General features: G+C 46.5%; 5 protein-coding genes and 1 long non-coding RNA gene across 6 annotated transcripts; 4 read left to right on the top strand and 2 right to left on the bottom strand.

Moving 5' to 3' along the window:
- Nucleotides 1–16,503: 16,503 nt before the first annotated feature.
- On the top strand, nt 16,504–17,971 carry LOC112885374 (chaperone protein dnaJ 49-like; the record flags this gene model as incomplete). Its single annotated transcript, XM_025951007.1, has 1 exon — nt 16,504–17,971. A coding segment is annotated over one exon (939 nt), but the record flags the coding sequence as incomplete, so codon positions are not given.
- Nucleotides 17,972–22,000: 4,029 nt separating this feature from the next.
- On the bottom strand, nt 22,001–25,019 carry LOC112885373 (protein DETOXIFICATION 16-like). The gene is made up of 8 exons (XM_025951006.1): nt 25,005–25,019; nt 23,534–24,039; nt 23,341–23,427; nt 23,195–23,251; nt 22,861–23,099; nt 22,607–22,725; nt 22,399–22,485; nt 22,001–22,292 (listed from the first exon to the last, which is right to left on the bottom strand). The coding sequence occupies exons 1-8, from the start codon at nt 25,017–25,019 to the stop codon at nt 22,257–22,259; spliced, it is 1,146 nt and encodes a 381-aa protein (XP_025806791.1). The 3' UTR covers nt 22,001–22,256.
- Nucleotides 25,020–26,412: 1,393 nt separating this feature from the next.
- LOC112885372 (protein DETOXIFICATION 16-like) lies at nt 26,413–73,724 on the top strand. Its single transcript, XM_025951004.1, has 8 exons — nt 26,413–26,744; nt 72,129–72,413; nt 72,490–72,609; nt 72,696–72,752; nt 72,869–73,107; nt 73,281–73,399; nt 73,498–73,584; nt 73,674–73,724. Exons 1-8 carry the CDS (start codon nt 26,464–26,466, stop codon nt 73,722–73,724), a joined length of 1,239 nt encoding a protein of 412 aa, XP_025806789.1. The 5' UTR covers nt 26,413–26,463.
- Nucleotides 73,725–86,159: 12,435 nt separating this feature from the next.
- On the top strand, nt 86,160–86,653 carry LOC112884449. Its single transcript, XR_003227123.1, has 3 exons — nt 86,160–86,284; nt 86,378–86,485; nt 86,596–86,653. It is a non-coding gene; the product is annotated as an uncharacterized LOC112884449 (long non-coding RNA).
- Nucleotides 86,654–90,550: 3,897 nt separating this feature from the next.
- Nucleotides 90,551–91,626, bottom strand: LOC112885371. Its single transcript, XM_025951003.1, has 3 exons — nt 91,248–91,626; nt 91,051–91,169; nt 90,551–90,979 (listed from the first exon to the last, which is right to left on the bottom strand). The coding sequence occupies exons 1-3, from the start codon at nt 91,624–91,626 to the stop codon at nt 90,551–90,553; spliced, it is 927 nt and encodes a 308-aa protein (XP_025806788.1).
- A 20,104-nt stretch (nt 91,627–111,730) lies between these two features.
- On the top strand, nt 111,731–112,747 carry LOC112887700 (uncharacterized protein At5g39865-like). The gene has a single exon (XM_025953956.1). It carries the CDS (start codon nt 111,731–111,733, stop codon nt 112,439–112,441), a length of 711 nt encoding a protein of 236 aa, XP_025809741.1. The 3' UTR covers nt 112,442–112,747.
- Nucleotides 112,748–124,070: the final 11,323 nt, after the last annotated feature.

The following is a 124,070-nucleotide window of genomic DNA, read 5'->3' as shown; positions in this document are numbered from 1 at the left end:
GTGGTCGCCCCAGAGCGTGGGGCTACCAACATATCAAAGCAACAAAGGGAAAATGCTTTGGATTACAGCGCAACCTTGGCGCGACTAGGGAGCCAACCTAGACCTAAGACGACCTGGGCAAGTTGCTTGTGACCTGCCTGGTACCAATTGGGGCGCTTCATCCGCGATGACAGCGGAGAGGAGTGGAGAGGAGTTGCCTGACCGTTCTCTGATCTCTTGTGACAAACCCCCAGTCTCCTCCATTACTTTGTTCATGAAAGGCTCCACTAATGCAGGTCCGGTTCTGAGTTTTCAGGGGCCCGGGGCGAAACTTAAACTAGAGGCTCTTTAATAATAATAATAATAATAATAATATAAGAATAAAATAGTATCAAGAAACACTTAAGCTGTATAATTATTAATATCAAGAATCTATATATATTATATTAAAAGTTTTTTCTAACATTTGTAGATGCGAAGTCGGTGACAATGGTATCAATATCAATTCCATTTAATAATTACTTTCTCAATGCACAAAATTGCCAAACTATTTAATCTTTTTTAAGATATTTTGGATCTCAGGTAATTCTTCTAGCTTCAACTTTAAAAATATTCTTTCAGACATGCTACAGTGACTAGCACAGTAAATAAAATCCGATAAGCAATAGAAAAATAGAAGTTCACTTCTACTCGCTGATTGCTGCGGCATGTGGTAATTTTTTTAAAAAAGAGATAAGATTGATCAGTATGTACCAGCTGATCGGTGATGCATGCAGCATGCCATCATGATTCATGGGAGACGGTGATGGAATTAAAAAACTAACCAGATCAATAGATGAACTTATGTCTTGCGTGCATGCGTGATGCGTCCTGGCCTCCCGTCGGCCCAGCCGTTGTCTTGCGTGGTGCCGTCGAGCCTATGCCGCCGTGCCGTGCCGTGCCGTGCTGCCGTCGCCCGTCGGCCGTTGCGGAAGGTCACTAGCGGCGGCGGCGCGTAATCGCAGGTTCTCCAGGCTCCGGCGGCGCGTGTGCGGAAAAAAAAAGAAAAATGATCGGAAATCTGGAACCCGCGGTCTGCAAAACCTGCGAAACGTGAAAACTTATAGGTACTCGTATACGTGACTGTCTAATACAGTGATACCTATACTCTACGTATATCTAGGGTGGGCCTCTTGGAATCTGGGGGGCGGCCGCCCCCCCCTCCCCCAGGCCGGGCCTGACTAATGTTTATCTTCGAATACTCATTTGAAGGGTCATGTCATTTTTGCACAGCGTTTGGCATATCAGAAAAGCACCACAGGTTTCTTCAGTAACTGCAAAAACTCAGTATGCTGTCCCTTTTGAATTTGGGCCTGCAACCAGTGAGACTTGACTGCAACTTCCCTCATCATTCACATCATTACGCTCAGACCAATCCCCTGCATGGCTTTTGTTTCTAGAATTACAAATTTCATGATAAACAGGCTATAGTTTTATTTTCGAGGGGATACCCGCTGCTATAAAAAGCGAAGCATTATATAAGCCGGCTAGTCCAATCCGAAAGTCCAAACAGGTGGAAAAAGAACGACTGCACATGACAAAAATGCATCGGCAGTTCCCTACTCCATCAGTGATGGCCGTCCATGATGGAGCATAAGGTCCACGCCATGTCCTCACCTCAATGTCTCAATCTATATATATAGTGGCACCTCACCTTCATTAATAGCAAGCAATCTAGTTGTCAAACTCTTTATCAATTACAATACTCACCGTTAATAATGATCAAACTTTGAAACTGGCCGCGAGTTCCCAGCCTTTTCTTTTGACAGATCCATAGGTGTAATAGCGGAAAACAAGTGTCCATGGTCAGAGTGTTAGACTCACAGAGGGAAAAAAAGGATGATACCCTATTTTCCCTCAATACATTAGAGGAAAAACATCAAGGCAGGCTGAAGAGACCAGCCATTGTGGCAAAAAGTGGTGGGACACATCAACATGTAATTCTGACATGGAAGCCGGTGATGAAATAAAATAAACAGTCGCATTGCTCAGTGCACATAGTTATCACACTCAATAGAGCAACCCTAACATTCAATCATAGGCATCTCTTTCACTTGAGCAACAGTCACAAAGAAATTCCTCCTAACAACTCTAATATGCCCATATCATATTTGGTACTCATAAGCCAAATCGCAAAATTAACACACTATGACAACTTCTCCACTAATTTAGCATTCACTTAGGGCAAGTACATTGGTCTAATCTAATAGGCGGTCGCATGCATTGCCACATCATCTTAAGACGATGTAACAGACAATACATACAATATGTTGTCTTATAAGTTATTTCATAATAAATACATAATTTCATAATTTGTGCATAGGAAAAGGAAATATTATGAGTTGCATGGCAATAACAACTCGTACAATGGTGAGAAAATGGTCTTATGTTCCTAAATTTTAGCCTATGAGGCGGTTGTCTCGTGAAACAACCACCTTGTTCTCTCTCCTCCCTCTCTGCGCCACCTAATCAAAAATTCTATGTGGATTTGCATGAGACGACCTATAAGACTGCTCACGTGTAGCAATATACTTGCCTTTAACACATAAGAAGGCTAGACATACTCTCCTTAAGAGGCACAGGATCCAACCAACTACCACTACCGGAAACGCGGTCTTTGCCGAGTGTCCGAAGCTTTGCCGAGTGCCAAATATCGGGCACTCGGCAAAGAGACTCTTTGCCGAGTGCTACACTCGGCAAAGAAAAACACACGGTGAATTCACCCTTTGCCGAGCGCCAGAGGCTCGGCAAAGAAAAACACTCGGCAAATCATACTTTGCCGAGTGTCGGGCACTCGGCAAAGGAGGACACTCGGCAAACAAGGGCCACGTAATTAACGGCGTCATTCTTTGCCGAGTGTCATGTCAAAGGCACTCGGCAAAGAGACATTTTGCCGAGTGCCTGGCCAAGACACTCGGCAAAATGTACATATTTTTTTCCTCTACTTTATCCTAATTTTTTTATATTGTCATCCTACATTCTCCTCAACAACATATGTAATTTTGGTTCATTTCTCAAATTGTCTGCTATATTTTGTCAATTTATTTTATTTTATTGAATTTCTTGAATAATTCAAATTTGAACTGCGTGGTCATTCGAATAGTGGAAAAAATGAATGAAAAATTGTTATTTATGTTAATGAGCATGCTTTGATGCGTTATCGAAAAATGGACCAGAAATTTTTGAACTACTATTCACGAAATATGGCGACTAAATTGTGTTCGAGTCGTATTTAAATTGTATAAAAGGCAAATTTGGTTGGAAAATTATGAAACTTATCGAGAAGTCATGTTATCATGTGAGGATATTGTGATAAAATTTTTATAAGATTTCGTGAAAGTTTGCAATCTACAATGCTTAACACCCAATCGGTCTGTATATAAAGTCATACACCTCTTTGGAAAACTTTTAATTTGTAAGTATCGTATGTTTTTACTTTAACGAAACCTCGTCAGATTTTTATCATAAGTTCCCCATGTGATATCATTACATCTCGACAAGTTTCATAATTTTCGGACCATATTTGCATTTTATACATTTTAAAAACAACTGAACAATAAGTTCGTCGTCATGTTTCGTGGACAACAAATTTAAAATTTCTAATTTTTTTCTCGATAATGTCTCAATGCATGCTTCAATAACATGAATATTATTTTTTGATTCATTGTTTTTCATTATTCGTGTGACTTGTAGTTCAAATTTTAATAATTACAAGAAATTCAATAACATGAAATAAATTGACGAAATATAGCAAACACTTCGATTAATGGGCACAATTGCACATACTGTTGCACCTAATGTAAGTATCACAGCAAAAATGTTTGGTGGCAAATAGTTTTAAAAAATTAAAATTATTTGCCGAGGGCCTGTTTGGGGCGCTCGGCAAAGCGGCCTCTTTGCCGAGTGCCTCCGATCTGTGACACTCGGCAAATCCTCCCAGGCTTTGCCGAGTGTCCCAGATCTGGGGCACTCGGCAAAGAGGGAATATATCGTCCTCCCCGCGCGCCCGTTACCCACAGGCGCTATCTTCAATTTCGGCCGCCCCCCCCCCGCGCCCGCGCCCCGGCCCCGCCGCCCCTGCGCCCCCCCCCCCCCGCCGCGCCCCCAGCCCCCGCCGCTGACCGGCCCCGCGCCCGCGCCCGCGCCCCCGGCCCCGCCGCCCTGCGCCCCCGCCGCCGCCGCGCCCCCAGCCCCCGCCGCTGACCGGCCCCGCGCCCCGCCCCCGGCCCCGCCGCCCCTGCGCCCCCGCCGCCGCCACGCCCCCAGCCCCCGCCGCTCACCGGCCCCGACGCCGCGCCCCCGGCCCCCCGCCGCGCCCGGCCCGAGCCGCCGCCGCGCCCCCGGCCGCGGGCGCGCCCCGACCCGAGCTGCCGCCGCGCCCCGGCCCCGACGCCGCGCCCCCGACTCCCCGCCGTGCCCCGGCCCGAGCCGCCGCCGCGCCACCGGCCGCGGGCGCGCCCCGGCCCCGACGCCGCGCCCCCGACCCCCCGCCGTGCCCCGGCCCGAGCCGCCGCTGCGCCCCCGGCCCCGACGCCGCGCCCCCGGCCCCCTGCCGCGCCCCGGCCCGAGCAGAGTGAGTAGCTCTGTCACCCTTTCTCCAATCCAACCTCCCTAAAAACTTTGTAGCAACAAAACCATGAAAAAAGATCACCTCAACAACTGTGAAGTGCCAAACTCTCTCTTTCTCAGGGCCCTGCCGAGCATGCCATCACACACTACTAATTTTCTTGCTCTAGTAAATTATGCTTACGAAGATGTAACGTGCATTTCAACTTCCTGCACATCATAATATTGTTCCAACCTTTTATTCCGGAGATTCCTTTATGTGGCTCCGCTTCCTCCTCCCACAAAAATTCTGTTGATCTTATTATGATGCCGTCAAGTGATGCCCCCTGATTATGATGCAAGACTGGCGTGCCGGCAGGACCAAGGGTCCGGGGCAAGCCAGGTGCAGCAGTGGCCAACCCACGATGTAGGGCGGGCATAGTAGTGGAGGTATAGTAGTGCAGGTATGGCCGGGGCTGAGCTTGGCAGGGCTGTGGCAAGCTGAAGGCTTAACACAGTCCGAGCTGCCTACAATGGCACCAGAACCAGCTGCTAGAGTTGTAGAACAATTTTTTACTCGTAGCAAAGCACACGCATCATATAATAACACCACATGACAGCCTTCATGCATGGCTTCCTGAGATGAGATGATGGCAATCTTGCTTGTTTGGTTACACACCATACACCATAATAATTCCTTTATTTGTTTCTTCTCATCTGAAAGATGGCACCTTTTTTCTTTGTTTTCTGTTTGAAATAAAGAGCTGCCTGGGGTGTGAACAACTGTACTGTCACCTCACTCGGCAAAGAGCCTCTTTATTAATTTGTGATCTCTGTTTTGGTTTGTGTGTGTGTGAGTGTGCCTCCTTTGATGTAACATATGTAACATATATTATTAAGTCACCTAGGAATATTAAATCAAAATTGAGGCTTCCATTGCAGGTACTGCCCCGGCCCGCGCCCTCGGCCGTGCCCCCGCCGCGCCCCGGCCGCCGCAGGTACTGCATCCGATCATGTTCCACCAGCTGATGCACGTTTCTTTAAAAAATACACCATGTATCTTTAGGAGTTGTTATAGATCATTCTGCTGTGTTGATATAACATGCCATATTCCTCGCTCTCGTGCATATACGTAGGGCAATTGATATTACTCTGTCTCCGCTGTATATGTTAGAGGATGGAAGACCGTGCGTGGATGTACACTGGCCGCCCAAGTCAGGTTGGGATGACTAGTGAATGGATCAGGAAGACCGATGCTTTCTTGGAAATGGCGTTTGGCGAAGCTGCTAAAGGAGCGAATATGATTCTCTGCCCATGCAGCAAGTGTGCAAACAGGAAAAGACAGAATAAGAAGAATATGGGGGAACATCTTTGCAAGAATGGATTTACGGCAGATTATACCCGGTGGATCTACCACGGTGAAGCCAATCGTATGAGAGAGGATGTGGTGAGACCACGTGTCGAGGATTATGATGCTAATGCCGGTGTAGCGGACATGTTGGATGACTATGGGGAGGCACGGTTCGCAAAGGGACAAACAGAGGAGGAGCCAGAGTCAACCGCAAAGGCGTTCTACGACATGCTTGCCGTGTCACATAAACCCCTTCATGGACATACGACGGTTTCTCAGCTTGATGCCATTGGACGCATAATGGCGTTAAAGTCGCAGTACAGTCTGAGTCGAGGCGCCTTTGATGCTTTATTGACAGTTATTGGCAGCCTGCTTCCGAAGGGTCACATTCTGCCAAAGAGCATGTATGAGGCACGGAAACTGCTTCGTGCACTCAAGATGCCGTATGAGCAGATACATGCTTGTAGGAATGGGTGCGTCCTGTTTAGGAAAGAATACACGGAAGCAAAGTACTGTCCAAAGTGTAAATTCTCAAGGTTCATGGAGGTAGACTGTGATGGTGATGGCCCAAAGAGGCAGCTTAACATTCCCGTGACAGTCCTACGGTACCTTCCGTTCATACCGAGGATCCAGAGGCTATACATGACTGAGGACTACGCGAAACAAATGACTTGGCACAAAAATGGCAAACGATACAATCCTGACAAGATGGTACATGCATCTGATGGTGAAGCATGGAAACACTTTAACAGCATTCATCATGAGAAAGCCAGAGATGCTCGTAATGTACGTGTTGCGCTGGCAACAGATGGGTTCAATCCTTATGGAATATCGGCTGCCACATACACATGCTGGCCTGTATTCGTTATCCCCCTCAATCTTCCCCCGGGCGTATGCTTTCAACGGCAGAACATAATCTTGTCGTTGATTATTCCTGGACACCCGGGGAATAATATGGGTGTGTTCATGGAGCCTCTCATTGATGATTTGATCCATGCTTGGGAGGATGGGGTATGGACATACGATCGGGCTACAAAGCAAAACTTCATAATGCATGTTTGGTACCAATACTCCATGCATGACTTGCTGGCTTATGGGGTATTATGCGCATGGTGTGTTCACGGGAAGTTCCCATGTCCTGTATGTAAGGAAGGTCTTAGGTTCATTTGGTTGCAGAAAGGTGGCAAGTATGTTGCTTTCGACAAACATCGGCAATTCCTCCCTCTTGACCATCCATTCAGACGAGACATCAAGAACTTTACGAAAGGTGTCGCAGTGACAAGCCTTGCACCTCCAATGAAGACTGGTGCCGCAATTCGTCAGGAAATAGATGGTCTCGTGGTCAATCCAGCAGGTGGCTTTGTGGGATATAGCGAACAACATATGTGGACTCATAAGTCAGGCTTGACTCGGCTCCCCTACTATGATGACCTGATCCTTCCACACAACATTGATGTCATGCACACCGAAAAGAATATCGCTGAGGCACTTTGGTCAACAATCATGGATATTCCCGGCAAGACAAAGGACAACGTTAAGGCTAGAGTTGATCTGGCAATATTATGTGATAGACCGAACCTAGAGATGAAGCCTCCTTGTCGCGGAAAGACATGGAGAAGGCCTAAGGCCGATTTCGTCTTGACCAAGCCCCAGAGGAGGGAAGTACTAGAGTGGATTAAGAAGTTGATGTTCCCTGATGGGTATGCAGCTAATCTGAGTAGGGGGGTCAACTTTTCATCTATGCGAGTCTTAGGGATGAAGAGTCATGACTACCACATATGGATTGAGCGGCTTCTTCCGGCGATGGTTCGAGGCTATTTCCCTGAGCATGTCTGGCTAGTATTTGCAGAGTTGAGCTATTTCTTCCGCCAGCTTTGTGCCAAGGAGTTATCTCGGACCGTGGTTGCAGACTTAGAAAGAATGGCACCGGTGTTGCTTTGTAAGTTGGAGAAGATCCTTCCCCCCGGCTTTTTCAATCCGATGGAGCATATGATTTTGCACCTCCCGTATGAGGCACGAATGGGGGGGCCCATGCAGGGTCGTTGGTGCTATCCAATCGAGAGATGTCTAAAGGTGCTTCGAAAGAAATGTGGAAATAAAAGCAAAATTGAGGCTTCCATTGCAGAGGCATACATTCATGAAGAGGTGTCCAACTTCACAACAACATACTATGGTAAGAATAGAACATCGTGGCTTTAGTCGTTTTGTACATTAGGATGGCTTAATTACATCTTCTAATATGTCATGCATGTACTTGCTGTCCTGTAGGTGACAACCTCCCTAGCGTGCATAATCCTCCCCTCGTTACAATGCTAGCGAAAATGAATCAAACCTCAGCCTGTTGCAAGGGCAACTCGGAAGTGCAAGTGGTTCGAGCAATAAGACATTGAGCCCTCAAGAATGGCTTCAGATCATGCTATATGTGTTGACCAACCTTGAAGAGGTGGTGCCGTACATGAAGCGATTTCTTCGTGAGTTCTGGCGTCAATCAAGGGATCCTACCGAGCAGGAATGTGACACCCTTATTAGACAGGGCGCGGGGAATGGATCGCCCACTTTCATTGCTTGGTTCAAACAGCAGGTACCGTCCAATGTAGCTCGTACTTCGTTTGTCAATCGTAGTTGTTACGTGCAAATAATATAACGATCTATCGTGCTTGAACATGCAGGGTCATAGGATGAGTGCCGAGTTGAGACAGGTTGCAGATGGCTTTGACTATAGGGTCAGGTCATATTCTGGTTATGACGTTAATGGATATCATTTTTGGACGAGAAGCCATGAGGCAAGTCGACCCAATCGAAAGACCACAAATTCTGGAGTATTTACTCTCGGCCTTGATAATGTCGAGTATTATGGAAGAATTGAAGAAATATACGAACTCAGTTTTCGTGGTTCCAAACCTCTCAATCCCGTCATATTCAAATGCCATTGGTTTGATCCAGAGGTAACGAGATGGACATATTCTAATCTTGGCTAGTGGAGGTCCGACAGGATTCCATCTTACCAAGAGATGATGTCTATATTGTGGCCCAACAAGCCATACAAGTTTATTATCTCCCATATGCGTGCCAAACCAAGGAGCATCTTAAGGGTTGGTATGTTGTGCACAAGGTATCACCGCATGGCAAAGTACCTGTCCCAATCGATGAGGATTACAACTTAGACCCAAACACATACGATGGAGAGTTCTTTCAAGAAGACGGGCTAGAAGGGCGATTTGAGATAGACTTAACCGAAGCGATTGGAACGGAAGTTGAAATGGTTATTGATGATGAGGAAGAGGAGGATGAGGTGCAAAATGCAAAAGACTTACAAATGCTAGAAGCATTACATTTAGGCAATGTCAATGACGATAGTTATGCTTCGGATAATGCGGACTATGATATGGTTGATAGTGATGACGAGACTTATGATCCAGCTAATCCTGATGATGAAGATTACTTTTAATCAATGTAATACTATATTATTACATAATTATATTTTATTTATTTTGCATCTCTTTCTAAGTATGGCAAGTTTATCTGTACTCATTGATTTACTCTTCTTAATTTCAGGTGATTGAACAAAGATGGTGGGCGGTGGTTACTTGAGGAACGTACGGTCCCTTTACTCCAGGGCGAGGACTGCCCTTGCACCGTCCGATGTAGCAGAGGGGTCGTCACGGAGGGGGAGGGGGAGGAGGGGGAGGAGGGGAGGGGAGGGGGAGGGGGAGGGGGAGCTCACAGGGGCCCTCGCAGGACGACACGGAGGAGGTGGCATAGTTGCCTACGCAGGATGAGGGGTCGGAGAGGGATGAGGAGGTGCAGGAGAGGGACGAGGAGGTGCAGGAGAGGGACGAGGACTCGCAGGAGAAGGACGAGGATTTGCAGCACACCGCCTCTGGTTCCACGGGCTCTGGTTCCGCAGCCTCTGGTGCGTCGAGAGTCTACTTGCGAGGTCCCTCGAGTCTCCCTCACCGACCGATACCTCGTGACAGGCGCCCGCTGATTACTCCCGATAAGAACAAGTAACTTTAAATGTTTTCACCGCTTGTACATGTAATATGTTCAAATTTGGAATAGAAAGTAATGATTTTTCTTAATCACTTGTGCAGGGGTTGGAAGATTGTGCAGCCTGGAGCTTCTCACAAGCGCACCGTCAATGGCATCATCGGTATTCTATGCAGGCAACACTTTCCTGGCATGGTTGAGTACGGCGGAGTGTGGGAGCCGGCCTATACGTTTGAGCACTATGCCGCGGCCCCCGATGCTGAAGATCGGGAGGGCAGGGTATTCAGCAACAAGGCGGAGCGGGTGAAGGGGGAGCTGTGGGTAAGTGCTCGATAAATTGCATATTAATTGCACAATTTTATACCATAAATGAATTGTCTCCATTGTGTTTGTATATGTAGGATTTCTTCCGATGCGAGACTGGTAAAGAGGGCGAGGCAGATGTGGTCATCACCAATTGCTGCAAGAAACTGGTCTGGGAGATGCACTACGAGGCGCGTATCCAAGCCGTCAGAAATTACCACGCCACCGTCCTTGGACAGAAGGTCACCAAAGAAGAAGCAAGAACAATTTATTTGACTCCGGAGCAGTACATACAGGTAAAGAACAAACACTGTGGCTTGATTCTTTTTCTACATAAGGATGGCTTAATTTCATCTTCTAATACGTCATGCATGTACTTGGTGTCTTCTAGGTGACTCCTAATTGGTGCATCTCGTATCCCGATTGCTGGCGACACATAGTGCAGAAGTGGTGCTCCGAGGAGTGGGAGGAGAATCACGTTGCTTGCCGGGAGTGACGTTTGATGATGCCAGGTGTAGCACACCATCAAGGCAGCCGCAACCTCAGCGGATACGCTGAAGCATGGGTACGCACATTTATTTCATCTAACACTCAATTATGCATGCTTTCTAATCATCTTGTTGCTTTTCTCGCAGTCATCGTCACATGGTGGCCAGCCTTGCAATCTCTTCACGGCATTTGCTCTGTCCCACAAGGGAAAGGCGACCTCCGACGTTAGCTACAACCCGGAGGACGGGCCCGAGGCATACAGCAATGCGAGCATCCACTCCCGCCCCAGTGACTACACATCGATGGCAAGAGAGGTTCATGGCCCAGAATATGATCCCACCACAGAGGATCTTGACACAGAGATCGTCATGAGGGTCGGAGGAGGTAAGAAGAAAGGACGGTACTGGATTGCCGATGGCGCAATCGACTCGTCCTCTACTCCTACACTTTCTCAGATCCGAGCAAGGAGCACGAGTGCGAGCCCGGCCATACGACCTCGGCAGGACACTTCACGCCATCAGATACAGGCACTCGAGGTTATTCCTTCTTTATCCATCGTTCGTTGATTATTACATACATTTTCTTTGCATTATTGTAACATTGGGGTGAAAACTGTGCAGGGCCGGCTGGAAGAAGAGACGAGGAAACGACAGGAGTTGGAGCAAAGGATGAGTGCTCTACTTACTTACATGCACGCTACAACGGGTGTACCTCCGCCAGCTACTCTGTTCCCTCAACCTCCACCACCTGATCCGTACTCTACTCCTGTAAGTATATAAAATATAAAATATAGATTGTTTTAGCAAATTTAAATATATAGTCTTTGCTATACATCTGGATAAACATTGTTAGTAGGCTAGCAGTTCCGAAGTGCATCCAACATGGCAACATAACAACATTAGTTTTTGACCTAGGAATTTATGCCTCTGATCTTCAAGTAGAAAGTAAACTGCAGTTGATGTTGACTTTATCCAGAGTGATATGTACCTCTGTGCAGCGGGGCTGCACTTTCTTGCATTTGTATGCCGAAGTGTTAGTTCTTCGTTGCTGTTGATAGTAGAGATGTTTTGTTTTGTATGCTGTTTGTTAGCTTAATTCATTATTAGATGCTTTTGTACATTAGATGATGATTAGAGGAATTCACTTGTACTGATTTATTTCTTTATTAGGTTTCTAATAGTCTGGCTATATTTATGTACGATCGTCATTTATCTTGTCTCACATGCAATCTCTTCTTCTCTGTGTAGAGACAATCGGCGGCGTCAAATGATCCGCATGCACAGCCATCTCCAAATCAGGCAACTCCAAATCAGCCATCTCGAAATCTTCATTTGTGACATTGGAGCTTGTGTGGTGAGCTTGTGTGGTGAACTTCAAATGAACCTTTATGTTCTTAACACTTATGTGGTGAATTTGTGTATGTGATATTACTTGTGTGATGACGAGACTTTGTTAAATTTGGTTGTGACGATAAGACTTGCGTGAATTTGGTTGTGTCTGTGAAATTTCAAATAATATGCCTGTGTGAATATATAATATGCCTGTGTGAATATGTGCCTGTGAAAAATGGTGCGAAAAAACAAGTTAAAATCTTTAAAAAAACAATTTGCCGAGTGTATAAACAAAGCACTCGGCAAAGTTACCTGAACTTTGCCGAGTGCCACGCGGCCGGCACTCGGCAAAGTGACCTAAACTTTGCCGAGCGCCCTCCTCTTGGCGCTCGGCAAAGACTAGGCCTTTGCCGAGTGCCACGTCACAGGCACTCGGCAAAGACTGAGGCTTTGCCGAGCGCCGAACTGAGGGCGTTCGGCAAAGGTCCAGTCTTTGCCGAGCGCCTGTCGCGTGGCACTCGGCAAAGGTCCCGTCTTTGCCGAGCGCCAAGTGGAGGGCGCTCGGCAAAGAGCCGTCACGGCGCCAAACGCCGTCTCGGCTGTTTTTCTTTGCCGAGTGCCTTCCGGGACACTAGGCGAAGCCTTTGCCGAGTGCCCGACAAAAGGCACTCGGCAAAGACGTCTTTGCCGGAATATTCGCTGCCGAGTGCACTTTGCCGGGTGTTACGCTCGGCAAAGCCTTTGCCGAGTGTTTTCTTGGTTTTGCCGAGTGTTCCAGACACTCGGCAAAGATCCTGAATCCGGTAGTGTACTCACCTTGTAGAAGAGATTCTTTACTTCCCTCTAGCACGCAGATGGCATTAGGGAGATTGCCCCATTGTAAAAAAATCCGGACCCAACCAATGGTTCATTCGAGAAAAATCAGGAGCCATCAGGGGATTTTTCAGGTGTACAAAAAATAAGTGATTCAATCGGAAAAAAACTAGGACCCGACGATCTGGTCGGTTCAACTCACCTAAAAGATCCGTTTGAGGGGAAAAATAGAGATAACAAGCTAATTTTGTGTGATATTGGGTTACAAATCAGCCAGATACACATATATAAAGACCCAAAGCGTAAAACTCCAACTAGATGAAAATGGCGAAGGCATGGGAATCCAACCCTACCCTCCAAGCATAAATCCCACCTCACCTAACCATCTCATGCACAACTCACTAGTGAGTGAAGTGAATATACACAAAATATGATGTTACTAAATTGCGGTTCAACCGGTTGACCCACTAATCTAACCAGTGGCCTCACTGGTTCAATGACCAATTCGGCTTTTCATTCTATAGATCGCCCAAGTAGAACATGCACGTGTTGTGCGGGTCATCGTTCTTGCAACTAGGATATTGAATCACCCAAGCAAACCGTTAGGATCTGGCATCTGGCAAACTACAATAGCATCTAAAAACCCTAGGCTATTTAACTGAAAGGTATCACCACAGGCACTAGATCCCATTGGAGCGTATAATCCTGCCCAACTTTCCGAATTTCGAGCAACAAGCCACCTAGAAATTTTATTTTGCAAAATCAATCCCTACTATGGGTGGAACATAATTGTACACTAGAATTCGATAGGGAGACTACGACACTCGAGGTGGGTAGGGGTTTGCATCGTCTCAACTGCGTCGACTTGACGGCAGCGAGGGCTGACTTGAGTTAAGAAGCTTCGTATGCCGGCGAGCAAACAGGCGGGAGGAGTGTAGGGTTCGAGATTTAGGATGACAGAGGGATATTTTGCTTTGAGGTTCATCCCCAGGAACCATTCATGTTTAGTTGATCTCTTCCGGGTTGGGCCTGGTCCGGCCCGGGTCCAAGCTCTGGCTCGGACCCGGCTGTAAGCAAAACTGATATCAGCCTGCCAGAGTAAAGGGCGTGAAATATGAAAAAGCTGAGGGGTTCAGCTGAAAAGTGCAACGCCCATTGCCATGCGTCCCGTGCGTCTCATCTACCTTGGTTACAGTTATAAACCGATTCTAGATAAAAATAATTTAAAATCCTACCCAAACATCTCGATTAAAATTTTCGATGATTTAGGAAGTCGCCTACCTGATTAATGTGAACCCCCTATTTCCTGCGACGCTTTCCTGAGCCCGCGTACCTGCTAAGCGAGGACCGTTTTCCTCGCCGGCCCTCCGCTCTCCCCAGTCTCCGCCCGACCCTCTCCCCGCCCTCCTCCCCGCCGACCCTCTCCCTGCGCCGCCGCCATCTCGTGCTCCGGCGGCTCTGCCCTTCCCCCGCCTCTGCCGCACCTCCCTCTGTACCCGCCTCCCCTCCCCTGTCCCTGCTGTGCGCCGCCGCCCCCCCTGAATCGGGCCGCCCCTACCGCCGCCCCTGCATCGAGGCCACGCCACGGTCGTCGGGTCGCACCTGTGAGTAGGGGGCACGAAGGTGGATTGGAGGCTGCTTTCGCCGGTCGCTTGACCACAGCAAAGGGGCCGCACCTCTCCACCAAAGCATCAGGGGCTCCAGGGCACCGCAAGGTAAAAAAACTAATTGCTACTGTACCGGATCTGCTTTGTGGATGCGATTCTGAGTCCTTGGACTAGAGCATTCAGTTCTTGTTTCAGTGCTTGGTTCATACAAAGATAATACTTTTTCAGTGTAGTTGGGAACCAGAGTAGCTTCTTCTTGTGTTAGCACATGGTCTAGATTAATCTGATGAAATAAATTAAATAGGCTATTGCCATAGGATAATGCATGTTTTACTGTATTGAATTAGTGGATGATTGGCTACTGAATTGCATGTTTTGGTGCATAGATGCTGCATAGGATTTTTTCTTTGAGGTACTGGTAGTTGCTAGAATAATAGCCCCTGTATTTTTAGATGGAAAATTCAAGAAAACTTGTGGCAAAATGGGATTCATTTGCAGCCAAGGTTTTCAATGATATTCAGTCCTGCTCGTATTCAGTAAAGAAATGAGATAGCATCAGCCTCAGGGGCACTTCAGACATTTAACCACTTAACTCAGAGAATCGACTCAAAATAATCAGGATTGCCGAACACCTAGCTTATCTAGATAGCCGATTCTCCAGACGACTGGCTTACCACAGAATCTTGCTTCTCAGAAAACTGAGATCTAGATAAGCGAAAACAAATATGGCCTTCACCTCTCTGGTGGTGGCTGCTTGGTCTACCTCGCCTAGCCTCTCTCTCTTCTGGTAAGCTCCTCTGATCGAGCACTCCCAAATCAGCCTTAGCTTTGAATTTGCTAGTTTTTGCTTGGATTTGGTCACCGCAATCTGTTCCTCTCGGTGAGACTTCGGAGATCTCTCCATGATAGCAGTCAGATTGTGCTGTTTAGGTTTGAGAGGATGGCTAGTATCGCCTGTTTCTTGTTTGCTTAGGTACTGTTAGGTGATGCTGATTGACGAGTCGATGGCTGGTTGGTGTCGGTCAGGGTCACACGTGGGAATAAGTTTTAAGGTTAATTCTAGGTAGGAAAACTGTGGATGCGTTGTTTGTGTGCATGATTGGTAGTCGTGGTCGGCGCAGATATTCACTAGTTGGATATGTAGTCCTCCTCGATCCATGTGGTTGTTATCTTCATGGAGAATTAGAGGCATAAATGTAACTTTTTTTCTGATGATGGCTGAGAGTTTATTTTTTATCTTTATTGCTTGCTTCATACATTCCACTATTTTTTTTCTATGTTGGCTTTAGTCTTGTACGCTTGTTTAGTACTCCCCTTTGTAGTTATTTAGATCCGGCAAGGTTGCAAGTTTGCCTAATGATTTACTTGTCTCTTTCAAAATAAGCAGGTTTTCCTTTTTGAAGGGAAAAATACTTTATTGCTACTGAACCACTTGATAAATGCATTTGGTCTTTCTCGGTTGGTTTATTCTATGAGCCCAGGACATGTCCTTCAATTGGTGTTATCCTGAATTTATCAGTGGTGCCCTCTGTTTTGTTAGGTCATACATAACTCGGGTGACTTTCTGCTGTTGGCCTGTTGTAGAAGATCGGCCAATTCTTGTTTTACACTACAATTATTTTGTATTCATAGCCAGTTAGCCTGGTCACTTGTTTGTATCTACTGAATTTTGGGGCTGAGATTTAGATATCATTGTCTCATTGCAATTAGAGGGTTTCTTGCAGTTACCTATTATTATTAGATGGTAATTTGTTGTTAATGCTTGGAACATTTTATACATCTTTCAACTGTCATATAAAATTGCATTCTTGTTTCATAGGTAATCAGATTGGTGTTTTGATCTATTTTATCCAGAGCTGATTGGGCTCATGGATGGAACCAAGGACGAGGCCTTGAGATCTATCAAGCTTGCAAAATCTGCATTTACATCTGGGGATAGGCAAGGTATGTATATGGCACTGCCTAGAGAAACATCTTGAAACGCCTAGTCCCGCCTATGCACGCCTAGGCTCTAGGCGGTGGGTCACCGCCTAGATAGCGCCTAGCGCCTTTTTGAACATTGGACCCTAGTGTTCCACTTGATGATTTGTTGGGCCCAGCTGAGAAGTTTGATATCCTGAATGGTGCTACTTACCAAGGCAAAACAGGAAGAGGTCAAGCTTGTGAAAACCCCAAAACACCAAAAGAATCAGTTGGTCATGTTAATGTTAATCAGGTCTACACTGAGGAGAATATTAGAGTGGTTCAGGATATCAGGAAAAAGAAGGATTATTATGCAGTTCTTGGAGTAGAGAGGAGATGCTCTGTGGAGGAAATTAGGAAGGCCTACAGGAGATTATCATTGAAGGTTCATCCTGACAAGAATAAGGCTCCTGGGGCAGAGGATGCTTCCAAGTCGGTAAGCAAAGTGTTCAAGTGCCTAAGCAATGATCAGTCGCGGAAGACCTATGATCAGATAGGAACCATTGAGGACCATGAGTTTAATGAGCAATATCCCAATGCCATGAGGCGGGGAATGGCCAGGCGGAGGACGCAAGCAAGAAGTGGCTTCTATAACTATGAAGAAGATTTTGATCCAGATGAGATATTCAGGTCCTTCTTTTATGGCACCCATGATAATTTGTTTCGCGCCCAGAATACCTACAGAGCAAGGGGAACAGTTAGGCAACAGCAACAGAGAAGGGAGCATACAGTGCAGGGTGGTTCTGGCATAAACCTAACAGTGTTAGTGCACCTTGCAGTGGTATTGATTATTGTTTCACTTGCATTCATTCCGGTGCAGCGGCCTGAGTATTCCCTGCAGAAGACATATTACCTCCCTATATCAAAGGTCACTCAAAAGCATGGGGTGGAGTACTTTGTTAGCAAACAAGATTTTGATCAGAAGTTTCCACAGGGGAGTCAATCTAGAGAGATTCTTGAGCAGTATGTTTTTAAGGACTATAAGAGTCTGCTTGGAAGATATTGCCATGTGGAACGTCAACGGCATCAATAAGCTAAGGATTACCCTACCCCAAACTGTGACAAGCTAAGGAACCTATCTGTAGCATAAATTGTGCGTATGTAATTAGTTTGGTCTCTCATTTTCATCCTTGGAAGAATATCACTCGTCTTCACAGGTAATATTCATGTTTTTTTCCTGAACACAATTCAAATAAGGTGGTTGTTGTGTGTCTCATTTGTAAATCCAAGTAAATATTTCAGAGTCTTCTCATAGCCTCAAAGTATACCCAGGACTGGTACAGAAGATAAGCTACCTGTTGGTTTTATTATGATGTTTCAACTCTTAGGGAAAGAGTAGTACAATTGTACAAATAGTGTTTGAGTAGAGCTCACGCTGGTTGCTTTGACTGCCTGGATTCTAGGAAGCATAACCCTGATGTAGACTAGGTGGAAGTTTTAAAACCTGAGCAGTTCATTTGATCTAATAGTTATTCTATATCCTTACACAACTTGTATGTGTGATTGTCATTTCACGGAGAAGTTGATTGATCTGTTCAGTTGATATGGCAAGTAACTTTACTAAAGTCTGGAATATGTCTCACATAGGTCTTGTTTTCAGTCTGGAATATGTCTCACATAGGTCTTGTTTTCTTGCACCTTTGTTGGATGATGCAGTTAAAAAAAAATGAGCTGTATCGTTTCTTGTCCATCTGCTTGTGAGACGACACAAGGCCGATACCTGGAAATTGGTGCTGCCGGATGCTATAATAGTTGTCCGATATATGTTTGTGCGATTTACATGAGTCGTGAAGCAGTAAGCGGGAGCATACAGGGCCTTCTTTACACGACCGGTGGTTTGAAGTTCCGCTGTGCGTGTTCATGTTGATGCAGCCGATAATATTCATCTGAAGCAATTCCCACCTGGCACTTGCCTCCAGTTGCTGAACTTGTTAATGGATGTGATTCTTGTCCAAATATCTACCTTGAAAGGTGGTTAACAAAGCTGTGATTGGCATTAAAACCACCATCATGGGTGCCTCCAGCTTAACTGTAGAGCAAGCCTCTTTACAGCCAAATGGAAACGTAGAATAGTACTTGATACTTTTATGCTTCTGATACTGCGCTGTCAAGCTGTTTTCAGGGAACAGTCGGCTCGACCTTGATCGGTAGCTTCACATGTGACCGTGAACTATTTATTATGTTTGCATATCTAAGATCTCCAAACTTTGTTAGTGGCTCAATCGACGTCCAAACCTCTCTAATAATTGTTTCATCGCCACATTTTTTTTTCATCATCATTGATGTCACTGTTGGGCTACAGTCACGGAAAATAATAAAAAACATCTTAGTGGGACCTACATGTCAGCCCCTCTAACATCATCTTTCTCATTCTATCGCGCAGCACAGGCAAGCTCACGCTGATTATTAGGTGATATTTGAACTTTTAGTGGCACAATAATTAAGTTTGGGGACAAAGGGTATATTTGGTTGGATACTAATTTGGACGCTGCTAATTTATGGAGGTCGTAATATCAGCTTCCTGTACAGCCATGTTATTTTCAGAATAAATTAACTTGCCATGTCATAGCACACTTCTATTTTTGGCAAAAATTGCTAATGTTGTTTCTATAGGGTGTGGTTCCAACTGCTTTCCAAAGGATACCGGTGCTGTGCTGTACATGCTTGCGGAGGAGGAGAATAAAAAGGAAACACATGCATGCATGGAGAGAAAAGAAGATCAATGACATCAATGCATGCACTTGATTTTGAAAACTAAAAAGTTTTAGTTTTAAAACCAAGCATCCAAATTAAAATCCGATTGCACAGTTGCGCTTGTTTCATCAAGACCTTCAAAATAAGATCTCACATCAATATATTTTAGTAATATTTTTCTAGTGTGGGAAAATACTTTTCAGTTTATTATAATTTGCTTACCACATTCGAAAAAGTTGCTTATAACTTTACAAAAAATTGCTTCAGTCACCTTTGATGAATTAACATGATATTTTTGATGATATTGCAAAGATAAATTGGATGGTATGATTAGAGAAGAGGGTAAACAATTATGTTGTGGTAGGTGGATGTTTCATGCATGTTTAAGAATATGTCATTTTGGCAAACCGTTGAGCACTTTAACTAATTTGGTTTAGGATTTTTATATTCTACATAAGCAAATTATGTTTCTTTGAAAAACATAGGCAAAGCATATACAACTAGGATCTTATCTTGAAGGTGTCTTCGAAAGAGTAACTGTGAAATCGGAATTTGAATTTGATGTCCGGTTTAAGAACCACAACCTTTTTAAATTTTACATTTGTTGTATGCGTTGATGCGAGTGATGAAAAGGTATAAATATATTGTAATGGAAAAGCTACTTGTAATGGAAAAGCTACGACAGTGGTACCCCTAACTCCACGAGAAAGACGAAACTTACTGTATGGAGAGGATAAGATCTTTGGTCTCTATGAGCAGCTAATATATGGCCGGCCAACCTGAAGTCTCTACCTTCATTATTACCTTCAATTTATGCATCTCACTGGTTGCCTTTCTTTTACATCCCTCGTTTCGTTGATTGCCTTCCTTTTGCATGGTCTTGATTGGCTATTGCCTTTTGCATGTCTCGTTGATTCCCTTCATTTTGCACGATATTGGTTGGTTATTGCCTTCCTTTTACGATCGACATACAAGTTTCCTCCCATCTATAAGTTAGAGTTTATTTCTATTCCAAGTTTTGCAGTAATTCAAGGAAAGATATACTTATGGATGATTCCTTCTACGATTAAGGAAGGTTATAACCATAGATCATTCCTTGTATGATTAAGAAAATTTATAATTATGAATGATTCCTCCTACTATTAAGGAAGGTAATAATTATGTGTTATTATTTATTTTATGATTATCTGCCTTTAATACTAACTCCTCTCTCCCGGCGCCTATATAAGCGAGGCCGCGGTTCTACCCCAAACTCACACACAACATATCTCCTTCTTTCTTGTATAGTTGGTTCCGACGTCTTCATCCCGGCGACTTGCATGCACAGGTGTTGGGCGAGCATGTCTTCAAAACCAACCTGGTACGTATTAGGTATACATGCATCTATAATAAAATTTCAACTGAATTGTTTTACATGTATTTTCAGTGATCAACTATGCTAATTTAGCTTGTCCAGATTTATTTATTAAGCAAAGTTGAGTGCTGCCCACCAAGAATCTACTGATGAACTTACATCAGGTGGGTTCATTAATATTTAGTCAAAAACTCTCCATCTCATAATTTGTTTGTAATAGTTAGTTATAAAACACTATATGTATACATGAAACATTGATCATTCATTGTTGTATTTACAATGACTTGTATTTCAGCGTTGTTTCTGTTTTTTGTCATATTATTTTGTATCATATCATCAAATAATTTTAAAAAAATCCTTAATTTTAAATTTGAGAACTACTTATTCGCTCACAATTATTTTAGGCCTAGAAATGATTGATTAAAATGGTGCTTGGTTCAAATGAATATACAAAACTCCTACTTGATTGGTAAAATATATGAAGAGTTACCATTTTTCTTGTATTAACTTAACACGTTCAATATTTATTACTTTTATTATAAATACAAATCTTTTATTTACTATATTTTTGAAAACATGTGCCTGTGGCACGTACATCTCAACTAGTTAGATAAAAGATAAACAAAAAGTATCCCTAGACATGTTAATAAATTACCACCATTACACTTATGAAATAATTAACACTAAATTTATGAAATAATTAACACTAAATTTGGCTTCTCTATGTTATCCACCTTACCAAAAAAATTTGAGGTGAGATTTAGATTCGTGGGCCTTTGTCATGGCACAGACAACAAAGGCCGGAGTTGAGTCCTGCGAGCTAGGGAGGCAAAGGCGTCGCTCATGCCAAAAGATAATTCCAGTGCTTGACCTACTTTCCAGAATTGTATGGTTGTGGGAGGTGACACACCGGTGATTGATGTGTAGCGGGAGCATGAAAAGAAAATTGAGCAGTTGCTGGCAATTGATAGCGTGTGAAATTGTTGTGGAACATACTGTTGTAGAAAATTTAGCAAGAAATTTTTCTATGTTGGGGAAAATGACTGGCTTTTCAATACGAGTCATAGGAACTATGGAGGACAGTATATATGATAACAGAATAGCAGAACCAGATCTTCTGATGTCTGGATTCACTTGCTAGCAACAAGTGATAAGACTGAGCTGTCTGCCTGTATATATCTTTATAGGTGCACAAAATATCTGTAGCTATGAAAATTATATGTTTGAACTTGGAAGTGGCAAGTTTCGTAAGGTTGTAATATTTTCAGGAAATAAGACTAGCTTGATTAAATCAAAATGGCAATGATAGATAATACCTGTTCAATGTCTGACAAAAGATATATTACAGGCAATTTTTGTTATGAAACGCCAAATTAATGGGCAAGTTGTTTACATCACTGGTATGCATGACGTCAGGGAGAAAGAGTCACTTCTATAAATAGGAATATTTTTTGCACATAAATCCAGTTTGGATGCTTAAAACTAGTTTATATAAACTGTGTTAAAATGCTCAGAAAAAAATAAAACACTGCAAACTTTCAAATAAATAAAGGCATTAAACTTAATATCTATTTATAAGTTACAGTGTAATCAATGAAACCTCTTTGATAAACGGAGGCACTAACAAATCATATCCTGATGGGCAGGATACTGAAGAAAAATGGTTATTTGCTAACTTAGAGAAAATGTATCCCAAATGTCTGTCAATTTCCTTGTGTTGTGCGCAGTGGGATGATTGTGTGGAGCTGCGATGGCGCCATTGCCGTGTTATTTGTCCAGTTACACATAACACTATCATGCTATGGGAAGAGATGAACTGAATGTGCCTTCGTTGCCTGAAAATTGTGTCGAGAAACAAGAATATGAATCACATTTAACTGTCCAGAAAAAAAAAAGATAGATGAATAGCAGTATATAGTGACAGTCTCGTAGTTTACTTACCTCTTTCTCCCAGTTTATACGCACTGTGATCCACATGAGCAACATAAGTTTGGTGAGGCTGCCACAGACAATACCTAGCCAAAGACCCTACCAAAAGGAACAGCAGTTTTAGTTGTTTATTTGGAGGTATTTTTTCATGTGGTTTAATTTGTTGGCTCCAATGAAGTCAAAACTCATCGGAAAGTTTCGAAGAATTTTAGTACCGTACCATTCCGTTAAGATGGAGAACAAATGCAAGCAAAACGGCCATGGGAACGCCGACCATGTAGAACGCACCGAGATTAACACGAGCGCCGACCTTCTGCTCACCGCATCCGGTCAGTACTCCTGGAAAGTTAAGAGAATGATCAGCCCATCTGTGAAGAATTTCCCTTACTTTAACACTTTAGTGATAGACGAATTGGCTTAAGAATTTGGAAAGCAGAGTACTAACTCATAACTCGTCTATGAAATGAATTTTACCGGATAGAGAACTGTGAAGCCCATCAGTGAAGAATGATATCGCGAGAACAGGTATCATTTTTGCAATGTATGTGATAACTTCAGGTTCATTGCTGTACATATAGCCCCAGAAATTGCGTAGCAGAATCATGGTAAAGGCTAGAACCACGCCGGCAGACATGGCGATACACATGACCACTCGAGTTCCCAGCTTCGCTGCATGGGGCTGACCGGCGCCAAGTTCATTCGAAACTCGTGTGCTAGAGAGGGAAAGACATGGAAGTCATGACATGAATAAGCCGATGTACAGAAGGACTGTACAGAGATATGTCTATCGATCTGTCACAAAACATACCTTATGGCTGTACAGAGACCAAATGGTATCATGAACAGCAACGAACCAGTGTTGAGACTGCAGAATTGAACAAACTAGTTAGAAACATTATTTAAACGTAAAGTTTGTCTTTTGAAGAACTAATGACGTGTACTGCTGATGATTACCATATCGACAATACTGAGGTTTCAAGCTTAGGATTGGGCAGAAGGCCAGAGAGCAACACGAGTAGTTCAAATGACCACCACTCCAAGCTGTACACACATGGGAACAGGAACAGACATCCGGTTTCAAGATCGACTTAGGACTGAAAGGCATGATGACGGAAAAAGAAAAACATCAATCTTTTTAATGGCTCACCAGACCATCATCGCCGATGGGATGGCGAGCTCGGTGAACCGGCGCAGCTCTTTGAAAGCCTCGGTGGAGAATCCTGTCCATGTCCTCGTGCACGCGCCTGACAGCCTCACGTAGAGAGCGAGCATGGCCAGGTTGACGCAGTAGGAGATGGTGTTGCTCAGCGCAGCGCCTTTGCTCCCCATGCCGGCCTTGAACACCAGCGCCCAGCACAGGAAGACGTGGCTCAGCGCCGTGACGCCGGAGCTGGCCATCACTGGCACAACGATGCCCTGCGTCTGCATGAACCGGATGTGGCACGCGAGCGGGACGTAAGGAACGAGGCACGGTATGAGCCACCGCGAGTAGGCGCCAGCTTCCTCAGCGATGTCGTGATCCTGGCCGATGAGGATGAGGATCTGGCCGGCGTTGGCCCAGACGACGGCGATCGGGACGCAGGCGAGCGCGAGCACCAGCATGGCGCGCTGCTTGTACACGCCGAGGAGGCCGTACTGCCTCGCTCCGAAGGCCTGCCTTGTTCTCCATGATGATCAGAGTTGACAAGCGTGTGGCCTGAAGGTTGAAGTGGAATCGTGAACAGAGTGCAGAGATGGAGGGAGTATAGGATTTTTATAGGAAGCTAAGCAGCAGATACCACACATTCGGAAGCTACGACGTTCAGCAGCCACTTTGGATTTTAGTGTAGACTAACTGTTTTCTTTATGCAACTCCTGTACGGGTCGTGGCTGCCAAGTATTAGAAGCAAAGCCGTACTCGTGCACAGCTTATGTAATAGCCACATGCTAGTTACTAATAGAGACTTTTAAAAGATACTAACAAAAGATGAAGTTTCACCTAGTAGAAGGCGCAGCTTGTTCATACGTGAATAGCATGCAACTTTGAATGTGTCGTGCCCAGATCTGCAGAACTGCGTAATGGCCTATATCCTAGAGGATAAGGGCTGAGATATAGCCCACACCCTACATCGTTGTAACTACTCGTAGCGTAGTAGAACTACTCATACTGTAGCAGAACTAGTCAGAACAGAAGAAAACTACCCAAAAAGTACTCGGGTAGAACTCCTGAGCTCGTATCTAACTAGGATTCCCACATAACCCTATCCCTCCAAACTATATAAGGGCGAGCAGGGACCCCCTCCAAACGGAGAATTATCCAAGATCATCCCGATCAACACCTAAGGCAATACAAACCACATACAGAACGTAGGGTATTACGCTCTCGGTGGCCCGAACCTATTTAAACTTTACGTTCCTTGCACCTTCGAGTTCCTGATCTCAGTGATACCCTACATACAAACTCACCACCCGGGGTATCCTTCGGTGGACGTGGCAGTAAAGATAAGTAAACATGCTTTCCAATGGCACCGGTCCCATCTCATTATCAGATTTGAGTCAATGGAAATCGTCGAAGCAAGTGAACGTCCAGAATCATTCAGGATGTTGCGCGGCCTATTTTGGACCTTTGGCCTCTGTACCTTGTTGGAGTCCATTAGGGACACGTGGCCAACCCTAGGTCTTTATAAGCTCTAGCTTTCATCCATATTAGGATTTGGGTTTTACTTAGGTTAATTCTGTGTTGAATAGTTCGCCGTCGTCGGTTTTGGGAGACCTCAACTTTATGAGCTTAATCATTGATCTGCAATCTTTTATTGCGTTCTTTGTCGTTCTTGCTTGTGTTCTTCGATTCGCAGGCAAGAATTAGCCTTCGCAGGCAAGAATTAGCAGGCTCGGGTCTTGTTGATTGGAAACTGGATCGCTTGTACCAGGTTGTCAATAAATGTATATTCTCCTGACGGAAAATCGGGTACTATTGCTTACATATCATAGTCCATTCTCAGTATTGTTTAATAATAACTCTCGTGCTTTTGTCCATCTCATGCTTTGATAAACTATTATTAGATATGGTGGCACACAGTTTTAACAAATTTTAGTTAGTTTCTATTTTTTATTAAAATAATTAAAATTTGAAGATCGTTTGCTGCGAGACATTGTTAGAAAAGAAAATATATGTTGGGCTCAGTACGTTTTGCCTTTAAATTTTTTTTGATGTATTTGAAACAAAGCTGAAGTTTCGTCGCCTACAACAAATTTACTGCATTAGGTACCTTGTATTCCTTGGTAGCCAGCTTAGGGCGACCTAAACAAAACAAAAGCACCGCATCAACATGAAATAGTTAATTAAACAGGAAAATATAAACCGGTACAACCGCAGTGTATTTGGCAAAACTAGTCCAAATGGCTGGGACCCAAAGCACTGATCTTTTGCTATCTCGTGCCGCTCAATGTGCTGTCCATAGGGTGGGATCTACGTGGGGAATAAACAAAATGCAACCCCCAACGAAACCAATCCAGTCCGTCCTTCCATCCTCGCTTCTATCTATCGCCTGCACAATCCGCGCTACATCGGTATTCTTTTATTTCATGTGGGCGGTCTGTAAGCTTATGGCTACCTGAGCTACGTACTGCTATATAGAGTAGTTGTTGGTTGTACCAATTATTTATTGACTATGGACTGTTTTTATCCAACATTGTGGACACCCTAAGTTGCTAGGCCCCTTTCATTCTTTAGCAAACACATCCACGTCACCGGTGGGGTCTGGACTTGCCGTCCAAGGTACAGAGACTGTTTAAGAATTATTGGGTCAAATTAACATTGCTGACTCGCTTTCTGACCAAATTAGACCTTAACAAAGCAGTGATTCTTGGCAGCCACGTTTCGGCCGCCATAAACAAAACAAAAGCCTCGCGTCAACATAATAATTAACCACGAGATGATAAATTGCTTCCATTGGATCCTTCAGAACATATTCCAATTTCCAAGTCACCTGAATAATAAGTAGCTTGGCACTACACTCCCTGATGCATCATTACCTTGCAAGAAATCTAAAATTCAGCTCAGAGAAGCTAACTTATTGGCTGCAGCGATCGAGTGACATGGAGGAGGCAAGCGTAGAGGAGCCGCTGCTCGGGCTACGCCCCACCGTTAGCAGCTGCGCGGCGACCGAGGCGAAGAGGCTGCTGCGGCTCGCGGGCCCGCTGGTCGCCAGCTTCATCCTTCGGAACGCCGTCCAGATGGTGTCCGTCATGTTCGTCGGCCACCTCGGCGAGCTCCCCCTCGCCGGCGTCTTCCTGGCCGCGTCGCTTGCCAACGTCACCGGCTTCTGCTTCCTCACCGGCATGGCGGGCGCGCTCGACAGGCTGTGCGGGCGGGTCTTCTGTAATACTCTAGATGTTTAAAATGCTAAGTAAGAAAATCTAAATATAGCGTCATGCATAATAATCCAAAATTATTGAGACAATGCATTTAATTATGTATGTGCATATGCATGTGTATGAATGTATATGTGCATGTGTATGTATGTGTGTATGTGAGGTCTTTTCTTTTTGTGTCATAACCTTTCATGCTTCATTTTTCATGACAAATATAGCATAAAAACACACTAATATTTTTAGTACCTTACACCATTTGCAAATTCAAATTTTAAACACATGAGATGAATAGAAATTCAAATCCTAATAGTCTAAATTTAAAATAACTTCTAAACTAAACTAAAGCTCAAATAAACTTTCATCCAAAATGAAAGTCGTAGATTTTCAAATTTTCTACAACTTTTGTATTTAAAGTTTCTAAGTTTCTATTCGAAATTTTGAGAAAATTTAATTTTAATTCCAGCATGTCTCTTTCTCCCTCCCCTATTCTATCCGTCGAGGGGCAGCGGCCGCCGGCTACCTGGCCGGCGATGCCTGCCGCTAGCCATGCCAAAGGGCAGCGCCCGACAGGCCCGCGGCCGAATCGCCCTCCCCTACCCCGAATCCACCCATGCCCGATGCGCGCGCGCCATGTGGCCGTCGATTCCCGACGGCCGAGCCACGACGGGCCGGCGACGCTGCGCCCTTGCCGCGGCATTGTCCCGGCCGCACCTCCCTCAGCTTGGCCGCGCTCAGCCCCTTCTCCCCTTGTCTGTGCGCCTATAAAAGGGCTGCACCAAGCCCCTGCTCACACGCATCCGAGTACTACCACCACCGCGCCATTAGCACCTCCACTCGACCTCACCGTCGAGCCCCACCTTGCGCTCCACTTCCACCTGAGTCAAGCCCCTGAATCGGTTTTCCATATCCCCCTGAAGCTCCTCGACTTCCCCACGCCACTCCTACCTCGCCAAACAGCCGTTGGCAAGCCACCTCCACGCCGCCGCCCCACTGCTCCCACGGGCAGCCCAACTCCGGCCATCTCCAGCCCCAACTGAGCCCACCTGCATGTAGCCCTCGCCGTTCTCGTGCTCCCCCACTGCTTTCCCCTCGCCGCTGGTGAGTCTCCTCGCCGGATTTCGACCAGGAAACACCTAGCCCTGTCCAAGGACTAATTTGCAATCGCCGAGTTCTTTCTAGGGTCCCTAAGCAAAAACTAGGGGCCTATCTGCGAGACCCTATTTTCTTTTTTTCAAAAATAGTGAACTAATAAAATCAATCTAAAATCATTAAAAAATCAGAAAAATACAAACTAAAACTTTTTGTGACTCTCTTGATGAATCCTACAACTTTTGCACAGAAGAATGACCGGTTACAACTATAACTTGATCTAAAACTAATTTTGTTTTAAATAGCCCATAAATGTATCTCTTGATCTAGGATAGTATTGTGATGACTTTTGGACTGTAAGCTAGTTTCTGCTTGTTAAGATTTGTGTAAAAATCTCAAGGCTAGAACAAGTCTCCACGAGTAGTTTTTGTTGGACCTTGTTTGATGTATTATTTTGCTAGAGTTGTTTGTTCATGTTGTTCTTCTGATATGTTAGGGTTGAAATTTTTATAGTAGAGTAACCTTGATGCATAAATGCTATGGACAAAATTTTGGAACTTTTTACTTCACTCTAATTTGCTCATATGTTTTTAGTTAAGAAAAACTACACTAAATCAAAGTAATTAGTTCTGGTGCTTAGAAAAATAAGAAATTTTAACCAGAGACTACCTTTGAGAAGATTATCATGTTGGAAAAGTTTGAGACATAAAAACTTTGTGGAACTGCATGTAGAAATAAATCTTGATTAATGTAGATGTATCTTAGCTTATTTTCTATGCTATGTATCTTGCATACTAAAATATGAAAAATTTATAGTAAACTTACTATAAGTTTAGGAGTACTCAGTAAAATGTTGAGCATCAATTTTTGCATGGTATGATTTGTATAAATGGATTTTGATCCTAGCCGTAACTGTTTAATGTATTATTCATGATTAATCTGCTCAATGAAAATAGCTTAAAATTTTACAGTGAGTTTGTACTAAGTAATATGCTCTACATAAAAATCTCAATACTGGAAACTATCTCTAGTAGTTGTTTTATTTTTAATCCATGCTTACTTTTGAAAAATAGCTGTTTATGAAATGATAAAATCCCTCACTTACTTAATGAAGTTAGTTAATCTAGATACTACTCGATAAATAACTGTCCAAGTAAAAGAAAATGAAATGCTTTACAACTTAACTTGAGTTTTATTGAATTAGAACTTTATAGTGAAATAGTTATTTATCTTGTACCATTAAAAGAACTCATACATATGCATTCATATAGAATCGACGACTTTCGCTGATGGAACCTATGAGCTGGTGCCGGAGTCTGAGAGTGAGCAGCGCGAAGCTCAAGTTAATCTAATTGAAGTTGCTAAGGACCCGAACCAAAGTTCGGAAGAGCCCAAGGTTAGCTTTACTCAGGAAGACAAGCCTCGGAGCATAACCCCTACTTTTAAACTTATGCAACTTTTACTTATATATGGTATTGTGCATTAAGTTTGTAAGAGTGGATTGAAATCCTAGATGTATGATCATAGGTACCTATGATATGAATAGTAGATGTGTCGGTTGCTAGATTGCCATGCTAATAGGACCCTGGTGTTAGATCCGGGCCTACGGGACTGTGCGCATAGCGTATATTTCCTAGGATAAGGGATGGGACATGGCCCATGCCCTACATCTGTTGTAACTGCTCGTAGCGTAGTAGGAATACAGTAGTAAAACTAGTCGGAGACAGTAGGAAACTACTTGAAAACCACTCGGGTAGGACTCCTAAACGTGTATCCGACTAGGACTTCCATGTAATCCTGTCCCCCAGACTATATAAGTTACTAGTTCTGGTGCTTAGAAAATTAAGAAATTTTAACCAGAGACTACTTTTAAGTAGATTATTATTTTGGAAAAGTTTGAGACACAGAAACTTTGTGGAATTGACTGTAGAAATAAATCTTGATTAATATAGATGTATCTTGACTTATTTTCTATGCTCTGTATCTTGCACACTAAAACCTAACTCACCATAAGTTTAGGTGTACTCACTAAAATGTTGAGCACCAGTTTTTGCATGGTTTGTTCTGTATAAATAGATCTTGATTCTAGGAGTAGCTGTTTAATGTATTATTCATGATTAATCTGCTAAATGAAAACGGCTCAAAATTTTACAGTGAGTTTGTACTTAAGTAATGTGCTCTACATAAAAATCTCAAGACCGGAAACTATCTCTAGTAGTTGTTTTATTTTTAATCCATGCTTACTTTTGAAAAATGACCGTTTATGAAATGACAAAATCCCTCACTTACTTAATAAAGTTAGTTAATCTAGATACTACTCGATAAATGACTGCCCAAGGAAAAGAAAATGAAATACTTTACAACTTAACTTGAGTTTTGTTGAATTACAACTTTACAGTAAAATAGTTATTTATCTTGTACGATTAAAACAACTCATACATATGCATTTATATAGAATCGACCACTCTCACTGATGGAACCTACAAGCTGGTGCCGGAGCTTGAGAGTGAGTAGCGCGAAGCTTGGATCAATCTAACTGAAGTCATCAAAGATCCGAACAAAAGTTCGAAAGAGCCCGAGACTAGCTTTACTCAGGAAGGCAGGTCTTGGAGCATAACCCCTACTTTTAAACTTATGCAACTTTTATTTGTATATGGTATTGTGCATTAAGTTTGTAGGAGTTGATTGAAACCCTAATTGCATGATCCTATGTACCTATGATAAGAACATTAGTCTGTGTCGGTCGCTAGATTGCCATGCCCTACATCTGTTGTAACTACTCGTAGCGTAGTAGGACTACTCATACAGTAGTAAAACTAGTCGGAGACAGTAGGAAACTACCTGAAAACCACTCGGGTAGGACTCCTGGGCGTGTATCCGACTAGGACTTCCATGTAACCCGTTCCCTCAAGACTATATAAGGGTGGACAGGGACCCCCTCCAAACAGGAGATCACCTGATCACCACCTAAGGCAATACAAACCACACAGGACATAGGTATTACGCTCTCAGCGGACCGAACCTATCTAAACTTTATGTTCCTTATATCTTCAAGTTCCTGATCCTGGCGACACCCTACCTACAAACTCACCACCTCAAGGGTATTGTCGGTGTTTTACCGGGCTGCCCACCGAAGGGTATACCCAAGGTGGTAAATTTAGATGAGGAGATGCCGAGATCAGGAACTCGAAGGTGCAAGGAACACAAGATTTAGATAGGTTCGGGCCACGAGATGTGTAATACCCTACGTCCTGTATGGTGGTTTGTATTCCCTTGGGTGTAGAATGATCTTGATGATCTGCCTTGAATGGGTCCCTGCTCCCCTTATATATCCGGGAGGTCAGGGTTACAAGAATCCTAGTCCAATACTAGATAAGGAATCGTAACCGAATACAACTTGAGTAGATTCCTTCTGTACCGACTAGTTTTATCTCCTATTTATACGAGATAAATAAGAGATAAATGAGGTAAATCAGAGATAAGACGGGCTTTATCCCTTAAGCCTATTTAAACTACGTTATGTACACAGCCCCGTGGCCCCGGGTCTGACAAGCCTCCGAGCTCTTCGTAGCTGAATACTGCAGGCTTCTCGAGTACTTTTGAAGTAATCTTCGTCTTGATGTGTCGAGAGTTGAGACCACGACTTTCGCAAGCCTCCCTCCCTGAAACAAATATGGGATTTATTTTTCTAATGGAAAAGTTGTGGATGAACATGGAAGCAGTTAATTGTGATTTTGTGAACACGGCGAGGAGCTCGTAGAGTCCAACAGTATGTAAAAAGGCAAAAAGGCTGCTGCTCGATTCATCACAGGGGGCAAACAGAGTTTAAGAACGAAAGGGGAGGGGGCAAAAAGAGAAAAACCAATTCTTCTTCGAGTACTTACTTGGCTGCATCGAAGCTATGAGGTGCTCATGCTCCGAATTACTTCTTTGGTATGGTGTGCGATTGAAAAATCGCACTCCATATGGAGTAGCCCCCGAGCCTTAGGTTGAATCGGAGAATCAGGCTGGGGGTCGCATTAAACTTGAATCTTCCTTACTTACTTTTTCAAATAAATTTGAAAAAATAAGTAGTCGATGCCACGTATCTCGCAGCCCCCGAGCCTTGAATCCAAATATCTCAGGTTTAGAAATAAGGATCCAAAAGTCGTGGCATGCAGTGTAAAAATATCCATATAGTAAAGAACTGATGTGATGATACAAATGATGGAAGTTAGATCTGGAATTCGAAAATCCCCTTTTTTCGGGACAATTAACCCTGAAAAAATGATTAATCGAATATTTTATCTAAACAATCCATCAAATGACCCCTCAACTTCTGAATATTCCTTGAAATGACTCTTCAACTTCAAAACAGTAAAACTGCATCCAACCGCTGGTTATTTAACCCCGCGGTAACATTGAGTAAAAACTGTGCTTCTAATCTGCAATTCGCCAAGAACCGCCAAAATCCCCCAAATAGAGCCGCACTCCGCCTTCATCCTCTTGGAGAACCCCAATCCATCCAAATCTCCCCGCCCCTCTCCCCGCAGCCCCCGAGCAACTCGTGGCGAGCGGATCTAGAGATGGCGCCCAAGAAATCAGAGAAGGATGGGAAGAAGAAGGAGGCGCAGCCGCCGTCCGGGGAGTGGACACACAGTAAGTGCTCCCTCAATGACCTCAATAAGCTTGTTTTCGAGGGATTGCTCCAAGACAAGAATCTTGTCAATTGGTGCCCTTCATTTTGTGAACCTTTCCCCATGGAAAATGTAGATGAAATCGTCACATTTTACCATTTTGCTGAACGGGGTTTGGCCCTCCCCTCGTGCTCTTTTTTCTGTGGCCTTCTTTACTACTACGGGCTTGAGCTCCATCATCTCAACCCAAATTCCATTTGTCATATCTCAATCTTTATCCATTTCTGTGAAGCCTTCCTCGGAATCGAACCCCATTGGGATCTTTTCCGCTTCCTAATCCAAGTAAAACCACAACCCACCTCCAAGAATCCATCTGTTGTAGGGGGCACCGGCATCCAACTTAGACAACATGTCGGCGACAAATACCTTTCGTACAAATTCACCTCCAACATTCCCAGGTGGAAAAATCATTGGTTTTATATATCAAAAATCATGCCCCCCAACTCCTAGAAAAATCAAATAGACCACCTGTTGTAAGGTCGGAGTGGAATATCGAACTTCCCAGGGGGGACATGGATCAAGTTGAAGAGTTGCTAGACACCATAGCGGCTCATAAGGAGATGGGAGTGATCGGCGCATCCGTAATGTTCTCCTTCTTCAAGCACCGAGTCCAGCCAATCCAGCAACGCCATATACTTGGATTCAAGTACAAGGGCGCTGAAGATCCATCTCGCATGTGCGCAGAGGAGCTGACGGACGAGGCTGCACTCACCCGGGTGAGGCGAGTGTACTGGATGTGGATGCGGTTCCCTACGTCCCGCAGCTGTTTGCTGCACAGAATCTTGCGAAGCCGGTAAGAGTTCGACTACTTTATGTTGAAAACATATTCTGTTCTACCACTGCTAACTAAGAAACTCCTGCAGGGTCACATAGAAGTGTACCGGAGCTACCCTCCGCAACCCGACATTCCTCGACCAGACCATCTTCTCCCCAGTGCCGCGGCCGAAGCGAAGAGGGCTACAGTAGCCGAGACTCTGCCCGGCAGCGAGTCCACTGAAGGCAGAAGCCTCCTGGCAGAAGAGGAAGCCGAAAGGGAGGTGAGAAGAGGCAACTCCCCCGGACCATACGTGGAGTTGACCAATACTCTGCCGTCGGTCCACAGGGTTGCCGGGTTGTGCGCAAACGAAAAGCGCAAGAAGTCGAGTTCTCCAGATATGAATATGCTGCCTTGTTATCATACATCAATAATGTTGCATGCTGATGTTTTCCGTTTGCAGTCCACCCGCTTCTCCACTGTGGCAGAACCGCCTGAATTATTCCGGCTCAAGTGCGCTAGTCACCGCTATACAGACGATACTAACTCAACGCACTTCAAACGTAACAATCCATGGGTCTATCGGGTCTCTGCCTGATACAACCACGGTTCAACAGGATCGAAGTAGGTTTATCTCGCACGAAGGCGAGTTTACAATCACACTACAGCTCACCAACTTTTAATTTACAGAAATAATAAATATTATTACAAACTATTTCAAACTTAACGTAAACTTATACAAATGTTGTTTGAAACCACAAGCTATGCAAGCTTGTGCCAGATTCACAGCGAAAGAAAATTAACACGCGACTACATACGTCACGAAAGTTGACACCACGCTCAGCCCGAATCATGGCGTCATTCCGGAGGGTCATTGCCAGCCGAGGACGGATCCCACTCCACGGACCAGCCAAACGGAACAGAGAATGGCCAGGTTGGACTATCCGTTTGGTTCTCACAGGTCATACCTGAAAAGCGGACTAGCAAGACTGAGTATGCTAATACTCAGCAAGACTTAACCGAGATCGGGTATACTTAGCCCAAAACTAGACCATGGGGGATTGAGAGGTTCTGGTTTTCTTTTTGCTGAAAAGCGATAAAGAGTATGATCTAACTTTCATGTTTTAGCTTTCAGAATTCTAATTTTATTAACCATTCTAGGTAAGCACCTATACTAGGCAAGTAAGGTAGAGATTAGCATCCATCAAGATTATTCCAACAATACTTACTGTTCTTACTCTATGTGGCAGAAGGAGCAAGCAGTCTCAATCTCCGTGAGAAACGGACGATTCTGAATCGAGTTTCATAACCTTGCAAGGGTAAACCTAACTCACACGCTTGGAACATCCAATGATCATTCCGAAGCAACCGTTTGCCTTTCATTCCGACTCGTGGATCAGGACCACCACAAGCGACTGTAGGACCATACGCTTATCCAATGTGCAGGACGTACGTCTATAGCGTGACTACAAGACCGTACTCCTGTCTGCTGTGCGGAACATACTCCCGCACGTCGGTGCGTGTGCGAAAAAAACCAAATTACGAGTGGTGGGAGGTATGTCCACTCCTCGGGCCGATTGGTTACTAGGTTTACCGCTTTCCATATTTCACGGCATATGGCCAGTACTTTCAAACGCTTAACCACAGCTACCACACACTGCGACCTTATCAACTTTTATCAACACAGACGGGGTAACTTTCCAAGTCATGATACTGCACATGACCCCGTCCATCATCCTTATAGTGATTGCAGAGTAGTAAACATTCAATTCCTATATCGCGCGAGTGATAGGACATCACTCGACATCTGCCGGTCCTATTAGAAAAGCATCTATTCGATAAAGACACAGGAATATTACCAAGGTTCCTAGGATTCATGCATCTAGGGTTTCATTACAACTCCTAGACTTTAAGGCACAATACAGATATATATAACTTTATAATCACATGAACAGAAGCTAAAATGCAAAAGTTACACACAAGATACCCTTTTGCTAAACTTTAGAATAACTTAAAAACCATTTGGTTTCAAACCATACTATATTAACCAAAGTTGTAGAACTAAACTTCAAGAGTATAACAAAACTAGTTTGACAATTTTTGGATTTTTCTACAAATTTCTATCAATTTCACAAGTTGACAGCTTTTGCAAACATGATTGAAAGAGGAAATTGCAGAGAGGCTCTCAGGTTTTGCATATGGGACCCTAAAACAAAAACCTAAATTGCAATGTGACCCCTGCCAGGCCAAGATGGCGGCCGGCCGGCCTGACCGGCGTGTTCTCGCCGGCGGCGAGGTTGAAACAGGTCCTACACGATCTACAGGACGAGGTGCACACGTTGGTGGGTGATGGGCACAAAAAAGGGCGGCGGAGCATGGTCGACGGCAAGGAGTGGCGGCGGCGGTGGTGGCGCGCTCGTGTTCCCGGCGAGGGGCCGGCGAATGTGGAAGGATAGAGCGCGCACGAGCACCGTGGAGTTGTGGGGATGCGGTTTTGGTACCTATTTCGGCCGGAGGTGGGGCGGAAGGGGATCGTCGGTGTTGAGGGGGCCTCGGGCTTCTTCGGTGGCAGGGGCGGCACGGGATTCACCTCGATTCCGACCGAGGAGAGGAAAAAGCTCGGCTAGGGTGGGTCGAGGGGCAAGCAGGGGTGGGGAGGAAGCTTTGGGGCGCTGGAATTGGGAAGGGGTAGGGCGGGGCTGCGAGGAGGTCCGGCGGACGGCTCGGCGCTCGGCTTGACGCTCGTGAGGAAGAAGAAAGGAAGGTGAGCGAGGGAAGCTTGGGGTTGATATTTTGTAGAGGGGTGTCGTGCGGCAGAAGGGAGGGAGTAGGCACGCAACCGGGCACAAACCGACGGTGTCGTCACCATGCCCCGTCGGGCATCCTCGGCCGCGTGGCGGACTCGGTATTGGTGGCTCGACGTGGCGGGGCGGGGGAGAGCCAGCAGGGGCTACGCGGGCGGCGGGCGGGCCAGCTAGGAGCCACATGGTGTGGAGGAGAGCGGCGCGGGGTCAGCTGGAAGCTCGGAAAATGGCCGGCGAAGGCGGCGGAGTCACGGGCGGGAGCAGAGCAGAGGAGGAGGGCTGGAGGTAGAAGATAGGACTGATTTGCAAATTTTCCAAAAAGGTAGGGACTCCACTGTAAAGCCAGGTTAACTTTCAAACCATAGCTCAAATGAAAATGTGCCCTAAAGAAAAAGTGTAGAGCTTAGCAAGACCTACAACTTTGCTTTAAGGTTCAGTTTCAAAAGAGTGATGAATTTGAATCTAATTTAAAATTTGGCAAAAGTTTAAACTTCGGAGAAATCCTATTTAAAATCTACACTCCAAATGAATCCTTAGGGTAGTTTCACCTCTATTTGTGGTTTAAAAGTAAGTACTTGCTTCTTGCAAAACAACCCTTTACATAATTTGATTTTACCTACCATTCTCACACATTTTGCACCAAAGGACCTAAATTTTCTAGAATTACAAAAAGATCCTTTTGTATTTGCATTAAAGTTTTTAAACACACAAACAAAAGATCAAACATACAAACTTATACTAGAATTTGGGGTGTTTTAAATCCTAAGTACCTGAATGTCACAGCCTTCCCCCCTAAAAAGAATCTCGTCCCGAGATTCCGGAATAGGATGGAATCGGACGATCAGATTTGGAAGTTGGCTTGTAGGAAGTCTGGAAAATTTCGCTGAAGATATGACTCGGTCTCCCAAGTCGCTTCTTCTTCCGTGTGATGGTCCCACTGAATTTTTAGCATCCTGATGGTTTCTCTTCTAGTACTTCTCTCTTTGGTGTCTAGTACTTTGATCGGATGCTCGGTATAAGTTAGATCAGATTCGATTTCGATGGCTTGGGGATCGATGATCGATGATCTCGGTAGGAATTTTGATGCACTTCCTAAGTTGAGATACATGGAAAATATTATGAATGGCCGCTAGTTGAGGAGGAAGTTGATGACGATATGCTACGGGTCCACAGATTTCGATAATCTCAAAGGGTCCGACATATCGAGGGGCAAGTTTTCCTTTTACGCTGAACCGTTGAATACCTCGAGTAGGAGATACTCGAAGATATACGAAGTCTCCAATCTAAAACTGTAATGGTCTCCTTCGTATGTCAGCGTAGCTTTTCTGTCGAGATTGAGCTGCTTTTAGATTATTCTGAATAGTCTTCATCTTTTTCTCTGCTTTAGTGACAAGGTCAGGTCCAAAGATTTTACGCTCGCCGGTTTGTGACCAACTTAAAGGAGTTCGGCATCGGTGACCATATAATGCTTCCAACGGAGCCATCTTAAGACTTGTTTGATAACTATTGTTGTAGGAAAATTCTGCCAATGACAAGCATTTGTCCCAATTTTTGTCGTACTGAACTACGCAGGCTCTAAGCATATCTTCTAGAATCTGATTTATCCTTTCCGTTTGCCTGTCTGTTTGAGGATGATATGCGGAGCTTCGGATTAACTTAGTTCCAAGAGCATATTGAAGTTGTTCCCAGAAATGAGAAATGAATTGTGCTCCACGATCAGAAATGATCATCTTAGGTACTCCATGGAGATGAATGATTTGATCTAGATAGATTTCAGCATACTTTTTGGCGTTGTACGTAGTATGCACGGAAAGGAAATGGGCAGTTTTGGTTAATCGATCAACGATTACCCAAATAGAGTCATGTCTCTGGGAGGTGTTGGGTAAGCCAACGATGAAATCCATGCTAGTATCCTCCCACTTCCAGGAGGGAATGGGTAGAGGTTGAAGAATACCAGCAGTTTTTAGATGACTGGCCTTAACTCTTTGGCAAATATCACATTCCGAGACATACTTTGCAATTTCTCGCTTCATACGAGTCCACCAAAAGTTCTATTTCAAATCCTGGTACATCTTGGTGCTGCCGGGGTGCATAGAGAATTTGGATAGATGGGCCTCGTCCAATATCTGCTTACGAAGCTTATGGTCCTTGGGTACAACGATACGCTCGTTGAACCATAGAACTCCTTCGTGATCTACTCAAAAGTACTTGTACTTTTCTTCTCCTTGTGCTAACTTCTGCTTGATGATTCTGAGCCCTTTGTCACACTGTTGCGCCAGAATGATGTTATCCCCAAGCGTAGTTTCAACTGAGAGATGGTTCAAGCTACCTTGAGGAATGATCTCTAGATTGAGCTTCCTCATCTCCCGACAAAGAGTCTCATTGAAAGCCTCTACTGACAAGCAAGGGCAATGTGCCTTGAGGCTAAGTGCATCCGCAACAACGTTGGCCTTGCCTGGATGATAGTGTACTTCTAGATCATAATCCTTGATAAGCTCTAGCCAGCGTCTTTGCCTCATATTTAGATATGCTTACGTGAAGATGTACTTGAGGCTTTTATGCTCAGTATAGATATGACACTTTGTACCCATCAAATGATGTCTCCAAACTTTAAGTGCATGGATGACAGCTGCGAGTTCAAGATCATGAGTAGGATAGTTCTGTTCATGAGTTCTGAGTGCTCGCAATGCATAAGCAATCACTCGGTTGTCTTGCATAAGCACACAACCAAGTCCGATTCCTGAAGCATCAATAGATGTCAAAAGGTTTGGAAACATCTGGTTGAGCCAGAACTGGGGCAGTAGTGAGATGTGCTCTGAGGGTGTGGAATGCATCCTCACATTTCTGGTCCTAGGAGAATTTAACTCCTTTCTTTAGTAATTCAGTCATAGGCTTGGCTATTCTTGAGAAGTCAGGAATGAAACGACGATAATAGCCAGCTAAACCAAGAAAACTACGGATCTGATGGACTGACGTAGGAGGTTTCCAATCTAGCACTTCTTGGACTTTATTTGGATCAATGGATATACCATCACTGGAGATAGTATGTCCTAGAAATTTAACAGTATCCAGCCAAAACTCGCATTTGGAGAATTTGGCGTACAAGTGGTGGTCTCTCAATCTTTGAAGAACAATATGGAGATGGTTCGCATGATCTTCCGGATTTTTGGAATAAATCAGAATATCATCAATGAAGACCACTACGAATTTGTCAAGTTCTTGCATGAAGACAGAGTTCATGAGATACATGAAGTATGCTGGTGCATTGGTAAGATCAAACGACATGACCAGATATTCATAGAGTCCATATCTGGTGGAGAAGGCTGTTTTTGGAATGTCACTTGGCTTGATCTTAATTTGATGATATCCGGAGCGAAGGTCAATCTTAGAGAATACCCGGGCTCCAGCTAACTGATCAAACAAAATATCAATGCGGGGCAAAGGATATTTATTTTTGATGGTTACCGCATTGAGGGGACGATAGTCTACACATAGCCTTAAGCTATTGTCCTTTTTCTTCACGAATAGGGCTGGACAACCCCATGGTGAAGCACTCGGACGAATGAAACCCTTATCAAGGAGGTCCTAGAGTTGGATTTTTAACTCTGCCAGCTCATTGGGTGGCATACGATAGGGCCTCTTAGAGATGGGGGCTGTGCCGGGTTGTAGTTCTATAATAAACTGAATATCTCTGTCCGGGGGCATTCCAGGTAAATCATCTGGAAAAACATCTGGGTATTCACAAACAATAGGGATGTCCTTTAACTTGATCCCTTCTACAGCATAGCCACAAGAGTTGATGCATTCCCATTGTGGAAGATAGAGAATAGTAGTTTCATGATCGGGTGAATCTATCTCCACAGCTCGGGAAGAGATATCCAATGGCACTCGGTGCCTAGTCATCCAATCCATGCCTAGGAGGACATCCATTCCTTCTAGGTCCAATAACAGTAAATCTGTTTTTATCAGATTGCTACCCAACTGAATTGGCACCTTTCTATAAATTTGATTTGATGCAATTTTACCGCCAAGTCGCTATTATATAGGCTCCTTTAGTAGGATAGAAATCCAGGCCTACTTTTGTTCCACACTTTGAACTGATAAAACTATGGGTTGCACCAGAATCAAAAGGTATAATCACGGGTTGATGGTTTATAGAGAAAGTACCCGTCATTATTGGCGCACCCTCAGGGAGTTCGGAGAGAGCTGTGAAGTTCACCCTCGCCTGGCGACTTGTACCATCTACTTCTTGCCCTTGCCCTTGTTGTTCGGGCTGGATGTTTGCCGTTGTAAAGATTTCCTGGGTTGAGGACAATCCCGGATGAAATGGGACGAGCTGCCGCAGTTGAAACAATGATTGTTGTTGTTTCCTTGATTGGACGGCGGAAAGCTCGGCCTCGGGCCTTGCTGCTATTGCTACTGGGGTTGTGGTGTCGGTGGCCGATTGAAGCGAGCCTGCTGGGGAGGCCTGGCTACCCATCTGCCTGGTAGATTGTTTCGGGGAGGAGCTCGGGTAGCAGTGTTCTAGACCAACCGATACCTTGGTGGTTGCGCATTTGATGGTCCCATGGGTGCCTTCCGTTTCTTTTCTGCTCGGTGGGCTGAGATGCAATCCTCTTGAGTAATGGCTATATTGACCAATTCGTTGAAGTTGTCGGCCCTTACCAGGTTCAGCCGTTCCTTAAGCTTTGTATTCAGGCCACGGCGAAAATGATCCGGTTTACGGGCATCAGTATCCGCATGATAACCCGTATACTGACACAGGTGATTGAAAACCTGTGCATACTGCATGACAGTGCGGGTTCCCTAGGTCATAGTTAAAAATTCATTGAGCTTTCGCTCAATGAGTCCTTCTGGAATATGATGCGCTCTGAAAGCGGTCCGAAATTCGTCCCATGTGACAATATGACCAGCTGGCTGCATGGCGTAGTAATGGTCCCACCATATGCGGGTGGTGCCGCGGAGTTGTTGAGCCACGAAGAGTGCCTTTTTCGCGTCTGAGCATGGTGCAGACAACAATGAGAACTTGGACTCTAAAGTGCGGAGCCATGCGTCAGCATCAAGGGGCTCGTCTGCTTTATGGAACAATGGGGGCTGGGTGCTGAGAAAGTCTTAGTAACCAGCCGATGGATGTTCTTCACGGCCTCGGGACGGGTGATGAAACTGGTTCATCTGGGCCTGTACTAGCTGGTTAAGGAGTTCCGTTTGTCGTACCATGACTTCCGCTAGATTTGGCGGTGCTTGTGGCGGTTGTTGGGAGCCGCTAGCTTGGTCTGGCCGAAAATCTTCCAAGGTTCCACGTGTAGCTCCAACCATCTGAAACAAAGGAGATGTCCATTATCAACAACGTATTCTTGCTCCTATTTTTAGAAGATATACCACTGCTAAAAAGATATGTAGTTTACATATTCTGTTTAACCAACTCATTCAAGGTGCAAAGATATTGAAACAAGACAACGGAACACAAGGCTTGGATTACAAAGCAGATACTGGTTGTCCTTAACATATTACATCAGGGTGGTCCGATTACTACGGGTCAAGCCATACGTACACATGCCATTTATATTACAGCAACTGGCCCTAGGTCCAGGTAACTACTCACTACTTATGTCACAACATTCTACACTAGTTACATCTGAAAGATTGATGATTTGGATGGCCTAGAAATCATCAAGGTTGCCTACGGAGGACTGGCTACCGGCAGAGGAGTGATCTGGTTGAGGGTTAGGCTCTGGGTTTCCGTGCTCGGAGTCGAGATCAGAAACTCCCTCAATTTCTTCTGGTTCTTCTTCTTCACCTTCAGGTGCTTCACGTACAGCAGGAGGTGCTGGCTGCTGCTGAAGTTCGTTGATGTGAGCGACGGCGTCGTCAACCTTAAGGATGAGGTCGTTGTAACACCCTAATGTAAAATTCTAAGATTTATAATGAATTTAATTTGGCTTCGGTAATTTGGTAAGGATTTATTTTGCCTAGCTTTCATTTAATTATAATTTAGTTCACAAAGAATTAAAATTTATTTTAGGTTCAACATGTTTGTGCATTCATGCTGGTGCATATGTTTTATTTGGTTGAGTGCATAGGAGTTGAATTCAAATTTGATTTGAAATCAAATAGATTTGAGTTGGTTAGAAAAAGAAAAGGAAAGGAAATAGGAAAGCAACCCTAGCTTCCAGCCCAGCCCGGCCTGCTCCTCTCCTGCCTCTCGGGCCGGCTCCCTTTCCGCTCGGCCCACCTCCTCCTCCTTCTGCGCTCGGCCCAGCTCCCTCACCCCGCCTCCCCAACAGCCCAGCCCGCGCTCTCCCTCTCTCTTCCTCTGACACCCCGACCCCACCTGTCGGCGCCCGGCCTCCTCCTTCCTTTCTTCCTCCTCGCTCCACTGGCCGCGCAACGCCCGCCCGCGATCCCCGCCGGCCTTCCCAGAGCGCTCCCCCCCCCGAGACCCCCGGCTTTCCCCTTTAAACGCAACCGCAAACCCCCTACGCCCTTATCCCCTACCCGCGGCCGCCACCCGAGCCCTAGCGCCACCATCCGCTCGCTCCTCCACGCAGAGCTCCCTGCCCCACCGTGGATCGGCCGCCCTGCTGCGCCCTAGACCCGGCCAAGGCTCGCAGTAGCTCCGCCTCGGTGCCAGGAAGCTTCCCAAGGCCTTCACCCGCGACCCCGGCCCGTGCAACGGCCGGAATTGCACCAGACGTTGCCGCCGGTATTTTGCTCCGCCACCTCGATCCCTCACCGCCGGTGGTTCCCCGACCCTCTTGACCCCAGTAGCGCCACCGCAGGAGCACCACGAGTCGACCCGTGGAGTCCAGGAGCCTGGAGGACCTCTGCAGCAGCTTCTTCCCTGACTCCGACCCGTCCCCGCCGCTCGGACCTCGCCGCCGGCCACCCTGCGCTGCTTCTCCGGCCAATCCGAGCCCTCGGTGAGCACCAGCGCCCTCTCCTGCCCCTTTTGCGTTGGATGTAGTAGATCGTAGCCGCTCCTGCAGTCGGAACACCGCACGCCGGCGTTCCACCGCTGCTGCTCCACCGGGGCGAGCTATCTGCAGCACTGCACCGCCGCCACATCGCCCTGTTTTGGCTTGCCTTTGCACCGCGCACGCGCGCGGCCCCGTTTGCGCCCTTTCCTGTGCCCAGAACAGCACGCACGCGCGCACACCGTCGAGCTCCGCCTTGCAAGAGCTACCGCCACCATCGCAACCGCGTCCCCGAGCCTTGCCGAGCCCCGCCAAGACCCTAGGTGGATTACGCATGTCGCGTAGCCGGTCCCAGACCCAAGCCCCACTCGATTTGGCCACCGGAGCGCCGGAATTGGCGAAGTCCGGCGAGCCTGAACCGCGCGCCACCGCGGAAACCAGTCTCTGGTGACCAGCGCCCCCACCCCGCGCGCCCAACCGACCCGAGCCGTCCGATCCAGAGCCCGCGGTCAAGATTAGATCGCGTACCCTTTCAATCCGAGCCGCGAGATCGGGATCCAACGGATCAGATCCAAGCGTACCGGTTCGTCTCTCATCAAATCCTAACTGTTAGATCCAGATCCAGCGGACCAGATTCCATCGTTCAGATCGGACCGTCCGAACCCCCCGCTGCCAGTTCGGACCGTCCGATCCAGATCGGGTCCGAACTGTCCGATCCTGATCTGACGGCCCAGATTAGAAGGTACCGCTTCAGCCGTGCGGTTTTGCTAAAAAGCCCCTGAGTTTCCTTGAAATCAACCCGCAGTCCACGTTAGTTCAAAAGTAGTTCCAGTTGAGCCCCTGTTTTTGCACCGTAGCCCCTGAGCTTTCTAGATTTTGGGTCCGCCGTCCAGCCCTGTAGTTTTTGCATGTTAGACCCTACGTCTATAGTTTAATTATGTATAAGTCCTCAATTTGCACAGAACCCCCTGGAACTTCCTATTTCCTCACAGTTAAGTCCCTGGATCTTGTTTTAGCCCTAGTTTACGCGTCTTAGCTCCGTTTTGAGTGGTTTTCACACCCACGTGATCGTTGTAACGTGTAGAATAGCTTTAGCTCAGTTTTGTGTGCTATTTTATTATATTGTTGTACTGTTTCTTATCTTTTGCCATTGTTTGCATGTATGTGCACGTGTGGACCATGTTTTGACATTACGATCGTGAGTAGACGTTGAGCCAGCGGAGGAGTACCAGGAGCCACCTTCTTCAGACGCGTTTGAGCAGCAGCCAGGAGAGTTTGAGGAAGGCAAGTATAACATGAACATCCTATCACTTTTAAATACAATTTCATATTGCATTTTAATACTGTATGCCTATAAGGATTTCCTAGCCACTTTTATCCTTTATATAAATACCTTGGGTTGCATTTTGGTTAGTTGTGCTAGGTGCTGCGCTCTCACACATTATGGTCCTTTTAATTAAATTTGATTAATGGTATATGCATCTTGATTCTGAGAGTGGCCCTCTGTGCTGTGTGCTTGAGCGGCTCATGTCTCGTTAAAATATGTTTTTATAGAAACTTGGTTTAGGGGGCCAGCACGGTGCTTAGTGCTTGGTTGGCCACTCTCCATAGGGACCGGTTCATAGAGCGATAACCTGGGACAACCGCGCAACCACAAGACTGGAATGGGACGGTCTTGAGTTACTAATTAGGTCATTTTTGGTTGGGAGTAACTTACCTGCGGGGCAAGAGGGGTGGTAAGCTTCTATGGCCCTCGCGCTACGAGGCTTGGTCTGTGCTATGTGCTTGTACCCCCTCGAGGCTTGCTCCATGGTTGCTGATCTAGAATCCTTAGCGGTTACACCTTACCAACGTGTTCTTTGTAACGGCCTCGTAGTGTGCTTGCTAGTCATCTCACCTAAGGAAGTGTGATGAGCAACTAGCGTAGCTCACGAGTTGTGGGTAAAGTTGTGCAACCTCTCGAGAGTGTAAAACTGGTATACCAGCCGTGCTCACGGTCATGAGCGGCCCAGATCCTCCGTCTGATTAGTGGGGTTTATCTTTGGTGGTTTGGCTTGGATTTCAGTAGACTCATGAGTAATTTTAATTAATTATTCAGTAACCTGGGTTATGGTAATTCATCCACTGGTAGTAATTAGCTTTAATAAAATTGGCCCAGATTAAAAGCTAACGCAGTTGAGTCAGCTAACCGTAGAGCCTCATAGTTTGTGTTATACTTATTGAGTACAAGTTGTGTACTCACACTTGCCTTCTCTACTCTTCTGTTCTCTTTGGGATATCTCCGACTGCTGCTCAGTACCAGGCGACGTAGAGGACTACATCAGCGGACTCGACGACTTCTAGGCGTTTGTCTCCCAGTCGACGTCCCTGTGGCGCCCTGTTATTCATGTATTTATTTTACGCTTCTGCATTCCTTGAACCGATTCTTGATTCGGTTGTAATAAAGAATTCATCTACAATTTATACGCTTTATTTCGTGATATGTGTTGTGATATCTTGATAATTCTGTTGTATATATGCGTGACTTGATCCTGGCGCATATATGATTGCTCGGTTTATGTTTTTATAAATCGGGTGTGACAGTCGTGGACTTGCTCCTGGAGAAACTCGATAATATTGTTACGTTGAGTGATTATTGCATCACGCTCATTGATCTGATCCTCCCGATGGACAATGGTCTCGTTTGGCTCTGCAATAATTTCCTCCTTTTCCGTGACCAATGCTTGAAGCTCTTCTATCTGAGTGACCTGTCGATCAGCATTTCTATAGTGACCTTTAGCTACACCGGTCAACAGACTCATACCGTGGCGCAGCACAATCTGATAGTGATGTTGGGCATTCATGAACCTGATGGTACTACGGAGCGTCTCTTCAGCTAAATCTCCCAGCATGTGACCATAGTGAGCTATCCGGAAATTCTACTCGGGATCACTGGCATCTATTGCAGGAAATAGGCCGATAGGATGCCCGGCAACTTCTGCGGGATGCTGGTCGCAGAAAGTGTGGATGGCCTGAAGAGCTGCAATCTCAATGGTGTCGACGAGATGATAGCCCACCACATCGACTTCGATGGGCTGCTAGTGAGAACGAAAAGGGTGCTGAGGAATGGTCATCTTAACTCTGCACCGAGGAACACCTTCCTGCCTATATTCCACTCCATCATACTGTGGGGGCTCGGTGTAGAAGAATAGCCTAAGTGATTCCCATAAGAGACGGGGAAAACCCTCCCAGTGCAAGGCATTGGTATGGAGATGCCCTGCGTGATCCCAAAAGACGTTTGAAGGAGCCACCATCTGAAGCAAGAATTCAAATGGTGAGATTTGAAGGATGCCAAAAACTCAACTAAGGCTGCCACAAGAATCCTATTGAAACCACAGTAAAGGTAGACAACACACTATGTGTCCTTAAAAGAACAACACATTGAATGCACTTACTTTGCTTGATGATAGATTATGCATGCACGTACTATTCGACCTCACAACCAAAACAATTGCCAAATATCTTTGGACTTATGTGGTTAATTTTGGTGGCACAATATTTACATCTCTCTCTAATAACTAATCGGTAAGTCCTATCCATTTAACCTCTTAATCGTGGTTGGTGTACCTGCAGAAGACCATATTTATATAACATGAACCTTTCATGGCAGGACGACAATTTCCACCGTACGGACGATGTTAGCATACGTTACATCTGCAACGTATTCACGGGGTTCCGTTTAAAACGGGGGTATGAACAGCGATCACCATACCCTGTGCCGAACCATATACTCCCAATATGATCAACTAATCGTTGATATATTGGCAGCATCTCAAGTAAACCACTGCTTGAGAAACAGCGTTTGGTTTGCATCACCGACAGGAAAGCCAAGCTCCCTCAGTTGGCTGAGGTTCCTTACCTTCTTACCTTCTTATCTCAACATGGAGGAACAAAACAATACGAATAGATTATCTAGGGTTGGTTGTGCTCGAAAGTAAGTTTTGATAGAAAGTAGTGCTGCAAGTTAGAACTGATTATACACACACACACACACACACATATATATATATATATATATATATATATATATATATATTAGTAGCCACCTGATTACTCCCATATGCCCTAGGGCTTTACGATCTAAGCACCAACCTTAACGAATCCAATGTGATTTGTAAACTCTTTTGTTAAGCAAATTTTATCCTGAAAATATTTTTAAAAGCTGTTGCAATTGTAGTGCCGATCGTAAGAGTAAACCTGCAGCTCTGATACCAGCTGTGGCAGAACCGCCTGAATTATTCCGGCTCAAGTGCGCTAGTCACCGCTATACGGACGATACTAACTCAAAGCTCTTCAAATGGAACAATCCATGGGTCTGTCGGGTCTCCACCCGATACAACCACGGTTCAACAGGATTGAAGTAGGTTTATCTCGCACGAAGGCGAGTTTACAATCACACAACAGCTCACCAACTTTTAATTTACAGAAATAATAAACATTATTACAAACTGTTTCAAACTTAACGTAAACTTATACAAATGTTGTTTGAAACCACAAGCTATGCAAGCTTGTGCCAGATTCACAGCGGAAGAAAATTAACACGCGACTACATACATCGCGAAAGTTGACACCACGCTCTGCTCAAATCATGGCGTCATTCCTGAGGGTCATTGCCAGCCGGGGACAGATCCCACTCCACGGACCAGCCAAACGGAACAGAGAATGGCCAGGTTGGACTATCCGTTTGGTTCTCACAGGTCATACTTGAAAAATAGACTAGCAAGACTGAGTATGCTAATACTCAGCAAGACTTAACCGAGATCGGGTATACTTAGCCCGAAACTAGACCATGGGGGATTGAGAGGTTCTGGTTTTGTTTTTGCTGAAAAGCGATAAAGAGTATGATCTAACTTTCATGTTTTAGCTTTCAGAATTCTAATTTTATTAACCATTCTAAGTAAGCACCTATACTAGGCAAGCAAGGTAGAAATTAGCATCCATCAAGATTATTCCAACAATAGTTACTGTTCTTACTCTATGTGGCAGAAGGAGCAAGCAGTCTCAATCTCCATGAGAAACGGACGATTCTGAATCGAGTTTCATAACCTTGCACGGGTAAACCTAACTCACACGCTTGGAACATCCAATGATCATTCCGAAGCAACCGTTTGCCTTTCATTCTGACTCGTGGATCAGGGCCACCACAAGTGACTGTAGGACCATACGCACATCCAATATGCAGGACGTACGTCTGTAGCGCAACTACAAGACTGTACTCCTGTCCGCTGTGCGGAACATACTCCCGCACGTCGGTGCGTGTGCGAAAAACCAAATTACGAGTGGTGGGAGGTATGAACACTCCTCGGGCCGATTGGTTACTTTATAAGTGCAATAATTTGAAATACTGGGTTATGCACCAGGGCTTGCCTTCTTGAGCGGGGCTAGGGTCAGGGATGTCAAAGACTTGTGAACTTTGGTTTAGGGCTTCAGTTATAACCTCGGCAACGTTCGCAGGATCTTCAGAAAACCCTTGCTCGGGCTCCGGAACCAGCTCGTAGACTCCGTCATCGAGTGTCGCTGACTCTACATGATATGCAATGGTTTGAATTCAGTGGTTCTTGAGTTAAGAATTTTAATTCATGGTAAAGTTGCAATCTAACAAATTAATAAATGCAATTTCATAAAGCAGGAAGTTTGAATTCAAACCTACTATGTGTACTTTAATTCAATTATCAAATTAATTGATTTAATTGAATTAAGTTAACAAGTTTGATTTTTATTTTGAAATTCACACAGGATCTGGTTTTGAATTTTTGTGCCTAAGCTTACTTCTATCAAATAAGCTTACTGTAAAAGTTTCATAAATTTTTGAAAACAGAAACTAAATTATTTGAATTAAATTCAAAATTCAAGTTTAAATTCAAACCTTAGGCAAAACAGTGCTATAAATCTTGAAAAATTTAACTATGAACTAGTTATCAACAGATTAACACATGGTAAAAAGATCTAAGTATGAAAACCTTAGTAGCATGCTTGAATAAATTTAAACCATCTCAAGCTTGATTGGCATAAACTTAAATGAGTTCAAGTTAGGGTGCAGAAATTAAGGTGAAATTTTTACACAAACTTGCATACGCTTTAGACATGCTGCACACCAAAAATCAGATGAACAGAAGCTAAAATGCAAAAGTTACACACAAGATACCCTTTTGATAAACTTTAGAATAACTTAAAAACCATTTGGTTTCAAACCATACTCTATTAACCAAAGTTGTAGAGCTAAACATTAAGAGTACAAAAAAACTAGTTTGACAATTTTTGGATTTTTCTACAAATTTCTATCAATTTTACAAGTTGACAGCTTTTGCAAACAAGACTGAAAGAGGAAATTGCAGAGAGGCTCTCGGGTTTTGCATATGGGACCCTAAAACAAAAACCTAAATTGTAATGTGACCCCTGCCAGGCCAAGATGGCGGCCGGCCGGCCTGACCGGCGTGTTCTCGCCGGCGGCGAGGTTTTGGCGAGGGGAAACGGGTCCTACACGATCTATAGGACGAGGTGCACACGTTGGTGGGTGATGGGCACAAAAAAGGGCGGCGGAGCATGGTCGACGGCAAGGAGTGGCGGCGGCCGTGGCGGTGCGCTCGTGTTCCCAGCGAGGGGCCGGCGAACGTGGAAGGATGGAGCACGCACGAGCATTGTGGAGTTGTGGGGATGCGGTTTCGGTACCTATTTTGGCCGGAGGTGGGGCGGAAGGGGATCGTCGGCGTTGAGGGGGCCTCGGGCTTCTCCGGTGGCTGGGGCGGCACGGGATTCACCTCGATTCCGACCGAGGAGAGGAAAAAGCTCAGCTAGGGTGGGTCGAGGGGCAAGTGGGGGTGGGGAGGAAGGGCGCTGGAATTGGGAAGGGGTAGGGCGGGGCTGCGAGGAGGTCCGGCGGACGGCTCGGCGCTCGGCTTGACGCTCGTGGGGAAGAAGGAAGGTGAGCGAGGGAAGCTTGGGGTCGATATTTTGTAGAGGGGTGTCATGCGGCAGAAGGGAGGGAGTAGGCGCGCAGCCGAGCACGGACCGACGGCATCGTTGCCGTGCCCCGTCGGGCATCCTCGGCCGCGTGGCGGCCTCGGTACCGGCGGCTCGACGTGGCGGGGCGGGGGAGAGCCAGCAGGGGTTGCGCGGGCGGCAGGCGGGCTAGCTAGGAGCCATGTGGTGTGGAGGAGAGCGGCGCGGGGTCAGCTGGAAGCTCGGAAAATGGCTGGCAAAGGCGGCCAAGTCACGGGCGCGAGCAGAGCAGAGGAGGATGGCTGGAGGTAGAAGACAGGACTGATCTGTGAATTTTCCAAAAAGGCAGGGACTCCACTGTAAAGCCAGGTTAACATGCAAACCATAGCTCAAATGAAAATGTGCCCTAAAGAAAAAGTGTAGAGCTTAGCAAGACCTACAACTTTGCTTTAAGGTTTAGTTTCAATAGAGTTAAGAATTTGAATCTAATTTAAAACTTGGCAAAAGTTTAAACTTCGGAGAAATCCTATTTAAAATCTACACTCCAAATGAATCCTTAGGGTAGTTTCACCTCTATTTGTGGTTTAAAAGTAAGTACTTGCTTCTTGCAAAATAACCCTTTACATAATTTGATTTTACCTACCATTCTCACACATTTTGCACCAAAGGACCTAAATTTTCTAGAATTACAAAAAGATCCTTTTGTATTTGCATTAAAGTTTTTAAACACACAAACAAAAGATCAAACACACAAACTTATACTAGAATTTGGGGTGTTTTAAATCCTAAGTACCTGAATGTCACATCCACCCGAGCCTAGGCGCCAAGGGATGGGAACGGATCCAGCAGCTGCGGCCACAGGATCAGTTACCATTGCCGTGGCAGGCACCGCACCACCAGCAACAAGTACCACAGTTGGGACACCACGGGCCATGAGGGTGAAGAAGGCCGTCATGAAGAGGTCTTCGCTGTAAGTGTACATCTTGTTGTATAATGAACATTCTGTCCCTTTCGACTTGTAATGATATAACTGACTCTGCTTCATTAGGTCTACAAGCGCCGTGAGGCACAAGCCGTAGCCGGCCGCAGCTACCCCAACCCCTGAGCCATCAACCCTAGCGGAGCCCACGCCCAAGGGGCCAGCCCCCGAGGCAGACGCGACGCTGCCCGACCTGCCACCCCCCGAGCCCCAACAAGCCGAAGCCAGGGCTGGTGGTGAAGAACAAGTCGAGGCCCCTGATGTCGCTCCTACAGATGGCTCAGGTAAGTGTCTAACCACCCACGGCTAGCTGCTTAGACCCCGGGCATTATGTACTGAGTGCATCTTGACTTGCAGGTGCCCAGCAACCACCTTCTGAAGAAGCCGCCGGGACCTCAAGGGGTCCTGGGTGATCTGCTGATGGCCGAGCCCGGGTACCAGAACATCATCACCACCGATCTGGTGGATGATCCAATGCTAACAGACAGCAACATAAGGACCTTCAAGAAGGCCTACAAGGAGTTGTACGATTTTGCCATGGTAAGACGTGATGACTCATCTGCTTGTATACGTTCTCGAGTTGCTTGACTTAACCTCCCTCTTTATGCAAAACGTGATCACTCACTCACAAAAGAAGTCCGAGAAGCTAAAAGCAGTCGTGAGTGGTCACCAGGAGCTTGCTGCTAAGGACAAGCGCATATCCGAAGAGCAGACGAAAAATATCTATCTTCAGAGAGAGCTCAACAAGCTGAAACATGAGCGGACGTGAGAGATGTGGCTGCTCAAGAATGACCTCCGCAACCTCGAGAAGGCCCACTCCAAGCTCCAGGAGCAGCTCAAAGAGCAGAAGAAAGCGCACCAAGGTAGGCCCCTTTCTTCTCTCGAGTACTTTCCCTTAACAATTTTCCTTGGACTCTAAAAACATCTTCACCATAGAGCTTAGAAAAATCTTAACATACAAAGAAGAGCTACTTACTGACGTGAACAATATGCAGTATCACCGTACAGATGACGTCAAAAAGCTGCAGAAGGTAATCGCCGACACTGAACAACAGTTCGCCGATTGCCTTCGGCAGATCAAGACGCTGGGCGAGAAGGATGAGCGGCGGCAAAAGGAGCTGGAGGACCTCAGGAGGGCCGCCCAGGAGCTTGTGGATATGGTGAGCCCTCCTGAAGAAGGCAAAATAGGTGAGCAAACCTTGCTAGAGCGACTTCTTGGAGCACCGCAGAAGGTCGCCAATTTCCTCACCGAAGCCCCGGCTGCGTGTGTTAGCCATGCACTTGCCTTTGTAAAGTCCTTTTGGCCGGAAGCTCAGCTAGAGATGTTCACGCAGGGAGTGGCGGTAGAGTGTACTGAAGAACAATTCAATGAGTACCTCCAAGAAGCCCAACCTGTAGCGGGACAATTCAATGAGTACCTCCAAGTACTTGTTGCCTTGTATATATATTTTTATGTGATGTCTCTACTTGTATGTCCCTTAGCTGAACTGTCATCCAGGTTTGAGGGTGAAGTAGTAGACACTAGCCGGGGTGCAACGATCCTAAAAGTAGTCGTAGTGGCTCCGAGTAGAAACCCATCCAACAAGTTAGATAGAACCCGATCGAGCAGGCCTAACCGGTTAGGAAAGAACGCGAGCATCGTCGCGAGACTGCCGTGCTTATGGCAGAAAATGAAACTACCCCGAGTGCACTGACTCTGGGTGTAGTCGAGATTGCTCCTTTTATGAGCGCGTCCAACAAGTTAGGTATGCTGTTTTTAATGTCTTGCGTGATGCACGTTTATTTGGTAACCTTGAGAAGTGCACCTTTTGCACCGATCATGTATCTTTTCTTGGTTATGTTGTTACATCCCAGGGCATTGAGGTGGACGAGGCAAAGATTGTTGCCATCACAAGCTGGCCACTTCCGACTACGGTCACGCAGGTTCGAAGTTTTCTTGGTCTTGCAGGTTTTTACCGGCGCTTCGTGCGGGATTTCAGCACCATTGCAGCACCTCTTCATGGGTTGACAAAGCACGGAGTACCGTTTCAATGGGGACCAGCACAACAGCAGGCTTTTGAGGCTCTGAAATCGAAGCTCACACAAGCACCATTGCTGCAACTTCCTGATTTTGAGAAGACCTTCGAGCTTGAGTGTGATGCAAGTGGGATTGGCATTGGAGGAGTGCTCATACAAGGAGCTAAACCTGTTGCTTTCTTTAGTGAAAAATTGCATGGTCCTTCGCTAAATTATTCTACATATGACAAAGAACTTTATGTTTTAGTGCGAGTTTTACAAACTTGGCAACATTATCTGTGGTCTAAAGAATTTGTTATACATTCGGATCATGAATCTTTGAAGTACCTTAAAGGGCAAGCTAATCTGAACAAACGTCATGCTAAATGGATTGAGTTCATAGAGTCATTTCATTACATCATCAAACATAAGAAAGGGAAAGACAATGTGATTGCCGATGCTTTATCTAGACGTTATACCATGCTGTCCCAACTTTCTCATAAAATCTTTGGCTTAGAGACCATAAAGGGTTTATATGCTACTGATTTGGACTTCAAAGATGCTTTTGCAAATTGTAGAGAGGGAAGAATGTGGCAAAAATTTCTGCTGCGTGAAGGCCTTCTCTACCGTGCTAACAAGCTGTGTGTTCCAGCTAGCTCCGTTCATCTTTTGCTGTTGCAGGAGGCGCATGACGGTGGTTTGATGGGACATTTTGGTGTTAAAAAGATGGAGGACGTGCTGGCCGCTTACTTCTTTTGGCCACGGATGTGGCGTGATGTAGAGCGCTACGTCTCACGTTGCTCCACATGCAACAAAGCTAAGTCTCGACTTAATCCACATGGTCTTTATATTTCTCTGCCTGTCCTTGTGCACCTTGGGAGGATATTTCTATGGACGTTGTTTTACGATTGCCTAGAACAAAGAGGGGGAGGGATAGTGTCTTTGTGGTTGTTGATCGTTTCTCAAAAATGGCACATTTTATACCCTGTCACAAGACCGACAATGCTTCACATGTTGCTGATTTGTTCTTTAATGAGGTTGTGCGTTTGCATGGTGTACCACATACTATTGTTTCTGATAGGGATGCTAAGTTTTTGAGCCATTTTTGGAGAACCTTATGGTATAAATTGGGAATAAAGTTGCTATTTTCTACTACTTGTCATCCACAAACTGATGGGCAAACGGAGGTAGTTAATCGTACCTTGTCTACTATGTTGCGGGCTGTTTTGAAAGACAATTTGAGGTTGTGGGAGGAGTGTTTGCCACATATTGAGTTTGCCTATAACAGATCTATTCACTCCACAACTAAGTTAAGTCCATTTATGGTAGTATATGGTTTCAATCCTCGTGCTCCAATAGATTTGCTACCGTTACCACCTTCTGAAATTGTGAACTTAGATGCTACACAACGTTTTGAATTTATTCTTAAGTTGCATGAAACTACTAAGTTGCAAATTGAAAAAATGAATGAAAAGTATCAAATTGCTGTCAGTAAAGGAAGGAAGGAGGTAAAATTGGAACCTGGTGATTTGGTGTGGGTTCATTTGTGACAAGATAGGTTTACGAATTTGCGAGAGTCCAAGCTCATGCCACGTGCCGCTGGACCTTTTAAGGTTCTTGAGAAGATAAATGACAATGCATATAAACTTGAGTTGCCCCCCGAGTTTGGGGTTAGTCCCACATTTAATATTTCAGATTTGAAGCCATACTTGGGTGAGGAAGATGAGCTTGAGTCAAGGACAACTCCAATTCAAGAGGGGGAGGATGATGAGGACATCTCTCCTTTGCATACAATGCAAGGACCGATCACTAGAGCACGTGCGCGACAGTTGGATCTCCAGGTACGTTCTAACCTTGTCAATTGTTTTTCAGAACTTACGCTTGGTTCTATGCATGTGTTATTGATTAGGAACAATGGAGAGGACCAGCAAGGACTTAGAGAAGGCCAAGGACTCAAGGAGGAGGTGCTAGGACGTCCACACCAAGGAGGAGTCCACGTCCAACTCGACTTTGACTCCACCTCGGATTTCAGAACCTTACTTCACCAAAACTGACGCCCTGGCCACATACGGGTTCAGATTTGGACGTTCTTATATGGTTGGAACCAGAATTTCATAGAGCTTCAGATGGAACTAGTTCCACCTCAAAATTCCTTCTGAGTTGACAGGAATCATCGACACAAGTTGGCATCCAGAATCTGACAGGGTGCTGTGTCACCGTCTTTTGGGCTGTTGGCCCATGTACCGTGTTGAAGCCCATTAGGGTTGCGTTCCGGGGACTTGCATGCCCCCAACTCCTTTTTATTCAGTAGCCATCGCCACTTTAGGGTTTGGGTTTTGCTTAGATTCATTCTGTCATCAAACAGTGTCGCCGTTCATCGGTTTGTGAGACCCCATCTCGTAATCAAGTCTGTTTGATTGCATCTCCTGTTCTTGCTTGTGTTCTTGATTGCACTTGCAGGGATAAACCTTTGTGGCGAGGTCATTCGTGTGAGACGGGTGATAACCAACGGAGCAGTGGTGTAGTGATTGCGGGGTTCTGTTCATTCGGAGCCTTAGATCATCAACGTCGAGTTCTCCACCAACCAAGTTTACCGTATCTCTCGGAAGATCGGGACCCAACCTCTTATCACTTTCCCCACCAGTGTTTGTGAGGCTGCGTGGTTGCCGCAAACACCCTCATGTATTTCCTGCAGTATGTCGTAGCCGTCTTCTTTTGTGACGCACTTTATGAGCAAGCCTGAACGTGCGCCACGCCTGTAAAGCTTGCTGTCGACTAGGACGAACCCCTTGCTTCTGTGCATGACACGAGCTGCCTCTACGCTCCTTGCATCCATCCCCGCTGGTAGCCTTTGATCCCGGATGAAATTGATAAAAGCCTCTCACCAGTCCTCACCAAGCATCATGACCTCCCGATTGGGTTGTTGAGAGCCCGCATCGGTGGTTACCTGCGGTGAAGATTTGATGGATGGCTGCTTTAACTCCTGAACAAAGACTCCCACTGGAACCTATGCGCGAGTAGACCCCAGGTTGGATAGTATATCCGCGCCAACATTATGCTCCCGTAACACATGATGAACCTCCAGGCCGAAAATTTTGCCTTCCAGCTTGCGCACTTCCTGTACATAAGCGTCCATCATCTCCTTGTTGCAGTTCCACTCTTTAATGACTTGCTGAACAACTAAAAGGGAATTACCATATACAAGAAGTCGCTTGATGCCTAGTGATATCGCCAAACGGAGTCCGTGAAGGAGCGCTTCATACTTGGCTTCATTATTGGATACCTCCCAAAGGATCTGGAGGACATACTTCAATTGTTCACCTCTTGGAGAAATAAATAGAACTCCAGCACCGCAGCCGTTGAGCTTAAGAGACCCATCAAAGTACATGGTCCAATGCTCTGGCTTGTTGACTGGAGTTGGAATTTGATTCTCCCTCCACTCAGCCATAAAATCGACTAGAGCTTGAGACTTGATTGCAGTGCGTAGCTTGAAGTCGATAGACAAAGCCCCAGTTCCACTGCCCACTTTGATATACGCCCCGTGGCATCTTGATTATGGAGAATATCCGCCAACGGGAAATTTCGTAATCATAGTGATCTTGTACTCGTCGAAGTAGTGGTGCAATTTTCTGGATGAAATCAAAATTGCATATAAAAGTTTCTGGACTGCCGGGTATCGTACCTTGGACTCGGAAAGTACCTCACTGACAAAATATATAGGCCTCTGCACTCCAAATGCATGGCCTTCTTCACCTCGCTCGACTACAATAGCACTGCTGACAATATGAGTTGTTGCCGCAATGTAGAGTAGTAGATCTTCTCCCAGCAATGGTGCTATAAGGACCGGGGGGGACTGAAGGTGATGCTTCAGGTCTTGTAAAGCTCGCTCGGCCTCCTCCATCCACTTGAACTTGTCTAGACGCTTCAGGAGCTTGAAGAAGGGAAGTCCTCTCTCCCCGGGCTGGGAGATGAACCTGTTAAGGGTTGCCATATAGCCTGTTAGCTTCTGCACATCTTTAATTGTGGCCGGAGCCCCCATATCAGTGATGGCCGAAATCTTCACAGAGTTGGCTTCAATTCCCCGGTTGCTAATGATGAACCCGAGCAATTTCCCTAATGGTACTCCAAAAATGCATTTAGTTGGGTTGAGCTTCCACCGAAACCTGCGCAAGCTGCTGAACGTCTCTTCCAAATCTGCAATCAGGCCATCGGGATTCCCGGTCTTGATGACCACATCATCCATGTAGGCTTCAACATTTCGATGCAGCTGATCAGCAAAGCACATCTGAATAGCGTGCTGATAGGTTGCTCCTGCATTTTTCAAACTAAAAGACATAGTTTTGTAGGCGTAAGTCCCGAACGGGGTGATGAATGCAATCTTGATTTGATCCTCCTCCTTGAGCGCAATCTGGTGATATCCTGAATAACAATCAAGGAAACAAAGGATCACACAACCCGCCGTCGAGTCGACGACTTGATCAATGCGCGGTAGCCCGAAGTGATCTTTTGGGCAATGCTTGTTGAGATCGGTGTAGTCAACACACATTCTCCATTCATTATTCTTTTTCCTTACAAGGACAGGATTAGCTACCCACTCTGGATGAATCACTTGTTTAATGAAGCCAGCCGCGAGGAGTTTAGCTATTTCCCGTTTAATGGCCTCACGCTTGTCGTAAGCAAATCTTCGAAGGCGTTGCTTTTTGGGCACAGCCTTTGGGTGTACATTTAGACTATGCTCGATCAGCTCCCTGGGCACCCCTAGCATATGTGCTGGTTTCCAAGCGAATATATCTCAGTTAGCCCGAAGGAAACTAACGAGCGCGAGTTCCTATTTTTCATCTAAGCCCGCACCGATGATGGCGGTCTTAGATGAGTCACCCTCCTGGAGCTGGATCGACTTGAGGGCCACATCACCAGTCGACTGGATGCTCGACTTGCTGGCCTTTCTTGAAGGGATCTCCAGCCCGGCTTGGGAGAGCTGCTGCGCGGCCGTGAGTACTTCTCCTGAAGCATCTCGCACACGCATAGTCAAAGCATATTGGATCGCCTCCTGGTTGCAATCATATGACTTCTTCAAGTCGCCTCGGAGAGTGAGTACCCTGGCATCTTAAGAAGCAGATAAACATAATGTGGCACTACCATGAATTTGGCAGGTACCGGATGACCCAATATAGTATGATAAGAAGATTCAAAGTTAGCAACTTCGAATTTAATGAACTCGGTGTGGTAATTCTCCCTCGTGCCGAAAGTGACCGGAAGAAGCACCATGCCAAGTGGGTGCGCCGCATTACCAGGGACAATGCCGTAAAATGGAGACTTGCTTGGAACCAGCATGTCCGTGAAGTCCAGAGCCATCTTTCTCAAAGTGCTAGCGAAGATGAGGTTGAGACCACTCCCACCGTCGATAAGCACCTTGGTGAGCCTGACTTCTACCACCACTGGGTCCAGAACCAAGGGGAACTTACTGGGCTCCAAAAAGCTTGTCCACTGATCGTCGTGGGAGAACGAGATGGGCACCTCCGACTAGCGAAGTGGTCGTGGTGCCGCCAGCTCAACGGACATGATCTCCCGAAGAAGCAGTTTTTGTTCCTGCCTGGAACCAAAGTCTCCATCCCCCCCCCCCCGAAGATGACGTTGACAGTCTTCGAAGCATCTTGGAACTTTGGGTTGCGCCCTTGGTCCCCTTGGTCATCATCTTCGGGTTCCTTGTCCATGGGCTTCTTGTTCTTCTTGCCACCGCCGGAATTGCTGAAAGTCCTCCGGAGGTGGTAACAATCAATTGCCGCATGATTGGCAACTGGATGCCATGGGCATTTCTTCTGTAGGAGCTTCTCAAACTCCTACTACGTTGTTGACATCTTGCCTCATGAGGGATGATCCACAGCCATGATGAGATCATCTGGCTTGCGCTTTCGGGGTGGACCCGGATAGTCCCGCTGGCTCTTGTCGTTGCGGTTGTCATGAGGACGCCTCAGATTGCCATCTTGATGCCACAGGAACTGCTCCCGCATCTTCTCCTCCTGCTCGGACCAGTCGTGCATCTTGTCACGCAACCCCGCAACAGTCTTCGACGTGTTCCGCCTGAAGTCTCTATAGATGCCTCGATCGGTGATGCCGTTGTAGAAGCAGTCGATGATGTCCTCCTCCGATATATTCGCGATGGTGGCACGGACATCGAAGAAACGGCATGTGTAGGATCGTAGGAGCTTGTTACGTTCCTTTTTACACTGAGCAAGATCGTGACAAGTAACTACACGAGCGATCACCCCTGGAAGTTGTCGATGAAGATCTTCTTGAGCAGCTTCCAGGAGTTGATCGAGTTGTTGCTGAGGCTCTCCAACCACGTGAGCGGCACGGGGTCCAAAGCCATCGGGAAGTAGACGACCTTGGTGATGTTGGAGCCCCCTGCTACCTCAATAGCGGTGGAGTAGCAACGTAGCAACGTAGCCATTGCTGAGAAGCTTGCTTACCATCATACTTGGTGATGCCAATCGGCTTGAAGCCCTCAGGGTACTTGTTGCTGCTGAATCGTGCGGAGAAAACTGGGAAACGGTCGCAGCAATCAGTACCTTCCGTCTCAACTTCTTCACGCACTTTTCGCCTGGAATCAATCACGGACCGCGCATCACGGTCTTCATTAATATGCTGGCGCAGGTCTTCTAGAGGAGCCCGATGATTGGCCTGTCGCGGGTTACCTCCTAGAGGTGGCTGCTGCCTCCCGCTAGGAGCCTGACTCCCGCGAGCGTTGTTGTTGTTGCTACGCTGAGGTCGAGGATGGCCGCCTGCCGCTCGGCTGTGAGCCTGGCTTCGGCTTTCGCCCACGCGCTCCTCCCTGAGGGTAGACGCCGGGTTTTGCTGATCAAGCTGAATCCAGGCCCTCTGCTCGTAACGAAGTGCTTGACGCACGTTCGGATCATTACTGCGCTTGAGTATGGCCGTAACCATGGCGATGTTGGCCACCGGAGTCCGGAAGCCCCGCTCACTTACGGCAGCGAATTCGGCGTCAAGCTCACGATGCATGGATCGCATGAGCTCATTGACCCTCCTTCGACGAGCTGCGCGAGCCCTGTTCCGGGTCCTTCGTGCCTCACGACCGCGTCATCTTCGTCGCCGGTGTTAGCTGTGGCTTCATCTTTGGAAACCGCATCAAATTCGTCGATGGGCAAGTCGCCATCGTCCTCGCCTTCTTCTGCCATCAGCACCTGGCGGGAGATGAGCTCTTCAGAGCTCTCGTCGACTAGTTCGGTCGACTCCTCCACCACAGTGGCTAACGGCCTGCCCTCCTGAAATGGCAAAGGCTCAAGGTGGGCCACAAGTCAATCCTCAGCCTCGAGTTGATCAGAAGGTTTCATGCCTTCCCAATGCACGAAACGCCTTTCCGGGGTGGAGGTGATCATCAGATCGCTGGTGCCAAAACAACCCGAAGCCCCCCGACGTGCGGTGGCTTCGGGCCCTTCAAGTTGGAGCAGAGAGTCCAAGTCCTTCTCTAATGCAGAGAGGGACCCGGAGATATCGACCTCCTGGAGATCAGTGGCCAAATTGCGTGAACCGAGTCATGATCAGCTGTGCGAATCCTTGGATTGAAACAAGTCCAACCCAAGGAAGGTTGCCACAGCGCCAGATGAAGTCGTGCTGCAAGCAGTCTCCACCTTGGTCCCTGCAACAGATGCAAGGATTGACAAGTCGTCGAGATCATCAATGAACTTGTTAAGATCGCTGCGGGGACCCACCGTGGAAGTTTTTGGCTTCATGCCGACGAGGAATCGATGGAAACTGCCTGCACCACCTGCAATGCAAACCCACGAGCCAAAAACAAATGTCGTGCCCTAAGAGGAAACTGACCTAGTGAACTGGAAAGATGCCATCGAGTTCGCCGGAGGATCTTCGATGTGCACCCCTACCTGGCGCGCCAGCTGTCGGTGTTTTATCGGCTGCCCACCGAAGGGTATACCCAAGATGGTAAATTTAGGTGAGGAGATGCCGAGATCAGGAACTCGAAGATGCAAGGAACACAAGATTTAGATAGGTTCGGGCCGCGAGATGCGTAATACCCTACATCCTGTATGGTGGTTTGTATTTCCTTAGGTCTAGAATGATCTTGATGATCTGCCTTGAATGGGTCCCTGCTCCCCCTTATATATCCGGGAGGTCAGGGTTACAAGAATCCTAGACCAATACTAGATAAGGAATCGTAACCGAATACAACTCGAGAAGATTCCTTCTGTACTGACTAGCTTTATCTCTTATTCATACGAGATAAATAACAGATAAATGAGGTAAATAAGAGATAAGACGGGCTTTATCCCTTAGGCCTGTTTAAACTACATTATGTATACAGCCCCGTGGCCCCGGGTCTGACAGGTATCACTCGGTAGACATGTTGGTAAAACACCAACAGCTGGCGCGCCAGGTAGAGGTGTTCATCAAGCATCCACCGGAGAACTCGATGGCATCTCTCAGCTTCACCAGCGCTCTGCTCGACGAGGGCACAACTTTCATCTTCGGCTCCTGGATTTCCGTCGCCAATGGTTTGGGTGGCTTCAACAGCCACCTAGTCAACTCCAGGAAGCCGGAGACCTCTACACCAACTCGACATAGCAACCTCGACGAGTTTATCGACAACCTCGACGAGTCACTGCTCCCCAATCTAGTCCTGCAAATCAAAAAGTTGTTCGTTTTTTATGTGACTTCCACTCGTACTACACTAGAACTAGTCAGATCGGACTCGAACTGATCTGAGAGGACCACACAATCGAAGTCCCTCTCCAACTTGGAGGAGGATTTAGATCTTTTTCTCAAGCTCTAGGACGTGGGAGCCACCGCCTGTCGGGGGTCCGTTTTCGACAGCTACTCGGACTCCAACAAAGAGTACTCATCGTTTAGTACTAGCCCTTCAAGCCAGAGCCGAGGACTACTCAGAGATGAGGGAGCCACTGCTTGTTAGGGGGCCCCTACTCTCGACAACCACTCGCAACCTGATGACTACCCCGAATCATTTTCGGGCAATCATCTAGGTTTAACCATAACATCTACGCCGCAAGGCTGTTTCATGTACTTAAAGGGCTTAGAGCCCGCTGAACTACTTGACTACGACTCCCGCCTTATGGCCTTCATGCAACAACTGCCCTTCCAAGAGGGCTAAACTCTCTCTTCCATCGCGGAAGAGGGAGACGGTAGCACAGAGCTACTCGAGTACAGCCATACGGCTGACAACTCATCGGATCGTCAAGTCTACATGGCCTCCCTTGGCAACGCAGATGACAATGAGCCGGGCCCTGAGTATGATGACGAACTACTCGCGGATGTGTCTGCCGACGAGCGTACGGCGGATGCCCCCAATGATTAGAACGAGGAGCAAAGAAGGATCCGGCGGTTGAAGAACGCCAAGCGCGCCCAGCGTAGGCGGAGCGCGAAAAATCGTGCTCGTAATCCAATGTACCAAAGGAACCTCAATCAACGCTTTTTGCAGTAGCCGCGGATCGGGAGTATCGTACACCGATTGGCGCTATCACAGAAATAGCGCTCCTAGCTCAACAACTGCCACCCAACCCCCAGGTAAAAAGGCTGCAGTATCTAACCTAGCACGCGCTCGTGCAACTCGACGGGCAACTTCCAATATCTTCCACTCGGAACATGCTCTTGAGGTCTGAGCACCACGGTGATACTGCGCAGATCAGTCGTACCCCTGAAAGAGGCCTCGGGTACCGGAGGAATGACAATCGCTAGTGCAACCAGGACTAGCAGTCCGTGCGTGGCAACGTCGAGCAAGAGGTACAACAATCCACTTGCTAATCTCGCAACCGGTGCGACGCAAGGCCTCAAGGCGAAGTTCCACCCGAGCCCAGCCTTCACGACGCTCCCACGATCGATCTCAGATAGAAGATCAATGATGGCCATGATGCGCAGCACATCATCGAGGCTAGGAGATGGGACCGTCCCGATAGGTACCATGATGAGGACGATAATGTGTCACACCCGATTTTGGAAAGGAACCGAGTGCATCTCATATGTGCGCCAGGATCAAGTTCCACACATATGATAGATGATACAAGTGTATACCCGAAATAATGTTATAACGAAAGAGAGTATCATAGTACTTTATTACATGACCGAAAGTCTTGATCTTAAGCGAATAGATAAACATTTATAACTAGTAGCGGACTTAAACTTCACAGGTAGATGACTGGGAGACATACACCTAGAACTCCTCAAAATCTTCAGGGAACTCTGGACAATTATCTTGTTCTGAGCAGCATTATTTTTAATCAAGCAAGCGTGAGTACACTTATGGTTGGTACTCAGCAAGCGGAGTAAATTATATGATATGCAAGGCCAAAATCAAGGAAAAGCTGACATGTTTTGACTGCGATAAGCATTTTTAGTTGACCAAGTTTTATTTAGCAAGCATTAACTACCAACCTTAAATAAATAAAAAATAAGATAACAACAATAAATAAAAAAATGTCAATTTAGATCACGTTTAAGTTCAATTATCATGTGAGGGTCCAAGCAGCTCATAACTGTGAGCATGGCTGATATATCAGTTTTCACTCTGCAGAGGTTGTACACTTTATCCACAACTCGTGTTTCCCATGATGTCTGGGTTTGCAAAGCCCTTAAACACTTTCGATGTGAGTGGCAGGGATTCACTACGAGGCCTTTACAAAGAATCCCTAACTTGCAATAGTTCGCTAAGGTTTCAGGCCGTAATGGTCATAACCCTCTCTAATGAGGAAGACGCCTTAACTAGGATCATATGTACGCCTCAAGAGGACCGAGCTATACCCCATCAACGCACTGCCCTCCTACCCTTTCGGTAAGACCACTACAAGCTAAAGTTTCTAATTAATTAGCCAAGATCAGAGCCATGTAGTACTATGGTTGCATTGTTTTTCTGGGTGGTTCTCCATGTTCCAATTAATGCAATGATATTAATTATCACCACAAAGGTATTCCAGAACATGAGTAAAACCAGTGTAGCATGATTTTCAGGTTATCCAACCAACATCTAAGTAAAAGCAACTAGCGTAGCTACAACATAAATATAACAACCCAGGTTTAATCAAGGAAGTTCAAAAGAAACTAGGCACATCCTTAGTTTGGGATCTATCATATTATAGACACATGCATGCATATAAAGTAAATATGCGTATTTGGAAAGTTATTAGGATCGAAATATGATCAAGAACCATTTGCCTTCATCAAAGTACTACGGCTGCTCAGGGACGTCTTCAAAGCCTTGCGCTTGCCGACCCTCGAACCGCGCACTGTCTATCGTAACACACAAGTACACACAAACAAAAAAGTACAATAAATAAGAAATAGTACACCAAACAACATAAACAGAGCAAAACAACGTTATAAAGCTACTGTATACGTCGCAAGGGTCGCATGAGCGCGAGAAAACGGAGTTAAAACGGGGAAGTTATGGCTAAAATGGAGAGTTTGTTCCAGGGGTTTATTTGTAAAAGATTTGAAACTAGAAGGGCTCTGAACAAAGAAACCAAGGGCTAAAATATAATTAAACCTTAAATCTAGGGTTTAGATTGAAAAACAGAGGGGCTAGGGATGATGGGTTCTATTTTAGAAAAGGACAGGGGCTAACACAAAAAAAAAGGATATACTCGTGAATACTTTTGAACTGCCGTGGACTGTGGGTTGGTTTCGATAGAAGTCAGGGGCTAAAGTGCAAAAAATCCTAGGGTTGACCGTTATCGGGTTATTTGACCTTGGTCTAGATCTAATGTAGACCGTCGGATCTGGATCGGATGGCTGCGCGGGGCTGGGGCGGCACGGGCGGCAGCGCTGGACGCCGACGGCGACGGCAAACGGCGGCGGACTCGCCGGACTTTGCCGAAAACGGCTGTCCGGGCTTGTTTTCACTCGCGGGCTGCACGGGGAGAATGCGAGCGCTACGGGGAACGCCTATAAGGGCTCGGGTTGGCGAGATGGGGGCCGGAGAGGGCGCATGGTGGGGGCGCGCAGCACGGTGTCGACGACGAGCAATCGCGCGTGTAGGAAAGCGGGGAGGAGGGGGAAAATAGGCCGGCGATGCTCCTTACCGCAACGCGGACCTCCGGCGGTGGCTCACAGCAACAGAGAAGCGGCAAGGCGGTGAGCTTGCACAGCTAGGGTTTGCAGGGATAGCCGGCGGCTGCGAGGCTGGCGGGACCAAGGGCGCGGGGCGGCGGCTTTATAGGGCGGCTGAGGGGCCTTGATGTATGGGCCCGGGACGCCGCACTGGCGAAGGCCGTGCCGCGGCCTTACTCAGGCGCGAATCCGAGCGTGGCTCGAGCTTGACGACGAGCCCGACAGGCGGGTCCCGTCTGGCGGTGAGGGAGAGGAAGGGGAGGAGAGAGGGGCGTCGAGTGGGCCATTGGGCCGGGGATGGGGGCAAAGCAGGCTGGGCCGGACAGTGAAGAGAGGAAAAAAGAAAAGGCTGCTAGGCTAGGCCTTGCGGAAAGAAAAGGAGAGAGCTGAAAACGAAAGAGAGAGTGGGCCGGGCCAAAAGAGAAAAAGAGGGAGAAAAAGAAATGCATTTGAATTTAAATTTGAAATTTAAATACAAATGGAAGATAAGCAATAAAACAATGCAATGCGGCATGAAATGCACAAGACCTATATTTCCTTATATTTTTTTATGGTTAAGTAAATTACTGTTAATTCATGGTAAATGCTCTAAAATCAAAATAATTTGAATAAAAACTTATGGATCCTCGAAAGAATCTAGCAAAATTTATTTAGGTTTCTAATTTGAAAATTTGGGTGTTATATGACGACCGCTTCCCTGTCTTCACCTCCAACATTACTGAAAAATCCTATCCCAAGAATTTTAAACTAGTCCGGATCCCCAAGTACAACGGTAAGCAAGACCGGCGCCAATGCATTCGATGTAACTTCGTTCCCATCAAGGTCTCCAGGGGGTCCAACTCCGCCAAGGCCCTCTACTTCTTGGTATACTTGCAATCCGTGCCCCTCACTTGGCTTGAAAGCCTCGAGCCAAACTCCATCAACTCCAGGGAGGATCTAAAGCAGGCCTTCATCGACAACTTTTAGGGATCCATGATCAGAGCAGGCACTCGCCATGATCTATCCCAGGTCAAGCAGGTGATGAACGAGACCCTGAGGACCTACACCCGACGTTTCTTTGAGATGCGCACCACCATCACCAACATCACCAACGAGAACATCATCCACTGCTTCCAGAACGGACTCTTCTCGAAGCACACGTACCACGACTTCGGACGCAACCCACCCGACTACTACCGTGGAGCTACGTGACACGATGGCCCAATGGGCTGACTAGGAGAACGAGGAGAACGACTGCTTCCCCAAGCACAAAAGTGACAAGCAGGGTAATGGCAACAACCACATCAACAAAGGCCAGCGGAACCACTCGGGGAACCCCCGAAAGCGCAAGCCAGATCAAGAAGTCGCGGGTGTTGAGCGCAATCTGTGAGGAAAGAAGCCAGGGAGCAATCAAGCTCAGTTTGAAAAAGTCCTGCACAAACATTGCCCTTTCGGCAGCCGAAGGCCTAGCACACGCTATTCGAGTGCGTCAGCCTCCGCAAGTCACTCAACGCCCCACTCCTCCCTCAAGATGAAAAGCGGAAGGATCAAGAGGACAACGACGAAGGTGACAAGTCGAGGGCACAAGATTTCCACGACCTGAAGAATGTTGTCAACATCATCTTCGGTAGAGACGGCGGCTACCCCTCCAAGCGCGCGCAGAAGCTAACCTTGCGCGAAATCCTCTCTATCGAGCCCGCCACACAAAGGCCTCTGAGATACAGTGAGGTCCCGATCTCCTTTTCTAGGGATGATCAGTGGACCAGCTTCTCCGAGCCTGGAAAATTCCCGCTCATTCTATATCTTGTCATGGCGAGCTCCCAGCTGACTCGAGTACTCATTGACGGCGGGAGCGGCCTTAACCTGCTCTTCACGAGTACTCTAAAGAAAATGGAGTTGGACATTTCCAAGATGCTCACCTCTAGCAGAGCTCCATTCTACAGCATCGTCCCAGGAAACGCGACTACACCACTCGGATCAGTGGTCCCGCAGTCACCTTTGGGATGAAGGACAACTACCGCACGGAGTACATCAAGTTTGAGGTGGCTGACTTCGAGTCGTCATACCATGCCATCCTCAGTAGGCCAGTACTAGCCAAGTTCATGGTCGTGCCCCACTACGTCTACCTACTACTCAAGATGCCAGGCAAGACAGGCATCCTCACATTCCGCGGCAACTTGAAGAAGTCGTATGACTACAACCAAGAGGCAATCGAGTTCGCCGTGACATCACGCATGCCAGAGCCTTCCGCGAAAGTACTCGCGGCCGCGCAGAAGCTCACCAACTCAGAGATGGAGATCTACAGCCAAAGGCCTAGCCAGTCGAGAGTTAAACCCAACCACATCGATGTCGGCATCAAGGCCATCCGGCTGCAAGATGGCGACTCGTCCAAGACCGCTTTGATCGGAGGCGGCTTGAGTGACAAATAGGAAAGTGCGCTCGTCAACTTTCTTAGGGCTAACAGAGACATATTTGCATTGAAACCAGCGGATATGCTAGAAGTGCCTAAGGAGTTGATCGAGCATTGCCTAAAAGTCGACCCCAAAGCCACTCCGAAGAAGTAACGACTACGATGCTTCGCTCCCAACAAGAGGGAGGCCATCAAGAAGGAGCTCACAAAACTACTCACGGCTGGTTTCATTAAAGAAGTATACCACCCCAAGTGGTTAGCTAACCTGTACTAGTGTTGAAAAAGAACAATAATGAATGGAGGATATATACTGATTACACTAATCTCAACAAACACTGCCCAAAGGATCCCTTCGTGCTTCGACAAATCGACCAAGTCATCAACTCTATGCCTGGCTGCATCCTGCTCTCCTTCCTCGACTGCTACTCGGGTTATCACTAGATCACTCTCAAGGAAGAAGATTGGATCAAGACAGCGTTCATCACCCCCTTTGGAGCATATGCATTCACAAACATGTCCTTCCGGGTGAAGAATGCAGGAGCCACTTATCAGTGAGCCATCCAACTATGCCTTACTAATCAGCTACATCGTAACATGGAAGCCTATGTGGACGACGTGGTCATCAAGAGCAGATCCTACAAAGAGTTCATCCCTGATCTCGAGGAAACTTTCAACAGCTTACACAAGTTTCGATGGAAGCTCAATCCAACCAAGTGCGTCTTCGGCGTGCCACAAGGAAAACTACTCGGTTTCATTGTTAGTAACCAAGGAATTGAAGCAAACTCGGAGAAGATCACTGCCATCACAGCCATGGATGCTCCACGGATGATCAAGGATGTCCAGAAGCTCACAGGCTGCATGGTGGCCTTGAACAGATTGATCTTGTGACTTAGGGAACGGGGGCTACCTTCTTCAAATTGCTCAAGTGCCACGACAAGTTCAAGTGGATAGAGGAGGCGAAGCAGGCGCTGCAAGATCTCAAGCATCATTTGCAGTCGCCCCCCATCCTGATGGCTCCCCAACCAGGCGAGAACCAGCTACTCTACATCGCCGCAACTACTCACGTCGTCAGCATGGCAATCGTGGTGGAGCACCAAGAGGAAGGCCATGCTTTCGGTGTGCAGCGGCCAGTCTACATCATCAACGAAGTCCTTTCTGAATCCAAGGTTCGTTACCCAACAATTCAGAAACTACTCTACGGTATACTCATCACCTCCAGGAAGCTTCACCACTATTTCAATACATACAACATCACGGTGGTCACTGATTTCCCATTGGCAGACATCCTCCACAACCGAGACGCCACCGGATGCATCTCCAAGTGGGCAGTGGAACTGGGAGCTCTCACCCTCGACTTCAAGCCCCGGACGGCTATCAAGTCGCAGGCACTAGTCGATTTCATGGCGGAGTGGCGAGAAAACCAACTGGAAGCCCCGGCCAACCAGCCAGAACTTTGGGTCATGTACTTCAATGGCTCAACTCAAGCTAGGAGATGGTGCTGCGGCCATACCCTTCATCAGTCCGAGTGGAGAACAACTCAAATATGTATTCCAAATACTATTTGAGGTCTCCAACAACGAAGCCGAGTACGAGGCATTATTGCATGGGCTACGCCTGACAGTCTCTCTGGGCATCAAACGACTGCTTGTCTATGGTGAGTCCTTGTTGGTGGTCTAACAAGGCAACAAAGAGTGGGACATCAACAAGGACACCATGGATGCGTACGTTGTGGAAATACGAAGCTCGAGAACAAGTTCTCGAGGATGGAAATCCATCATGTGATTCGCGACAACAATGTGGGAGCGGATGTGCTCTCGAAACTGGGTTTTGATTGAGCTAACGTCCCACCAGAAGTTTTTGTTCACAAGTTGCATCACCCATCCATCAAGACACCAGATTCAAGTACCATCGCTCAGGGTCCAAAGGAACCTGAATGAGAGGTCTTGATGATCGAGGTCGACTGGTGGGTGACCTTCATCGACTACATCTAGGAGCACAAACTACCCCCCGGCATCAACCCAAAAAGCGCTGAGGCCACACGCATTCTAAGGCGCAGCAAAGGGTACATTCTAGTCGGAGACAACTTGTACAAGCGTGGATCAGCTTCTAACATACTCATGAAGTGTGTCCGTACGGAGGAAGGCAGAGAAATACTCCAGGAGATTCATGAAGGTGTGTGTGGGAACCATGCTGCTTCTCGCACACTAGCCGACAAGGCTTTTAGATCTGGTTTTTACTAGCCGACTGCTTTTGCAGACGCTGAAGAACTCGTTCACCAGTGAACAAACTTCCAGTTCTTCAGCAAACAGCCCTATGTCCCGGCTCACAGTCTTATCACTGTACCACATTCATGGCCGTCTGCATGCTTAGGCTTGGATATGATTGGTCCTCTAGCAACTGCGCCGGGTGGTTTTACTCATGTGTTGGTGGCCATCGACAAGTTTACCAAGTTGATCGAGTACAAGCCAACCACAACGCTCTCTATAGATCGAGTGGTTAGCTTCATCCGCGACATCTTGCACCATTTTGACTTTCCCAACACCATCATCACGGACCTAGGATCCAACTTCTACTCGCATCAGTTTTGGAATTTCTGTGAACGCAATGCCATTGAGGTCAACTACATTTTAGTGGCTCACCCACGAGCTAACGGCCAGGTTGAGCACGCTAACGTCTTGATTCTTGATGGCTTGAAGAAAAAACTCTACGACGAGAACAGCAAAAAGGGCGGCAAGTGGATCAACGAGATCTCGTCAATAATCTGAGGCTCGCAAAAATGGCCAGGTTGAGCACGCTAACGTCTTGATTCTTGATGGCTTGAATAAAAAACTCTACGATGAGAACAACAAAAAGTGCGGCAAGTGGATCAACGAGATCTCGTCAATAATCTGAGGCTCGCACACAACCAAGGAAAGCCACGGGGCAGTCACCTTTCTTCCTCGTATATGGGTCTGAAGCTATACTACCAGCTGACGTCATGTGGAAGTCTCCTCGACTGGAGATGTATGAAGAAGGCAAGACAGATAGCACATGACAACTTGAACTTGACTCAGCAGAGGAAATCAGATGCAATGTCCTGCACCAGTCGGCCCGCTACTACAGGGAGTCCGTCTTTACCATGACCGGAACATTCAACAACGTTCTTTCAACGTTGGAGATATGGTCCTTCGTCGCATCCAGGACGAAACCGGGCTGCACAAGCTTAATTCGGGATTGGAAGGACCATTCCTTATGCACAAGGTTACAGGACCAGGATTGTATCGCTTACAGTACCCTGATGGACAGGAGATCCCAAACTCCTGGAATATCGAGCACCTATGTTGTTTTCACCCTTAGCTAACTTGTATCACAAGTTACCAGCTGAGGTGTAGCATGGTCTACGGGAGGAGCCTTGCTCCCATGCTCCCAGTACTACTCTCTGTCTACTGGTTTTCGACTGGTACTACATTGAGTTTACTGTATGGGGCTTGCTCCCACACTTTCAGTACTACTCCATCTACTGGTTTTCGACTGGTACTACATCGAGTTTACTGCATGGGCCTTACTCCTATACTTCCAGTACTACTCCATCTACTGGTTTTCGACTGGTACTTCGTCGAGTTTCCTGCATGGGCCTTGCTCCCATACTCCTAGTACTACTCCGTCTATTGGTTTCCGACTAGTACTATGTCGAGTTTACTGCATGAGACTTGCTTCCATACTCCGAGTACTACTCCGTCTACTGGTTGGTACTGCATGGAACCACGTGACGTGTTTAGGTTTCCCTGATCCACAACCCGAGAAGAAAGGGGAAAAGTTGCACGTGTGACTCTATGAGTAACCACGTGACGTGTGTTTAGGTTTTCCTTTGCAAGGTTAAGAAATTCGATTCGAATCGTCCGTTTCTCGCAGCCATTGAGACTGTTTAACCCTTTTACCACATAGAGTAAGAAGAAGAAGAATAATGATGATTAATCTGGTTGGATGCTCAATTAATTATTTTCACCATGTGTGATTTGGATAGTTGCTTACCTAGAATGGTTAATCAACTAGAACTTGATGCTAAAATTTGAAAGTAAGGACTCACTATTAGATGTTTTTTTGCAAAAAGAACTCTCAGCCAAAAGCCTTGCATGTCTAGGAGTCGGCTAAGTATATACCACTAGTTGGGTAAGCCTTGCATGTCTAGAAGTCAGCTAAATATATACCACTAGTCGGGTAAGTCTTGCTGAGTATTAATATACTCAGCCTTGCTTGTGACTTTTTCAGGTGAGACCTTTTCAGGACATGGTTGCTAGTTTGCCTTGGCCATGTACTCTTCCTCCTGGTTGGTCGGTGGAATGGGATCGTCCCTGGCCAACGAAGATAATGCTGAATGATGTCATATACAGGTTTCATCATAATATTTTGTATGGTCGTTAGAGCAATCGTTTATTTTTTCGCTCTACTGTTAAACTCTGAAAGTTCTTGTTTATGAATGAATCAAACTTGGTTTGTAATAACAATCCATGTTGAACTCTATGATGTGAAAATTTTGAATTGTTGTAATTTCTTGGCTCACCTTCAAGGCTTCAAGTGGGTTGTATGCATGTATTGTTTCGATCGAAATTCCAGTGGTTGCATCGGGATGTTACCTGATAGATTATCTATGATCGTTTTACTCCATTTTAAATACGTGTTAGCCCAAATTATCTCTACGATGATGGTTAGTGCACTTAAATTACATTGTTCTGCCGTACATCTGGGGCGCGGCAGTATGGCCTCCTCGGCGTGTACAAGCAGCGCGCCATGGTGGTGCTCGCGCTGGCGTGCGTCCCCATCGCCATCGCGTGGGCGTGCGCCGAGCACATCCTGCTCGCCATCGGCCAGGACCCCGACATCGCCACGGAGGCCGGCGCGTACGCGCGGTGGCCGATCCCGTCGCTCGCCGCGTTCGTGCCGCTCACCTGCCTCACACGCTTCCTGCAGGCGCAGAGCGTCGTGTTGCCCGTGATGGCCAGCTCCATCGGCGATGATGGTCTGGTAAGGCGATTTGGATTTTTGGTGAAGGATGATTACATGTGTTCTGATCACGATGGTTTTGGATTGTTGATGAATCAACAGTTTTGAGTTTTTATTGCGTCTCTTTCTCTGCAGCCTGGAGTGGCGGTCGTTTGAATTGCTCGTGCTGCTCTCTGGGATTTTGCCGAATCCTAAACTGGAGACTTCAGTCCTGTCAATATGGTACTGGAACAAATTGTTCATTTGCAAATTATTTTCTTCTTTTCTCCCCATGGTATCAGTTTACTAAATATTCCTGGGTTTTGTAGCATCAATACTGCTACGCTGTTGTACATGGTACCACTTGGCCTCTGCGTTTCTACAAGGTTAGCATCTATCCTCTCTAATAATAAATAACAAGATGTTCATATTTCCTGTCCTGTTATTTTAATACTGCAGTTTTTCTTTCGTTTTGCTAATGGCTTGTTTTCTCTTCCTCTAGTACACGCGTTTCCAACGAACTCGGTGCTGGGCAGCCTCACGCAGCAAGGCTAGCAGCGCGAGTGGTGGTGTGTATGACCTTGACTCAAGGCGTTGTGCTGGCAACGATCATACATCTTCTGCGCAACATTTGGGGATACGCATACAGTAGCGAGAAGGAAGTAGTGGCCTACATTGCGAGAATGCTACCTATTCTTGCGGTATCGTTCGTCATCGACGGCCTTAATGGTTCTCTTTCAGGTAAAAGTCCTGTCCGAAAACGAATAGGCTGCTCTCTCTGGAGACAGACATCATCTGGTATGTATGTATGTATATATGCATGCATGCATGTATGTATGTATGTATGTAGTGTAGTATCTTTGACTCTTGGTACATACTATATCATTTGATAATTGTGCTTTGTAACTTTCCAGGGGTAATCACGGGATGGGGCAAACAGAAAGTTGGCGCTCGCGTTAATCTCGGCGCGTTTTACCTGGTTGGCATTCTAACTGGGGTGCTGGTTGCGCTTGTGTTCAGTCTAAATGGAATGGTACGCTCTCTTACTCAAGTGACGCACACGTGAGAGATGGTTGTCTTACTGAAAGTCTTAAACCTCCTGCTCTGCATTTCTTCTGTTTATTTTCACAGGGTCTTTGGCTTGGCATTGTGTGTGGAAGCATCAGCAAGCTAGCGTTGCTCCTGTGGATTACACTGCGCACAAACTGGGAGGATGTTGTAAATGACAATTTTCATTCGGAACTTTTTTTTCCTACAATGTGTCACCATGCACCTTAATGGATGTACTTTCTTGATGCTAAATTTAGGCTGTCAAGGCCAAGGAAAGAGTCTTCAGCTCGTCGGTGCAAACAAAATGATGGGATCTGGTACCATGTCACAAGAATATCACTACGCCAAAACAGCAAATAGGAGCAAGCAATCTGAGACAACCCTCTAAAGGCACGTCTCAGATTACAGAAAGAGAGTCGCGCTAAAAATGAGGGCGCGGCGCTGCGTGGGGTGGAGACAAATGCGAGACGCGCCGTGGGAGGGCACATCTCCGATCATTTTGAGATCTGAGATGCGTCTTAACGTGGCTCGTCTCGCATTTATTCCCACCTCAATGCGCCGTGGGCGGGCTTGAACGTAATGCGAGACGAGCCTTAGTAAGACTCGTCTCGCATTGATCCCAAAAAGGGGGTGGGGCGCGTCTGTAGCGTACAATACAATTACATATTACACGTACATGGAATCAATCCCTTGAAACCGAACGAACATTCCATTACATTGTCTCAAATACGAATAATGTCACAATACATTACAATGTCTAGGCTAAATCTAGCAATTATTATTACATCGACATCAATTATTACATAGATATTAAATCAGGCATTGGAGCTGGCTTAGGAGCGCTAGCAGCTTCGCGAGCTGAATCAACGTCCTGCCCCCTGTTTGCGTTGTTGTTCCCCGAGACACAGCAGTTTACGGTGACTGCACAGTCGCTGCAGGGGAGGCAGCCGCCGAAGCAGCTAAACAGCTTCGACCAGCTCGGAAATTTCATCCTGGACCAGCTCGTGTTTCGTGGGTTTCGTGAGACAATAGAAATCGATAGAGTACTACCACTAAAGCAAATAAAGAGAAGCTTCCTCCGTGGGTTTGCTGATGCCGATTCAGGCAGAATGCGACGATTACAACAAATACCTGCAACAATGGGGGATGTTGGTGGTGAAGGGCGTTGTGGTGCCCGTGTCGCAGATCTGCAGCTGGTGGTGGAGAAGCCCGGGGATGTTGGTGGTGAAGGGAGCTGTGGTCCCCGTGTCGCAGATCTGCGGCTGGTGGTGGAGAAGCCTGCTGGAGGAGGCGCCGCAGATCTGCCGGTGGCGACCGCCGTGATCTCCGAAGCGGTGCACTCCGGGAGCGCGGCGGTCTCGGAGGATGCGCCGAGGAGGGTGATGCCGAGCGCCGCGGTCTCCGGCACGCTGGGGAGGGGGATTTTGGTGGTGGCGAGCTCCTCGGTTTCCGGGACGCTGGGGAGGGGGATTTCAGCCGTGCTCATCTCGTTCAGCGGTACATCTCGCGACTATTTTCTTTCGTTAAATAGCCGGGACGCGTCTCGCTTTACGAATGGGAGACGAGCCACTGGATGGCGCGTCTCAGATCATGCGGATGGGAGACGCGCCATTTACAAATGGGAGACGCGCCGCTGGACGGCGCGTCTCAGATCATGCGGATGGGAGACGCGCCACTGGATGGCTCGTCTCAGATCAGGCGGATGGAGACGCGCCACTGGATGGAACGTCTCAGATTGCGTCGTGCATTTGGTCCCGCCTCAGACAAGACCCGCCTTGGGGTCTGGAGGTCCGAACAAGCTGTCCGAACTTGCAGTCTGATACTTTGGTGGTGCGGCTGGGTGGATCTGGGGAAAGTGGTGCTGGCGGATGTGCGGCTGGGTGGATCTGCCGCGGCGGGCAGTGGAGATCTCGTGGGGAGCGTGTCGCGGCGGGCGACTGGAGCACGATCGAGCCTCTTCTTGCTGTCGTGTGTCGCGGGGGCAGTGGCAAGGTACCTCCGACATGATATCGATTCTTTTGGTTCACCATGTAATAATTAAGTTCTAAGTTCAAACTTTTATGGCTAGAATAGGGCATTATAACTTATGTTCGAAAATACACCAAGATTTTTTCATGATTGTCTTCAGACGTTAAGAGCATCTAATACTAAATTAATCCGAGATAAATCATATAGCATGAAAAGTAAAGATGAAAATCTTAAATATTTTTTCTAGCACATGATATCATGTCATTTGCCATCTAACAATATTTGAACTTAAACACTAGTTGTGCATGGCCTCAAACTATGAGAATCCTAACGTTTTGATTTCATATTCTATATAGATGTCGTATCGGCGTTGGATGTATGGTCCACGCCTGAAGCGTCCCCCCATCAGGGAAGACTTAAAAGTGTCGATTTATCAATCCCAGGAGGCTGATAACACTTTTATTACATCAGATGGTACATCACCGTACAACTCTACGCGGTAATGGGCAGTGAAGCGCCACTATCGCGAGGATTACAACTAGAACCCACACTACTACACTAGCTACGAAAAGAGAATCATCAGAGTCTTGCGCCATGCGGAACTCCACGGTGGCCTTAACCACAGGCAAGACTGGGTGCAGGACGAAACCCTACTCGTTGTCTTCGGGGTCGTAGTCTGGGTCTTCCACTGTAAAAGTAAGAAAGGGGTGAGTACAAACGTACTCAGCAAGTCCAATCACACCCACGGAGGGGAGAGTATAATAGAATTTGATGCACAGGATAATCCAAGGATAAGGTTACGGTTCATTTGCGGAGAACACAGTTATATGCAGGGGTTCGTTTTAAAAGCACTTTTCAAAACAAGTTTTCCAGTACCAAGGGGCACACGATATTGATCCACACGGATCCAAGTTTTAAACCGCTACCGGACTCCCCGTCCGCCGTAGCACACGGCACAACTGCCGGACACCTTCCAAACAACTCACACCAGCCCAATCATTCCCGGAGAGAAATACTAGTTATGTGACCACACCATAACTTACCCAATACCGTGGGCACGGCTATTCGAATAGATTTTAACTCTGCAGAGGTGTGCAACTTTACCCACAGGTGGGGCACCGCAGCACGATCACCTTAGTGTCGGTGCAGATCCCAACAAAGCCATTACCCACCTTAGCTAGACCTGACTAGCCACCACGGGATCCATCAAGGGGCCATTCGACCTATCTCCGAGGTTTAACCGGGGCATAAGTCACACAGAGCTTATCCCTTCTCCTGAATCACCCGTTGCTCTCAGCTCTCCTGATGGCTATCAGACTAACTAGTGGGGTTTATGCTAAGTCGTTGCCCATACAACGGTCAAGTAGTTTGCACAACAGGAAGCTAGGTGAGATGACACATCAACTCGGTCCTTAGGGGTGACAAGATGGATATCTCCCTTCCTCGCTCAACCACACAGGTACGAGCACTCCAACGGCAATTCACACAGAAATGCCATCCATCCCGTCTAACTCGTCTTTCAAAACCACATTTTATCCCTTCCCACACACACACATTTCTTTATAAAACCAGGTGGTCGAGGTATGATTATCACAGACAAGGGTGGCTATCCTACCATGTTTTCAGCAGCAAAACCATGCAATTTTATAAAACAGACCACTGGGTTGTGTTTATAAAAACTAGGACAGAAACATGCATCAAAGGGCGGGATTGAACTTGCCATCGTCAAACCCTTGCGGGAGGTCCTGATCGAAGCACTGTCCCTCGGGTTCGGGGTCGCAGAACTGGTCCTCGGTTGCTTGGTCGCAGTCGGGAACTCCTTTGTTCACTCCGTGTCCTACGACGCAAACAATCGGACATACAATCAAGCGAAAGAACTAAAAGCTTTTATCGTTGAGCTTGAATCGGAAATAATTTAGTTACGGAGATAGGGGTAATATTTTTGGGTGGTTTCTTAATGGCATGGCTAAAACTATACTAGAAAGGGCGTGGTAAAGTTTCGGGTCGATCGGAGGTCGTTTCGCACATAAAATGACGAGGCGAAGGGGGTTTCAGGGATTAAACGGGATCCAGGGGCTTGTTCGTAAACTTTCTAAAAACAGAGGGGCCTATGTGTAAATCTTGGAAACATAAGAGGCACAACAAAAAGTGCGAGGGATCTACTTGAAATTGACTTATATCATGGGGGGGTCTAGTTTTGGAAATAGCAAGGAGAGGGGGTTCATTTTGCAAGGTTGTAAAAGGGTAGAGGGGTCCCTAAACAAATAGAAGGGAAGGGAGGGGCCTAAGGGCAAAATGCCCCTTCTTCCTCCTCTCCCGTGACAGGAAACAGGGGAGGGGGAACAGGGGCGGCGGCGGCGAGCACGCCGGCCAGCCAGGGCCAAAGGGGCGGCTCGGGATAGGGGATGAGGGAGAGGGGGGCACGGGGAACCCATCCCCGGCCTCACCTTGACTTGGGACGCGGTGAGGGGGCGGGACCGCGGTGAGGGGCGGCGGCCGGTGGTGGCGTGCGCGGCGGCGGCGCTCGGGACAGGGGGAAGAGGGTAGGGGCGGCGGTGGTGGTTGTGGTGGTGAAGTGCGGCGTTGGGGGGGGGTATTTATAGGGGAGAGGGCGGTGAGGCGGAGGAGAAACGGGGCGGTGGCAGCCGGCGGGCGGTGCGGGGCGCCATCAATGGCGCTCGGCCGCTTGCGGTCGTCGCCGTGCGGCGTGGGCGCCGAGGGCTGGGTGCTGTGCGGCCACAGTGGCCAGGAGGTGACGGCGCGCGCGGCGGGCAGAGCGCCAGCGACGGGCGGCGCGGCACGCGCGGGGAAGCGCTCGTGCGCGCGCGTGCGGCGCGGCGAGGTGCGGGCCAGGACGGGGGCGCGGGCGACGGGCGGCGCGGCGAGGTGCGCGGCCACGTGGGGCACGCGGAGCACGCAGGGAAAACCGGGAAGGAAAGAGCAAGGAGAGGGAAAAGAAGGAAAAAGAAGAAAGGGAAAGAGAAAAGAAAAAGAGAGAAAAGAAAAGAAATGGAAGAGGGAAAGAAAAAGGAGAGAAGGAGAGAGAGGGGTAGGGACGCGTCGGCGCCGGTCGCGGCGGCGACCGCGGCCGGTCGGCCACGCGCGCGCGGGATTCGCGCGCTGCACGAGGAGCGCCGGCGCTAATCGCGGCGGGCGGTCGCGCGTGAGCGACAAGTCATCGAGCGATGCGGAACGGAACAGCGATCCGGTTAGGGTTAGGGTTTTGACAATGAACCGTTTTTACGAATTACTCTAGCGCGTGAGCGGTGCGGGATGAGACGGCGGTCAGGCTCGCGTCGGCCGTCAGTGTGACGGTGAAACGGAGAGAGTCAGGGTTTTACGACGAATACATTTTCGGTCAGGACACCTTAACGCGTAGTTTAAATTTGAAATTTTCAGGGCGTCACAACGCCTTTGCAAGGAGTTTATGGATGGTGTTGAAGCCTTCATTAAGAACGCGAAGAAAGATATGGTGGACAATGGTATACAGTATCTCTATTGCCCATACAAAAATTGCAAAAATGAGAAGCGATATCTTCAAGAGCACGTGTTGAAATCACACTTGATCAAACGTGGATTCATGGAGGATTATCGATGTTGGAATAAACACGGTGAAGAAGGACTTAATGAAGCAGAGAGTAGGGATTCCTATGTGGAGAGGGAGGTCCATAGCGTTGTCGAAGAAGAGGACGACGATGTGGACGAGGCGGATATACTAGGGTTGAGCAATGCCGACATCATGGAACAGGTACTAATCAAACCTGGCCCCATAATAAAGCTTACAATTAGTATAATAAGGTCGTGCTAATATGACTTTTCATGTCTGGCTTGACAAGTTGATAACATAGAGGAGATGGTTTGCAATGCTGACAGACACGGCGACGATGAGTTCAAAGGATGCGAATTCGGAAAGTACAAGAGGATGATCGAAGACTCTAAGAAACCTTTCTATCCTGGTTGTGGATTGAAATACTCAAGGCTATTTGCAATGGTGAAGCTTTTCCAGTTGAAAGCAATCCACGGATGGAGTGATGGCAGTTTCAAGGAGTTGTTAGCACTCCTTAAGGACATGCTTCCACAAGGCAACACCGTCCCTGAGACCGTTTATGAGGCCAAACAGATTATCTGCCCGTTGGGATTGGAGGTGGAAAAGATCCATGCGTGCAAGAATGATTGCATTCTCTATCGTGGCTCGAATTATCAGGACCTTGAGAAGTGCCCTGTTTGTGGACTCGATCGATTCAACCGTAGAAAAGATGGTGGTGATGATGAGGACTGCAACAGAACAAAGGGCGGACCTAAAAAGGTGTTTTGGTACTTTCCAATTGTTCCACGATTGGTGCGCTGGTTTGCAAACAAAAAGGAGTCAGAATTGTTGCGATGGCACAAGGAGAAGCATAAGGTGGACGGGTTGATAAGACATCCTGCTGATGCCACACAATGGCGGAACATAGATTTGCGATATCCTAAATTTGCGGAAGATTCGAGGAATATTAGGATTGCAATGAGCACAAATGGCATGAACCCATTCATGAACAATAGCACACATAGCACCTGGCCAATTGTTCTGACGATATACAACCTTCCGCCTTGGTTGTGTAACAAACGGAAGTACATTATGCTGTCGGGCTTGATACCGGGGCCACATCAACCTGGGAATGACATCGACACTTATTTCAGTCCTTTGGTTGATGATCTGAAGTTGCTGTGGTGTGAAGGAGTGGAGGTCTGGGATGAGTACAAGCGTGAGTACTTTCAGCTTCGAGCCATTTTGTTCGCGACTATCAGTGACTCTCCAGCGGCACGGAACTTGTCCGGACAGAGCAACAAAGTAGGTTACGGGTGCCCACATTGTTTGAGAGAGACAGACTCTGAGTACTTGAGTGAGTCAAAAAAAATAGTGTACATGGGACGTAGACGCTACCTTGGAATGAAACACCCGTTCCGGAACATGTGTGATCACTTCAATGGTAAGGCCGAGAAGAGGCGTCCTCCTCCGCATTTCTCAGGTCATGATGTCTACGAAATGGTTAAGAATGTCCATGTTGTCCTCGGTAAGCGGAAAGGAGAGAAGAAAGGCAAGAGGGGCAAGAAGGTCATTGTTGAAAAAGATGACATGTGGAAGAAGCCGTCGATTTTCTGGGAGCTACCGTATTGGAAGGACTTAGACGTCCGTCACTCTATTGATGTGATGCACGTGGAGAAGAATGTCTGTGAGAGCCTTCTCGGCACATTGCTTAACATGGACGGAAAAACGAAAGATCACGCACATGAATGAGCTGATCTGAAGAAAATGAAAATTAGAGAAGAGATGTGGCTCAATGATGACTCCGTTAAAGGAATGGAGCTGCCCACATCATGCATCACCCTGTCAAAGAATGAGAAGAAGGAGTTTTGCGAGTTCTTGAAAAGTGTGAAAGTTCCAACTGGCTACTCAACCAACGTCTCGAAGCTTGTATCAATGCCTGATCTAAAGCTATCTCCCGGCATAAAGTCTCATGATTACCATGTATTGCTGATGCAGATGATTGCCGTAGGAATTCGGAATATCCTACCGGTCAATGTTCGGGAGGCTATTATGAACCTTTGCTTTTTCTTTAATGCAATTGATCAAAAGGTTCTAAGTGAAGAAGATCTTGAGTCATTGGAAAAGAAGCACTATGAAACTTTGTGCGTTCTTGAGATGTATTTTCCACCTGCCTTTTTCGATATCAGTCTTCATTTCACGGGCCATCTTATCAAGGAGATAAAGCTACTTGGTCCTGTGTTCCTTCACCAGATGTATGCGTACGAGAGATTCAACGGCATCTTGAAGTCACTAGTAAGAAATCGAGCTTTCCCCGAGGGCAGCATGGTACAAGGATATTGTACAGAGGAAGCCATTGAGTGGGCTCTAAACTACGCTGACCCGAGTAACCCGGTTGGTGTTCCCAAGTCTCGTCATGAGGGGAGGCTCACAGGCACGGGGACGATCGGGAAGAAGGCTATAATTCCAGATCGAGATTTATTTCATAGCGCTCATTTCCACGTGTTGCAACAAATGGACATTGTGTCTGAGTACTTTGATGAGCACAAGGAGCTGTTGCTTAGAGAGAATCCTCTACACAGTGAATCATGGTTAGCAAAGGAACACATGACCAAATTCTGTGGTTGGCTCCGGAATCGAATTTCACGATCAGATACTCCTATAAGTGAACAACTCAAAATTTTGGCTCTTGGTCCTATATTCACCGTTATGACATACCAAGGGTATGACATAAATGGATACACGTTCTACACCGAACGACAAGATAAGAAAAGCATGTATCAGAATAGTGGTGTACGTGTTGATGCTTACGATGCTAACGGAGAGGACAAAACTACGTACTATGGTCAAATACAAGAGATATGGGAGCTTGACTTTCACGGTTTTAAAATTGCTCTTTTCCGTTGCAATTGGGTTGATGCAAATAGAGGTGTACAAAAAGACAAGTACGGGTTCGTTAGTGTCGATCTTAGCCATCACGGATACAAGACGGACCCTTTCATCCTCGCACAACATGTGGCTCAAGTGTTCTATATTTCTGACACCACAAACAAAAGACTCAAGGTGGTTATACCTGGAAAACGGTGAATCGTCGGTGTTGAGAATGCGGTCGACGAGAAAGAGTTTGATCAGTTTGATGAGATACCTCCTTTCGCCACCTCAATGATCAAGCCAAGAATACCATCGGCCAACGAAACTCCCTACTTGCGCAACGACCATAAAGAAAAAGTCAAGAATTTCAAAAAACCAAGGGAACAACGGAAAGTAGCAAAATGATTGGGCACACAATGTATATTAATTGTTCCTTTGTCAAGTATGGGAATTGTGTGACTTTAATTGTTCCTTTGTGAAATATGGTAAAAGTGTGACTTTAATTGTGCCTTTGTGAGATATGATAATGTGTGAATATTTGTGAAGTACGAATTCATATTTGTGAGATATGAATATATGTGAATTTTCAGTTCCAGAACTGAATGGTTGTGACTTTAATTGTTCTGGACATTCAGTTCTGGAACTGAACAAGAAAGGCGAGACGCGCGTTACCTACGGCGCGTCGCTCATATAACAATGCGCGACGAGCCGTAGGTAACGTGCGTCGTGCATTCCCTATGCAAAACCTAGAGGCTCCGGGAGGAACCCAGGGACCCTGGGGCACTTGTGTCTAAAGAGAGAAAACAAAAAAAAAGTTACCCCGGTTGGGGGTCCGAGGCCAACGCGCGCCTGATCAGGCAACCATCTCGGGGGCATCAGAGGCGAGACGCGCGTTACCTACGGCGCATCGCATGACGTCGCGCATATCATGCGCGACGCGCCGTAGGTAACGCGGGTCGCGCATAAGACCACGAACAGATTGAACGGGTTTGACCCGCATGGAGCCCTCGGGGCCCAGTCCCACACCAATGCGCGACGGGCCGTGGGTACCGCGCGTCACGCATTCCCCGGTATCTGCAATTATTTTTCAGGTTCTAAGGGGGTCCGGGCAGAACCTAGAGGGTCCGGGCGGAAAACACTTGTGCCTAAAGAGAGAAAACAAAAAAAAGTTACCCCGGTTGGGGGTCCGGGGCCACCGGGCTCAACCCGTAGGGTACCACGAACAGATTGAACGGGTTCGACCGGCAAGGGAGCCCTCGGGCCCCAGACCCACACCGCCAGCATGGGCAAAGAGAGGAAACTGCGGCTCAAAGGTACATGTATTGTAATTTCGAAACGGCAAAGACCGCCCAAGCTTATAAGCTGGACGCACTCGCCTTGCGTTGGCGAGGTGGGACAAAATCCCCTCCCAACGCGCGCCTGATCAGGCAACCATCTCGGGGGCGTCAAAGGCGAGACGCGCGTTATCTACGGCGCGTCATGCATGGAGATGCGCGATGCACCTTAGGCACGGGAGCACGTCGCGCATTTAGAACGCGCCGCTCGGCCTTCTTGGGACTTAGGTCAAATTTTCAAATCGTTCACACCCGTTCTCTGCTCCCCGCCGCCGCGCTGTCCTCTCGCGCCGCCCGTCGTCGTTGAGCCAGACCGTCACTCCCTCGCGGCCGTCGTCCCCGGCCCCGCAGCACCGCTCCGCGCTATCGGCGCCCCCCGGGCCCGAGCTCCCGTCCCCGCGAGTGCCGCCGCCGTCGAGCCTTCCCCGAGCCGTCACGCCGTCGTCCCCGGCCCCGCGGCGCCGCCCCAAGCCACCGTAGCGTCGTCCACTGCCGTCGTAGGTGAGCTTTCCCCCTTTCTAATTAGTCAGTGTTCATACCCTATATATGGATGTATGAGGCAAGAAACATCTTCCATGGACACACATAGTATGTTTTGCTACACAGAATTGAAAACAAATCAAATTATCAAGAGCAAAAAGAGACCAACCTAGCCAAATAAAAAAAAAGAGCGGTTAATGACCAAAGATTAAGTCATATATTTCAAAAAATGGAGATTACTTTGCGAGAATATGTATCACTAAAGCATTAAGCATGTCTAGGCCTAGGTATGAGATTCATGCGGTTACTCTATGGTTGTATCTGATTCGGAGCGTTTACTCTATGGTTGTATCTGTTTTTTTCTTTCTCGTGTAGCACGATGTCCAGTGGTCCGGACAGTGTGCAGCAAGCTGCAGGCGGTGAGGACAGTGTGCAGCAACCTACAGATGATAGAGCATCATCAGGACGGCCGGCACGGTCACAGTCAGGAGCTAGCACGTCTGGTGCTGGCAGAAAGAAAAGGTCACAGACAACGTGGCCATCAGATGTGAAAAGTTGTGGCCGGCTCAATTCTGAGGCAGCACCCGAAGACCCATCAATCTTGGTGAGATTAGCACGGGTTTGTGGCCTCACTGCCCGGCAAAGGGTGCCACTCACCTTGGAACATTTCGATGACTTGTCTTGGGACGACAAAAAGAGAATCTTCGAAAACAATATTCAACCCTATGTTGAATATCCGATAGAGTTGCACGATAAGGCTATGAAGCATGCTATGAAGATTATCTCTAAAGCCTGGAGGAGCTACAAGAACAAGTAAAGTGTTGTCACTTACTATTGTCATTTACTAACATTTTTTCATTATCTTCTGTCACTTATGCAGATTTATTGTTTTGTCGTGCAGGCTTTTAAAGTGTTGGAAGAAGAAAGAGAACCCTTTTGACAAGTATCCGGACTTGACCAAAGAATCCTGGGACGAGCTTGTTCAAAAGTGGAATACTCCCGAGTTCCAACAGTCAAGTGAGTATTTTCGGGGTCTCCGAGCGCGGAACGAGCTTGACCACCACCTTGGCTCAGCGGGATATGCTGGAAAGCAATGCAAGTGGGAGCAGGAGGATGAGATGCTAGTAGAGAGGGGCATTGAGAATCCCTATGAATCGTTTGAGGGACGGCTGGCACCATTTATGCGTGCTAGGTCAAAGCTCACGGAGGATGGCAATATCAATTTCTACAGCACGAGCGCTGAGGAAGTTGCTCAAAGGGCTTTGATAGAGAGCAGCCAAGGTTCAAATGAAGGAGTGAGGGAGTTTGATGCGCTCACCAGGGCTTTGGGAACCCGTGAGCAACGGGGTCGTGTCCGTGGTGTTTCCAGTCAGTTGACCTGGAAGGAGGGGTTCCCTGAACACAAAGGCAGATACCGGAAGCGGACTCGAGACTCCTCATCAAATGTTGACATAGATGAGATCAAAAAGCAGGTGAAGATGGAGATGTATGGAGAGCTAAAGACTGATATCGAGTCTCAGGTGACGATGAAGATGTTTGGAGAGCTAAAGACCATCTTCGAGTCTCAGGGATTGTCATTCCCTGATTTGCCGGGGAGTACGATGAGTGAAGAGAGAAGGGACAGCTTCGCTTGTACTGCAGCGGGTGCTTCTCAGAGTAGAGGGACAGAGAGGGCAATTGTGCCTACATCAGTGGAGCCAGATACGATAGATCACTTGGCTCGTCCGACCCGATGCAGTCTTCTCGTGCAGCTGGTCAGAGATTCATCTCGATTGGAGGTCGGGAACGGGCTTGTATATCCCGGTATGTCCCAGCTTGAAGGTGTCCAGGTCAGTGCATTGGTCTTTGCCTCTCTTTTCTTTTCTCCTATTTCTTTTTGTTTTTTTTTCTTTTGGTATGTACAACTTGCTTGAGATTTAAAGGCTTTGTTGTTGTTGTTGTTGTTGTTGTTGTTGCAGGTCAGGGCTGATTGTGCCGTGGTCAAGATTGACTACGTGCATGAGTTTGCTAAGAATATCAAGCTGCAGGTGCCACCAGATGACATGACCACCACTTTGCGGGATGCAGTTGCGAGAAGGGTTCAGTGGCGGAGAGTTGGTATTCATATTGATCCAGCAGATGCAGATTCAGTACCGACCAGTCAACCTCAGCCACAGAGTCCTGCAGTGCCACCGATGTTTTCTGAGCCATGCCCACAGCTGCCGGATACATGGGAAGCGTTACCGGATCCGCATCCTCCTGTCCCTACTCAGCCTCAGATTACCCCCCCTCCACCTGTTCCGACAGAGCCAGCTACCGCTCCCAAGAAGCCAAGCAAGGCTAATCCTGTGAGGAAGAAGCAGAGTAGGCCGATGCAGGCGAAGCGGGAGATCTCAGAGGGTAAGAAAAAGGTGGATCGGATAAAACAACCGGTCACAAGGGCTTACACTTCTGAGAATCCAAAGTACAGGGTTGGAAAGTCCTTGCTTAGTGTCCCTGAGCTTCGGGCAGCAGGTCAATATTGTGTGGAGCTGCACAACTACTACATGAGCAATGTCAATCAAGCCGAGGAAATCATGGTTTCATACGAAGAGCGGCACTTTCTGCAGCTTGAGGGCAGTCGTAACATCTTTATTGTTGCCTGGAGCGATTTGTTCGACCTTTTCAACCTCGACGCTTTGGATCTTTCTCTCATTCGGTGCTTTGCATTGTAAGTCGATTAAGACTTGTTTCCATTTCAATGCATTTGATATACGTTCAACAATTTAAGTCGTTTCTATTTCAATTCATATGGATCGTGTAGGCACATGCAACAAGAGACAAGGCGTCGAACCGGAAAGAAGTGTGGGTACATTGACCCACAGATGATGACGGTGACATTTATGAATTCAGATAGAGATAGCTTGGTCAGGTGCGCACATTCAACAATTAAACTTGTTTTCATTTCAACTTTTAGCCACATGTAGTCACTTGTTTCCATTTAACACATGTAACCGCTTGTTTCCATTTCAACTTGGTTAGGTACATGGTGAAGTGCATGGGAGTACATGCTGACAAGGAGCACATTGTGGTGCCGTACAACCCAGGCGACCATTGGGTTACACTCATCATCAATGTCAGGAGCAAGCAAGTCTTCTACCTTGACTCGAGCATTCCATCAGATGAGTCGGGCGCGCCTCAGATACGTGATTATTCTCTAGTCATCTCAATCCTTGACGAGTAAGTTTGTTGTTTGCTTTAGTTTTTTATCATTTGCCCATTTCAGAAGCATTTGTAATATAATATCCGGATGTCTGTGTTTAGGTCTCTTGACAGGCATCTTAGGGCCTCAGAAGGATACAAAGAGCAACGTCAAGTTGCGTTTACACATCACACCACGTGGACGGTAACTACTATAACTAAATCGCTTTACTATTACGATGTTTTCTTGGTTCTAAGTGTCGCAAAATGCTAATTTCTATCTATCTTTGACATGTAGTGCACACGGCAACCCTTGGGTAACTCATGTGGGTTCTATGTTTGCCACAACATGCTTCTAGTTGCAGAGAAACCGGATTTCATGGTAAGAATTCTCACGTGTTCTAATTAAAAAATATCTGTCTTCATCTTGTATTCTAACTGCTCGTAATTATATTTCGAAGGACGAAGATGATTATTTCAATCGAACGACGCTTGGTAACGTGCAGGATATCCGAGAGAGGCTAGCGGGGTTCCTCATGATGGAGGTGATCAACAAAAAGGGGGAGTTCCATTTATGATAGCACGGCAGGCGATATTGAGCTAGATTGAGAGACTTGCTTTGCATGTACTCTATTATTCTTATCGATCATTGTTGTTTTGAGTTAGGTTGAGCCTTGTTTTGAGTTTTGGACGAGGCTAATTGATTGTACATGTGTTATATAATACTATCTTTGCTTGTGTGTATCGCACTGTGTGAATTGTATGGATGCGTGCGATGATTGCGGTGAATTCTGTGAATTGAAATCTTTTGCAGGTATTTGAATGCAGCTGCCAAATCCTGGCTAGTTCCAGGATGCAGCTGGGAAAAAAAAAAGGCCCCTGTTGGGGTAGACTAATGCAAGACGCGCCTCGCTTAGGGCGCGACTCTCAATAGGCTCCCAAGGGCGCCTGTGTGAAGCTAAGGCGAGACGCGCCGTAAGTGAGGCGCGTCTTTCATCTGTGACTAATGCGAGACGCACCTAGCCTAGAGCACGTCTCGCATTTGGCTCTCAGGGAAGCCTGTGAATCCAAGGCGAGACGCGCCGTAAGTGAGGCGTGTCTCTCATCTGTGACTAATGCGAGACGCGCCTAGCCTAGAGCGCGTCTTGCATTTGGCTCCCAGAGAAGCCTGTGTGAAGCCAAGTCGAGACGCGCCGTAAGTGAGGCGCGTCTTGCATTTTGGTAATCTGAGACGCGTGTGAGGCGCGTCTTAGATTACTTTTTAATCTGCGACGCGGTAATGTGGGACGCGACCCCTGCGCGTCTAGCATTTTGCCTAGAGCGCGTCTCAGATTAGGGCTTCTGGCGTAGTGTATGTTATTTGTCACAGGAATGTATGTCATTTCTACCGTTTGTTCAGTGGTGGATACATGTTTGTGATAAAGCCGGCCAGTCTTTACCATCTATTTAGTTTTGGAACTCTCACACAAAGTCTATAGCAGGACTATAGCAGAGATAATAACATAGCACGACGTAATCCTGATTACGACAAACAAATATATTTGACAGCTTCTGCGGTAGTTTATGTGCGGCAAACCACCAGGAAACAATCATATTTCGTAGGAAAGAAGTTTCTCGAACACCAAAAGATCCCAATTTTAGAAATGTACCGCTGATGACTCGGTAAATGGTGCACCGTTTACAAATATATCACTATTAAATTTTAGAGTTAACAATAACTGAGCATATAACTTCGTTATGTTTCATGAGTTAAAGTCGGCACAAGTGCTCATATTTTTCTATAATCCACTCCATGAATTTAGATGCTATTCTTTTAATCGTAGATGACGTGCCCGTCGATAATAAATAATAGAAATTTGATCGGGACACACTATGGTTTGCGATTTTTAAGAGGATTGGATTCGGCTTTCGGGGTGGCTTTCTCTATGACCCGAATTTCTAATAGCTCGGAGCTTGGGTCCTTAGAGCATCTCCAAGGATCCCCAAGACACTCATTCTGATGCATACATGACATGCTGGTCCATATGTCAATGGATTTTTCTCTCTCCCTCTCTGTTTATCTCTCACAAACATACATAAACAGCGACGTGGCGGCGCTTGGAGGGCTGGGAGGGACTCGTGGCAGCGACAGACGGCCTGCGATGACACACAGGTGGCAGTGGTACATGAGCTCATCGTAATGATGGGGCCGAGCAAGCCGTGGAGGGATGGTAAAGCTACTAACCCGAGCTAGGTGAGCTGGAGTTAGAGGAGGCATGATAGGGGTGATGGAGCTTGAGAACCTCTAACTGGTGACGTCAGAACTCGTACTACTATACAACATACCTTTAATAACACCAGTATGTGTTGGCGGTAGATTAAGAGAAGTCTTAGTGAGACCAATAGTAACACAATTGATAAGTGTTACTATTCTCAATGTTACTGCAATAAGATCTATTGTGGCACAATATGTGTGTTCTTATTTGCCAAAAATGTGTTACAACCAAGTTATAGTAATAACACATTTAATGTGTTCTTGTACACAAAAAAATGTATTACAACCACTCTGTAACACCTGTGAACATGTTCCTATATGCGAGAGGATATGTTAATTATAATATGCCCTAGTAACACTTTTCTAGCTACATCAACAAGGATGATAGTAAGCTAGTAACATCTTACCCTAGCTCCTAGTAACACAAGCCCGAGCTAGACGCTCGACCCCATCATGATGTAGAGCTGGGTGTGGCGCTGAATTTGATGGCCCAAAACAATCTGGTCCGTCCGAGCCCAACACGAAACAATTAAATCAATTATTTTTGCACTAGAAAATTGTGGGCGGCCCGGCTCAAGACTTGGACACTTACTTTGGGCCAGCATGAAATAAATCGAGTTTTTCCTAGCCCAAGTCCGGCCCGGCCTGCAAAATGCTCACGTCTACTATCTATGACGAGGATTTCAGAAGTTTGGCAAGTTTTCATTAAAACTTTTATCATTCAAGCCTCTTCTTTGTGTGCAGATTGACTACAAGTTGCGGGTACTCCACCTGTTATAAAATACATATATATATATATATAATATTCTGTTTCGTTAGGATAAGACATTGATCAATAATAATTACTCTACACATTAATATGTCATGTGATACAAACTTAGAAACAAATCTAACAACACTAATTTTTATATCACAAAAGTTATATAGTAATAGAGTGATTGTTGGTCAAATACTTGATGTTCTAATAATGAAATAAATATATGTCGGTGTTTTACCGGCTGCCCACCGAAGGATATACCCAAGGTGGTAAGTTTTAGGCAATGTTTTCCTAGACGCAAAACGGTAGACGAACGGCGAGGTGCCGTTTAGAGTTTAAACGTGTTTAGACGTGTTTAGACGGAATTAAACGGCCTAAACGGTTTTATACTGTAGCACAATTTTCAGCAAGATTAAGTAGATTTGTACTAACCTTTTGTGAAGTAAACATGAACCTTTTGATATCCTCCCAACTTGAGACATGTACCTGGAAAAAAAAGGGAGAATTGTTAGTAAGTGGCATGTATACTTGTACATTTCATCAAGATAAAACAATATCAAATATGCTCACTTCAATGATGACAAACAGAAAATAACATAGAAAATGAATGAAGGACACATCGAACATCATCCACAATGCATAAACGTAGATAGTTCTTAGTTCATAATTCTTACAAACCAAACACCACATTGAATATAGCATATCATGGTTCTTAGAAATAAAGCAATAGTTCTTAATAAACGATGAAGATAAATAGATAGTGCTAAAGCTTAAAGCTTAGCCCATCAACCGTCACTGTCTTCCTCCCCCTCTTGCTCATATCCAGTTGTGACCACATTATCTTGATCAGACTCAAACTCAATATCTTCCTCATTTATCGGTTCTTCATCACTATCGGACTTGGGTTCTTCTTGAACCTCTCTTGCATGAGCCAATCTTGCACTCTTACGGAGTTTTGTGACCTCCTCAGCACCACATGTGTCAGCAATTAATTTCCATGTCAGACCTGTAACAGGCTCAACATCAGTCCCTTCTTCATCTGCACCTTGAACCATCCATCCTTGAGCAAAGGTTGCATCGGTTGCTACAAGAGGATCTGCCTGTTTATTCTTTTTGGCTTTATTTTTTCTCTTTGCATGAAGATGATTGAATCTAACAAAGACAAGTTGTTCAACTCTCTCACATGTGAGCCTATTCCTTTTCTTTGTATGGATCTACAATATATTAAAATCATTAGAGTGGCTGAAAAAACATGACACATGCTGAATTGAACATGCAGACTTACCCCTTCAAAGCAGCTCCAATTTCTTTCACAACCTGAAGCACTTGATGTCAAAGAGAGGATTCTAATAGCAAACTTCTGCAGTGTTGGAACTTGTGTTCCATAATTTGACCACCACTTAGCTGCACAAGAACAAATGTTAAGATTTTATAGTTTACACAACAGCCAACAATCAAATTTGATGCAAATAACTTAAATACCTGGACTGAAATCATAATCCTTGCAGCCAGCCTGAGCTACCTTTTTTCCAAAATGTCCAACTTTATCTTTAAACTTGTGAAAGTCATCATTGAGCACTTGATTCTGCTTGTCATAATCACCATGGTAGAATGTTTCAACAGCTGCAATAAAGCCATCCATGACATGCTCACTGTCAAAGATGGAGGGCTTGTTGTAGCTATAATAGGGATTTAAGCAATATGCAGCCATGTGAATAGGACAATCCAATCGATTCTTCATTTTTCCATCCACAACTTCTATGATACTCTTGTACAAAGCAGTCCCAGTCTTGTCCACATTTCCTACAGCCATCCTCATTTCTTCCTTAGCCTTAAGAATTTCACCATATAGCCAAGCCATTGATGGTTTAACGTCCCCATCAACCATGCGAAGAACTTTAACTAATGGCTCAAATACTCTCAAGCAAAGACTAACACCATTCCAGAAAGTAGGCTTCACCAATGTGGCTGTGGCTAGTACACCTTTAGTGCTTTTCTTGACATGGCTAATTTTCTCCCATTCCTCACTTTGAGACATCATCCTTAGCTGATCTTTCTTCTCATACAAGCTTTGCAAAGTTAGGAAGGCTGAGGCAAATCTGGTCACACCTGGCCTAATTATGTCTCTCTACTTTGTGAATTTCCTCATCAAAGACAACGTATTGTGGTGAGCATAAATAAATATGGTTAGATCTTTTGCTGAATCAAGTATGGTCTTGAACTTTTTCATCTTCCCAATTCCTTCAAGCATCAAGTTTATAGTGTGGTTGGCACATGAACTCCAAAATATATGGGGTCTCTTGATATAAAGCAGATCCTTGGCTGCCATATTATTTGAAGCATTGTCTGTGACCACTTGCACAACGTGTTCCGCCCCAGCCCCAAGCTTCTCAATAAACCTGTCCACAAACTCAAAAATGAATTCCCCTGTGTGTGACTCAGCTGAGACTTCCATTGACTCAACAAAAGATGTTCCGATGCAAGAATTCACACACAAGTTCATGATGCTCCTCCTCTTTTGATCTGTCCAGGCATCAGTCATAATAGAGCACCCAGTTCTTTTCCATTCTTGTGCATGATCTGCAACCATCTTCTTTGTATCTTCCACTTCCTCATGCAGTAGTTTCTCCCGCAGCTCATGTTGATAAGGCTTCTTTGCACCTGGCCCAAAGCGGCCAGCAGCTTCCAACACTTGGTCAAACTCATCACAATTTATCGCATTGAAAGGTATTCCTGAAATTAAAGTAGAAGGTTAGTCCCTTCAAAATTCAGCAAACACATCAATAAGATATAACAAGACCCAACCAAAAATAATCCATTCACCTTGCACATACATCCATCTTGCAATATATCTCTTCAACTTGTGCAATCTTTCTTTCATTAGATGTTCAAAAATTTTTTGCTGGTGAAGGTTTCTTTGTGTGGAACCCAAAGAACTAGAGTCAAGAGGCATTGTGAACTTGTCCATAGGACCCACTGCCCGTGGTTCAGAGCTGCCAAGGTCATCAAGGCCTGTGCCATCATCTGTGTCCATATCATCCGCAACGGCATCTCTAACCTCTTGTTTATCTGATAGCCTAGCCATTTTAGCTTTCCTGGAATCTTCAATTGCTTTCTTGCACTTCTCTCTATCCTCTGGAGTCGCATTGGGGCATGCCCGGACTTGCCCTTTTATGCCAGCAATATGTAGCTTGAGCCTATAAATCCCAGCCTTGACAACCATACTACATAGATTGCATTTTATCACATTCAAGTCAGCTGGATTCACAAGAATTCCATACTCCCACCCTATGTCATTGGAATTCCTCTTAAGTGGTGGCTTGTCCACTGGCGTAGAGGATGGATTGGAGGCAGCGGATGACATCCTGCAGGTGAGCATGCAAGCAACAACACATCAATAATAAGGAGCAAGAACATCAGGGGTAAGAACTACAATCAGACCTACAACTACACTAATATATGCTGGATCATCAAACTGGACTGTCAGGGGCAAGAACTATTGAGTATCTCTTTTACAATTGAGGGTACACTAGTATAAATATTGAGCACCTCTTTTACATCGTACAAAATTTACCTTATCATCTTTGCCATTTGATTTTCATTCGTTATTTCATTGGTTTTTGTACTTTCAGTTTCTCCAATAGCAGGTAGTAACAAATTTTCAGCTATGTAGGAGTAAACCTGGTGTGTAAGTGTCATTAAGTGATAATTTATCAACAAATAATATTCAGTAAGTGATATGGAACTAAGTGTCTAAGTCTACTGATAAACAATAGGGGGGAAAAGGTTGCCTTTACAAAAAGCTAAAGGAGCACTTTCCGCCTTTAGAGCTACTACGTTTAACAATGTGGAGCTAGAGTAATGTGGCCTTCCTGGTCAGCCACTAACTCATGCTTATCCAAAGCATTGCACTTCCTAATTTTGAAGTGTAAAGTAGAATGTCCCTCCATCTACTTAAATCAGCTCCTGATACGATGCTATTGAAGTTGACAAGATTTCTGTTTCATGCAAGTAGCACTCTCAAGTCTCAACTAAACTATCCTTAAATATACAGAGATAAATTCAAAGACCATCTACATGTACTTGGTGGATGACTGTTTCCACTAGGACTGTGAGGAAATCACTACCACCTATTGTGGATAAGCATTATAAAGCTTCACTGAAGATTAGTTCAACATATCCACTGCAAGGGAGAGGAGCCGTACCTGGCAATGGAGGATCCCCTGCCTCCTCCGCGCCGAGCCCCTGCCTCGTCGGCGCCGCGCCCCTTCCTCCTCCCGCGGCGCGCCCCTCCCTCCTCCGTGAGGCGCCCCTGCCTCCTCCCGCGCCGCGCCCCAGCCTCCTCCGCGCCGCGCCCGTGCCTCCTCCGCGCCGCGCCCCTCCCTCCTCCGCGCCACGCCCCTTCCTCCTCCGGCGCCCCTGCCTCCTCCGCGCCGCGCCCCTTCCTCCTCCGGCGCCGCGCCCCTCCCTCCTCCGCAGCCGCGCCCCTCCCTCCTCCTCCGCGGCCGCGCCCCTTCATCCTCCTCCGCGGCCGCGCCCCTTCCTCCTCCTCCGCGGCCGCGCCCCTTCCTCCTCCGCGGTCGCGCCCCTTTCTCCTCCTGCGTCCTCCTCCTGCCGGGCGAGCCCCTGCCTCTGGCCGGCGAGCTGGGCGACGGAGAAGGGAGCGAGACGAGCGGCGGCTGGGAGAAGGGAGCGGACGAGCTTCGGCTGGGAGAAGGAAAAAGGAGGGCGTGCGTGCTAGCTTTTGGGCTAGCCCGCCAAAGACCGTTGCGTCTGTGCCTTTCCCGCGCCCCAGTCCAATGCCTAAACAGAGCACTAAACGCCCAAAACGCCGTTTAAAAACGTACCGCAACCGTTCCGTTTCGGCCGTTTCAGCCGTTTAAACCCCCGTTGACCGTTTAAACAGGTCAACCGTTTTTTTTCCGCCCAGGCCCTAAACAGAACGTTAAGGCCGCGTTTACCGTTTAGACGGGTCTAAACGGCCGTTTAATTACGTTTAGGATAACAAAGGTTTTAGGTGAGGGGACGCCGAGATCAGGAACTCGAAGGTGCAAGGAACACAAAACTTAGACAGGTTCAGGCCGCGAGTGATTCGTCCTGTTTGGTGATTCGTATTGCCTTGAGTGTAGAATGATCTGGAGATCTTATTTTGAGAGGGTCCCTGTCCCCCCTTATATATCCGGGAGGCCAGAGTTACAAGGATACTAACCAACACCAGCCAAGGAATCGTACCAGAACATATCTCGATAGATTCCTTCTATATCGGTTAGCTTTATCTCCGATTTAAACGGGATAAATAAGAGATAAATGAGATGAATAAGAGATAAGATGGACTTAATCTCTTAAACCTCTTTAAACTACGTTATGTACACAGTCCCGTGGCTCCGGGTCTGACAAGCCCCCGAGCTCTTCGTAGCTGAGTACTGCAGGCTTATCGAGTACCTTCGAAGTAGTCTTCGGCTTCTTTTAGAGCTCCGTCTTGAAGTCCTTCTTCGAGTACTTACTTGGCTGCGTCGAACCTATGAGGTGCTCATACCCCAAATTTTATTTTGATATGGTGTGCGATTAAAAAATCGCACTCCATATGAAGTAGCCCCGAGCCTTAGGTTGAATCGGAGAATCAGACTGAGGGTCGCATTAGTCTTGAATCTTCCTTACTTACTTTTTCAAATAAATTTAAAAAAATAAGTAGTCGATGCCACATATCCCGCAGTCCCTGAGCCTTGAATCCAAATCTTTCGGAATTGGAGATAAAGATCCTAAAGCCGTGGCATGCAGTATAAGAATGCTCACATGGTAAATGACCAGTGTGATGGCACAAATGATGGAAGTTAGATCTGAAATTCGAAAAACCCCTTTTTTCGAGACAATTAACCCTGAAAAAATGATTAATCGAATATTTTGTCTAAACAATCCACCAAATGATCCCTCATCTTTCGAATGTTTCGTGAAACGACTCTTCGAAACAATAAAACTTTACCCCAACCGCTGGTTATTTAACCCCGTGGTAACGCCAAGCAAACACTGTGCTTCCAATCTGCAATCCGCCAAGAACTGCCAAAAATCCCCAAATAGAGCCGTGCGCCGCCTTCATCCTCCCGAAGAAATCCCAATCCCCCAGATCTCCCCGCCCCTCTCCCCGCAGCCCCCGAGCAACTTGTGGCGAGCGGATCCGGAGATGGCGCCCAAGAAATCAGAGAAAGAAGGGAAGAAGAAAGAGGCACAGCCGCCGACCGAGGAATGGACCCACAGTAAGTGCTCCCTCAATGATCTCAATAGGCTAGTTTCCGAGGGATTGCTCCAAGACAAGAATCTTGTCAATTGGTGCCCCTCGTTCCGCGAACCTTTCCCATGGAAAATGTTGATGAAATCGTCACATTTTACCATTTTGCCAAACGGGGTCTGGCCCTCCCCTCTTGTTCTTTCTTCTGTGGCCTCCTTTACTATTACGGGCTTGAGCTCCATCACCTCAGCCCGAACTCCATTTGCAACATTTCCATCTTTATTCATTTTTGCGAAGCTTTTCTCGGAATTGAACCCCATTGGGATCTTTTCCGCTTCCTTTTCCGAGTCAAACCACAGCCCACCTCCAAGAATCCATCCGTTGTAGGGGGCGCCGGCATCCAGCTTAGACAATAGGCTGGCGACAAGTACCTTGCATACAAATTCCCCTCCAACATTCCCGGGTGGAAAAACCATTGGTTTTATATCGAAAATCATGCCCCCCAACTCCCAGAAAAGTCAAACAGTCCACCTGTTGTGAGGCCGGAGTGGAACATCGAACTGTTCAGGGGGGACATGGATCAAGTTAAGGAATTGTTAGACACCATAGAAGCTCATAAGCTGATGGGAGTGACCGGCGTGTCCGTTATGTTCTCCTTCTTCAAACGCCGAGTCCAGCCAATCCAGCAACGCCACCGACTCGGATTCGAGTACACAGGCGCTGAAGATCCGTCTCGCATGTGCGCAGAGGAGCTGTCAGATGATGCCGCACTCCTCCGAGTCAAGCGGGTGCTGTTAGACATGAACGCCGTCCCCTACATCCCAGGATTATTTTCCGCGCGAAGTCCTCCAAAACCGGTGAGTATTTCGACTACTTTTTGTTGGAAACAAACTCTGTTCTGCTGCTACTAACTGAAAACTGTCTGCAGGGGCACACAGAGCTGTACCGCAGCTACCCGCCGCAACCCGACATCCGTCAGCCGGACCACCTTCTCCCCAGCGCTGCTGTCGAAGCAAAGAGGACTCGGATAGCTCAGGATCTGCACAACAGTGAGTTCACGGAGGATGGGAGCCCCCTGGCAGAGAAGGAAACCGATGGGGAGGCGAGGAGGGACAACTACCCCGGACCAGCTGTGGAGTTGACCGAAACTCTGCCTCAGGTCCCGCAGGGTCGTCGGGTGACACGCAAGCGGAAAGCACAAGTAGTCGAGTCTTCCAGGTATGAGTTTGCTGCCTTGATGAATCACCGAACATCAATATGATTGCACGCTGACAGTATCCAGTCGTAGTCCTTCCGCTTCTCCACCCAGGACCAAGCACGAAGAAGTGGGAACAGATCCAGCATCTTCTGCTACGGTGACCATTTCCGTGGTGGGCACCACGCCATAAGCTGGTGTGACCCCGCCGCCGGCGACGAGTGCCCCGCGACGGGCTATGCGGGTGAAGAAGGCTGTCCTGAAGAAATCTACGCTATAAGTTTGCATCTGGTTGCATAGTAAACATTCTGCTCTCTTCGACTTGTATGATAACTGACGCGGCTTCATTAGGTCTGCAAGCGCCGTGAAGCTCAAGCTGAAACTGGCCGCCGCTACTCCAGCCCCCGAGCCATCAGCCCCGGGAGAGTCCACGCCCGTGGAGCCAACCACGGCTACTCAAGCCCCCGACCCGTTGGCCCCAGGAGAGTCGACGCCCACAGAGCCAGCGCCCAAGGCAGACGCGACGCTGCCCGACTTGCCGCCTCCCGAGCTCCAACAAGGCGAAGCCAGAGCTGGTGGCGAGGAACAAGTCGAGGCCCCTGATGCCGCTCCTACAGATGGCACAGGTAAGCGTCTGACCGCACACGGCTGGCTGCCGAGACCCAGGCGTTATGTACTGAAAGCATCTGGGCTTGCAAGTGCCCAGCAGCCACGCCTGAAGAAGCCGCAGGGACCTCGGGGAGTCCTCGTGAACTGCTGAAGGCCGGGCCCGGGTATCTGAATGTCATCCCCACCGATGATCCGATGCTGACGAGAAGCAACATAAAGACCTTCAAGCAGGCATACAAGGAACTGTATGACTTTGCCATGGTAAGACCTGAGTACTTTTCTGCTTGAATACATTATCAAGTTGCTTTGCCTCAATCTCCTCCTTTATGCAGAATGTGATCACTCACTCTCAGAAGAAATCAGAGAAACTGAAAGCGGTTGTGAGTGGTCACCAAGAACTTGCTGCCCTGGACAAATGCATATCTGACGAGCAGATGAAGAACTGCTATCTGCAGAGGGAGCTCAACATGCTGAAATAGGAAAGGACTCGAGAGACTTGGCTACTCAAGAACAACCTGCGGAACCTCGAGAAAGCCAACTCTGAGCTCCGAGAACAACTCAAAGAGCAGAAGACAGCACACCAGGAGCAGCTCAAAGAGCAGAAGAAAGCCCACCAAGGTAAGCCCTTGCTTCCCTCGAGTACTTACGTTTGACAATTTATCTTGGATTCTGAAAAATCTTCACCACAGAACTTAGGAAAATCTTAATGAGTAAAGAAGAGCTGCTTACTGATGTGCTGCTGTATCACCGTACAGATGACGTCGAGAGGCTGTAGAAGGTGATCGACGACACTGAACAACAGTTCGCCGACTATCTTCAGCAGATCAAGACGCTGGGCGAGGAGAAAGGACGGCGGGAGAAGGAACTGGAGATTCTTAGGGAAGCCGCCCAGACACTCGTGGATATGGTGGATCCAGCTGAAGAAGGCGAAGCAGGCCAGCGGCCCTTGCTGGAGCGACTTCACGGAGCGCCGCAGCAGGTGGTCAAATTCCTCTCAGAAGCCCCGGTCGCATGTGTCAGCCACACCCTCGCCTTTGTAAAGTTCTTTTTGCCGGAGGCTCAACTAGAAACATTTGCTCAGGGAGTGGCTGCGGAGTGCACTGAAGACCAATTCACCGAGTACCTCCAAGAAGCCCGACCTGTAGCGGAACAAATAGTAGAAAATGTACTGCAAGAGTATGATGTAAAAACAAGTACTTGTTTCCTTGTGTATATGTTTTATTCGATGTCTCTACTTGTATGTGCCTTAGCTGAATTGTCATCCAGGCTTAGAGGCTAAGTAGTAGACACTACCCTGAGTGCAGTGACCCTGGAGGTAGCCATAGCTCCAAGTAAGAACCCGAGCTAACGAGTTAGCCATAACCCGATTGGGTAGGTCTAACCTGTTGGAAAAGAACGCAAGCATCATCGCGAGGTTGCCGTGTTTATGGAAAGAAGAACGAAACTACCCCGAGTGCACCGACTCTGGGTGTAGTCGAGATCGCTCCTCATGTGAGCACGCCCAACAAGCTAGGTATAAGCCAATCGGGCGGATCAATCTTGTTAGAAAGGTACGCGAGCGTCGTCGCGCAACTGCCATGCTTCTGGCGAGGAGTTGAGATTGCCCCGAGTGCAACGACTCTGGGTGTAGCCGACATGGCTCCTCGTGTGAACCCATCCAATAAGTTAGGTATAAACCAATCAAACGGATCGAACTTGTCGGGAAAGATGCGATCATTATCGCAAACGACCATCAAAGGTCATGGCGAGAAGTCGAGGAAGCATGGACGTGGCCGTAGCCTCCGTCGAACTTGCGACACGAAGTCGATGTACCATGAATGTGGCCGTAGCCTCCGTGCAACTCATGACAAGAAGTCGATTTATATAAAACATGCACGTGGACGTAGCCTTCGCAGAGAAATTTACAACACGAATCTTGTGACACATAGCCTCCAAATTTTCTTATGGGTAGAACTTGCACAGGTTCTGAATGTTCCAAGAGTTCGGAACATCTTGGCCCTCGGGATACTGTAGTCGATACGACCCCGGTCTTGTGACCTGCTTGACGACGAACGGGCCCTCCCTCCTTGAGTTGAGCTTGTGTAGGCCAGAATCATCTTGGATACGACGTAGGACCAAGTCACCGATGCTGAATGACCGTTCCCTCACGTTGCGATCGTGATATCGCCGAATCCCCTGCAGATATCGGGCTGACTGAACAAGAGCGGTGCAGCGAGCCTCTTCAACAGAGTCGAGCTCTAACTGCCTCGCCTCGTCCGCCTCGCCTTCGTTGTACATTTCAACCCTTGGGGATTTCCACATGATGTCGGCCGGCAGGATAGCTTCAGAGCCGTAGACGAGGAAGAACGGAGTTTGTCCTGTGGCTTTGGACGGCTGAGTTCGGAGCCCCCAGACGACATGTGGCAACTCATGTATCCACTTTCCTCCTTTCTTGTTGTTTTCATCATAAAGACTTTTCTTGAGGCCCTCAATTATCATGTCGTTCGCCCATTCGACTTGACCATTGGCCCTTGGGTGTGCAACAGAGACATATTTGACCTTGATGCACGTATTTTTACAGAACTCCTAGAACTGGTTAGCCGCGAAGTTTGATCCCAGGTCCGTGATGATGGTGTTGGGGAAGCCGAAGTGATGCAAGATATCAGAGATGAAGTCAACAACCCGATCTGGGGTGAGCTTGGCTATCGGCTTGTACTCGATCCACTTGGTGAACTTGTCAATAGCCACTAAGACATGGGTGAAGCCGCTTGGTGCCGTTGTGAAGGGCCCAATCATATCTAGGCTCCAGCAAGCAAACGGCCAAGATGGTGGTATGGTGATGAGACTGTGAGCCGGGATATGAGATTGCTTTCCGAAGAATTGGCAGTTTTGGCATCTCCTCACGAGGTCTTCAGCATCAGACACTGTAGTGGGCCACCAGAAACCAGCTCTGTATGCTTTTCCCACCAGCGTTCTTGAAGCCGTGTGGTTGCCGCAAACGCCCTCATGTATCTCCCGCAATATGTCGCAGCCGTCTTCTTTCATGACGCACTTCATGAGCACCCTAGATCGTGCGCCGCACCGATAGAGCTTGCTGTCGACCTGGACGAAACCCTTGCTTCTGCGCATGACACAAGCTGCCTCTGCGCTTCTTGCGTCTACCCCTGCTGGAAGTTTTTGATCCCGGATGAAGTCGATATAAGCCTCTCTCCAGATTTTGAAGGACGCCGGCTAGAGGGGGGTGAATAGACGGTTTTAACTAAAAAACAAAGCACTTAGGGGAAATTTAATTAGTACAACAAGAGAATTAAATTTCTAGCCTAAGTTGAGCTAAGTTGGGTTTGCAATCTAGGGTGATCAAGCAAAGCTAGAATCTAGGAATGTAAACTTGCACAAGAGTAGATGCGGTAAAGAATTGCAAGGTAAGAAACAATACTCAAGACGCAAGAATTTATCCCGTGGTGTCGATAACTTGCCGGTCACCCCTAATCCACGTTGAGGTGGATTCAATGAACTCGATTGCTCCTCTACCAAGTCTTCACTTAGTCTTTGAGCCAATCGATCACAGAACCTCTCCAAACCTCGGTTCCACTAAGATGCTCTTCACCGCTCCGGCGAGCCGAGCTCAACCTCTCACAAACTTGGCCACGGCACCTTCACAATCTCCTTTTAAGTGCTCGGTGGCTCACACGATCTCCAAGCTGTCTAGGAGGCGGCAACCTCCAAGAGTAACAAGCCAACAACGCTTGCTTGGAATCCCACTAGTGCCTCAATGATCAACCTCTTGATACAATGCACTAAACACTCTCCAACTCACAAGAATTCGATCACTAAGCAATGGTGAGTGAGAGATGAGTGAATGAGAGCTCAAGGATGTTCTAGTATCTTTCTCAAGTGCTAAGAGAGCTCTTATGCAGCCAAGGGGTGAGTATATATAGCCTACCAACACAAACTAGCCGTTTGGAGGAGTTGGTGGGTTTTCTGCGACTCTGACGGACAGTCTGCCAGCTACTGGCAGACAGTCCGCTTGCTTCCCCAACGGTCAACTGTTGCAAAAACGACGTGGTCTGAACTAGCCGTTACAGCCTAACCGGACAGTCCGCCATGCAGGGCCGGACAGTCCGGTTGGACGAAACCTTCTATCTCGGATGCTAGAGACAAACCTGACTGTCCGCCGTCAGCAACCGGACTTTCCGGTCTAACGAGCTGAACTATCCGGTTCAGCCGTGAAGTGCAGGAATTCTCGTTATGTGTGCATCTTTTCTCTCATGTGCCATGTTTCTCAAGGTATGCAATGCAAAGACTCGATCATAAGGCACTTAGCAAATTTCGGAGCAAACGAACATTGACCCCTCTTAATAGTACGGCAATCTAGCCTAAAAACCCGGTCGAGTTCTTTTCTACTCTTCTTTGGACCGGCAAAAAATAAAATCCCTATGTTATACCTTTGCCTTGAGCTGTCCATTTTGAGTCTCTTCTTAGATCGTTGCGCCATTTGCTTCTTTTCAACTATTCATCTATGGACCATCCTACTCTCATAAATCTCAATGAAGCAGTTAGTCCACTTATAGTTGTCATTAATTACCAAAACACAATTTAGGGGTCTAGATGCTTTCAATCTCTCCCTTTTTGGTAATTGATGACAACTAAGCAAAGGAGTGATATAATTGAGTTTTTCAAGCCTATTTCATACACTAGGTATTAGATAGACTTGAGAAAGAATTTTGAAAGACTTACTCATATTCAATTTGAGTATTGTAAGATAGAGTAAGACTTCTTCAAAATTCTAAGAGTAGAAGAAAAACTCCCCCTACATATGTGCATATAATTTTTATTGAATTCCACACATATGTCTTGATATAAAAATTTTAGCGGAATTTCCCCTACAAAATGGAAGCGAGGCAAGAGAATACACATATCCAATATTCAAAATTTGTTAGCCTCATCAACCACATCCAAAGATAGATAAGTAAATAAATATTAAGCACAACTAGTTCATCACAACCGATTTTAAAGAGGTTCAAGCACACACATAAGTATTTAGAGTTATTACAAGCCCAAATAGCAAATAGTTCATGCGGAGTAAATAAACATGAAATGCAAATAAACATGAAATGCAAGGAGTTCATAGTTCATGCATGCAAATGCAAGAGGGTCTTCATCTTCACTAAGAGCAAGCTCCTCCTAAGACCACCCACTCCTTTCTCTTCTTCTTCCCCTTTGGCATCAAGTACCAAAAAGAGAGGCCTTCACCAATTTAGCCAAATCAATCGTCTTATGGTGGAGGCAAATATGGGTGAAAAGGATAGAACGATGGCGGAGGAGTCGGAGCCGGGAATATGGAATAGAAATGATCCGAGAAACCCGTGAGACTTGCGTTGATGTTTTGAATGTCTTCTTCAATGCGTTGCTGCCATGCCTCAATATCTGAGTAACTAGAGGAAGAACCACCATGAGGTCCACTGTGACTTCCACTCACATTCATATCATTAAACCGAGCATCAAGAGCCTCAATGTCAGTGTGTAACCCAGTGTGCACATGCTCAAGTCTAGTCATGATTGGATTATACATAGTGTCGTGAATGTGTTGGCCAAAAATATTCAGGCGGTTGTCCACCCATATAAGTTTTGCTCCATAGTGTTAAGCCTCTAATTAACTTGCTCCCCATAACTCTCAAAATGAGAAGAGAAACTAGCATTGACATTGTTTTGGAGAGTAGTGAAGTAAGGATCAAAGTACCCTGCAGGAGGCTCCCAAAATTGCTGACCAGGTTGAGGAGGAGGAGGCACGTCTTAAGCAGATTCTTGAGCAGGAGCTTCTTGACCGGCATTAGGATTAAATGGAGCATGTGGATCATCAACCTCATTGATGGGAGTGAGAGCTCTATGAAGAAAATCTCTGTCATTAGAGAATGGTTTGTAGGGTGTGTGCTTTTCTGGCCTTGGACCATAAAAATTTGTCTCCTGAATAATGAAAGACATGATATAGGGAGCAAAGTAGATGTTGACCTCAAGATTTTTCTTCTTAAATTGAATTTGATGCATGATTGTCCTCACAACATCCATCTTCTCACCCCTGAGCACATGATCTACAAAGTTCCTTGAATATCCAAGAAAGTTTTCTCGATATCCGCTCTTAGGAACTAGTGTGCACCTAGAAATTTTACTCAAAACTGCAGGCCAATGCTTAAGACCTGTGATGCGCCCATAGAAACAGTCAATTCCTGTTCTATTTGGCTCATAGTACCCTGTAATGTCATCATCTCTCATTTCAGGGTCGTCTTGTAGGCTGATAATGTTAGGACCTATGGTGAACTGATAGTTGATTTTGATGGCTTTGGCGAAATCAGCAAAAGAAGCTTCATACTTGATCTTTCCAGTCATCCATTCAATTCGCTCATCTGCAAAATTAAGTTCAACTGTGGCATAGAACTGTCGGATGATTGTATTGTTCCAATCACATCTGTGAGTAAGAAACTCTCTTAATCCAATATGTTGAAGCATCGGGATCAAGTCACGCATGACTAGCTGAGAAGACATATAATTAAGATCAATGGTCTGATGTGCAAAGACTGTCTTGTTCACTAGATGACCAAAGAATGCCTCTTCTTGCACTTCTGTGTAGAAATAGAGATTGCTAGTGTTTCGCTCAAGACCATATTGATACGGATGTCTTTCTGATGAATAATCTGCAGCAGTCCAAACTCTAGGGGCAATGTTAGCTCTCTCATTGATCAGGACATCATCCTCACCCTCATCTTCATAGTCTTCAAAAGGATCATCCACAGGAGTATGGCTAGGAGGAACATATTCCTCATCCTCAGACTCGGAGGAAGAAGAGGGATCATGAATGCGTTGCCTCTTGGGAGCTTCGTCCCTTTTTGTTGCTCTTTTCTTGACCCTTCCACTACAGTCACAAAAAGAGTTTTCACAAATTAGAGACCATAGATAACAAGTATGAGCAGCCATAACCCTATGATTCACCATTTAGGGTTCTTCAATTCACTTAGCCCGATCTCTAAATTTAACCGTGAGAAAATCCTCAAATCATAAGCAAATGATCCTCTCAACATAACTAACAAGTGTCCCAAAGCATACATCCAAAAACTTGATAGAATGAGAGATCCCCCAACTCAAACCCTAGGCAAAAGGAGAGAAATCCAGAAGAAATAGAGGGGATTTGATTCAATACTGAGAAGACATGACGAGGGGATCGCGGAGTGTCCGGGGATTGAAGTGGAGGGTCCGCGAATCCGGCCAAAAATCAACTTTTGGAGGAGGGGATTTGGTGGTGTGAGGTGAGGAAAAGAGAGAGGAGAGGTTATTTTGGGCGGATGGGAACAAATGAAGAGGTGAGGAGGTGTTACGTGCCTGGTGCTAGAGGTTATTCTCAAGTGCTAAGAGAGCTCTTATGCAGCCAAGGGGTGAGTATATATAGCCTACCAACACAAACTAGCTGTTTGGAGGAGTTGGTGGGTTTTCTGCGACTCTGGCGGACAGTCTGCCAGCTACTGGCAGACAGTCCGCTTGCTTCCCCAACGGTCAACTGTTCCAAAAACGGCATGGTCTGAACTAGCCGTTACAGCCTAACCGGATAGTCCGCCATACAGGGCCGGACAGTCCGGTTGGACGAAACCTTCTGTCTTAGATGCTGGAGACAAACCGGACTGTGAAGTTTTCGAGCAAACGAACATCGACCCTTCTTAATAGTACGGCTATCTAGCCTAAAATCCCGGTCGAGTTCTTCTCTACTCTTCTTTGGACCGGCCAAAATAAAATTCCTATGTTATACCTTTGCCTTAAGCTGTCCATTTTAAATCTCTTCTTAGATCGTTGCGCCATTTGCTTCTTTTCAACTATTCATCTATGGACCATCCTACTCTCATAAATCTCAATGAAGCAGTTAGTCCACTTATAGTTGTCATTAATTACCAAAACACAATTTAGGGGCCTAGATGCTTTCAGCCTCTGCACTCCAAATGCATGGCCTTCCTTCCCTCGCTCGACTACAATGGCGCTGATGACAACATGAGTTGTTGCCGTGATGTAGAGTAGTAGATCTTCCCCCAGCAATGGCGTTGTAAGAATCGGCGGAGACTGAAGGTGATGTTTCAGATCTTGCAGGGCCCGCTCGGCCTCCTCCGTCCACTGGAACTTATCTTGACATTTCAAGAGCTTGAAGAAGGGTAGTCCTCTCTCCCCGAGTCGGGAGATGAACCTGTTCAGGGCTGCCATGCATCCTGTTAGCTTCTACACATCTTTGATTGTGGCCGGAGCCTCCATATCAGTGATGGCCGTGATCTTTACAGGGTTGGCTTCAATTCCCCGATTGTGGATGATGAACCCAAGCAACTTCCCTGATGGCACTCTGAGAACGCATTTGGTTGGGTTGAGCTTCCACCGAAATCTGCGTAGACTGCTGAACATTTCTTCCAAATCTGCAATCAGGCCATCGGGATTTCTGGTCTTGATGACCACGTCATCCACGTAAGCCTCAACGTTCCGATGCAGCTGATCCGTGAAGCACATCTGGATCGCACGCTGATAGGTTGCCCCTGCGTTTTTTAACCCGAAGGACATAGTTTTGTAAGCATATGTCCCAGACGGGGTGATGAACGCTGTTTGATTTGATCCTCCTCCTTAAGCGCAATCTGATGTTATCCTGAATAACAATCAAGGAAACAGAGAAGCACACATCCCGCCGTCGAGTCGACGACTTGATCAATACGCGGTAGCCCGAAGTGATCCTTCGGACAATGCTTGTTGAGATCAGTGTAATCAACGCACATTCTCCATTCATTATTCTTTTTCTTTACAAGAACGGGATTAGCTACCCACTCTGGATGGATTACTTCTTTAATAAATCCAGCCGCGAGGAGTTTAGCTATTTCACGTTTGATTGCCTCACGCTTGTCGTGAGCAAACCTCCGTAGGCGTTGCTTTTTGGGCACAGCCTTTGGGTGTACATTCAGATTATGCTCGATCAGCTCCCTGGGCACCCCTGGTATATCCGCTGGTTTCCACGCGAATATGTCTCGGTTAGCCCGAACGAAACTGACGAGCGCAGGTTCCTATTTCTCACCTAAGCCTGCGCCAATGACGGCGGTCTTAGACGAGTCACCCTCCTGGAGCTGGATCGTCTTGAGGGCCACGTCGTCAGTCGACTGGATGCTCGACTTGCTGACCTTCCTCGAAGGGATCTCCAGCCCGGACTGGGAGAGCTACTACGCGGCCGCCAGTACTTCCCCTGAAGCATCTGGCACACGAGTAGTCGAAGCATAATGGATCGCCTCCTAATTGCAATCGTACAACTTCTTCAAGTCGACTCGGAGAGTGAGTACTCCACTTAGTCCAGGCATCTTGAGAAGCAGATAAACATAATGCGGCACTGCCATGAATTTGGCGAGTACCGGATGACCCAATATGGCATGATAAGAGGATTCGAAGTTAGCTACTTCGAATTTAATGAACTCGGTGCGGTAGTTCTCCCTCGTGCCGAAGGTGACTGGAAGAACCACCGTACCAAGCGGGTGCGCCCCGTTACCTGGGACAATGCCATAGAAGGGGGATTTGCTCGGGACCAACATGCCCGTGAGGTCCAGACCCATCTTCCTCAGAGTGCTGGCGAAGATGAGGTTGAGACCACTCCCACCGTCGATGAGCACCTTGCTGAGCCTGACCTCTGCCACCACTGGATCTAGGACCGGGGGAACTTGCCGGGCTCCGAGAAGCTCATCCACTAATCATCGTGGGAGAACGAGATGGGGACCTCCGACCAACGGAGTGGTCGTGGTACCACCGGCTCGATGGACATGATCTCCTGAAGAAGCAGCTTGTGGTCCCGCCTGGAGCCGAAGTCTCCATCTCCCCCGAACATGACGTTGACGGTCTTCGAAGCATCCTGGACTTCGCGTTGCGCCCTTGGTCTTCTTGGTCGTCATCCTCGGGTTCCTTATCCACCAGCTTCTTGTTCTTCTTGCCACCACCGGAGTTGCTGAATGTCCTCCTGAGGTGGTAACAGTCGATAGCCGCGTGATTGGAGCCTGGATGGCACGGGCACTTCTTCTGTAGGAGCTTCTCAAACTCCTCCTACGTTGTCGACTTCTTGCCCCGCGAAGGACGATCCACAGCAGCGATGAGATCATCTGGCCTGCGTTTTCGGGGTGGGCCTGAGTAGTCCAGCTGGCCTTTGTCGTTGCGGTTGTCATTTGGACGCCTCAGATTGCTATCTTGGCACCGCAGGAACCGCTCCCACATCTTCTCTTCCTGTTCGGACCAGTCGTGCATCATGTCACGAAGGCCCGCAACAATTTTCAGCCTGTTCCGCCCGAAGTCTCTGTAGATGCCTGGGTCGGTGATGCTGTTGTAGAAGCAGTTGATGATGTCGTCCTCCGAGATGTTCGTGATGGTAGCGCGAACGTCGAAGAAGCGACGTGTGTAGGACCGCAGGAGCTCGTTACGTTCCTGTTTACACTGAGCAAGATCGTGACGAGTACCTGCGCGAGCTATCGCTCCCTGGAAGTTTTCGATGAAAACCTTCTTGAGCCGTTCCCAGGAGTCGATCGAGTTGTTGCTGAGGCTCTCCAGCCATGTGAGCGGCGCAGGGTCCAGGGCCATCGGAAAGTAGACGACCTTAGTGATGTTCGAGCCACTTGCGACTTCAATGGCCGTGGAGTAGCAACGTAGCCACTGCTGAGGAGCTTGCTTGCCGTCGTACTTGGTGATCCGATCGGCTTGAAGCCCTCAGGGTACTTGTAGCTGCTGAACCGCGCGGAGAAAGCTGGGAAACGGTCGCTGTAGTCAGTACCTTCAGTCTCGACTTCTTCGCGAACCTTGCGCCTGGAGTCGATCACGGACCGCGCATCGCGGCCTTCATTAATGTGCTGGCGCAGGTCTTCTGGAGGAGATCGATGATTGGCCTGTCGCGGGTTACCCCTTGGAGGTGGCTGCTGCCTCCCGCCAGGGGCCTGACTCCCGCGAGCGTTGTCGTTGTTGTGGCTGGGCTGAAGTCGAGGGTGACCGCCAGCCGTTCGGCTGTGAGCCTGGCTCCGACTCTCGTCCACGCACTCCTCCCTGATAGTAGACGTTGGGTTTTGCTGATCCAGCTGGATCCAGGCCCTCTACGCGTAAAGAAGTGCTTGGCGCACATTCAGATCGTTACTGCGCTCGAGTATGGCCGTAACCCTGGCGATGTTGGCCACCGGGGTCCTGAAGCCCCGTTTGCTTGCGGCGGTGAACTCAGGGTCAAGCTCGCGATGCATAGATCGCCTGCGCTCATTGACCCTCCTCCGCCAGATTGTGCGGGCCCTGTTCGTGGCCCTCCATGCCTCACGATCAGCATCGTTCTCGTCGCCGGCGTTGGCTGTGGCCTCATCTTCGGAGACCGCATCAAATTCGGTGATGGGAAAATCGCCATCGTCCTCGCCTTCTTCCGCCATCAGCACCTGGCGAGAGACGAGCTCATCACAGCTCGCGTCGACTAGTTCAGTCGACTCCTCCGCCACGGTAACCAACAGCCTGCCCTCCTGGAAAGGCAAAGGCTCGAGCTGTGCCACCAGCCGATCATCGGCTTTGAGTAGATCGGAAAGGCTCATGCCCTTCCAATGCACGAAACGCCCCTCTGGAGTAGAGGTGATCATCAGACTGTTGGCGCCAAAACAACCCGAAGCCCCCCGACATGCGGTGGCTTCAGGCTTTTGGAATAGAGAATCCAAGTCCTCCTCCAATACGGAGAGGGACTCAGATCTGTTGGCCTCCTAAAGATCAGTGGCCAAATCGTGTTGGCCGAGTCGTGATTGGCTACGGGAGTCCTCAGATTCGAACGAGTCCAACCCAAGAAAAGTTGTTGCAGCGCCGGATGAAGTCACGCTGGAAGCAGACTCCTCTCCGATCCTTGTCGCGGACCCACGAATTGACAAATCGTCGAGATCATCGACGAACTTGTCGAGATCGCTTTGAGAAGACGCCACGGGGGTCTTCGGCTTCATGTCGACGAGGAAGCGACGGAAATCGCCCTCGCCCTCTGCGACGCAGACCCACGAGCCAAAAATAAAAGTTGTACCCTGAGAAGGTACTGACCTGGTGAACCGGAAAGATGCCATCGAGTTCGCCGGTGGATCTTCGATGCGCTTCCCTACTTGGCGCGCCAGCTGTCGGTGTTTTACCGGCTGCCCACCGAAGGATATACCTAAGGTGGTAAGTTTTTAGGTGAGAGGACGCCGAGATCAGGAACTCGAAGGTGCAAGGAACACAAAATTTAGACAGGTTCGGGCCGCGAAGTGCGTAATACCCTATGTCCTGTTTGGTGATTCGTATTGCCTTGGGTGTAGAATGATCTTGAGATCTTGTTTTGAGAGGGTCCCTGTCTCCCCTTATATATCCGGGAGGTCAGGGTTACAGGAATACTAACCAACACCAGCCAAGGAATCCTATCAGAACATATTTTCAGTAGATTCCTTCTGTATCGGTTAGCTTTATCTCCTATTTAAACGGGATAAATAAGAGATAAATGAGATGAATAAGAGATAAGACAGACTTAATCTCTTAAACCTCATTAAACTACGTTATGTACACAGTCCCGTGGCCTCGGATTCTGACAATACACACCTTATAATCTTAGATAAAGGACTAGCATATACAAATCTTCTTTTTTGCAAAATGCATAAAGTTTTCTTTTTGAAGAAACAAAATGCATAAACTGAGTCGCTAGGTTCGACGTCCCGATGGTGACTTGGTTGGAAGGGCTTCCGGCACGGTTTGTACAGTATGGCCGTGCGCCCGTGCTAGTAATTAATTAGTTCACTGATGCTACCTCGATAAAATTAGCCATGCTTCCGAGCACACAGGGAAAACTGCGTATTGTTAATGTTAAAGGAGTGAAGAATAGGTCAAAGAAGAAGACTTATACACATGGCAATACTAATTACATGAGATGAGAACTCGCCACAGCGACCAACAGAACAAAATGAACCAATTCGAGGAGTGTAGCGGCCATCACTGCTTTGCCTCCCTAGTAGACATCAAAAGCTAAATTTGATGCCATTGCCATTGCCATTTTCTGCTTTTAATGACACATGAGGACATCATTTTACGGAGATATTAGTGGCAAATAACGGAGGGTAAAATGTCGAGACGTAAATCCAAATATTGGTCCCAGGCAAGCCATTTGGCCTTTCCCCGCACCATTTGCAAGGGGCTCTCATTCGTCATGTACTCGTTGTTGCTAGCTACAATTGAATGTGTACCCTAAATAAAAAAAAGTTGCAAGTATACCCACGTGCCTAGGTTGGGTGGTTATACTCCTTGCTCACCAAGATCAAATTATATGTTTGACGTGTTACATCTATCAACGATGCGGTCATGCGGCTATGGCCCACGTGTTGACTTTGCAATATCAAGATCTGAAAATATGTTATATTCCGCTCATGATTTTTCTGCATGTTTACAGTTCCTGTTTTTTTTTTCCCAAGAATATGGAATACAATTGAAAAATTAAAATTTATCTAGATGCATAGTAAAATTATGTATCTGGATTTATCAAAACGACCTACAATTTGGAACATGGAGTAGATTGTAGCAATTCTGAAAAGCAATGTTTACTTACAGACTTAAAATGTATAGTTTGATACTATAAACAATTCAATTCCTGAAAAATGAGCCCGTAAAAGAGGTAAGGATCCTGCACAGGGGTCCCACCTGTCATCCTCCGTGTGCGAACATCTCGAAGAAAAGAGGAAGAAACGGATCAAAGAGAAGAAATACGCACCAAATGAAGGGAGACACCACAAGATTTGGGGACAGTTAAAGCCTGGTTAAAATTAGCATGCCGAAGGCGGGGGCAGCCAGACAACTAGCCACCAAGGCCATCACGCGCGCGCGCGCATGCACGAGCTCACCACGCCCCTGGCCTCCTCTCCTCCTGAAGGCGCACGCATCGGGGCCAAGAAGCATCCGCCGGCGATGTGGTCGCCGTGGGTCCGCCGGAGCAAGGCCTCCGCGCGGCTCACGCAGTCGCCGTCCTTCTCCGCGCCCACGGCGTCGTCGCCGACCGGCAAGGACTACCAGGGCATCAGCGCCGTCCTCGACGACGCGGCGCCCGACGCTGGCGCCGGCTCACCCGGCAAGATCGTCCTGCACCGCGCGCGGTCGGCGTCCAGGCTGCGCGCGTGCAAGTCGTTCGCGGCGGCCGCGGAGGCCGCGGCGGCAGCCGTGGCGGGGGAGCGCCGCGTCGTGCTCTACTTCACCTCCCTCCGCGCCGTGCGCGGCACGTTCGAGGACTGCCGCACCGTGCGCACCATCCTCCGGGGCCTCCGCGTCGCCGTCGACGAGCGGGACGTGTCCATGGACGCCGCCTACCTCGCCGAGCTCCGTGTGCTGATGCGGCGGGACCGCCCGCCCCTGCCGCAGCTCTTCGTCGGCGGCAGGCTCGTCGGGGACGCCGAGGAGGTGCGCCTCCTTCACGAGAGCGGGGAGCTCCGGCGAGTCCTGGCCGGCGCAGCGCAGGCCGCGCCCACGCCCTGCGCGTCGTGCGGCGGATCGCGGTTTGTCCCGTGCGGCGCCTGCTGCGGCAGCCACCGCCGGTTCAGCGAGAAGACCGGTGGCTTCCGCGTCTGCGCGTCGTGCAACGAGAATGGGCTCGTCCGGTGCGCCGCCTGCTCCTCCAGCAGCTGACGTGCATGTACCTGCTCCCATCTTGGCGTCGATTCGAGCGAGCGAGATGGAAGAGAAAATGCTGAGCTGCTGACGATTCCTAGATCAACTGTGCTGCATTGGATTCAAACCCTGAAGATCGGTGCATCAAATCAGACAAGTGTTGGAATTTGACATTGTTGGATCGGATTAATTGTGCGTTTTCAAGTGTAGCCAATCAATGCTCATGAATAGAAAGATTAAAGAAATAAGTCTATTTTTGGCTCCTCTAGACCTGTGTTTGTCTTGTTTGTACAATTGAGCCCCTAAACTCTAGAGATGCAAAGTTTGTACCCCATAACAAAATTGTTTTTCTGTAGTATACCTCTTTAATCATCCTGCTTAATTGCTAATCACCAAGCTAAAATGGTGTGTGGGACCACCTCATCATGAAACTTTCTTCTGACTTCCTTGAAGAGGCCCAAGAAGAGGCCCAAAAAACTAAGTTTTAGGCCTTTTTTCCCTATCGCATTTCAAGGAAGCAAAACAAGTCACTACTACAAAACGGAGATTTTGTGAGAGAGGTTATATTTTCATAAGATTAACTAACAAATCTTATAAAAAGTTTTATTTTCGTGAAGGAGATAAAAAACTCTCAAGAAAAAATATTTTCATGGTGGTGTTCTAGAGCCTGCCATGAAAATGATTATTTTCGTGAAGGTTTTAAGAAAAATACTCTCATGAAATTATGCAATTTTGGCTATTTTCATAACTGTTTTCAGCTCTCATGAAATTTCTAGTTGTGAGTTGTGTCGATCTATTTGCCTTCGACTCGGTCGACTTGGGTATAACAGCGCGCTGTGCTCCACTCCCTGGTCTCTGTGCAGCCAGTACTGCTGCAGTTAGCCTTTAGGGTTAGATTTATTTAGTAACATTAGATGTACATAAATTTTGATAGTGATGGCATTAATAAAATGATGTATATTTCTGTCAACTTTGGTTGATATAAGAATTTTCTGTCAACTGAACCATGATGTATATTGTTTCATACTCTCCTTTCTCTCTCACCTAGGGATGTAATATCCATATCATTTGTATAATTAGGTTAATCTAAATTTTGGTAAAATGAACTACAATAGCATGTCATATATCTATTAATTAATTTTTAAAGAAAGAATTGAACTAAAATGAAACTCAACGTAATTAGTTAGCCGACGAAAAATTGGTACCCACTTGAATACCCACTCTCACTCCTAATTAAGGTGCGTAGTGTTCCTGCACGCGGAAAAAAAATTGGTGGAGCCAGAGTGCAAACTGCTGTCCTCGGTATGCACGGCGTCGACGATCGAACCCCCGAATGGTTAACGAAATCACCCGTTCCGGTGCTGGTAGAAATCCTCAGCAACTTTTTTGTCCGAAATAGAATTCGTCAAATAAATATACGTGCAGCCAAACTTGTAAAACTTGCACGAATGAGGATATTTCAAATGGCACCCATCGAAGTTCTATTTTTTTATTTTACAGGTCATGACTCAGAAGCGGATGAAACGAAAGTGCTCTATGAAGCCTAGAAATGACTTGAGCACTCCAAATCCGCCCCTCCTCAGAAATTCTTGTTTGTACCACTAAACCGGACCCTCCTCCTTCTTCTTCTTCTTCTTCTTCTTCTTCTTCTCACAGATGAGATGAATACCACCAAACAAGCATCGGTTAGAACTTGTTTGCATTAATTCGTCAATAAGTCTACCATGAGTTGCACTTTGATTAGGTGTAGTGTAGCATCATATTTATTTACACGTAGGAACCACAAATAGGCTTTTTGTGTGGTCGTGTCGTCGCTTGCACGTTTAGGAACGACGTAATGGAGAAGTACGATGATATATGCATGATTGATCGCAACACAAATCCGAAGCAAAGATAGGCGAGCTCATCTTGTACAGTATACATGACGGTTCATTTTTAGGGAATACTTGAAGTTTCAGACACAGTTCCGGTTAGGAAGATTGTAACGTGACATGTTTATGGAGGGAAATAGATCCTGTTATCAACTGTTTGTTTAGGTTCCCTACTAATATGATGACACCATTATCAGATACGGGCCTACACAAAATTGATACTACCCTCACCTAAGCGTTATACGATATAAGACTTCGTCACCATATGTGACTGGTCAGTTCTGGGATTCGGTCCGAAATGACTAAATTTTGGTGAAATTTACCCATTTCGGTGAGAGATCAGAATAAAATTGAATTCTCCCAAATTCAACCGAAGTTGAATTTTATACTATGCATGACTATGGTCCATACAAGTGCACGTACTCCTCTAGATATAAAAATGTAATAAACCCTAATTATAGGTCTCCTTTCTACCTGTTCCAGTAAGAAAATTGATAGCCAACAAACGCAGAAACAGCATGCTTCCATAGTCTTTCTCCTTAGCTTCTCATGGTGTCTCGCTAATTCTCACCATCTTCTCCAGGAGTGGTCAATGTCCAAATTTACATCAAATTCTAGCAAATTTTATTTATAAATAATTTTGTTGGCCGGTCAAACAATTGAGTCCTAGTCTGAAATTTCCAAATTTTCTGAAATTCACCTATTTCAGCGACAACTGAATTTTCTGAAATTCACCTATTTTGGTGGCGGCTTCTCCTCTGCTCGCATGGCAGAGCAAGCAACTCCACCGCTCGCCTGCAGGTAACCAGTTTTGTCGACCCTGTGCCGGCGAGCATCCCTGTCAGCTGCTTCTCTCATCCATCTGTCTCTAAACAAAACTCTCCTCCAACATATCCCTAGATCTGAGAGAGGAAGAGAAACAGGATTGAAAGGGACGACCACGCCATCAGTGGCAATGGCAGGCTCCTCTTCATTGGTGTGGTGGCTCATCAGCTCCGCTTGTCTGGTCTAATTTTTGGTGGATTCGTGTTCCTTGCTCTCGGTAAAAGGGCATCATATCAGAGATTGTTTTCTTCCTTTTTCCTTTTTCTTTCCCCAATTTGATCATGCTTGTACAGATTGATTCTCCAAATAATCAATTGAATATTTGTTGATGTTGCATGGAATCATTTCCTGCTCTGCCGTTTGTATTCCAATTCTTCTTTTTTGCAAATCAAATGAAGCAAGAAGCATATGTTATTACCGGTACTCTATCAGCAGCAACCAAACAAAGTGGTATCATCATTACAGGAGCAGACACGCCGTAATCTGATTCCCTTTTCATTTGCATCATAGTTCTGCTGCAAACCAAACAGCACTTTGATTTTCTTTAACTTTGACAAAAAAAATTATCTTTTAAGCTATTTAGATAGAGAATGTGGAAATCGTATTCTTATATTTATATTGAATATTACTTTCATGGTATAGTGATAAATTATTTTTTCTAAACATACATGTTGAAGGTCATTCTGTTATCAAGGTCACCAACCCGAGGAAGTTGTTAATCTAGCTAACGAGAGATAGAGACATGACATAGATAGGGATGGAGGCTTCTTCACTATTTTCTCATATGGAATGATGCATGCAAGTGATGTGCGTCCCTAATCGTAACTTAGAAATCTTTAGTTAGCTGGTGAAAATTGACAACTGCATCATCAAATTGATTCCATTTTGGTCCCCTGACAGATGAGTGTTGCCAAAAAATCAATGGTTTCACGTCAATGCTCAATTCACAAATCAGAGAGATCCTTCAAATTTGGCTTGTAAGTTCGACGATTAGGGGACATATTCAAATAAAACCCAACAAGTTCTTTTGAAAGCAGAGCACCGAACCACCGGAAATACTCGAATCCTCCTGATTGGCAAGACCGGACCTACGAAAATAGGAGAACCCCTATCAACTACAACTCTCACGGGGTGACAAAAAGCTCGTGTACGTCTTACCAATCTCTTACAAGGTTCTTACTGATGCAAAGCACAGGATGATACAACCAGTGGCTGATTCATGATACTTACCGTGAGGGAGTGGTACTTCGATTGCAATGCTCGAATACCGCTTGTTAATTATTTCTTTGTCTATACAAACATTTTAAGATGATGCTATGGTTAAGCAGTTAAGCTACAAATAGGTCTTTCTTGTACAAAGTTCTTTCTTGTACATCTTATTGCTAAAGGTTGGCCCCTGCTTGTGGACCTTGCTTATGGCAGTACATATATAAGTGCGTGCAAACCATTGGGAAATCCAAGTGAGTTCACACAAAGGTTGGCCCCTGCGTGTGGACCTTGCTTACAGACCTGGATTAAACTTTCCTATTTGAGTTGACAGGTCAAATTCGCCCAAGCTGACAAAAATGAGATTAGAACACAGCAACTTATTAGGTAGGCTGGTCCTGTCCATCCATCAGTGTGCGTCTTCAAGAACACCGCTAGTAGGCATGGGCCACAGTACCGCTGTGTTTTGCTAGGAAGTGTCTTTGTGTCTGTACTGAAGAATCTGTTAGACTGACAGATCGATGATAGTATCACCATCGGAAGATGAATGTCTGAAGGTCACAGTCAGAGTTTCAGACAATTGGCAACTCGGCCTCCCCAAAACACTTGTAAACTTGTAGTACCTTAATAGAATCAACGGTTAACTGATGAGATGAACACGTTGCGAGAAAACATTCTGATAGTGCTGCTCAGGAATATGATGACGATGATGATGACGCCGCATGAATGGAAGGTTAGAGCATAATGTCGTGGGGTAGCTTACATGCGAGTGTGCAACATCATCGTGTAATGGTTTGGTGCACCGAACCGTACGTAAAGCAGAGAGACAGAGGGGCTCCATTTAGGCTGGCAGAATTTGACAAGTGCATTAACTTGATCCCTAGTCTCTTCAGGTGATAGAGGAGCATTGGCAAAGATGTTAAAGTCTAGCATTAGTTTTTCAACTTTTCACCAGAAACTAAATTGTCTCCTCAGTTTACTAGGGGCATTATACTATATTCTTGTTCTAATCAAACAAAAAACTTGAAGGCCTCACCGAAATTATGGTTTTTGTTCACACAAAAGAAATATGGTTTTTGCGAGCACAATTCGGATGATGGCATGCCAAGTTTAATCTATTACTCTATGTTCATCGCAAGATTAAAAAAACATGGTTTTTGTTAATGGGAAGAAAAAAATGATAGTTTGCAGAAAAGAAAAGAAAAGAAAAGAAAAAGAATGCAATATCATCCATGATCCTGGTTATTATAAACAGCAGGCACAAATTTCATGTCCGGCACATTGTGTGAAGTTGGCAGCCAACCGAACCATGCATACATCAATATGCACGAATGGGACCGGCTACAAATAAAGGTCCATTGACATAATAAGTTGGTTGCTAATCGGTTGGTAACCTTACACCTTACTCAGGGAAAAACTTCACGTACGCACAATCCATTTGTAACATTGTTAAAATTAGATGTTTTTAACCCATCAATTAATAAGGAAAAATGCAATACATACTCGTGATGACTCCGTTTCCGAAGGCAAACCATCGCTGCTGGCTCACGCAGTGATTCGCCCTGAAGCAGTAGTAAACCAAGTCATCCAAGGCAGTCGAATGTATATCAAGGTTAATTAAAAAATGGCGATTTTACATCCTAGCTAACTAGTTCTACGGATAGGTTGTATATACAGTGTAATCCTATTCTATTTCTTCATGAACCTTGTTAATGGCGTGTTTGGTAGAGCTTATCTTGTTTCTGATTCATTATGGAAAATGATTCTATGCTTGAAATTGATTCTCTACGTTAAATTTTAATTATGAAGTGATTCTGAGTGGGAGATGAAAAAGGAGAAACTAATTCTTTTGCAGCTCCAACCACTTAGTTCATTTTAAAGAATTTACTTCACAGAATCAGTCTATAATCACTTGTCTACTTTTGTGTCTACTTTTGCCTGAGTTCCTCCTAGATTTAGCTTCGAATCTCTGCCAAACAGACCCATAAGGCCTCTACTCCAAAAACGGCTCCATCTTCTAGAGAATCTTTCACATTGTAGCAAAAGTCGGTGCTCAAAATGAGCTAGAAAATGATGAAGCTAGTTTTTTTTACTTCACGGACTCTCAAGAGATGGAGCAGCCAGAGCCCTACCAAATAGGACTTTAGTTTACCTCCCCATCTTTTTCCTAGTGTATTTAATTAATTTCTTCAGAACTTTACGTCAAAAATGCATAAGCATCGTCCTCGTATTATGTTAAGCACATGCTTAGGGTAACTAGACACTTGTAGAAAGCAAACAACCGCGGGGGGATGGGGGGGGGGGGGGATAGCTCATACGAAGTCTGACATACCAAAACGTGTGGTAAAAGTAGAAAGTTCCCTGAGATGATATGGGAGAAATTGTTGCAAGATATTTTCTTGAGACCAATTGACCAAATTAAAGGCCTTAAACCAAATCCATGTATAATGTGTCGATCCAATCCATAAAAGGAGAGTAGAAGACAACAATTTATTAGGTATGCTGGTCTTGTCCGTCCATCAATGACCTCTTCAAGAACTCTCTTGTTGCAGGGGCGGGCCACCGTTTTTAGTCTTTTCTACTTTGGCGGTGGTCCGTACACTGAAGATGGCGTCGACGGTAAAATGTCTCGAATGTCACTTTCACTGGAGAGAGAAACCAATGACAATGCAATGCAAGAGGAGGCCATCCTCCTATTATTCCGACTCCCAAAAAGATTTTCGGTGTGGCAGAATTGTCTGAATTATTCCGGCTCAAACGCGCTAGTCATCGCTATACAAGCGATCCTAACTCAACGCGCTTCAAACGGAACAACCTATTGGTCTGTCGAGTCACCGCCCAATACAACCACGGTTCAACAGGATCAAAACAGGTTTACCTCGCACGAAGGCGAGTTTACGATCACACCACAACTCACTAACTTTTAATTTTACATGAATAATAATCATTATTACAAACTGTTTCAAGCTTTAAAGTTAACTTATACAAACATTGTTTAAAACCAAGCTATACAAGCTTGTGCCAGAGTAACAGCGGAAGAAAATTAACACGCGACTATACACGTCGCGAGAGTTGACACCACGTTCAGCCCGAAACCTGGTGTGATTCCAGAGGGTCATTGCCAGCCGGGGACGGATCCCACTTCACGGACCAACCAAACGAAACAGAAAATGACCAGGCTGGACTATCCGTTTGTTTACACCGGTCATACCTGAAAAATTGACTAGCAAGACTGAGTATGCTAATACTCATCAAGACTTACCTGTGTCATGGTATAGTTAGCCATGTAACTAGACTTATGATGGCTCGTAATGGTTCTGAAAAGCAACAAAGAGTATGATCTAACTTTTATATCTTAGCTTTTAGATTCTAGTTGCATTAACCATTCTAGATAAGCACCTATACTAGACAAGCAAGGTAGAGATTAGCATCCATCAAGATTATTCCAATAAGAGTTACCGTTCTTACTCTATATGGCAGAAGAAATAAGCAGTCTCAATCTCCACGAGAAACGGACGATTCTGAATCGAATTTCCAAACCTTGCAAGGGTAAACCTAACTCACACGCTTGGAACATCCAACGATCGTTCCAAAGCAACCATTTGCCTTTCATTCCAACTCATGGATCAGGACCACCACAAGCGACTGTAGGACCATACGCACATCCAATGTGCAGGACATACGTCTGTAGCGCGACTACATGACCGTACTCCTGTCCGCTGCGCGGAACGTACTCCCGCACGTCGGTGCGTGTGAAAAACCAAATTATGAGTGGTGGGAGGTATGTCCACTTCTCGGGCCGATTGGTTACTAGGCTTACCGCTTTCCATATTTCACGACATGTGGCTAGTACTTTCAAACGCTTAGTCACAGCTACCACACACTGCGACCTTATCAACTTTTATCAATACAGACGGGGTAACTTTCCAAGTCATGATATTGCACATGATTCCGTCCATCATCCTTATAGTGATTGCAGGATCGTAAACATTCAACTCTTATATCGCGCGAGTGATAGGAAATCACTCGACTTCTGCCGGTCCTATTAGCAGAGCATCTATTCGAAAAGGACTCAGGCTCAATACAAAGGTTCCTAAGATTCATGCATCTAGCCTTCCATTTCAACTCCTAGACTTAATGTATAATATAGACATATAAGGATAAAACTGTATAAGTATAGTAATTTAAAATACTGGGTTATGCATCAGGGCTTGCCTTCTTGAGTGGGGCTGGGGTCAGGGATGTCAACGACTTCTGAACCTTGGTCCGGGGCTTCAGTTAAATTCTCGTTGACGTTCACAGGATCTTCAGAAAACCCTGGCTCGGGTTCCGGGACTAGCTCGTAGCCTCCGTCGTCGAGTGTTGTTGACTCTACATGGTATGCAATGATTCAACTTAGATGGTTCTTGAGTTAAGAGTTTTACTTCACAAAAAGTTGCAATCTAATAAATTGATTCACACAATTTTATAAAGCAAGAGGTTTAAATATAAACCTACTATTGGTATCTTAATTCAATTAGTGGAATTAATTGAATTAAGTTAAAAAGTTTGATTTTATTTTGAAATTCGCAAAGGCTATGGCCTTGAATTTTTGTGGATAAGCTTATTCCTAGTGGATGAGCTTACTATGAATGTTTCACAATTTTCTGAAAATAGAAACTAAAGTGTTTGAATTAAGTTCAAATTTCAAGTTTAAATGCAAACCTTAAGCAAAATAGTGTTGTAAATTCCTAAAATATTTACTATAGACTACTCTATTGTAGAACATCACATGGTAAAAAGATCGAAGCATGAAAACCTGAGTAACATGCTTGAATAAATTTAAACTATTTCTAGCTTGATTTGCATAAGTTTAAATTATTTCAAACTAGGGTTCAGTACTATAGGTGAATTTTTCATACAAGATCACTTATACCCTAAACAAGCTACTCACCAAAATTCACAGGAAATAAAGTTAACATGCCAAGGTTACACTCAAGATTCCCTTTTGCTAAACTTTAAAATAACTCTAACAATATTTGATTTCAAACTGAACTCCACTAACAAAAGTTGTAGAGTTAAACTTCTGGAGTACAACAAAATTGGTTTGGCAATTTTTGGATTTTTCTAAAAATTCCTATGAATTTTACAAGTTGGCTGATTTGAATAGGGGGTTCTGATTTTTCTACAGAAAGACCCCTGGAAAAGTTCAAATCCTTGCAATTGGGTCCTTGGTCGGGCTACACAGGAAAGCCGATCGGTGCCGATCAAATTCCGGCGTGGGGGCTCACCGGCGGCGAGGGGAAAGTGAGGGGAAAGGTTCAGGAGCTCACGGCGGTCACGGGGGTGGCCGGTGTTGGGGAATAGAAGGACCAAGGCGGCGAGTCGACGGCGAACAAAGATGGGCGGCGGAGGTCCGAGGGACGGCGACGTAGTTCCAGTGGCCGGAGGGCAGGAGAGCAGCAGGGAAGTAGCTGGGAAGTTTCTACGTGATGATGTGGTGCTGGTGGTGTGCTTGGCCGGGGCTAAGAGGCAGTAGATTGTCGGGACGACGGCGAGGACGAGCAGCGGCAGAAGCTCGAGCTCACCGGCGTAGTGGTCCGGGCGATCTAGCGCGGGAGAATGAAATTGAGCGGGCTTGTGAGCTTCAATGGGTCACGGCGGTGCTGCTAGAGCAATGGATCGGGGGTGGGAGGCGGCGGAGGCGGCTGTCGACGGGAAGCCGGGGCTACTGCAGGGCTCCAGCGAGGTGGGGTGCTCGGGAAAGCGAAAGGCAGTGGAAATGCACGTGTGTGAGCGCAAGAGTGAGTCCGTGGGGAGCTCCAGGACGTACTTCAAGTCGAGAAAGAGGCACGGGCGAGAGTTGCTGCTAGCAAGTCGGCGGCACGCGTGGAGGCTCGGGCGGTGGCACGACGTGGAGCAGCGAGGAGAGGGCCAGCGCGGGGTGGGGAGCGGCGGCGCGGGTGCTGGGGCGGCACGTGGCGCAGAGGGAAGTGGTGCGGGGGCAGCTGGTGCTTGGCACATGGCCGGCGAGGGCGGCGGGTCACGGGCGCGAGCAGAAACAGAGAGAGGAGGGAGCTGGAGGTAGACGAAGGGGACTTTGTTGCAATTTCCCAAAAGTGCAGGGACTCCATTGTAAAGCCTAGTTAACTTTCAAACCATAGCTCAAATGGAAATGTGCCCAAAAGCAAAAGTGTAGAGTTCAACAAGATCTACAACTTTGCTTTAAGGTTCAGTTTCAAAAGAGTTAAAAATTTGAATTTAACTTAAAACTTGGCAAAGTTTTAAACTTTAAAGAAATCCTATTTAAAATCTACACTACACTTGCATCCTTTGGGTAGTTTCACCTCTATTTGCAGTTTAAACATAAGTTCTTGACTTTTTGCAAAACAACCTTCATATATTTTGATTTTACTTCCCATTCTCACCCATTTTACACTAAAAGACCTAAATTTTCCAGAATTACACAAATACCCTTTTCCCTTTGCATTAAAGTTTTAGCACACATACAAAAGATCAAACATACATACTTCCTACTAGCATCTAGTGTGTTTTAATCCTAAGTACCTGAATGTCACAGCCTCCCCCCCTAAAAAGAATCTCGTCCCGAGATTCCGGAACAGGATGGAATTAATCAATCAGATTTAGTAGTTTGCTTGAAGGAAATCTGGAAAATTTCGCTGAAGATATGACTCGGTTTCCCAAGTCGCTTCTTCTTCCGTGTGATGATCCCACTGAATTTTGAACATCCTGATGGTCTCTCTTGTAGTACTTCTCTCTTTGGTGTCTAGCAATCTGATCGGATGTTCGGTATAAGTTAGATCAGATTCGATTTCGATGGCTTGGCGATCGATGATCTCAGTAGGAACTTTGACACACTTCCTAAGTTGAGATACATGGAAGATATCATGAATAGCCACTAATTGAGGAGGAAGTTGAAGGCGATAAGCTACGGGTCAACAAACTTCGGTAATCTCAAAGGGTCCGATGTATCGAGGAGCTAGCTTCCCTTTTATGCCAAACCGTTGAACACCTCGAGTAGGAGATACTCGATGATACACGAAGTCTCCAACCTAGAATTATAAGGGTTTTCTTCATATATCAGCGTAGCTTTTCTGTCGAGATTGGTGGCTTTGAGATTATTCTAAATAGTCTTCACCTTTTCCTCTGCTTCAGTGACGAGGTCGGGTCCAAAGATTTTACGCTCACCGGTTTGTGACCAACTCAAAGGAGTTCGGCATCAGCAACCGTACAATACTTCAAACTGAGCCATCTTGAGACTTGTTTGATAACTGTTGTTGTAAGAAAATTCTACCAACGACAAACATTTGTACTAATTCTTGTCGTACTGAAGTACGCAGGCTCTAAGCATATCTTCTAAAATTTGATTTACCCTTTCTGTTTCTCCATCTGTCTGAGTATGATATGTGGAGCTTCGGATTAACTTAGTTCCAAGAGCGTGTTGAAGTTGCTCCCAGAACCGAGCAATGAATTGTGCTCCACGATCAGAAATGATCATCTTAGGCACACCATGGAGATGAACGATTTGATTTAGATAGATTTCAGCATACTTTTTGGCATTGTATGTAGTGTGCACGGGAAGGAAATAGGCAGTCTTGGTTAATCGATCAATGATTACCCAAATGGAGTCATATCTTTGGGAGGTGTTGGGTAAGCCAACGATAAAATCCATACTGATATCCTCCCACTTCCAAGAAGGAATGGGTAAAGGTTGAAGAATACCAGTAGTTTTCAAATGACTGGCC

This window comes from Panicum hallii, chromosome 3 (genome assembly GCF_002211085.1).
Source record: "Panicum hallii strain FIL2 chromosome 3, PHallii_v3.1, whole genome shotgun sequence".
Classification (NCBI taxonomy): domain Eukaryota; kingdom Viridiplantae; phylum Streptophyta; class Magnoliopsida; order Poales; family Poaceae; genus Panicum; species Panicum hallii.
This window is presented reverse-complemented; position numbering and strand designations above follow the sequence as displayed.

Coding starts and splice junctions, on each gene's coding strand:
- LOC112885371 (XM_025951003.1), bottom strand. CDS start 91,626: ATGGCTTGGCTATATGGTGAAATTCTTAAGGCTAAGGAAGAAATGAGG. Junction 91,170..91,247: donor GGATTATGATTTCAGTCCAG/GTATTTAAGTTA, acceptor GTTCTTGTGCAG/CTAAGTGGTGGTCAAATTAT. Junction 90,980..91,050: donor ATTGGAGCTGCTTTGAAGGG/GTAAGTCTGCAT, acceptor AATATATTGTAG/ATCCATACAAAGAAAAGGAA.
- LOC112887700 (XM_025953956.1), top strand. CDS start 111,731: ATGTGGTCGCCGTGGGTCCGCCGGAGCAAGGCCTCCGCGCGGCTCACG.
- LOC112885373 (XM_025951006.1), bottom strand. Junction 22,486..22,606: donor TTCTCCATCTTAACGGAATG/GTACGGTACTAA, acceptor TCCTTTTGGTAG/GGTCTTTGGCTAGGTATTGT. Junction 22,293..22,398: donor GTATAAACTGGGAGAAAGAG/GTAAGTAAACTA, acceptor CACAATTTTCAG/GCAACGAAGGCACATTCAGT.
- LOC112885372 (XM_025951004.1), top strand. CDS start 26,464: ATGGAGGAGGCAAGCGTAGAGGAGCCGCTGCTCGGGCTACGCCCCACC. Junction 72,610..72,695: donor ACTTCAGTCCTGTCAATATG/GTACTGGAACAA, acceptor TGGGTTTTGTAG/CATCAATACTGCTACGCTGT. Junction 73,400..73,497: donor TGTTCAGTCTAAATGGAATG/GTACGCTCTCTT, acceptor TTATTTTCACAG/GGTCTTTGGCTTGGCATTGT.